This window comes from Phoenix dactylifera, chromosome 11 (genome assembly GCF_009389715.1).
Source record: "Phoenix dactylifera cultivar Barhee BC4 chromosome 11, palm_55x_up_171113_PBpolish2nd_filt_p, whole genome shotgun sequence".
Classification (NCBI taxonomy): Eukaryota; Viridiplantae; Streptophyta; class Magnoliopsida; order Arecales; family Arecaceae; genus Phoenix; species Phoenix dactylifera.
In genome coordinates, this window is record NC_052402.1 from 13,683,501 (window position 1) to 13,792,904 (window position 109,404).

The window sequence follows — 109,404 nt, forward strand, 5'->3', positions numbered from 1 at the left end:
AACTTTAGCAGATATCAACTTAAAGAATAGTAGAGTAAATATAGTATATAAAATTATTTAGTAAAAATAATAAATATACGGTATCAATTAAGATTAATGTCCATGACTCATGAGTCCACATATTTTAGTTGGGCAAAATGACACGAGCAGGTCCCACCTTCCGCCACATCACCTAGAGGCGGTGTGGTGACCCACACGGTAACCATAGCTCGGTCATTGGTTTGGATCTCCAGACGCGACCCCGTGTTGGACATGTCACGGTGGACCTATCTATCTCAATTATTTGATTCTTCCAGGCTCCTTCCTCCTTCGCTTTCGGGCATCGTAATTTTCCAACCTTACTGAATTATATTGAAAAATTTTGACATGGCAGGATGTACTCACGTTAGAGCTATATAATTGCCGCTTTTCCCCCCCCCCAAAAAAAAAAAAATTGGCATGGTAGACAATTTAGCAATATTTTTTTGTAGCATCGGCAAATAACAGTTGGAATTAGCTCTTTTTTTTGTAATGCTAGTTAAATTGTCTAAAATATTTATATAAATTTCATACATCTTTCATGTAACCTTGCCATCTGACTAACAGCAAAACACGGGCTGCCAACAAGAGGGCAGCTACACACAGCTTCGGAACCATTTTCACATAAAATTCTATTTTTATCTTGGAATTTTCCTCTAGAAGAAATATTGGCCATTTAATATAGTTACAAGTATTATATCCATGCCTGCCTCATTTCATGACTTTTGGATCTGAGGATAAGATAGAGGACCCTGTCATTGACTATTTCTTCCTCTTTTGCTCGGTCCTCGTTTTGCTCGGAAATTCTCCTCTGTCTACATGCAGTCCAGTCTATAGCTGACAACTCCCTCGTATGTTCATCCAAGATTCCAAAGCCAATCAAAACTAAACCACCAGTTCGTTCAAACTAGATTCTGACCTCTGATTCAATACCAAGTCTCCTTTTTAAAGAGCAATATTTCTGTAAGAGCCCCTTTTATTTTTGGGCCTAAGCTGGCTGCTGGGCCACATCATGTGCTCAGGCATGTGCGGCAGGGAGGAGTCTTCCTCTCTTCTTGTTTTGACTTCTTCCTCCGATTCCACCGGAGGGAGGAGTCTAGGGCGATCGAAACTTTCCCTGTTTGAGCCGATCAAAGGCTCTCTTTCCCTCTCCTTTGGCATCAACCTTGGGAGCTCTTCCGTTAGAGGCTTAAATCTCTAAGTATTCCATGAGAAATACTCAAGGATTCGCCGTCGATACAGCCAGAAGAGCTCATTGGAGGCAAAGTAAGCTTCCTCTCTTCCTTTCTCGGATTGTTAGGCCACTGTTCCACCTTGAATTCAGCTGGCGAATCGCTGGATTAATCATGGATAAGCTTCCCCAATTTTTTTTCCTTTTTCTCCCATTTCGGCAGGTCGTCACTGGGCATGGCACACCGCCGGCATCGCATGGGCCGTCAATCGTTGGGGGTGGCCGGCCACGAGCAGTTGCTGCCGCCGAGCATCCTCCTTAGTTTAGGAAGAAGAAGAGAGAGAGCCTTATAGTTCTCCTCTTATTTTCTCTCCCCTCTCTTTAGTTTCTCTCTCTTCTTATTTCTCTATCTTGGTGTTTTCTTTCTCTAGCTTGATTCGAAAAAATCCTGGGTTAAAAGGCATGTTGGGTAATCCTGGGTCGCTACATGATGATGGACTGTTTCATGGACTAGTAGAAGGTTCTGGGTTGTTGGATACTTTGAATGACTTTTATTGTTGATCTGGTTCTATAGGATAATAATTTTCTAGGCAAGAGGACATTGAGTAGAGTTTTACACATCCCAGTTTGTAGATCACGGTGTGGACAGGTAATTAGTTTGTTTGGGTTGTCAGCAAATAGGTAAAAATCTTTGTACACCGGCTTGCATGATATAGATATTTTGTGTGAATATATATATATATATATATATATATATATATATATATATATGCTAATGATCAAGATAAGTAAGAAGCAAGAATAGTTTTATGATGGTTTCTGTATTAAATCATATTTTGATCACATGTGCTTGTGATTAATAGTATGATGGATGTATATATGAGTATAACTTATACTTGCATAATTGTATTAATGAATGTGGTGCTCTAGACTAACCATGTTATATTAATTGCTCCATTATGGGCAAAAAACGTGACCGTAGTTAGTCTAAAGCCGGAAATAAAAAGAAATTGATGTGTGGATGTAGACTTGATTGAATGAACAAGAACTTTGGCCCGATCTTGTTATCATCGATTGGTCCATCACAGGCTAGAAATATGATACTATAGAAGGCCTTGTCACAAGCTAGAAATGTGATACCCTCGAAGACCCAATCACAGGCTAAAAATGTAATACTATCTGTTGCCCCGTTATGGGTTGGAAACATGACACCTATTGATGGCCTTGTCCTAGGCAGAAAACGTGATCGGCATTTGGCCCAAAGTCGAAAAGATTATTGATCTGAATCAAGTTAAAATGAAATGAAAAGCATTGAAAATACTATTGTAGAATTATAAATATTGTATAATATATCACTTTTGAGTGACCATATTTCTGTTGATATTTGATGTATATACATACTGTTTATTCGAGTATTATTGATAGTCAGTTTGTGATTTTATGATGTGTGTGACAATTTATTACGATTTTCAAACTTATATTATTGTGTTGGCATGGATGTGTGGAGATTTTTACAAAGTTGTAAGGCTACTACCTCCTCTTCTTTTTTTTAGAGTTGCAGGATGCGTAGTTTCAAATGGGCTGGGTACGGAGTTCAAGTATTAGAAGTATTAGTTAGTTAGTTAGTTTATTTTTCTTTGATGCCGATGAACATTTGTAGCTGAACCAGTTTGATTAATTGGACATGATGGATTTATTTATTTGGATTAATTGATTAATTGTGGAGTTATTAGATTTTTTGTTCATCTTAGGCCTTGCATGAATCTTTAGGGCACTGCTCTAGAGCTCATGCGGCTATATTACGTGGTTGACCCAGGAGATGGATTCGGGGCGTGACAATTTTGTTGGAAGGAATCCACTCATCTTGCCACTAGCTCGCCCTGTTTCAAATATCTCCCATCCGATTTTTCGTTAACCCACAACCACATGGTCAAAATCAAAACTCACGTTGAAAGGTGAACTGCATGGATCTAATAATATCTGCATAGTAATATACATCTTAGTGTTTTGGAAGTAAGTTGATCTCAGTGATTTGGTTTCTATCTTATCTTCTTCATAATGTGAGCCTAGATGGCCCTCACTTCTGCTAGTTGCTGAGAGCCATGCTGTCCATATGGTGCATTCTACATTCAATGAGATCAATTTGCCCGAGCCACCCATGGATCGAATTTTGAAAACATCATGGACTTATGATGTCACAAATTGCGGTAAAGCAGGTTCCTTCAGAAGCCAATGCTTCGACCATTTAGAAGGTTTGAAGGGATTTTGAGGACCTTAGAATGTGGAGACATGCTCATGGGATGTTAATTGAGGAAGGGCTTTATGATACGCCAGGCTTGCTTATTGCACTAATTGCAATGTGTGCACAGTGCGGGCAAGTTCTTTATGTTAATTAAATCTTTCTCAACGATCCCAACATGGTCATGAAATTCGGTCATTCACTGAAAAGCTTGTCTGCGCTCTAATTATCAAGTAGTTTGAATCTAAATCGTATGACTAATGCTGTCATGCCCATGGAATTTTTGAACATGTTCCTAGTAACAATAAAGTGATTGGCATGCATTCTGCAACAATTAGTTATGAATAACATTGCTTCAATCACTTCAACTAAGGCGTCAAACCAATTACCATCACATTTAATGATCTATAGTCTTATATCTATATATACATAAAAGTACCAATAATTTCTATTCAAAAATGTTTACAACCATACAATTTAGTTAGAAGTATCCTAGGCATTCAAATAAAATTTCCCTACCCTATTGTACCCAAGTTTCAGTGCCCGTTCCGCCAAAACTTTCGTATCATTCGATTCCATTACTGTCTATATGCCATCTTAATAACTTCCAAATCCCACTCAGTTTCAAGCTTTTGAGGTGGCCCCTCCGACTTAAAACATGTCCCTTGGGCATCCGGGCTTGGCATAATTTGTGAAGCTATAATATGGTACGACTTCACACTTATGCATGGGCATTTTACCTATTCTCATTTTGTATAAATTCTTGTGAAGAAACAATCATAACCTTTTAAATTGTCGATTTCATTCTGATCATTCACAGTTCTTGAATAATCCTCTTGGTTGCCACAATCTCAATTCCTAGTATGGCTCTACTACTTTGATCCTTCTTAGGCCTGAAGGCCCATGTTACTTTTGTGTGCGTGGTGGTGGTTGTTGTGGTAGTATCATAAGTTGGTTGTGTGGTGGTTGGTAGCTAGGCACCTTTCTTAGGGCACAAACATTGGTTCCCTACTTTGTTCTTACTAAGAGCTGCTGATCATATGAGTCTAAACCTATTGTTATGTAACAAATTGTGGATTGAGTTCTCGATATCTTGATCTTGGCGACCATCTTCACAATCAACCAGGATCCTTTATGGTGCATGCATGGCCGCACTGCAAAATACTATGCAATCCTTGATGGCTGTCATCAGAAGATGGATGGGCGATCAAATTAATAACGTGCACTCATCGCTTTTCTGATGGTGGCCATTGAGAGTTGCACATAATTCTGAATTGCAATCCATGCTCCTTCCCAATATCAACATGTCAAAGCTTTCGAGAAATTGCCAATAGCACCAACAATAATTTTCCGGGAGCAGTCAAGGCGATGCACAAACCCTAGCGGTCCGGCTTATTCAAACACGTCGTCACCCATGCAGCCCAACTCACACACTCGAACAAAATACTCTTATTACATACTAGCTTTTAGAAAGGAACAAAGTACGTCCTTCGCTCCTTGTAGGAATAAGTAGCATTCTCCTCCACATTGTAGGCAAACTTGGAACGGGTTAACGGCTCATGCCTTGAGTCCCTGGTGGTAACGTCGCCGCCTGCCCCTTCCTCTCCATGTTCCCTTGCCATCCTACAAAAAAAGAAAACACCGCAAACAACCAGCTAACTTCCCATTCCATTTCCCTCTCCACACACACACACACACACAGACACACACATATAGAGAGAGAGAGAGTCCCTGCCTCTTCCTCTCCTTGTTCGCTTGCCACCCTACAAAAAAAAACACCGCAAACACCCAGCTAACTTCCCATTCCATTTCCCTCCACACACACACACACACACATATATATAGACAGAGAGTCCCTGCCTCTTCCTCTCCATGCTCGCTTGCCACCCTACAAAAAAACAGCGCAAACACCTAGCTAACTTCCCAATCCATTTCCCTCTCCACACACACACACACAGATATTATATATATATATATATATATATATATGTATATATACACAGAGAGAGAGAGAGAGAGAGTCTGGAAGATAATGGAAACCTATGATCATGTCGAAGCCCCGGTGCTGGAGCTCGCGGTACTCTTGGCAGAGAGCCAAGTGGTGGCAGAAGCAGTGGACGAGGCAGTCGTTGCAGGGTTCCTTCGGCAGCGAGTACTGCCGCCTCAGCTTGGTCCGGTAGAAGCACGAGTATATCCAGGGTGGCCCGACGACGAACATCATTAGAGTATACAGCAGTCCAGCCGTCCCGCATGCTTCGCAACACCACCATATCCCATGCACGTACGTATCATTAGACAAACCATGCAGTTCTCATGCACCCAAAAAAATTATACAGAGAAGTTGAAGGAATTCATGAGCGACTTACAGGTGGATCCTCTGTCAACAATCTCGGCGATCCGACCGAAGGTTACGCATGGGCAGAAGCATGTCAGGCAGCCTGCAAGAGAAAAAAAAGGAGCTTACATTAGGGAATTCGCAAGCGGATGGATTTGTTGGAAGTTGGGTGGTGGAAGGGTGGAGATCTAGGGACAAGAGAGGTGTACAGTTGCCGGCATCTTCGCAGCAGTCGCAGAGGCCGGTGGACCATGCCATAGCCGCCTCAGAACTCATGGTGAGGGGAAAGGGGAGAGATATATGGGACAGGATAGGAAAGGATAGGATAGGATGGAGTTCAGAACAAGAAGAGTGCAACCTATGCTGTGTTCTCCTCCGTGTGTGGGAGGTGCTACTTATAGGCGAGTGAGAGCTTCCGTTGGCTACAAATTTGGTGAAATATATATATATATATATATATATATATATATATATATATATATATATATCAAGGACCACCACCTTGGATCGTACCACCTTTGGTCCCATTGGCGAGAGATTAATTGGGGGGCTCAGTTCCCTTGCCACGTCTGGTCCTCTTTGTTGAGGGACTCATCTTTTGGTTACATCCTCATTTTACGAAGAAATATAATAAAATATATTTAAATTTTATTTTTCATTAATTCAATACATATATATCATATTAATGATAGAGGCATGATATATTAGCTTTCCTATCATATTATCCAACGATGGGGCCATTTAGCATTGTTCTTTTTAAAAGGAAAACGAGTTTTAAATGGTAGGATATACTTTCCGTCCATGTCATATCAACTTTCACCTCCGTTTTCTGGGAATAAGTTTTAATTGATATATTATATCATCTTTTTATTTCATCAGCATAACATCAATTGAACTTAACAAAAAAATTGAGAAAATAATTTTTTAGTAAACCTGATTGATGCCATATTGATAGAAAAATGACATATTAACTATCTCGTGTGATTGGCTTTATAAAATAGTCAACCAATATAACTTTTCCTTTAAGAGAGAAAATTGAAGTTTGCCTATTCCATTGTGCAGTGTGACATCTAATGGTAACACCTAACTCACATCCAAATGCGAATCATGAGCCACAAAGCTCATTTATGAAAGATCATTAGTTATGCTCCATAGTCCCAAATGTTATTGTTAATTCTCAACACAAGCTTGTAGCATGCAGCAAACTAAAATGAATCATTTCTGAGGAAATGTTATAGTTTTGATCAAAGACAGTTGTGGACCTCATGAGCTTACTAAGTACTAGCTCATTTGGAATATTACTATATTTATGTGCAGCATGATTAGCATTGGCATTTATCAGCAATCAAAGTGAACATGAGCACAGCACCTAGGTTGCATGTAAACTGCTCTCTTGGCCTTGCATCATTCTAATGAACACCAAGTTGACCTGAGAGACCTGAACCTCTTAATGGCCAACCTACTGTTTGATGTTGTCTTTAAGAGGGAGATTCACGTGAATCAATTCAAGACTTGCTTGGGAACTTTCCGCTGGATGCAGCAGGACGGAAAAAATTTTTTAAAAAAAAATCAAGAGTCTTTTATCTTGATCCAGCAGCAAAAGAGCCAACTGTGTGACCCCTGCACTCTCTCCTACCTGTTTAAGGTTGATTGATCAAAATCTTATATTAATCAAAGTTTGATGGAATGTTGCATGTGTAATTTTGCATCCTGTGCATCTAAAGGTAGGATATATAGTTGATACTAAGGGAATATTTGGTTGGGAAAAGTTGGGATCTAGAATGAAAATGGAAATGAGTGATTTCTAATCTAGCCATTTGATTGGGGGAGTATAATTTCCATTCTCATTCCAGAAAAAAAATGAGCATGCTCTAATTCTCCAACATTCAATCTCGGCCTTCCCCTAGTATTCAAATTTCACTCCTTTAGGTTTACTTAAAAATTTTGATTTTTCAAAAATACCCTTCTTTCTAAAAATTTACTTAAAAATATTCTGATCCTAATTCTTATTTCAGTTCCAGTCACAAATCAAACATGTAGGAGGATATGGTCATTTCGATTATCATTCCAATCCATTCCAATTTTGCTTCTGATTTTGGTCATAAACCAAATGCACCCTAAGTTGAATGGTTGAATAATCTAAATATTAATATGCACCAGACCTTCATTTTTTCCATTAAAGCTTGGTGTTCATATATGGTTTTACTCCTCTCACTGCAATGGAAGGATTGACCGGTTGAGCGAGTAAGATGATTTTATAGCTCAGGGCATCATAGATGGAAAAATCAGTGAGTGGCCAACTAGACATTGGTTAAAAAAAAAAAGGCAGAGGAATACCATTCATTTGGCTGGTGTGTTGTTACATTCCTTTAGTATTACCAAGGGATGGTTAATTGTTTGGTATGCGGTGAAGTTTAAACATAAATTAAAGTTGGCATTATTAAGTCAATACATTGTTTTGGAAGGATAACTGCTCACAATAAAGTAAAAACAAACAAATAAATACATATACACATACATATATGTGTGGATATATATATTTACATTATTTTGTACCAAAAAAAATAGATATTTATTATTATAATGCATAATTACGAATTCAACTCCGTCCCTAAATTCAACTCCACCACGGGAGGCTTCATCTTCCTTTTTGTTTCCTCTTCTTCTCAGTTGTGAGTACTTCTATCAATCATTTATACTACTATATAGTAAATGAATAAATAAAAATATTAACTTAAAATAGATTAACTTGAATTAGTTTTTACAATTGGAACTCCTTAGAAAGGACTTCATTTGTTTTGGACTTCATCTACATTATGATTAGCAATTGCCATGCAACTCTCCACAATAGCTACAAGTATATTACAACACTTCTCACTATTTGTTACCTTTCCTAGACATGTAATTCTATATATGTGCTTGACGCTGGTATCTTAAGGTGATTCAAATTTGTGTGTTATCAACCACCCCTTATCGAAATAAGAGCAAAAGAGATCATATCTATAATCATGAAAGTAATAAATCAACATTTTTTTTACATGCATGCGCTCCACTATCAACTGGTGTTAGTCAAACACAAGAAATATTATTTGGCATAAGAGCCTATCTCTCACAAACAAGTGCATGCAGACACTCACAAACTTGGATGAAAACAAAGAAGGGCTATGAAATACGAGTAAGAAGGGCCACACGATATGGTAACTCCCTCTGATTGATCTTTGGTCAAGGCACCAACTAGATGATTCTCCCATTATGATTCTCATGGACAAATATGAAATGATCATTTCATTCTAGAGCATGGGAACAAGAATCCTAATGGCCATTGAAGATTATTAGTGATAAGATATCCAGTAGACCTTGATAGCTTATGAACAGACGCCTTCATACGTGCTTTTCTATAGATTAGCCATGCTTAGTAGAACTTGCCATGATACTCAGATCGATTGTTTACTCACAAGTATCATTAATTTAAAAATAAGATTTGCATGTAATGGGGTTTGTCACCTAAATATGCAACTTTTATTCTTAAACAAAATTACTTAATTGATGATATTTTTTGTCGGGGTTGTTTCTGAAAAATTAGAGTTGTGATTCTCTCAGTGCTTGTCTTTTATTTTTTTTATTGATGAAGAGGGAGACAAAGCCACCCGACCTTTATTAGAAAGAGAGAGTTCTTCTAGTACCTGTCAACACAATGCGCACTTCCATAGTGGCAAAGAGATGAAAACGATGGTAGGACCATCTGCAATTAGTACTATAATGACTACCTTGAATTTATTGAAGATTCTTAGAGCTATTCTCTCCTCTCTCTTTTTCGGCTGGATAAAGCATAACCATCAAGCAATGCTGCAGTGCTTTTTCCTTATCCAAATGTTCCTCTAAAATATTCTCATAAATCAACTAATTATACTTTTTTTTTAGTTATCCATGCGCCTTGTCATATTACATTTTAATTGATCAGCTATTGCTTCATTTTATCTTTTCCATCTTTTTTGTTGCAAAAATAAATATACAAGTATTACAGGCATTTATTTTTTTGTTTAATATATATTTTAATTTATAATTATCTCAGTTTGTTTTGAACTTTTAGTAAACTTTTAATAATCATCAATGTCTCGATCTTCTTTTAAGCTTAGTTATTGTCTAAAGGCAGTATTACATTGCCGAGTGGCCAACTAAATAGATTGGGATGAGGTGGTGAGGACTTTTCAGCTGACCGGAACATCTTCTTCACACTCCTTTGTCTCTTTCCTTTCACACCCAAGGTGGCTGGAATTTATAATTATTTCAATTTATCTTGAACTAATTTTGGTGGTTGTTTTTTTAATAGTTGTCAACATATAGATCTTGTCCTGTCGCCGAAGATGACACTCTTGACTAATGCTACTGCCAAGTGGCCAAGACTTTTTGGCTGACAATAAGCATCTTCTGGGTACTCTCCTGGTGGTGGACTCGGCAATTATTTGAGCTTCCTTTGTGAACCAAGCCTTTGGTTTTCATGGGACCCCAAGACTAGCTTGGCATGGTCAGGATTTAATGTTCTTCCGGGTGGAAAACCAGCCCTGCTTGCAAGCTCGCCAGGCAACTCAATGTGGAGTCACAAGTCATAACTTCTAAGTCAATGCCAGTTTCTGGTCCCCATCCTTCTTTTTGCTAGCATTTTGCATGTCTCTTTTAGAGGAAGAAACAAGGAGGAAAAATAAAGTTATAACACAAAAAGAATCTCTTGGCTGATCATTGAGGCAAGCATCCCACTACGTTCTAAGAAGGATGTTTTGTAATGTAGAAGGCTATACATATTTAGAAAGATGAAGTCACAGTTATTCATTGTGTTGGCATGTCAAATTATGCCTGATTTGGCATGCAACACAATGAGCGATAGCCATCCATTTCCAAGATAGATAGTATGTTGTCTATCCAAACACAAAACAAGCAAATTAGAGGATCTCAACTTGGATCAAACCCATGAGTTTGCAAAAATAATGTATCTACTTTCTTGTACAGAGTTGCATATGCCATTTACTTATCTGTCGGAGAAAGAGAATAGATGGATCAGTTGTGAGACATATTTAAACTTGATTTTATAACGTTAACAAAAATTTAAATTCTCTCCAATACAAATCCAGACATTGAGGATGATAGTGTTATTTTGATGATTAACAAGTAATTATCTAGAGTATGCTATAAGTTAAATTGATACTTCATTTATAAGTTCATTACTCTCAGTATATTTGGTTAATTGAAAATAGATACATGACCTTGTTCATTTGAATGAATCTAACCTTGAGAATGCAGCAAAGTGTGGATTGAGTCGACCCAAAGGTTGATTGGGTCGACCCCGGCACATCAAGAAATCATTTGGCACACTCCTGCACAAATGGCACAAATGAACAGTGAGTTGGGTCGACCCAAGGTAAGCATGAGTCGACCCAACCTTGAAGAACCTCAAAAACACAACTGAAGAATGCTCTCTGGATTTACTGAGAGGGTCGACCCAAACAGTGGTTGAGTCGACCCAAGCTTGAGTCGACCCAAACCCTGAGAGGGTCGACCCAAAGGCAAGACAGAAAGACAGACAGAAAATGGTTCTCTGGATTTACTGAGAGGGTCGACCCAAGAAGAAGTTGAGTCGACCCAAGTGGACTTTGAGTCGACCCAAAGAATGGTTGGGTCGACCCATGGGAAGGAAGGCTGAAATTGAAGTTTCTGTGGTTTCTGAGAGGGTCGACCCAAGGAATGTTTGAGTCGACCCAAGGCAAAGTTGGGTCGACCCAAGGACAGGTTGAGCCGACCCAAACACGGGCTGAACAGTAACGGCTAGTTCTGCAACTGTACTTTTTGTCCTTCCCAAGGTGAGTAACGGCTAGTTTTTCAAATCTAACCATTGGGACTTGTCCTAAGAAGGTGGGAAGCTATTTAAAGGGGCACTATTCATCAGAGAGAACAACTTTTGTGTGGAATATCAAAGAGTACCCAAGAATACAAAAGTGCCCTAATCTTCTTCATCAAGAGCTTCATTCAAGAATCAAAGAAAGGGATTGAGCAGATTCAAAGAGGCATCAAGAGCTCCATCCCCCTTAAAGAGTGAAGCATCCTTGACAAAGAAGAGCAAAGCGACTTCAAAGCGATAAATACTTTCTAACTCTTCTTTGTAGCTTATATTGTTTCATATGCTCATTTAGGAGTTTGAATCTTTCCTTTTGTTTATTAAACACTTTGTAAAGGTTCGTTGGTGAGCCCGCAAAACCAACAAAGGTTTTTGGTGAACCCGGAAAACCAAAGTGTAAAGGTTCGTTGGTGAGCCCGTAAAACCAACAAAGGTTTTTAGTGAACCCGGAAAACCAAAGGGTAAAGGTTCGTTGGTGAGCCCGCAAAACCAACAAAGGTTTTTGGTGAACCCGGAAAACCAAAGTGTATAGGTTCGTTGGTGAGCCCGTAAAACCAACAAAGGTTTTTGGATTGTGAGCCCGGAAAACAATCCAACTGTAATCCGCGAGATTATAGTGAATTCCCAAGGGGTCGCTTGGGGAGTGGACGTAGGTGCTAAGGAGAGCACCGAACCACTATATATTGTTGTGTTTGTGTTGTGCTTGTGTTTACATTTATTCTTGCATTATCTTCCATCTTTGTTCTAGTTTAACTCATTCAAATAATCTAAGAAAGCATCCACCGCACTTAATTAAGAAAGCTTTTAAAACACCAAAATTGAGAAGAAACCAATTCACCCCCCCCCCCCCCCCTCTTGGATTGTCACCTTGGGCAACAGATATTCTTGTCTATACCTGGCTATCGTTCATTTTGGATGACGCAAGACTTGTCCAATAAGGTCAAAATTCAAAAAAAATGCTTGGTTCATGAGCATATAGCAAGTACTACTTACTAGGAAGGAGGGGACGAGGTGGAAGCACTGGGAGGGAGCGGATCATGAGATAGATTAGGGCATAAAAAATATCAAATTTTATATAGGCCTGGCCTGTAGCTCGATTAAATATAAATAAAGTTTAGGCCTGATGTCTGGCCCATGATCAGCTCTAATATAGATAGATAGATACATGCACTCCCTCATATACCTAGTTAAAATACTTTTTAATGCTGCTGCTATCAGTTATCTTAAAAAAAGAAAAAAATAGAAAAGAAAGATCTTATAATACCTTTTTAGTGTACCAACACTATTTATAAATCTGGGCTGATATCTCTCAACATAATGCATTCATGCGTGATTGTTTCCATATTCAAACATGAAAGGTATATGAAAATATAGGAGGGAATGTATGGAGAAAATGTTGATTTTATATATGAAAGATATAAATATTACAATAGTTTAGAGATAAAAAGAGATAATGAGGAGGGTGAATGTTTTTAAAACACTTGATTCCATATACGTTCATAGATACTATTTTTAGAGGAACATATCTGTTTATCTTTCTTTATAGATTACCTGATATGCCTCAATATCTTACTAAAATATTTTATGTCTAATAATTATATTATAAATAGAATAAATCTAGTGTACTTGCATATAAAATTTCTTTGTAATCTGCATGTCTTTCTTAATAATCTTATAGTATATAAAATGTTATTATGGTAAAGAAATATGAATCTAGGCTGTACATTAATCAACTTAACTAGACCTTGATGGGTGCAAATGAAATCATGAATATGTATGATCTATCCATCTTAGAAATTTTTTATTTCATTTTATGGTCCAAGTTTGGTGAGTAAGAGAAAGTCCATTAAGATGATCGAATGAGTTGAATTTAAAATATTTATCAGGAAAAAAAAGAGTAATTATTGGTTTGGAGTTGAGAAACTTTTTTTTTGTGCAAATTATTGATTCTTTTTTAGAATGTCAGGCTGCAAAACCATCCCATCATAATACTTAAAATTATATACGGCGTAATCTATCAATATTAGATTTTATTATTATTATTTATTCAAAATTGCATCTTATGGATGACTCCTTTGGGAGTTGTGAGGAAAAATAAAAGCTTGCTAGCATTTTTCTTTTCTCCTCTCTCTTTCCTATCCAACTGTCTTGAATTCCAATGCTTTTTCTTTCTTCAATCACTCAAGGTCACTCGAGTTCTCTTTAACTATAACAAAAGATTTTTTTTAAATTATTTTTTCATATTCAAGAGAGTTCTCGTTAATTATTTTTTTATATTTAACAAATTTCCAGGATAAAAGCCAGAAGCAAAAATTAACTTAAAGAATATATAAATATTTTCCTTAACTGATAAATAACATTGATCTAGATTTGCTACCACTTTCGGATAATTTTATAGATACCTTTGGTAGGGTTGCAAGTACGCTGGTTCGATGAGACTTGCTATTAGGAGAAAGTGCACCATATAGTCGTATGTGCATGTAGATAATCACAACTGTTTGTTTCTACAACGGTGCAACAAGATGAACACATAATAAATAGAGTCCACAAAAATGAGCGGCTATGATTGGTTGTGTGCACGACCACATGGTGCGTGCAGCCTAGGGTATAATTTCTCCACTATTAGGCTCGGAAGAGCGAGAAGTTTGTTAAATATAAAAAAATAATTAAAAAAAAAGCCCTCAGCCTTTCTTGGCCCAAAATGGATAGAGGGTATACATATATATATATATATATATATATATATATATATATATATAGCCAACCCCAAGAATGGGTTTTTCTTTCGAGTCTGGATGGGCTCTAATGGGCCCCATATTATCGGCCCGCCACCCAGCCCAAGCAACCTGGCAATCATAAGCAAGCCAAACCACCAAACCTCGATCAAAGCAAAATATACACATAACCTAAGCCAAGCCTTGTACTATTGCAACTTAAAAGCAAAGTCCAAAACGTATCCTGTGAGCCTAGACAAAGGTTGCCTGAAGTTTAAATTTCAAAATTTGAAACTCTTTGACATCCCCATCTTGACCCGTGACCAATCAACAGTCCTGTTTGACTAGTTTGGTCTGCAACCGAACTATCTGCCTATCTCCATCGTTGCAATTAAGGATGAGACCATGACCATTGCTACGTCAACCATGGCCTCCGAGTGTTGGCCGCACGTCTTCGGCTCAAGATGGCAATCGGGTCGGGTCGAATCAAATACGAGTCAGGTTAAAATTTCGTCAATCTAAACTCGGCCTACTTATTAAACAGATCAAAATTTTGATTACGAATTCGATCTGCTTATTACACAGTTAACCCGATCCACATAATCTATTTATTAAATAGGTCAAGTCATGTTAAATTGGTTGAACAGGTTAAACGAATTTTTAACATTTTAAATAGATTTAAATAGGTTGAACAGGTTAAATGGGTCGGGTTAAATTGGTCAAAAATAGGTTAAGCATGTTTCAAATTGGTTAAATAGATTGAGTTATAATCCTACCTAATTATTAAATATGTCAAGACGGATTAAACGGGTCAAAGGTCTAAACTTGAACCCAACCAATTTAATAAATATATCTAAATGAGTTGATCCATTTATGATCCAAACCTGTTTATGTCAAACAAAATCTACTTAAAGCAGAAAGTTTGTGGGTCAGGTTGACGAGTCGGATTATAAATTATCATTTATATCTTCAACGCCATTGTCATTCATTGAAGCTCCCCTTCACCAGTCCAATGTGCCCCATTTTTTGCATGACATAGCTCCATCATCATTGCTTGATGCTCTTCATCATACCTTCCTAGCTTGCAACCTCATCCAACTCCCACTGCTGTTGTCACTGCTATTCATTAGGATCCATAGCTTATGCTTGCTATCATGGCCTTCACCTCAATGTTGCGGTATCAACTCGATGTTGTTCATCATCTATACCCATCAAATTAGCCTCATTGTGGCTAATTTGTTCCCTACCTCAGATTTTTCCTTAATCCCGCCCAAGTCTCATCCACCCTCCAGGCCAGGGCGGTTGATGGTGGATAGTGTCTTGTTTATGCTGCTTCTTTATGCTCAAAAATTAATTGGTCATTAATTTCATCTATAGTAAATGGTCAAACAAATTAGACAGATTAAGGCTTAGTTAATTGTTTCGATTGTGATACTTGGAAAGCTCATATTTAGCCACTTGTTACTCATACAAAAGATCATATATGGATGCTCTGCTGAAATTAACTTGCTAAAGAAAATTATCGGAAAATAGGATGGTTATGTACGAAAAAAACCAACCGAAGAGGAATTATTAAATTTCAACATTCTCTGATTCAGACTGGATTTCGAACATCGTCCCAATTCAACATATAAATCTATTTCTTGGTCAGCAACCCATAAAAAAGAAAACAAATATTAGTAACTCGCAAAGTTAGCTGTGGATGTCATTTTACTGAGAGGGAAGTGACTTGAGCCTTGCCTATAAGCAAAGGAATCGATTTACTTCTTTTTCTACGCGAGGTTCAAGTAACAGAATCGATACTGATTCCTCCCCCTCTTATCGTAGTTGATTCTTGTACCCTCACGGCTTGTACTTGAGAAATCAATTTCATTAGCTTGTTTCACTTGCATATTTGTTATTACTCTTCTTATTGGTTTTCGTCTTCGTGTAATTCTTGTTCTATTAGAAATTACGAAGTCCTCTTATTAAGGCAAAGACAACACGCTGTCTCTCGATTTTTTTTTTTTTTTTTTTTTGGTGGCTACAGCGGATGAATCATACACGTCTAATGTGAATAAATTCAAAACAATCAAAACACAACAAATCTCTGAGCGTTCTAGAAAACTCCCTCTTAGTATAATTAGTCATAAACGAGCCCACCCAATCTGCAGCCCCATCGTCTTTTGATTTAACTAAAATCTTTGATCAACCTGCTCGATTTTGCATGCCAGCAACCTGATCAGCAAAAGTTCAGTTTCTTAGGAAATAAGTCTACAAAGATTTGCCTCTTGGGCTCACGATCACAATGGGGATGGAAGGTTAGCATCTATATTGAAGAAAGGCAACGGAAATATCAATGAAAATATGATGTTTTCAACATTCTTAATTAAACTATTTTTTAGCAGAACCTAGTTATGCAATCCATAATCGAACTGATGCAAGACCCAAGCCAAATCACAGAGAACTGGCCCACCATGCATATAATAGGGGCTGATGTCTCTGTTCTGAACTAAACCCCCTGAAGATTGAATAAAACCAGCACTTAGGACTAACTTTGGGAGAACCAGCACACCATTTGGATGGTAGAGCCTGATCTCCTCTTACTCTTCTTGTTCTTCTGATTTTTCTTTGAAAACTCTTCTTTTTTTCTCTTCTAAGTTGTAAAAGATACTAATTTACACTTTTTGAGAAGAGATAGACAACAAAACTCCTCAAAATTTTATTTCAAAACATGAACGCGGTCTAGATAAAATTTCAACTTAGGTCTCTTACCAATAAAATCTATCAGTAGCTCTAGTGCAAGAAATTGAAGTCCCATAAAGTTGAGAAGGCGCATCCAATGTGACAAGTGATATATTTCTTCTATGAAAACACCAATACATGGAACCAACACATTCTAGAGATCGAAGATCATATAGAGCTACCCATTCATATAGAAACCTTCACCTTTATTTACTACTATCTTATATCCAAAAACAAGCCATACCGAGTAGCTCATTTTTGTTTGAACACCATCCAAGCCAGCCCACACTACATAGCAGTACTATTATCCCTTTCATAGATCACAAAGCTCTATAAATCTAGAACTCACTCATCTATGCTGCTGTAACTGCTATCTTCATCCCTGCTTGGCAGTGCCCCACGAAGCTGCAAATGAAGTAGTTCCTTCCCCTTCTCAGTCTGATACTATCGTTTCCAGACTTGAAGATCTTGGATCCCCTCGGCATCGTGCAGCGATTATAACCAGCCGCGGTCACCGCAGCCACGTTGTGTGCCTTCGGATTATACTTGAAAACTGGAAAGGGAACCCATCAACCATCAGCCTCTCTTGGAAAAGAATAATGGAACCCAGTTTGAGCTAGCTCATGAAACCAAAGGAAGGAGACTACATGCACTACTTACCCAGAACATCTCCGGCCCTGAAACGCTTGCCGTTGGGCCAGCTGACAGTGTTCAAGGACCACCCGCCATTGCCGCCGACGGTGTAGATGGCCGACTCGGCGAGCTTGCAGTGGAGAAGGAGGCAAAGAAGCGCCACCCCGAGAGCCACACCATGGCCTGCACTGCCCCTTCCCTTAGCCATTACTGTTAAGGTGGTACTCACTAGATTGCAATGAGGTGCGTTGGGATCAAGAGAAGATGGCTTCCTTTTATAAGCAATCCAATGGGATTTGAGTGGGGTGAGCTTTTAGATGTTAGTGGGACGGGGGAGATTCCAACGCTGTGCTTTTAAACTGCCGGGTCCTGCGGTAGCTTAGTTGAAAGAAAGCATGCAACCACCCACCAGGGCCATTATTTTGGATCTGGGAGTACTCTCTTTCCTTGTACGTTTCTTTAATTAAAAGGCAAGCTTCATTCCTTTTATCATGGAGCAAGTGCTGCAATGGGAACCGGGGAGAGATTTCCACAAGAGCCAAGTACAGCTGCTCATGAAAGGGCATTCGACAAAGTGGCTCCATGTTCCCGAGGCTCAGCCTGTTGATGCTGAGGTCTGCCATGTACTTATTATCTCCTTGTTTTGGAATACGTTACAAATATTTTACCTAAAAATTACTATATTTTTAAAAATATTAAAAAAATAATTTATTAAAATATTAAAAAATTAAAAAAAATTTGTTTGAATCAAGACGTGTGATATATACTACCCTAAGAACTTATTTCACCTCCTATGTACAGGTTTGCGGCAATCTCGTTTCCAAAATACAATAATTCGGTTCAACTCGAATTTAATGAGTACGATCGCTGGAGGCTTGACCCGACTGACTCATTTAGATGTATAAATAAAAGAAAAAATTTAAAAGAGGTTTGAAAGAAGAGAAAAAGCAAAAGAACAGAACAATTCTCTATTTTGTCTCAGAAGTATTAATTTAAATTAAGTTATCCAAAATACTAGATCCAGAGCACTCTATTTGATGATCGATACCGTGCAACGTTTTCAAAAATGCGATGTTTCAGAAATATCACATTCCTACGTAAACCGAAACCAACGGTTTTTTTATAGGAGGATCAAGCGGATAAGAGTTTTAAAGTTTTAAAATATATAAAATTTAAAAACAAAATTGGTATATTTATTTGCTGCATGATTTGCACACAGATGAAAATTGTATGTTATACATAATGTATTTCGCATGCTACATATCATGCTTTATTTGATAAGAATCCAATCCCTGCAATACACTATGGCCCTCCAAAGCTGTACAGCACTATGTGATGGATCTCGGTAGGAGAGCTAAAAGTGTCTTGAGTGCTTAATTTCCTGATTTTAAATCTGGAAATGTCAAACGGGCATGGACCTAGTGGTCTTGGATATTCTAAGTTTAATGTAGCTTGGCTAAAAGAGCCATTTTTTTATGAGAGTTTACAATAAGATAAGCAATCTCTGGTCATTAGAATGGACATATTCGCCTTTGGCAAAGAGCTAAGAGGAAAAGAAAGGGATCTATTCACATGGATGGCACGAGGCACCATGACAACAGTCACAAAGAGACCCTTGGAGACTGTTGAAAAGATTGAACTCAAGTGAACTTTGGGATGGGAACTCTTTTCGTGGATCTCCAGGGCCAAGTTTGAAATGGGGACTCAGATGCCGACCTCCACCAAGTAGTAAGTGCGTGAGCGAGCCAAAGTATGCGTTTCTCCTCCATCATTTTTTGTCGGTAGGTGAGTCTCGGGGGCAAATTTCTTAAAAAAAATGATGAGCCTCGGCCAACGTCACGGCCACGTTATAAGCCTTCGAGCCTCCGTCGCGGCGACAATTGTACTGGTCGATGATTTAGAAGCGGCCGGTCTAACTTTTAGACGACTAAGACGATCGCTTAAGATTTCGACCCAAAAAAAGCTCATTATAGTAAAAATCTCAAAAACAAAATAGAAAAAAAAGAACTTTTTAATGAGTTTGCCTTAAACCGGTCCACTACAAGAAAAACCTTAAAGACAAAATAGAAAGAAAAAAAAAATCTTTTTTTAGTAAGTTTGCCTTAGGCTCCCAAATGTATTGGGTCGCTCCTGTCTGAAAGTATCACGTTAGTCTTATTGGATTGGTTCAAACAAGATGCTGAAAATTACGTTTGACTTCGTAATCATTTAAAAAAAATAAAAATATATTTTTTTTTAATTTTTGATTAATAATATATTTAGATTATTTTTTTTTAACCGGACGAGTTGGACGATGATATCAAAATCGATATATATATATATATATATATATATATATATATATATATATATATATATATATATATGAGAGAGAGAAGCCGGTAGGGAGCTCAAGCGTCATTAATGATCTTGTGATCGGGTGCTGTCTAAGACTCCTGAGAATCCAGCAGGTTTGATGAGGTTGGAAGCAGTAGTAGCCAAGGCCACTTGGATGGCGGCAAAGTGGGTAGACGGAACAGGAGAGAAGGTGATCAAGGAGAGGAGTTGGGTGTAAGAAAATATATATTCAGCGACTAAGTTTCTAGTCACCGAATAACCATATTTGGTCGTCAAAATCTTTTCGTGACTAGCATATTCTTCGTCGCCGAACCCTAGTCACGGAAAAATTTTGGCGACCAATATTGTGTGGTCACCTAAGGTACACCAATAACGACCAACGTTTGGCTGCCGAAGAAAATTTTCCACGACCAAATCTGTTGTCGCTAATTTCAACGCCGACCAAATAGTTGGTCGTGGAAGGTTTATCTTCCGCTACCAAAAAAATAGTCAACATACTCGACGGTGTTGACATGCTCGACGGTGCTGACATGCTCGACGGCGTACATGAGGCAAACATGAAGAGGTCGGACGGATAGAGGAGGGGTAAAATTATTGGAAAATATTTTGTCTAAAAGTTGTTATATCTTTAATTTATAGTAGTATTATAAAGAAATAATCTACTCCAATCAAATCAATCTTACCTCACTAGTACTTTGTCTTCCGAGAGTTTCTTCCATAGACAGAGTTTTTTTACTCTTCAACTTCTGCTTTCTATCTGTTTATCTTTTTTGGGCAACTGAAGGAGTTGGTCGGATCAAATTTCCTCAGGGATCGTACTCGTTAGAGGAGAATTGACCGAGCCAGGTTGTTGTACCTTAGAGACGAGATTACCGCAAACCTGCACGTAGGGGGTGAATCACGTTCACAAAAGGTATTTTAAAGAATTTAAAACAACTAAAGGTTAGGGGATAAGAAAAATTACTTTTTTTTTAATTAAAACTCCAACAATTCTTTTGATTCATAAGATTTTGAGTAGATTCTATACGGATTTTTAATATGCAGAAAATTTTTGCATGGTTTTTAAAGTTGCAGAAATCTATTTGCATAATTTTCATAACAATATGACTTTCTAAAAAGATTAATTTTTTTAAAGAGAAAAATTTTTTCAGCTTTCTAATTCTATATAATTAAAATCAAATTTAGTCACATGCAATTGAACTAAATTTGATAAAGTATCAAATAGCAATTTCTAGTATAACCAAGTTCACGTTCTTAGAAAAAAAAACAAAAGTCGAAGAATAAAAATACTCTGTCTGGGGAAGAAACTCTCGTTAAGAAAGAGAGATTAGATTGGATTAAGATTAATCCCGGAGATGCGATGGTTCTGAAGATACGTAATGTTTCACAAACTATCTTTTTGGAAAACAATATTCTCTTTTTCTTTTTCTTCTCTTAAAAGAGGCATCTCACAAAAGATTATTTTAAAATATTTAAAACAACTAAAGATTAGGGGAAAAGAAAAATTTAAATCTTTTTTAATTAAAACTCCAATAGAAATTCTTTTTTTTGAAAAATAAAAATTTCACTTTTATTTTTTTTAAAAAATAATAAAAGTTGTTTAAAAAATAAAAACATACTCACAAAACATATTTTATGTATTGGATTCTATATTTTTATTTTTTAAAAACTAAAAAACCAAATAGTGCATAAAAGTTTAGATTGTTATATGGACCTAAATCATTAGTATTTGGAAGCACTTGTATTGTTGCAATCCAGGACCATATAACAGAAAAGTTAAAGGATCATAAACAATCTATTTAAGACTAAGTAAAGTGATAAATAAATAAATAATAGCGTGCAGATATGGTTTTAGTAGTGGAGGCACGTTCCTCCTAAAGTAGATTAAGCACTTCCAACTTTATAAGATTTGTACTGCCCGCCTGCTCGATCTCGAGATACAATAACAACACATCTTGCTTTAATTCTATGCACTGAAAGAAGGCATGCTGCCACCAAGGTAGTAGCCTCGTAGTAAGGGGGCTTGAAGTCCACCCGAGTTGTCCGGATTCGAAACGTGCGGGCATCGATTAAATCATAGGACCGCATCCTCCACGTCCGGATGGCTCTGTGTGGATATACTTTTCTTCCATCAGTACTAAGGTGGTGCTGGGGTGACGTACTCACACGTGGATGGCCTAATGGGATTTTCTACGGATTGGAGAGGGCACGCGGAAACTTGCAACCTGCGTCGAACATTTTCTGGCGGAAGGAGGCCCAGTGGGGGCTGCTACGTGAGAGGTTCTGTCCCTCCCCCTCCCCTCCTATTTCTTTATCAAAAAAAAAAGAAGAAAAAAGCATGCTTAATTCGAACGGATGATCAGTAGTCATCATGAATACTTCTAAGACGGGAAGAAAGAATTAGAGTCCTCGTTTTAGGTTCTTGAGACGGAGCACTATAATAGAGATGAGAAAGAAATATCGGATTGTTGCGTTGCAGAGAGAGTTTCTAATATCTGGAAATCTGGAGAGTGTGCTTACAGCATTTATGGGATTCCAAAGCCCATTCAACCAATTAACATTCAAAATGAGGGACTCTGTGTTGGGAATGTGAGAGCGTAGATTCACATTGGATAATGTTGCTGCTTGGAACAGGCTCGACTAGGCACCGAGTTAATGGGATCATTGGAGATCTCAACTCATCTACCGTCGAGATCAGACAGATCGAATGGGGTGCGGTATGCCTCCGCAACGATGATTTGGTGGCCGATGTGCTCGATCGGTGATGATCCTGACACGGAGCACCCATGAGTTAGTGTTAGATGGCAAAAGGACGGCTTCAATGGATGCTCCGATGCTAGCTCCTACTAGCAAAAATTAAGAAATCCATCCTCAAGAACGTGCTCAACAGAGGTCCCTCTAATGCCTAAATCAAACACGACTCTCAAAGAAAAGAAAGAGGCCTCAGAGGAGTAGCAAGGCAACATAAGTGAGTCGAAACAGAACTTATCCGGAGGATTCCTAGGAACAGTATATAGAGGAAAGTCAGAGCCATCCACCAAGTAGTTCGAGGCTATGCGCTGATTGATGAGGTATCAATCCGCGTATCTCATTTTTGAATCATGCACATGCTCCTTGGTCACGAGGATTTGTTTTTTTTTTTTTGGGTCAAAATGACATTTCATTTCAAATAACTCAATTTTAAGTAAATCCTGCCAAATCAGAAGAAAGTAAACAATGTAACAGATGGGGATCACGGGGATTTGTTCGAGCGTAGCATTTGTTAAAAAATGGTTAGGGATCACAACCAAGTTGTTGCCAGCAGGGAAGAGAGTTTGAAATATAGAGGACTCTTCATGTGTCTTTTTGAATCAGCTACATGGCAAACTTTGAATGGTCATCTGGCAGTTAGATGGCCAAATTTGATTAGTTGGTTTATCTCATCAGCAGAGATCAATTTCAAGATGTATCAGATAACAAGAGAAAAATGAAGAGGTTGATATTGTACTCAAGCCCAAAACTCAATATATAGTTTAAATTTTTGGATTGATTTGTATATATTAACTTTCTTTTGAAAATCCACTAGCTTCAAAACATTAAACTTTGTAAAGAGAGTCTAACACTCGCATGTGAAGATGCCCTCAGGCATCCTCTTAATACATGCATCCTCTTAATGTCTGTTCTTATCTACAGACCTGAATTATTAAGACAAAGCTGGAATATTTAGTTATACTAGGGCGTATTTGGTTGCATAAGTAGAGGAAAAGAGGCTTCTGGGCACTTCTAAAAGTGGCATTCTGCACTTTGGAAGGTAGGTTTAGTTGAAATCACCACTTTTTCTAAAAGCTTAAGCTAATAGGATGAGGTAAATTTATTTATATATTTTATATTTTCTTATACTCTCTCTCACATGTGGGCCGAACTTTTCTTTAATGGGCGAGCCCAACATGTAAAATTTTTAATAATGGGGTTAAAGAGTGCGGAGACAGGGTTCGAACTTAGGACTTCTGCTCTGATACCATGTAGAAATCACCACTTGTCCTAAAAGTTTAAGCTGATAGGATGAGGTAGATTTGTTTATATATTTTATATTTTCTTACAGATTTTTTTTTATTTGTTATTTAATTGTAAGGTTGCCAAGATACAATTTTCCAACTCTTGAGGTTTGGTTATCGCTTGAAAAGCTCACTTTCAGTCACTTTGTCGAAGTAAATGGTGATGATCAGTCTCGCCATTCCTTTCGAAGAAGAATAGAGGGCTTTGTCCACCCATCTTTCCCAAAAGATCGAGTCTCAGCAATTCAAGTTAAAACCATATTACTGCAATGGTTATTCTAGACATTAAAATTGTTATATTTCCTTCAAGGTTATGCTTGGCTATGCTGTCTACTGTTTACATTTTTTTCTTCAACTGAACCCACTGCTGTACCAAAAAAACTAAAGGCATATTGCTTTAAGTGTTAGAAAAATAACAATAACTCCTGCAGCTGATTTTATTTTATTCCAATTTTCCGTTGTGAACCCATTAAAGTTCTGCTTCTTGGTTTCTAACAGCATATTCATATACCTTATTTGATGGTAAGAGAGGCGAAGTGCCACCCGTCTTTGTTTGCTGGAATGGAGTATCTCTGTAATATTTACAATGAAGTTGTCAATCTCTTATGACTTCTTTTATTCTTAATTGTTACCTAATGATCATTTCGGAGGAAGTGTTTCTTGCAGGGCCACCAAACAAATTTGTTATGATAAATTGTTAAAAAAAATCTTTGGCTTCAACGTAATCTTGTAATGATTTTTAGTTTCATGGATAAAGAATGTTATTTAGAAAATCATAGTGTAAAGGGATGATAATTTCTGAACATATTAACTCCATACTCTGCATCATAGAAATGGCCATTATTAATTATATCTTTATATTTTTTGTGGTTATGATTACATGAATTGTTAAAAGCACTATTCTCCCTTTTCTTTTTATTTTATTAGTGTAGTTTTGGTTGATAAGTACTCTCTCATATAGTTTATATCATGCATATTTATTTATTCCATATACAAGCTTTTTAAAATGAAGCAGCAACAATTTCAATTGAAGGTGAAATTTGGAGGATATTTTAAGAAAGTTAAGAATTCTACAATAATGAAGTACTGCTTTGGGAGACTAAAAAGTTGGTTAGTTGATGTTAACTGTTATGTATTGCTACAAAGATCTACTTATGTAAAAACATAAATGCATGATTCTATCGGTTATATTAATAATTAATAAATACAGAATTCTGAAGGCTATGACATTAATTAATAAATATATGTCTAAATTCTTTGCATCTAGTGAAATTTTTTTTTGCATATATACCCTCATAAATATGCAAAATTGTAACAATACCCTTATAAATATGCAAAATTACATGAATACCCTTGTAAAGTTGCTATTTATAAGTATACTTTTATAAATATTTTTTTTACACATCTACCCATTAAGGGTATTTCAATCATTCTAATTAAAACTGTTAAATTTTTTAATGGTGTTAGATGGCATGGGTATATGATCAAAACAAGAAAAAAAAGGGGATAGAATAGCAAAACAAGTATTTTATGAGGGTATACATACAAATATCAATTTTGGAAGGATATTCATGCAAAATCCGATATTTAGGAGGGTATACATACAAAAAAAATAATCTTTTAGAAATAATGAAAGTTGTTTAGAAAAATAGAAACATACTAACAAAATATATTTTCTATATTGGATTTTATATTTTTATTTTAAAAAAAAATAAAAAAACCAAATAGAGCGTAAAAGTCTAGATTGTTATATGGACCTAAATCATTAGTATTTCCAAGCACTTGTACTTGTTGCAATCAACCAATTAACCTCCAAAACGAGGGACTCTGTGTTGGGAATCCACACGTGAGAGCATAGATTCACATTGGATAATGTTGCTACTTGGAACAGGCCCGAGCGGATGTAGCCAAGTGGATCAAGGCAGTGGATTGTGAATCCACCATGCGCGGGTTCAATTCCCGTCGTTCGCCCATCACATTATTTCAAATTCCAAAAAAAATTCGATTTTCAATATTAGTCGGGTCGGAGACACCGTCGGCAGCTAGGCATACCTCGGTTCGAGTACGAGTCGCTAGGCACTGAGATAACAGGATCGTTGGAGATCTTAGCTCATCTACCGTTAAGATTGAAAAGATCGGATGGAGTGCAGCATGCCTCTGCAACGATGATATGGTGGCCGATGCGCTCAATCGGTGATAATCCTGACATGGAGCACCCATGAGTTACTGCTGGATGGCAAAAGAACGGCTTCAACGGATGCTCTGACACTAACTCCTTCCTGAAATAGTAGAAACAAATAAGTCCATCTACCGGAGCGTACTCGATAGAGGATCCTCTAATGCCTAAGTCAAACAAGGCTCTCAAAGAACAGAATGAGCTAGGCGTGAGAGGAGTAAAAAGGTAGCACAAGAGAGGCGAAAGAGAACTTACCTAAAGGACTTCTAGGAACATGGTATATGGAGGAGGGTCGGAGATTGTTGCCGAGTAGTTCGGGGCTATACGCTAATTGATAAGGTAACAAACCGCATATCTCATCCTTGAATCATGTCCACGTTTCTTGGCTGCAGGGATTTGCTCGAGCGTTGCGTTTGTTAGAAAATAATTAGCGATCACAACCAAGTTGTTGCCAGCCGGAGGGAGAATTGGAAATACAGAAGACTCTCCATGCGTCCTTTTGGATCGACTACGTGGCAAGCTTTGAATTGTCATCAGGCAATTAGATAACCAGCTTTTATTAGTCGGTTTATCACATTAGCAAAGATCAATTCCAAGATGCATCAGATAACAAGAAAAAAATGAAAAGGTTGACAACGTAGTCAAGCCCAAAACTCAATATATAGTTTAAAGTTTTGGATCGACTTGTATATATAAACTTCCTTTTGAAAATCCACTAGCTTCAAAACATTAAACTTTGTAAAGAGAGTCTAACACTCGCAAACGTAGACGCCCTCAGGCATCCTCTTAATCTAGGTTCTTGTTTAAAAATCCCAAATCATGATACTCACGTGCAAACACTCCTAAGGGTCCCCTTAATGTGTGTTCTTATCTACAGACCTGAATTATTAAGACACAGCTAGAACATTCACTTATACTAGGGCGTATTTGGTTGCATAAGTGGAGGAAAAGAGGATTCTGGGCACTTCTAAAAGTGGCATTCTGCACTTTGGAAAGTAGGTCTTTTCTTCTTTGTTATTTAATTGTGAGGTTGCTAAGATACAATTTTCCAACTCTTGATGTTTGGTTGTCGTGTGGAAGGCTCATTTTGAGTCACTTTGGATATTCCATAAAATATGAAGTGTCGAAGTAAATGGTGAAGATCAGTCTCACCATTCCTTTCGAAGGAGGATAGAGGGCTGATTGAGTCATCTCATTCGCTGCTCAGCATTTCGAAGAGTTTCTATAGACCCAGCAGTTTTCAGTTCCCTTTGCTTTCTGTAACCTTCTTGATGGTGATGTAGTTGGTTGTGCTCATGCGAGAAAAGTATAAGCAGCTGATCCACCAAAAAAAAAAAAAAGAATAGAGGGCTTTGCGTACCCATCTTCCCCAAAAGATCAAGTCTCAGCAATCCTCTATTCTGCTTCGTCTACTTGTCTCCTCACAGTTGGAGCTCTCTGTGGACTTGATATTGATCTTCCTAAGTCTCCCTTTCCATCTACCCATCTTGGCTGTCGGAGCAATTCCAAAGCTTTGGCATCCTGGGACCTGATACAATTGGTGAACTCCAAGTAAAATACCTATTATTTTCAAGTGAAAACTGGGAACTTCTAAAAGTGGCATTTTGCACTTTGGAAAGTAGATCTTTTCTTCTTTGTTATTTAATTGTAAGGTTGCCGAGATAATTTTCCAACACTTGATGTTTGGTTGTCGCATGGAAAGCTCACTTTCAGTCACTTTGGATATTGGGTAAAATATGAAGTGCCGAAGTAAATGGTGAAATGACGCCATTTATGGGTTAATGCATTTCTCTAATTTATTATTAAAAATAAAAATATATTAAATATATGTTGATACATGTATTTACTAAATAAAATCATGTAAGTTTATTGGCAACCATTTTGTTATTATTTAAATAATATTATTTGATATGTAGATGTACATATATCCTTGATATAGATCTATCTCCCGTATGAAGCATGTGTACTCAATGAATAAAATATTAAATATTTTTTTAATTAAAAGAAAAATTTATTAAAATATTAATTATAATCAAAGTTTTACTCAATTCTATTATTTATTATTAATTTTTAATTTTTAATTAATATATAATTACCTGGAAACCAGATAATAATCCATAAACTTGCTCCAATTACTATATGTCACTACACTATCAAATCTAGTTAGAGAAGGAATGAAACCTTGCAACCAAGTAACAAGTAAGACCTGCCACGTATGGTATAGAAATATGTGAACAAAGTAACTATTGCTGGAAATTGGACCCGGAGGTGACTGCGGACCGAGGAGGAGGAGCTCCGGTAGGGGGTGCGGCGGTGGACAGCTTTCTCCGGAGGACCTGCAAGAAGCCAGTGGTCGGAAGTTCCGGCGCCGGCTCTCCGATGCTTAAGTCAGAGGGGATTTTTTGGTGGAGCTAGTAGAGATGTTACGTAAAAGGAAAAGATCTCTATCAAGAAGGAAGAAGTCTCCTCTTTTTATAAGAGGGGTGTATGGGTTACCTGTGACGTGACTGTGCAAATTAATGAGTTACCGTAACGATTGGACGTGATCGTGTGAATTAATGAGTTGCCGTGGATGGCTCGAGATTTTGGGCTGGCTGGAGGTCCGTTGAGATCGTGCGCATTTAATCGTTGACAGTCGCTGGGGCGGAGATCGCGGAATTGGACCCCGGATGAGGAGGAGAGGGACTTGATTTTCAGTGGAGCGGAGGGGTCTGCTCTTCCTTTGACTGGGTCTCCTTTGGGCTTGAGGTCGATCGGGCTCAGCTTAACCGAGATCAAGGTTGCAAGCTCTAAGGCCGGGCGCCTTAAGGTCGGGTGCCTTGAGGGTTGCCACTGTCGCGCTCGCCATCAAGTACCGGCGATATATCCACATGCTTTGAGCAATCTATTTTTTTCCCAACAGTAACAAAATAAGAGCTGCCAGGTGCAGAAGTTCTATCACTAACAAGAAGGAATAAAAACTTAACCAATTGCAAACCTGTCAGGAACTTTTAACCAAGGAGCCAGGGGTACTCATTTTCTATGGGATGGTTGCTCATGCTTCAACAGGGTTTTCAACCTAGTAGAGGCCTAGGACGACAGATCTTTTCACTCTTTTTCTCTATCAGTCTACCCCCGTAGTCTTTCGAAGGTGTATTAAGGGTAGAGCTTTACCCGGACCACAATTTCTCTTCGATGTATCGATCATGCATTCCTAAACCGCATAAGCCGGGGGAGATGCGACCCATTACACAGCCCCATAAGGTAGAAATCATTGTCATGGATGCGGCTTTTGAACATCGTTTTTGAAGAAAGATGGGCAGTTCAATCGATAGGTCTGTGTAACGGTAGGCTCTTCAATCAATCACTCGATATGGTCTTATCTCTCCAAACGGTGATCCATCGTCTCAGTCCATCACTAGGGCCCTGAGATGGAAACCTGCTTGTCACCAAGAACAGCAGCCACATAAGATCAAATATGACGAGTAACAAATCCAAGTCACAGAATATAACTTACAAACAAGTGTCAGCAATCAAGTAGGACAACAAGATGGCTGAACCTGTGGATAATTAAAACCACCATGGAATGAACCATGCAAACACGTAGGACCAACCATGTAGAAGAATCTCAAATGAAATGAACCTGTGAAAAAAACAACAAAGTCACAGCGAGGCAAGTTCTATTACCAAAACCATGACAACGAGAAACGAACCTTCCAAATATGTAGGGCCGGCTGCATATAATCCAGCATAGTGGAGCCCAAGCTTAAGCCACATTTATTTGCAAACCTTCAATAGATTCATAAACTACAATTGTAACAATTCAGGACCTCATCCAAAATGATTAGCCGGAAGGTATTGTTTGGACTTTCCGATCCTATATAAGTATTCAAGATATATCCAGCAAATAACTGATGTAAAACTAAACTATATTTATTTGCAAACATCCAATAGATTCATACACTACCATAATCGCTTCCGGAAATCCTCCAGAATCAACAAGCCAGCCTTGATTCAAAACATCCGAACCATCAAGCGAATTGCCGAAGAATTACGAATCAGAAGTTAGGCTTCGAAGAAGAACATATCCGAACCATCCAAACATTCCTCCTCTGTAGAAAAGGAACACATTGCCTATGAAGGATAAAAGAAAATGCCACCAACAGCTCAAGCATGTTGGCTTTTCCGTAACTCAGTGAGTTACAAAAACGACTGTTGGTTCAAATGCATCTTCTCAATATGAACGCTGGCACTGGTTGTCCACTCATGACTTCATTCCTCTACCTTGTTTTGCTCAATTCGATCTACCACTGACGAGGAAGAAAGGAAGGATAACTCTTGTCAATTTTCTTAGTCATGGTATCCAACACTAACGCAGTCCATGGGTTAGGGTTTGCTAACTGATTGATATTTTTGGTCTCAAAAACTTTATGGGTCACTACCTCGATAATGAATATAATACCTTGGTGTTTTAGGAATTCATAAGGAAAAGATAGTAGTTTTCAATTCATTCTTCTAAATAATGCAAGAACTATAATGTTTTGATCACATGTATCTCTGTTTATTGCAAATTCAGCCGAATGATCAAAAATGCATGTTTTATTGCAACAACCAACTTTATTTTTAACTGCACTTGCAAATTGAAAAAAAATGGAACCTTACCCCTTTTTTTTTTTTGTCAAAATAGGAATCTATCTAGCAAGTCCTTATCAAATTCTTATTTGATACCTAAAACCAAAATAAATCTCTCACCATGTTATTCTCAATGTAGGCATATGGAAGTCCAAGGATTGAATGGTAATGTGAGTGTATATAGGGACATGTTTTTAATATTATATAATGAAGGATCTAAAATAGTACTTTTCGGTTATTTTTTTGGATGAAGTTCTGAGATAGACAAAATAATATCAAAGTGGATCCAACCTATGACTTACGTGAAATAGAGGACACTATAGCATGAATTTATTGAGACTGAGTATGAATTGACATGGACGTCATTGATTAATATTTTATATATATATATATATATATATTTAGTAGTATATCGGCAATAGGTTTTAAATATTTATATAAAATAAAAAAAATAAATAATACTTTTTTACTAGATTTTTTTAGGTAAGTTCCTAGCGATGAGAGGTAATATAAAAATGAAGGAAACCGGCAGATATCGGAAACCACAGTTCTTTGTTTCTGTTCCTGGCAGGCCCTTCCAATAAGTGCGTCCCACGTGGAACTCCAGCTTTTATATGCCGGCACGACCATCCGAAAACTACTCCTTTTCGCCTCTCCCCTTTCCCCCTCTTCCCTTCTCGACCACTCTGCGCCTGCGGCCTCCTCCCCCCCCCCTGCGAAGAAGAAAAATTCTTGAATTAGAAAGAAAGAAGTAAATAAAGACCCCTCGAGCGAGGCCAAGAGAGCGCCCAACCCCACTTCCCTTCTCTCCCCCGAGCCCGAATTGGAACCGGGAAACGAAACCCTAGCGGCGCCGTCGCCTCCGCGTCGTCACCTGAGCTCCACCGTTCCGTGCCCTGACCGCGGAGGCCGAGGAGGAGGAGGGGGAGTGGGGGAATGGCGGCGGAGCTGGGGCAGCAGACGGTGGAGTTCTCCGCCCTGGTCCGGCGGGCGGCGGAGGAATCCTACCTCTCCCTCAAGGAGCTGGTGGACCGGTCCAAGGCCCCGGAGGAGCGCTCCGACTCGGAGAAGAAGATCGATCTTCTCAAGTTCATTGTCAAGACGCGGCAGCGGATGCTTCGCCTCCATGTGCTCGCCAAGTGGTGCCAGCAGGTGAGCTTTCCCCCTCGAGCCGATCGTTCCCTAGGGTTTCTTGGTGATCTCTGTCTTTGTTCTGTTTGTTTGTATTTAATTCATCAAGAAGTTGGGTTCTTGATTCGTATAACCTTTGAATTCGGCTGCTGAACCTAAAATTCGATAGGACTTGATCTGAGAAAGATAGATTTCGAGTTGTTATTTTCACAGGACATGAAAGGACTAGATGGTTTCCACAAGATTCATATTCCTGTTTGCAGAAGGCTTCGCTTGAAGCGGTAAATTTTGTTTTGGAGGAGGAGATTAAGATTCATATTCTGTAGTCTCTCAAATGTGGAAAAGCTTCATGGCTTCCGCATTCTCTTCGCTATTTGTTCGCCAGTGAATTCACTGACAATTCTATAAAAAGGGTTCTATTTAGTAATTGATGGTCACACTTCTACTGAACTCATCATGGTGTTGTATTATTTGATCGATTTTGTACTGTTAAAGGGGCATAAAGTCGCAAAACACTCAATGTTTTCTTTTTTAAATCTGAACATTACAACGTTACAGAGGAGTTATGATTTAAAGAACTCTACTCCTCATCTGCACAACGAAACCAATATACCCTATGCAAATTTCCCTATTGTTTCGCTGTGCTATTAGCATGTCCATCTTTTAGTCACTTTAAGATGACTCATATTTGCAAATTACTCATTAAATTTGGTCACGTGTTTTGCTACTGGAGGCATGTGCTATGTGACAGTTCCTAAATGAATTTAATTCTGTTGGCTCAGATTGTTATACAAAAATACAAACTATCCATTTGGCGATTTATTTGGAATAGCGCCAGTGGAATCATGGGTGTTTCATATGGCATTCAAAGCACCGAAAGACACTCTATCTTCTTGTGACAAACCTGAGGGCCCCACTTGGAAACATCCCAATAACCCCCCTATTTTGTTGTAGGATGGTGAAATGTCTAGTTGATGAAGTCCAAGTGAGAGCAAGAAGAGCATTGATTTAGGGAACTGCTATTATTTATTTGTTTATTGCTTAAAATGCTCTATTTATGAAGGTAAAGTACTTCACAGATGTGCTTGACACCACAAATAGCTGACTCTTGCTTCTATTTGATGGATAGTTATGATATGCTGGAGAATTGTTTATTTTTTGGGAATCAAGCAGGAAACTTGCTTTGCTCTATTGCTTTGTTAGAGGAAAATAAAAGGAACTGTAGGGCTTTGTTGGGGGGTTGGGGGGGGGGGGAGGGTGGATTTTGTTTTGAGAGGAGAAAAGGTGGCAGAAGTGGTAAACAAAAGGGACACATAATAATGCTTCTGGCAGGTTTTAACTATTACATGATGGTAGACTTGAGATACTTGTAATAGGGGACTAAAGGAGCTGAGCATCAGTGGCTAGGCCTAGTTTAAGCTCCTTTCATTTTGTAACCAAGCTGAGCTTCAGCTAGTTTTAATTTCCAGTTGAACTCGAGCTGCTCTAGTGCAGCTCGTTAAGAGATTCAATGAAGCTTTATATTTATACCTCGAGCTAATTTCTACCATTATATATCAATATTATAGTTCAAACACATTCATATTTATGGAAATTAAATTAGTTTGTAATGAGTATAATATAGAAAATTATTTTTCATTTCTAAGAATAATAATCTTTATGTTGTCAATTTATTTTTTAATTCAAGCTTAATCGAGCTAAGCTAGAGTAGGCAAAGCGTAGCTCGAGCTTGGCTCGTTTACTAGTCGAGCGAGCCAACTTGAGCCCAATTTGGAGCCTAACACAAACTGCTCAAAAAACAACTTGCTTTTTTGACAGCCCTATTTTGCATGATTTCTTCTTACTTTGATTATAGTTTGGAACCTATGTGTCATTTTGTAGATTATTTTGTAATTAATATGGAAGTTTAAATTGAAGTTACCTAAATTGGGTTTAGAAAAGGAGCAGCAAAGATAGGCTCCAAGAAAATTGATGATATGGAGCATCTATATTGAATATTATGAGATGATAAAAAAATATTGTAATGTTAATTACAAATTTTTAGATGGTATAGTTGAAAGATGATTGCACAATGAGTTATGAATTTCTTATTGAAAGATTGGGATTATAAACTCGAGGTTTTGGTAGAAGGTGCTTATCTTAGGAAAAAGGTTGAAGCATTAGGAAGTGAATTTGGAAGTGGGAGTCAGATTCAAGAACCTGTGTGACACCCTATGTGGAAGATTCTAGTTAACAATATTACTTATCTAACCATGGTTGAAAGCTGCATAAATAGGATAAGGCTTGTTGGCTGACTTTATTTTTGTTTTCTTATTGACCCAGTTCAGCTTATTATTAAACTTGCAAATCATATCATGATAATAAACCCTGCTTTTGGCTATGATCTCCAATATCAAGGCATTATACTCCTTTACTAACTTTTACACTATGAACACATTGATTTATAAGTTGAGCAATTACTTAATTATGTAACTCAATTTTTGAGAGCAAACTACCCCAATGTACAAGTTTCCTTCTTTAGGTGCTACTATGTGGTGCTACCTATGGTGTTGACAATGTTATTGCATAGTATCAGACTATCTTTCGTTGTCCTTTTCATTTCAGGGAAAAATAGCCTCCAAATGTATCCAGAGTGCATTGAGTTTCACCATACGGTATTTTGTTCTAAATGTGTAGTTAGATAATTAGCATTTGATAGGTTGTATTCAGCATGCTTGTAGCAATTAAACGAATCTGATTAGTGTCATGATAATAAATCTTAGATGCTGATCCCTGCAGGTTCCTTTGGTTCATTACTGTCAACAACTTGCAGCAACACTTTCCAGCCACGATACTTGTTTCATCCAAACAGCTGACTCCTTATTCTATATGCAAGAAGGATTGCAGCATGCTCGTGCTCCTATATTTGATGTTCCATCTGCTGCTGAAGTCCTCCTCACAGGGGGATATCAAAGGTTGCCCAAATGTATAGAAGATTTGGGAATTCAGATTACACTTTCCAAGGATGAGCAAAAACCTGCTTTAAAGAAGTTGGACACAGTTCTTCGTTCCAAACTTCTTGAGGTCTCACTTCCTAAAGAAATTTCTGATGTCACAGTGTCTGATGGTACTGCTGTTCTTCGCGTGGATGGAGAGTTTAAGGTATTTCTTACTGTGGGATATCGTGGACATTTATCATTGTGGAGGATATTGCATTTGGAGTTGCTAGTAGGTGAGAAGAATGGTCCTATCAAGCTTGAAGAAACGCGGCGATATGCTCTTGGAGATGATTTAGAGCGCAGGATGGCTGCCGCCGAAAATCCCTTCACAGTTTTGTACACAGTTCTCCATGAATTATGTGTTGCTCTTGTTATGGACACTGTAGTAAGGCAAGTGCAGGTACTCCGTCAGGGCAGGTGGAAAGACGCAATACGTTTTGAACTTATTTTTGATGACAGTGCCGGACAAGGTGGGAATACTACTGGTGTTGTGCAGTTGGCCCAAGATGGTGAACTTGATTCAACTGGTTTAAAGATTCCTGGTCTGAAAATAATTTATTGGTTAGATTTTGACAAAAACACTGGAGGATCTGATTCTGGTTCATCCCCATTTATCAAAATTGAGCCGGGGCAAGATTTGCAAATAAAGTGTCAGCATAGTTCTTTTGTCTTGGATCCGCTTACTGACAGGGAAGCAAAATTTTCACTTGATCAAAGTTGCATTGATGTTGAGAAACTTCTGCTAAGGGCTATTGCCTGTAACAGACACACACGTCTACTTGAAATTCAGAGGGAATTGAGTAAAAGTGTTCATATTTGTCGAGGTTCAGGTGATGTTATCCTTAAGCGTGAAGGGGCTGAATTAGACACAGACTTGCAAAAGGTAAGTTAGGAAGATGATTATTTCTAGAATTGCCATATATGTACTTTCTTTGTCGAATCAAATCTTTTATCCTTGTTGAAACCTGCAGCAAGGTCAAGTTTATCACTGTCTGAATGTTATAGTTTCTTCTAAATATTCTTTAAAATCTGTTGATGTTTCCTGAAATGTATCAGATGGTTAAAAAGATAATAACAAAGAGGAAAAAGTGGTTTTCTTATTAAAGAAAGGCTGACAATTATTTTTATAATAATATATTTAGAATAAATGTTAAATATCTTTTTTCTTTGAAAAAGATTTTCATTGTCATCTCATGGAGAGATTCCCTTACTTGAGCATGCATAGAACATGCATATGCATATTTTGTCAAGTATGTGTGTAAAAATGCATGTGTCCTTTTCCATTTCTCTTGACATCTATTTTTCCACCATGACAAATGGTCTCGATATGCATTATCATATGCAGGAGTGGATCCTCTTCCTTGAGCAATTTTTTACACAATTTTTTCTATGTATATAGTGCAATTATCTTGTGTTTGTGCTCAACCACATGCTTGCATACCAGCATAGTAGCAGTTTTGTCTGAAACAACAGTTTGTCCTAGGCATACCACTAATAAAGAAGTGTTAAATATTTATCCTTATGTTTGAATAATTTGTCTTATAGTCTCACAAATTGTTGGTGGTTTGACTTATGAATATTTTCCCTGTTTCAAGGTATTATAATGAGATATATGGCTTATATATCTGCTTTTGTTATCATTTGACTGCAAATGGGGGAAAAGTTTTTTTTATATTTCTATTAACACCAATTCTACTAATAGGCTTTAATGCTTCTGGGGAAAAATGCTCTCTTTAGAAGACAAAATATTATAAAGGAGTCACCATGTTTCAATTTTGATGATAATGTTGCTATTATATTAATTTGGTTCTAGTTTTTATCAATGGGATTATATAATGTTGACTTTTGAGTAAGGCTTAGTATTGGTAAAATTAGATCTCTCTCTCTCTCTCTAGGGATAATGGTAGACTAAATTTTTTTGAGCAATACTGTGGTTTTGTACCACCACCATGTCTGTACCTGGGGTCTCAGGAACAAGCTTATAGGAGAAGGCTGCCAGCCATTAAATGTAAGTCCTATTTGTCAGTTTTATTACAAGGTTTAAGTCTTGGCCAAAACCTATCTATTTCAGCCAAAACTGATTGTTTTGTCTGTGAGACGAAACCAAAACTAATGCTTATTTTTAAGTTTTGGTTAGTTTTGGCTGAAGCTAGCTATAAATGAGTTTTTTAGGTCTTTGTTTGGTGTGTCCATTGATAGTTTCAGTTAAATTCATAAACTATTAATTATCGAAGTTCAATGATTTTTCTTTCTTTTTTCTTGAGTTGGAGAGAGAGAGAGAGAGAGAGAGAGAGAGAGAGAGAATAAACAATATCCTTAACAAGCCAAGACCTCGAAAAAGGCCCTCATTAGTTATTACCATACCTTACACAGGCTAAAGAACAACTAGATGCAAGATATTTCATAGGAATCACATTTTTATATAAAATAGATCTAGCATTATAGCTGCATGAATTCGATTAAATAACCACTTATCCTCAAAAATTCGAGAAAAATGCCAAAACCTAATATATTTGTGAATTCTACGAAAAGGTGAAGAAAAGTATTTGAATGCAAGACACTAAATCACTTCAAAATTGCTAAATAAAATAAATTCTTTAGCAACTAAAGTTCAAGAAATAAACAATATATAATCCATGATAAAAAATCAACATTTTAAATAAATTTCACTTATATGTCCAGCCTAAAATTATGAAAATTACACAATTAAAGGATCTATACAACACAAAATACTTTAAAATGTTGCGTAATATTTTTGGCTTATTTGTTATATTTATTCATTTTTTTTTATTCTTTTGATCTGAACTCTGAAACTTGGAGTGAAACTTTTGAAACCACTACAAGTGCTGATACTGAAACTCCACATGTCTAGTCAAAACCAAAACTGAACCAATACCGAGTTTTCAAACCTTGCTTTATTTACCTTGGAATCAGTTCATACTGATGTTCAATCTATAATTTCTTTTATTTCTATTATAATTTATCGCTTTTGATTAAAGCTTTTCGAGCTTTGATGCAAGCATATTGATCTTTGTTTTATGCATATAATATATATATATATATATATATATATATATATATATATATATATATATATATATATATATATATCTTGACTAACATTTTTGACATTTTTAATTATTGAGCAGAGAGACAATAAATGCGTTATTGAGGATTATTGTTGGGATGAAGTACTACGAGTGCGAACATATGGTGTGTCATACATTACTCTTGGAATAAATATCAGGTTTTTTTCCTTACTTTCCTTCTTGTGACAAAAGAAAACCATGCTTTTGTATTCTGGTATTTTATGGAGGTTATCATCAAGATGAGCAGCTTTTGTAATACTTGAGCATCCATTTCTCATTATTAATATTGTAAAATGCAGAAAAGTTCATATCTTAGGTGATCACTTATGCTAAATGATTTCTTACCTCACTTAACCTGCATGGGAAACATTCTATAATTATGCTTACCTCACTTAACCTGCATCAACTTCCACAAACTCATAGTCAAATCCATCGACCGCAAGCCACTCTTCATGCATTAATATCAACATCACGAACTCGAAGATTAACCATTTATCATTAAAAAGTTGACATTAAAAAAAGAAAGTAACAAACCCTCTCCCTCATTCTTGAAGGTACCCTAGAAGTATTTTGAGTGCATACAGGATGGCATTTTTTTTTTTAATTTTGAAAAACAGGATGCTTATAATCGGACACATATTCTAGAAGTACCTGACGAGTTTTGTATCTGATAAGGACATGACATGTGATTTGAAGATTCATGCTTCTTTGAAGGTTGTGTAGTAACTTAAATAGTAAAGTCTTTGAGTGAATTGTTTGTTAAACATCATGGAATTTAGTTGAATATGCTTTTCTTAGAACATATATTTTCAATTCCAGCTTTTTACGTATTTTTCATTTGCTGTTATTTCTTTATGTCATGCTAAGTTTTTCTTTTTGAATTGTAGGAATGGTCGTTTCCTTCTTCAATCTTCTAAAAATGTTCTTGCACCATCTGCATTATTGGATAGTGAAGAAGCTCTAAACCAGGGAAGTATTACTGCAACTGAAGTATTTATGAGCTTAAGAAGCAAAAGTATTCTTCACTTATTTGCATCAACTGGAAAGTTTCTCGGCTTGAAGGTAAACTTCTAAATTGGTTTTTTTGGGAAATTGAGATTGTAATTTGAAGGTTCTAGGGCTTCTAATAAAGTAAATTCATAGTTAAATGAATTTTTATGGTGACAATGCATATATACAAAGCTACCATCATAATGAAAGAAAAGAAAATAAAATGAAAAATGTTATCATTCATAGAGACCTGCTTATAATTATATGAGAGAATCTAGTGATCGCTTAAGTTAATAAATTCATATATTCTTGCATATATGCATGCATGTTTTCATATGTACATGAGACATACATGTGTATACATGCTTGTCTTTACTTGCATGTGTATGCATGTGCATTTGTGCATGCATGTGTGTGATGTATGTATGTATGTATTTATGTACGTGTATATGGTGTGTATGTATTGTGTATTTGTATGGTATGTGTATGTATGTGTGTACGCATATATGTGGGTATGCACATGTGTGTATGCATGTATGTGTGTATGTGTTTGCATGTATGTGTGTATGTTAACTTGTAGCTAGCACCCAAGCACGTGCAATGCACGCTTGGCAAACAATAATATAAAATTTTAACTTGTAGCATATAAATTAAAAAAAAAGAATTGAACTGCACATTTTATGTTAAGTCTTTATAAAAGGAGTCAACATTTTTAATCAATCACATGCTGTCCAAATTGAAGATTCTAATTGTTGAACATGGTCTACTCTACAAAAAATACTTAAACACCAGAATTCATATATTTTGTCAGTTTCTACCCTATGCGCTATGTCGGTACAAAAATGAGTATACTTATGATATGACATATAAATTGAAAATTCACTTTATGGATCTAGATGTCTTAAAACATGGATGGATTTGAATTCACTAGGTTTTGTTGATTAGATCATGGTAAACTGTAGTACTATGATTTGAAGCCATCCATTTTGATACTTGATGATTTGGCTAGAGATCACCAAACACATGAATTTTGGTTTCTAAGTATTTTTTATAGCGTAGATCATGTTTGATGTTTGGATCTTAAATTTCGATAATCCATCATTGGTTCATCATTGATTTTGAAACATGAACTCCTTAAAGTGTGTGGTCCAACTCATAAAATAATATTTGAAAATAATTATTTTTTATTTGCATAGTCTTTTTTTTCTTTTTTCATGTTTAACACATATAGTAATTAAATATTTTTGTTATCTATCCTCGCATGTATTTCTAATTTTTTACAAATTTGTTCACTCGCATAAATTTTTACATGGTATTTCCTCTAATTGTTTGCAACATGTTTTTCATTTATTTAATTTTTTTGTTTATTCTTAGAAATGGTGGTGAGAGTAACAGAGAAAAAGGATTTTTTTGGGTATAAACTCACCAGAATGAAAATATTATAGCAGATTTTTTTCTTATTGTTTGTAGTTAGTATTCTAATTTTTCTTTATTTTTATATCATATATTAGTAGATTTTTCGTAGTATTTGTAGTTAGTATTCCCATTTGTGTGTCACTTTATCGAGTTTGAGGAAATGATAGATCTTCTTTTTTAGGGGTGTGGAGCGGGCTCCTTAATATTTGAAGTTGTCTATTTAATGGGGTGTGCATGTATCATTAATATGAGAAATTTGGTGGAGATGCAATACTGTTGAAATTTGACTTGTGCTTTAGATTCATTGATCCTCTCTCGTGAGTTGTGAGGATTTAAATTCTAAGGATCGATGAAGGTATTGTAGTGGTAGAATACAATCGAGTTGTTGGGGCTTCTATTTGTGGTGGTGGTGGGTTAAGGTGCAAAATGTATGTGTCATGTTATTTGTTGGAGTTGCTTCAAAGAAGATTTTCAGCTTCTTTGGATTTTTTACCCTTTTCCAGGTTGGTCTCGTGGCAACTTGGTCCTATCCTTGATATTGCAGAAGATGATTTTGTCTATGTTTTTAGCTATGGCTTTAGCTCAAATTGTTCGCTTGTGTATTCTTGAAGGGATTGGCTTTTTCAACAGCATAATTATACTTTTATTAGGAGGGATTTAGCTGACATGACCCAAAATCAGAATTTCTTTATGGAAGTTCCTTTTTTTATTGGGTTGACAAAGGTTGACGATGATGCCAAAAATAGCTTCCTGAAGTCAACGTATGGTTTGCCGACTTCAATTCAAAATTCGAAAAAAGAGAGTATGTTCTACTCTCTCCGGTTTCAAAATGAAGACGATAGGAGAGAGAGGGAGAGGCAGGGGGAGTGGGAGAAAAGGAGAGAGGGAGAGGAAGGAAGGGGGAGGGCAAGGGAAACTCTAATGCTAACTTGATCTTGAGAGAGAGAGAGAGAGAGAGAGAGAGAGAGAGAGACCTACTGTAAGCAGGCACTGGGGGGTGGGGGTGGTGGACAATTATGACTTCGTGAGTGGCTAATGGAAGGAAGGGTGTTCGCGAGTGGAGGCGGGTGCTCTCTTGAGGATCCTAGGTGGGCGGGGGGTGGGGGCGGGCATGATTCGATTCGTGCGGTTTAATAGTGAAGGAGGGTGTTTAATAGTCGAAGGGGGAGTGCCTCGTTTTAAACATCAGAACCGTGCCGGTCTCCGACTGGTACAGTTTGGTACACCTCGAATCAGCTGATTTGGCACAGTTCAGCCTTGGGTGTGGACATGTATCTGGGTGACAAATCATTCTAATCTTTGAGAATTGCTTCTTGTAGATCCATAAACAAGTGTCATATGGTTACCTATTTCTAAGTTTTCTATGCAAATACTTTGATCTAAGTAACATAGGAAGCCCATTCTTGTGTAATTATTCTTGTATTGAATAGAGAGTCGAGTTTCAAGCTATATATTTCAGAGTGACGAAGTGGGTAAAACCAACTATCAGGCATAAAAATAGGAGACTTAAATAGGAGGATCCTTCTTTCTCTTGATAGACACGTGCTTGGTGGCTAGACCTACTTGATAAGGTGGGGTGGTTGGTGCCATGATTTTTGTTTGAAAAAAAGCAAATTATCAGAATGGCTTCATGTTTGGATCCAATTGTTCTATCCATGAGATGAAACATAATATATATGAAATCAAATGATAATGGTCCTCATTTGTAGATAAACTAATAATCCTCGAGTAGTAAGGGAATTTAGAGGGTGCACTAACTTATATTATTGCTTAATAGGTGATGCTAAACATTTAGAATCTTGTATTGGAAGTCACAAACTGTGCTATTGGTTCAAGGTGGCACTAATTGACTCGTCGGTGTTATCTAGTTGTCAGATATTTTTCTTAAGAACCAACGATCATAAATATATGTGGATTTATATGCTGAGGTTGCTGGTAAGACAGAGTACCTCAGGATCTAATCACATTCCTTTGCTTCTTTCTTCTAAGCATGCTGAAGGGGAGAATAGTGCCATTTCAATAGAGGAGGGGCTTTTAAAGCCTAATGGTAGTTGCCAGGAATACAAAAATGCAGTGCGAGTGCTGCAAAGTATTAAAATTACATTTGGATTACATTACTAGCTAAAAAGGAATTCTATAATCATTTTGGATCTTGAATGAGCTTGGTTGAGAAGCCAACAAGCTTAGCAGGGATCTTAGGCCATCATCGTTTATCTAGGGATAAAAATAGTTGTTAATCAGAGATCAGATTGATAGGATATGGCTTAAGAATCTCACAGTCTCAAGTCCTGTTTATTGTTATGTCTTCTAAAGTAGGGGTGTTTTTCGGAATTGAGTATGGGGTTCTTTTGTGGCTGTTGGGTTTCCAGCTTATAGTCTTGTCAACTGTTACTTTTGGTTGTTGTATGGTGTTTTGGATGCCTGGTATCCAATATACATATTTGGTTACTCAACATAAAATGAATTTTGTGGCCTGGTTGGATTAGCTTAGTAAGTCCAACTTTGGTAGGAAAGTAGGGGATTGGGGTGGAGGGGGTGGTTAAACCCTTTGTGGCAGATTGGGTGTTTTGATTGGTGATTCGAGTTCAGATCTCAGGCTAAAATGGGCTGATCCCACAGGGCAAAGAAAAAGGACATTGGAGGTCTGTACATTCATAAGGTTGGTACAAAATGAATGTTATCAATTGCACTAGTAGGGTAAAATACATGATAGGACACAAATTGAAAATCAATTTTATGAATCATGATCTATAGATTTTAAAACATGAATAGATTTAAATTCACTAAGTTTTGATGATTATGTCATAGTAAAACATATTATCATCCTATTAAAAACGTCTATTTTGATACCTACTTGATAATTGGCTTAGATACCACCAAAATTCATAAATTTTGCTTTCTAGGTTTTTTTATAGTGTAGATAATGTTCAATAGTTTGGATCTTGAATTTGGGCAGTCAATCCTTGATTTTGAGTCATTAATTCCTTTTTCAAGGAGTTAACATAAAGGGTATAGACCAACTCATACACAAACGTACGTGCATGCGGGTGCACACACACACAGATATATATGCATATATATAGCTATGTCTAGCTCAAGCTCAGATAGTTTTATAAGAGCCAAACTCAAATGCTCTTCAAACAACTTGTTTAAGAGATCCAGTGCGAGTTTAAGATCATTCAAGACTTTCATTTATATAATATGAAGTGATAATCTTGGTTATATTTTAATCTTATAGATAAGAGTACCTTTATATTGTACATTACCTATTTATAAAAAATAATTATTTATATTGACAATAATAATTAAAATAAGGTATAACATATATAAACCACTTATATATGTAATTTTGAGCTACATCGAGCTGAGCTTTGGTGAGCTGAGGGAACTGATTGAGCCAAACTCAAGCTAATTTGTGTGACGAAGTCAAGCTAGCTTGCAAACCATTTGCTCATTTGCAATTCCTAATTGTGTTCTCTGAGGTCTCACTCATGTGAGAGAGTGATTAGGCACCACTTTCACCTCTCTCTCTCTCTCTCTCACTATTTTCTCTCTCGCCTCTGGAAGCCCATCACCACAAGCACCACCTTGTCCTCCTGTATACCCACTAGAGCCGCACAAGCACTGCCACCATCTCTCTCTCTATCTCTTCCCCTGCATGTGTCTCACATGCCACTCCACCATAGGAGTGGTGGAGGAAAAGGATGGATTGGATCTTGGTGTTGATTTGAAGAAAAATGTTTGACTTATTAGAAGAAGATAAGAAAAGGTATGTAATCTCCATTTTGTATTGTCTTTTGATCAGTATCATTAATCTGTTTAGTAAATGTTCCTTTCAATATTCAATCGTGTATTAGGATTACTGATCTGAAGGAATGTTCACTCATGGGTTGTCAAGCCTCATCCTATTGGATAAAACTCTAGATCCAATCTCATGGGGTATATACCCGAAGCACCGAAACAAACCCTTACTAGGAAGCAAGAAGGTTTAGCAAACAAATGGTTTTGTCTTGTATTTGAACAAAGTTAGAGAAGGAAGGAGCAAAGGTTCTATTGCCTCTGTTCTCTTCATTTTTATCTCTCTCTCCTATGTTTCTATTCTGTTCCTTTGTTCTTGAAGTCTTCTGTTTGTGTTCATTAATACATTTTGCTGTTGTTAATTTTTTTCATATTTACCTTTTTTGTATGAAAAGTGGTTTCATTCATCATTCTTTGATGAACCTCTTTTAATTAATGGTTTACTGCAGTGATAAACTGTTCAACATTGGCCCATTATGATGTGGAAATTTGTTTTTTATTTTTATTTTACTCTCTTCTGACTCAATAAGAACAACAAGAACCTGAAATTTGAATGCCTACCCTAGTATACCATATAGTCCAATCTGAACCTTTGTTGCTTCTCAATTTTATTGAAGATCTGAGCACATCTTAAAAATCTGTCACCATTTATCCAATCATGATATGACGACCTTGGAAAATCTAGGTTAGCTTTTTATCTTAGCCTCCTTTTTCCTTTAAATTTGTGCAGGCTTATGATATGCACTATTCTCAGTGCTAGTCGATACTGTTTGGTAATGTTAGATTGTGATGTAATTTACTTGAAACATTACCACTCACTTGTTTAATGGAAATTATTGCATATATGTATAGGATGATCTATGGTGCTATATTTATATAAAATGGTTTAAAACTATATTCATATGTTCAAAATAACTCTTTAAGCAAGTATAAGATAGTTATGATTGGTCTATATAAATATAATTGAATAAAGGAGCAATCTTGGGAATTGCTTTTCTTGGCAGCCTTTTGTATCATTATGTTAATGTATACCACATACTTGGATGGTACAACATGATATATATACTCTTACAGTCCCTTGGTTGCACAGGCATGATATGCACTACTTTAAATAATACTAAGTAGCATGTGTTGTGTCGAAGCCAATCATCTGCTGTCATGCTAATAGCATGCTGGCACTAAGTGACTCAATATGGCTTGGCATGATCTAGCACAGTATGATACAGAGTATGTAGCAAGCTTTTTAAAAACTGAACCCCAATTGAAGTGGTTGAACCGTCAGTCATCCAAGACTGGTTTGGATACACCCAAAGACCATTTTCTCCAAAAACTATCATACTTTATTAAATCCTTAAGAACAATTGGCTAAACCAGCCATTTGTTCAAGCCCTTTCTGGTTCATCCAAATTGGCTGTTTTTTTTAATAATATAAAGGTGGTTCTAGGTTGGGGAATAGGTTTTGACTTTCCTCTTCTCCATTCTATGGTGCGCTACCTCATGATCTCTTCCTCTTCGACCATAGTGCGGATGGTGGATAGTTGATGGTGCCCTCCTCCTTTCTCTCTTCTCTACAACAACATATATGCCCCACTCTCCTCTTTCTCTTCCCCAACCACGACCCCCACTGCTCTTGTCTCTGCTTAACCTCTTGACCTTGGCATTGGTGGTGGACAGCGGATGGAGGCCTCCAGTTCAATAACATGCCTCCCTCCTCCTCCCTCTCTTGTGTTTGATCTCAGTACTTCTAAAATCTATTTCCATCTCCCATCTGAAGAAACACCAGGGAAACAGAAAAGGGAGGTAGTACATGGCATTTTATGGCTTACCCTGTTTCCTTTTCATGATAAGCTTTTTAAATATTAAATTACTGGTGCTTTGCATAATTGGTTTTGTTTTTCAGATTTTAGAATTGGTCTTATGCTTCAGATTTTGGAATCTTCAACTCTCACTTTCTCTTCCCTCCTCATCTTTGACTCGTTAAATTCAATCAACTTCATTCTGCTCCCTTTTTTCCTTTTGAGTAGATATCCTACTTTGATCTCCAACAAATATCAATATTTGTGATCACATTTTGTATTTCAATGGGTATGCTGCACATGGTTAACGATAATCCTTATGTTAGCATGGACATTTCAAAGTGCGGTAAATGTTTTGAGATATTTTAATATATATTTATGCTTTAGAATTGTTCCATTGTGACCTGGGTGTCATGGGTTTGGAGCATAGAAACAGCCTCTCCATATACGGGGTAAGGTTGTGCACATTTGACCTTCCCCAGACCTTGCAGTGATGGGAGCCTCATGCATTGGGATACCCATTGTTTTATTTATAATTCAACACATTTTTATGTATAATGAACTAATATTTAATATGTTATTTATGACATGGTCATCACTGTTAATTTTAAAGGGGCCACTATTCCAGTTTGATCAATTCTGTGTTTTAGAACATTGGTATATACCTCCCTGTACCTTATCTGCACCTTGCAGACAATGTGCATACCTTCTGGTATGGAGTGGCAGAATGTTGTACTTAATATGCATGGTTCTGTACAAGTTGAGATTGAAGACAAGAATTTGAAATACTAGAAGTGTTACAAATGACATCAATGAGAAATGATTAGGGTCACCTTTGATTTGAGGTTGCGGCTTTGATGTAAACAATTATTGCTTTGATATGTGCGGAATACAATCTGCAATATGAGAGCTTAAATCCAATTATTAATCTGCTCAGAACATGTGAAGCAAGAAGCAAAAGAAAAGATGATAATAAACTGAACATATATATATATATATATAGCTGTGTTACATGGACACTGTTGTCCAACTATTAGGATCTGTATCATATGTGTCCAAATCAAATACATGTTCGACACTTGGATACTTATAAGAAAACTAATTGTATCTTTCATTCATTTTCAGAGATTGGTCAATAATGTAAGGTTGAAAACATATTTGCAAAATGTCAATTGCACAAAAATCCTTAGGCATATCGGAAAACCTTAACATATAATATCTTTTCATATTTTCCTTAATACAACATTAGATATATTTTTAATCAAAATTATATTTTTCTTTGTATCCCTATATGTCCTTTTTTCCTCTTGCCAAGTCAGACACTAGAATACATGTCCGAATTTAATTCTCATGTCCGTGTCCATGTGAAACTAATATGTGATATCAAATAGAACTATCAAAGAGGCCAATATCTAGATGCAGGTAATATTTCCATCTTCGTCATTCTACCCCCTGCTAATGGTGTCTGTACCATTGGCTTCTTATAATCAATCTTTATGAAAATTATTGGACCTGATGTGCACTTACTAGAAGATCAGTAACATCATGGTACAAGGTGTCTTTCACAAGCTGTTTCCAATGATCACTTGACTATGGTAGTTGAAAACTTCAGCTGTCACTGAGTAGAGGGAGTTTCATATTGCCAGCTCTGAGAAGCTTTTCAGAGAGGGAAGTGAAACTTGGTAGTTGGGAGGCAGATTTCATAAAAGATGAAGGATGTCTTTCTTTCTTCCTTCCATGGTTTGAGTCCATTGATGAAACATATGGAATAAAAGGAAAGTATTTGAGTAAAGGAAGAAATTCAAGATCTCATGTCATCCTAGTTGCAGTGACATTTCCAAGTGTTTCTTTTCCTGTTTCCTGAGAGGCACTATTTTAAGGATTAGTTTTCATTACCTTTATAACAAGCAGTTAGAAAAAATATCAAATGAATACACTGACCAGTCTAATTAACACATGGTGCAAGAAGGTTGCACCAAAGTTTTGTGCACAAAGGTTTCTGCTAGACCTAAAATGGGCAACCTGGTTCTAGAATTTGCACTGTTGTTCTTCTTATATGTTTGAGCATTTTTTCTCTTCATGATATTGCATAATCTTTTCATGATGTTGTTTAATATTATAGTAATTTTCATGATTTTACATTTACAGAATCATATCATTTTGTGCTATAGTAACACCATTGTTGTCTTTTTACAGGTTTATGATCAGTCTTCAACTACTATAAAGATACCAAAGTCCATTTTGCATGGGCCGGATTTATTGCTAATGGGATTTCCTCGATGTGGGAATTCGTATTATTTAATGCTGCAGCTTGATAAAGATTTCAAACCTGTTTTTACCTTGCTAGAGACACAGACTGATCCAGGTGGAAAGTCCCATTCAATTAGTGATGCTAATGAAGTTATACGTTTTAATAAAATTGACATTGGTCAGATGCAAATAGTTGAAGATGAACTGAATATGAGCCTCTTTGACTGGGAGAAGCTACACTCTTTACCAAATATAGGGGCTTGCAATCAGATTTCTGAACATGGTCTTCTTCCTGAGCTTGGATTGGAATCTGCTCTGCAGCACCCTGCATGTTCCCAGCCAAGTTTTTCATCTGTTGTCGATGAAGTGTTTGAGTCTGAGAAAGGTGCATCAGGTCCTCCTTTTCCCATTACAAGTCACCTCCCTGTGTCTTATAATATGCCCCCTCTTTCTCACCTAGTCTCTCTTCCAACTAGTCATCAAGGAATAAAGGCTGGAGTTAGCTCACCTAAGTGGGAAGGAGTACAGCAATCTCAAATCAATAACATTGTAAATGTTTCTGCTGGCCTTACAAGTTCAAGCAATTCAATGTCTCTATCAAACAATTTGAAGGGCTTACGTTGTAACAGTGTTACAAATTCCCTCCCCTCTTCAAGCCCAGCAAGGAACTCTTCTATTGAAAATTTTTCAGCTTCAAAGTCTGATCAGGACTTGAGCTCTCTGAAGTCTCCACATTTGGCTGAGGTTGGCCGATTTTCTTCTATGGATGACAATCAAGCAAGATTGGTGCATGAATCTCCGAAAGAGCTTGGTATGATTGATGGGAGTCGACCACCTCAGCTATTGCCTCCACTGCGAACAACTGGTCCTCGTCCCTCTGTACAGAATACCAGTTCAAATAACTTCAAAAGCTCATCAACTGGCCATTTGACTAGATATCTAAAAGATGACCAATATAGCTCATCTATGGTTGTACAAACAAGTAAGTCTGAAGTCATACAAATCTACTTTAGTGCCAAATATGCCTCTTCTTAGAAACCAAAACTTTGTGCATCGACTTGACTAATGCTTTTGTTGTAGGCCAAACAGCACAATCTGGCATTTCCTCTACCTCGGGCTATGATGGCATCAATAAACATGAGAGAAAATCGAAAAAGCGTTTGCTTTCAGACTTTCTGACTCTAATTCCACTACCTCGAGGGTTAAAATCTGGCACCGAACAGTGTAAAAGAATGAAAATTTTGGAATCAGCTCGCTGTCATCCTCCTGTTTCACAGGCACTTTCATCAGTACTGACATGCAAATCTAGTGGGTATACATATGGAGATCTGCTTGCTGAACCAAATCATGGCATCACCGCTTCGAATATATATGTTTCGGTCCTCCTCCATGTTGTTAAGCACTGTTCACTCTGTATTAAGCATGCTCAACTAACCGGCCAGATGGACGCTCTTGACATTCCTTATGTTGAAGAAGTCGGTCTGCGAACTCCATCCTCAAGCTTGTGGTTACGGTTACCGTTTATCAGGGCTGATTCGTGGCAGCACATATGCCTGCGTCTTGGTAAACCTGGAAGCATGTGCTGGGATGTTAAAATCAACGACCCACATTTCAAAGAATTATGGGAACTTCATGAAGGAAGTACTACCACACTATGGGGCTCTGGTGTACGTGTTGCCAATACATCTGAAATTGATTCCCACATCCATTATGACCCTGAAGGTGTTGTATTGAGTTACAAGACTGTTGAAGCTGATAGTATTCAGAGGCTTATATCAGATCTACGAAGGCTTTCTAATGCACGCTTATTTGCTTGTGGGATGCAAAAATTAATTGGTATAAAGGTTGATGATAAGCTAGATGAAAGTAACACAGATTCTGAGACAAAGTTGCAATCTGCAACTAAAAGAACTGGTGAGGCTGCTGATAAGTTATCTGAACAGATGAGAAAAACTTTCAAGATTGAAGCAGTTGGGCTAATGAGTGTGTGGTTTAGTTATGTCTCAATGCCTGTGATTGTGCATTTTGTTGTTGAATGGGAAGCTGGTAAGGAAGGCTGTACCATGCATGTATCTCCTGATCAACTTTGGCCGCATACCAAGGTTTGTGCTTGTTTGATGCATTATTTCTATGGTTTTGATGCATGTTTCTCCATGGAAACATCTTCTTAAAGCTCGAAGGCACAAAAAACAGATTCACAATTGTAGGCAACTCCAACATAAAATATTGTTGCTTGAATTGTTATTTGGGTTTTCTACAGACTAGTCCGTATTTGTGTATTAAGCCATGTCTTTTCTGTATTTGTATTTTAATCCCTGAAATCCTGCAACTTATTGCTTGTATGTCTAATGTTTAGTTAACTATATGACAAAGGAATATTCTGCTAATATTCTCTTAAGGCCGTTAATTTAATGTCATCTTAATAATTTTGCCCCTTGCTCTCACACTTGACCAACCCTTTAACCCATGTCCCTCTGTCGTTCGTCCTCCAGTGGTCAAATCCCAAGCAGGTTGAGGGTGAAGTGAGCGAGAAGATGCCCAGTCCCAAGCCTTCTTCACTGTTAAGCCCAGTATATTTTAGTCTTGCAATCCTGGTTAACCTTAACCATTTGGTCAATGAAAAGTAGCAGAAGGACCAATTTGTATGAATAGAGAACTTTACATGGATCTTCATACAAATATGAACAAGATAGGAATTAATATGCAAATGCGAAAACTTTCAGGGACTAGTTGACAAAAAAACCCTTGTTATTTCGGTTGGTGGTGGAGCAAGCTAATTATTTATGCTAGAGTCCAGCATGTGGGGTGTACATGCACATTTGTTGTATGTGAATGCTTGTGATTTATTAAGACTTGACAGCTTATTGCATGAGGCTTTCTAATTATAGAGAATTAATTTTTAAGTAAAAGAGTTTTGAATATAGGAAAATTCTTATTAATGAAGTTGGAAAACTTTAATTTCCATAGATTCTAGGACTTGAGGAAGAGACCATGTATGGAAAGGTATAAAGATGATAAAAAATATATTTTCTAAGGACGGTGGGCTGGGGACACCATGTGACTGGGCAAGAGAGAATGCAGTATCTAATTCTTTTCTTCTTTTCTTGTTGTAAGGCACGCAGTTTGTTTCGCTGATTTTCAATGTGGGGTCTGGCGTCAAGCTTTGGGGCTAGCCAGCTGCATGAGTTCGGCGTCAAAGCCTTTCCCCTTATATATTAGTAGATGAAAAGATATGGCAGATGAGTTCTTGTCTGACTCGTTTAGCCTTGTTATAGGAGGGGGTAGAACCTTGGTATCTATGGAAAGATCAGATTTTGCTTTTTCTTGGTTTAGCCTTGTTATAGGAGGAACTCGAGAAGTTCAACACCACTAACTTTTTTCTGTGGATATTATCAGAGTGACCAACTCTAGATCAGTGTCTTCATTCTATCTATTTATTGTCTTAACAGTTTTATTTTCTGCTTATCATTAATGTATCACATATTGATTATAGATGTTTGGGAATAATAAACAGTTTAGGCTGAATTTTGTTCTACAACTTCTAAAGGGCCAGATTTCCAAGTTTTATTTGTAACTAATTTTTGTTTGCTTTTTTTTATATATCTTCATGTAATTAGTAACTTTTCTGTGCATGATTTTTTTGATTAGTGGTACCATATTAATGTATATACTAATGTGTTTCCGTGTTAATTGAATCGATATGCTGCAGTTTTTGGAGGATTTTGTCAATGGAGCTGAAGTTGCATCCTTCTTGGATTGCATTCGGCTTACTGCAGGACCCCTACTTGCTCTTGGTGGTGCAATACGCCCTGCACGAATGCCTATGCCTGTTTCTGCTAACCACTCCCCCATACCTAAGCAGAACAATTTCATCACATCACAGGGACTGCTGCCAAACACTTCATCATCAAATGTTATGCAACCTGCATCTTCTGCCCCTGCACTAACTGCTGTTATGGCCCAACTGGGCAGTCACAGTCTTCACAGTGCTGCAATGTTATCTGCTGCAGGTAGAGGTGGACCGGGGCTGGTTCCAAGCTCTTTATTGCCTTATGATGTCTCCGTTGTGCTGCGGGGTCCGTATTGGATACGTATCATATACCGTAAGAAATTTGCTGTGGATATGCGGTGCTTTGCTGGAGATCAGGTTTGGCTACAGCCTGCAACACCTCCTAAAGGAGGACCGGCTGCTGGGGGATCATTGCCATGTCCACAGTTTCGGCCTTTTATCATGGAACATGTTGCTCAGGGTCTGAATGCTCTAGAGCCCAATTTTTCTGGTGCTGCACATGCAGGTGGGCATTTGAGTTCAAGCAATAGTAACCCGAGTTCAGGTAGTCAACAACTGGTGCCTAATGCCAGCCGCCTTAATGTTACTGCTAGTGGTGCAATGGCTAGAACTTCCGCAGTTGGAAGCCAGGTAGCTGGTAGCTTAAGCCGAGTCAGCAATGCAATTTTAGCCTCTTCAGGTCTAGCTTCAGGGATCTCTGGGGTACCTTTCCGTGTATCTCCAGGTCCTGGTTTCCCAGCACATGTGAGAGGGGAGTTGAATACGGCTTTTATTGGGCTTGGGGATGATGGAGGTTATGGAGGTGGATGGGTTCCCCTTGCAGCTCTTAAAAAGGTGTTAAGAGGTATCCTCAAATATCTCGGTGTGTTATGGTTGTTTGCGCAGTTGCCTGATCTTTTAAAAGAGATTCTGGGTTCGATTTTAAAGGAGAATGAAGGGGCGCTGCTAAATTTGGATCAGGAGCAGCCGGCCCTGCGCTTTTTTGTGGGGTAAGATATGGATATATTCTAATTCTCAATTAGAGTATTTGCACTGTAATTGTTGACTTGTTGCAGAAGTGCAATTTATTGTTTCCTCCTTAAGTGAGGTATTTTTTGATAGCTTAAGCTACAGGCTACTTTTACTCATTTTTATCTGTTTAGAAATGGAAATTTCTAATTGTTATCATGCATTAACCTAGTCATTGTCAGTTACTGTAGATCGAACCTATCAGTGACTAGCCAAATCTCATAAGCTTATGGAGTTTCTTATACGAATACCATGATTTTGTGTTGCTCTCCTGTGCATAGATCCACTTAAAAATGTACTGCCAAGAACATCCATTTGCCTTTTCACATACAACCTAGGAGACTGCCTTTGGAGTTGTTGCACATACCTTGATAGGCTTTTGCTCTCCTGCATATAACAATTGGCAATCTGTTTTATTACTTCTATGCATCATTTTTGCCAGTAACTTTTGTAGGCTTATCCGCGTAATTGTTACAATCAAATTTGTAGAATTTCTTTTCCAGGCAATAGTTCTGCAAAAGAATACAAAAAAGACCTGACCTAACCTTACCTCTGGCTGAATAGTCATCCTGATTTTAAACATCTTTTAGATTGAAACTTCAACCATCTTGTGGCATCAACATTTAGCGCACAGTTTTTGAAAGTTGATGTTATTCTATTTTGCAGCTGCGTTGTTTCTAATTCCCAAATATCATTGGGAACAAGCAGATATTCCTTGTCAGGCCTTTAAGCTTTGTTTCTTACATTTACCTCATTTGTTGCTGCTAACTGGATATGTCTTTTCAATTTTTCATGATGGTTCTGAATAGTCAATATGGTTGGCTAATTGCACTCTTTTGTTTTTTCTTGTTTTTCCTGCAGAGGGTATGTTTTTGCTGTTAGTGTTCACAGGGTCCAACTTCTTTTGCAAGTTTTGAGTGTCAGACGATTCCAGCATCAGCAGCAGCAGCAGCAAACCCAAACCAACACTCAAGAAGAACTAGCCCCTAATGAAATTAATGAGATATGTGACTACTTTAGCCGGCGTGTCGCTTCTGAGCCCTATGATGCATCTAGGGTTGCATCTTTTATCACCCTTCTCACACTACCTGTTTCAGTCCTCCGAGAATTCTTAAAGTTGATATCGTGGAAAAAAGGATTGTCTCAAGCGCACAGTGGAGACATTGCTACTGCACAGAGGGCCCGCATGGAGTTGTGCTTGGAGAACCATTCAGGCTCAGTTTTAGATGAGAACTCTGAGAACTTTTCTGCATCAAGAAGTAATATTCATCATGACCGAGCCCATAATTCCGTAGATTTTGCTCTCAACTTTGTCCTCGACCCTGCCCACATACCCCACATGAATGCAGCTGGTGGAGCTGCATGGCTACCTTACTGTGTGTCTGTGCGACTAAAATATTCATTCGGAGAAAATACTCATATCTCTTTTCTTGGAATGGATGGAAGCCATGGTGGCAGAGCTTGTTGGTTGCGTTTCGAGGACTGGGAAAAGTGCAAGCAGAGAGTGGCAAGAACAGTGGAATATGCAAATGGGAGTTCTGCAGGTGATGTCAGTCAGGGGAGGTTAAGGTTGGTTGCTGAGACAGTGCAGAGGACATTGCATGTGTCATTGCAACAGCTAAGAGACGGTGCTCTTTCCTCTAGCTCGACTGCAACTTAATTTATCACATTTGAAGTATTAAAATGGAAAATGGTACAGTTTGATGCATTGTACTCATGCAGCATGAATCAATAGCTCCTGTTATATGAAGCTCGATGTCACATTCCTGGAGCTAAAGTTGACATCATTCCTTTGTAGTCATGAGTCTGAACGTTGACCTCAATGGGGCAGAAACTAGAGGATTTATTGCAAAGTCAATATCAATAAACTACAAATGTTTTGGTGGATTGATGACTCATTCAATGGTGAGAGCTGGTGGAAGGCAAATACTTGATCCTCATGGCAAGGTGGGCCAGGCATTCCGAACTTGATAGACATTAGGAGTGGAAGGATTCTGAGAAATTCTCTGGTCAGGGGGTAGAATCTTGTACAGTTAACAGAGAATAGCGCTGGAACTTATGGAAGGCTGTTAGAACGGCCCTAAAACCTTATTATGCACATATTTGTCCTGTATTTAAATGAGGACAGTCCAAAGTTTGCAGCAGTATAACAATGCCATTAGGCGTTAATGGGTCTGAATTTGAATAGAGTAACAAGATTTTCAGTGGATATTCTCGATGTTACTTTCATTGGTGTCGGGATAAATTTAGAAAAGCAAAAAAAAAAAAAAACAAAGAAGATTGAGTTCTTGGAATCTCTCATTTGACTTGTATTCTAGAATTTTTTTAATTAACATAGTAGCAAACTGTGATTTTATATATACCAGAAATAGTTCATGTAAACTTATGGCATATAATTTAACTAATGTCCATGTTTCTTCCCGATCAAAAGGAATGAAAAGTGCTGTATTTCTGTGGAGTTTGTTATTTGATATGGTTAGTGATGTATTAGTGATAGACTGGGAGCTGTTTTGCATTTTCTTACACCCATCCTGGCAAGCAGAATATTTAGACTTCACAACATTCATCATGCATCATTTGCTGAGTGATATTGTTCAATCTGAACCCTAACTTGGACCAAATCTAAGCTGGTTGCGTCCTATCAGCTAGGAATATATCTGACCCTTACATTGGGCGTAGGCCCTAAATCCAAACCTATTTAGAAAAATGTTGTTAGTTCCTTCAACCCGTTCTGTATCAACATGTGAGCTGTTTGAAGCCTTCATCTTATAATTTTAAATGTTTTGAAGTTTATCTAATTCCGTTTCCTCCTTTCGCTGTCAAGTTTTGGATGAAGGCCTGGAAACTAATGGACTCCAGGCATGTTTGTCTTGAGATGTATTGTTTTTTTTTTTTTTTTTTTGATACCACCGATGGCATCATTCTATCCTAGTGTGGGTACAACTAATAAAATCAGAAAAGAAAAGACGAAGGGGGAGAGGAAAAGACTCCAGACTATCCCACAATAGACTCCAGGCATATTTGTCTTGAGACGTCTTTTTTTTTTTTTTGATACCATGGATAGCATCATTATATTCTAATATGAGTACAACCAATAAAATCAGAAAAGAGAAGACGAAGGGGGAGAGAAGAAGACTCCAGACGATCCCACAATAGACCATCGAAGTGTTGGGCGATATAGAATGCCACCCAATCAGCAGCCCTATTTGCCTCTCAGAACACATGAGTGACCCGAGCATCTAGACAACCCCACAGAAGATCACGGATATCGTACAGTAAAGGGTGTTCAACGCCAACCCTACTGTGACCCTAGATTCACCGGATGATAGTCGTCAAATCCCCTTCGAGCTAAATTCGATTAGCTCCTAGGACAAAGCAAGCATAAGAGATACTCTTTTAGGCTGCTCTCATGTCCGCCTCTAGAATAGAAGTGTCAAGAAGCCGACATCCCCTGCTGCAATCAAGTTGGAATCAGAACTTCTGATGACAAACCCGAACCCGCCTCTTTTTCCATCTTTTAATACAATATCATTAAAATTCACCTTGAGAAGGCTCGAAATCGGCATAGTTAGGATCCTCTCCACCAACTGCTTCCCAAAGAGTCGCTAAACCGTAACAACATCCCAACAACTCTCGCCCGGTCTTAGGAGGTCACACACCCTAAGATCCAAGCTCCCGCATTGACCATAGTGCACCATAATCATAGAGGCAAGTTTGAAGTTCAGATATCCTCCTGAACATCAATCAATTGGTCATCGCTGATCACCCATCTAATGTGAGGCAGCACCTTCGGGGCATGAGAGCACATGTCACGCCAAATGGAGTAGTGCCGATAAGCCCGAAAATCCAATACTCTGGTTTGGTTGCATACTTAGCTCTCATCAGGGTACTCCATAATCCCTTGGGCTCAAGCAAATATCGGGCCACATGTCTAGCTGCCAATGCCTCCCTCCTCATCAGCAGAGAGCAGATGCCCAAGCTTCCACTACTCCAAGGTTGACATAGAACCTCTCAAGCTAGTAGACGAACACCTCTTCTTCCATCTCACATTCCCCAAATGAAGTCCCTAAATATCCGTTCCAATCTCTACAGCACCATTTTGGGCAAAAATGTGTTGGCCAATAGATACATTGGAATAGAGTTGAGGACAGATCTCGCTAGCATCACTTTGCCCATCATGGAGAGGGCACTCGCCTGCCACCCCTCCAGTCTCCTGCAAATGCTTTGCTCAACCTCGCCACAATTTGCCCTCTGAAGATGCCTCCTCGTAATGAGTACTCCTAGATATTTGCATCAACCAACCTGCTCTCCAACTCTCACCATCTCCCTAACACAACCTTTAAATGCAGGATTGGTCTTTAGGCCGAAGTAAACAACTGACTTTACAAGCTAGGTTGACTTATTGGCTTGATGCAGCACAATAGTTCTCCAAAATATCTCTGATTCTTCTGTCACTTTGTCTCGTGGCTTTTGCAAGAAGCATGAAGTCATCTACAAAGAGGAGGTAGAAAATTAGTTCAGCTGTCGGAGTAGCCTTATGGGCCTCCATGGATCGAGACAAGGATGCAACCCAAAGTGCTTTGGGTAGGGCATCAACACAGATAAGAAACAAATAGTGGGAGAGGTGATAGCCTTGCTAAAGGCCAACGGTGGAGACGAAGAAGGGGGTGGGCGTACCATTCCTCAAGATGACGAAGGAAGGAGACCAAACACATCCCATAACCCACCGGCTCCAACCCTCACCAAACCCCAAACTTTCCACGGAGTAGGCAAGAAATCGCTAGCTCATTCAATTATAAGCCCTCTCCATGTCTAGTATGACGGTCATGAGGTTTCGTCTGCATGGGGCGTTCTGTAAGTCATGCATGAACTTCTGGACGATAAGAATGTTGTTGGATATATTGCGACCACCAACAAAGGCTTTCTGTTTTGGGCTGATAAGTCTGGGGAGGATCCCACATAGTCTCGCCACCAGAATTTTCACAGTGGCTTTGTAAAGAATATAGCCGAGACTGATAGGACTATAATGCCGAGGCTCCCTGCCACTTGGAAATCAGGATGACGAACGTCTTCTTCCATTCCTTTGGCATCGCTGTCGTATCAAAAAAAAAAAAAGCTGAATAGAAGCCACCACCTCATGATGAATAATAGACCAATACCTCCTGAAGAAGAAAGAGGGAAAGCCATCGGAGCCTGGTGCTTTTTCCTTGGCTAGTGACCAAAAGGCTGCCTGGATCTCTATAGTTGTGACTAGCATAGAGAGAGCCTTTTCTCAGCCTCAGAAACTCTCACCTCGGGGGCAAGGCCAAAAATAGGACTCTCGTGCTCAGGCTAGGCCAACCATCTCTGACTGAAGAACTATAAGAGCTCATGGCTAATGGCCTTCGCATCCTCCGTCATCTCTTTATTGTTGTCCTTGAGGCTCTAAATTCTATTAATTCCCCTGCCTTCTGATCCCTGTCGATCGGTGAAAAAAATCTAGTATTCCGGTCTCTCTCTATAACCTACTAGACTCTGGACTTTTGCCGCCAAAAGGTTTCGTGCTGGCACAAGAGAGAGTGATGCATAGACAGCATAGATCTCAACTCGGCCAAATACTCCGACAAGAAACTCTCGTCCCTCTCCTCCTTAGATTGGAGGAGGCAATCGAAAGCCTTTTCTAGTCTCCTAAAAATGTTACCTACCTCCGCTCTGTTCCACCTCCAAAGCTGGGGTCTGGGTAGCTTGAGCTTGTGGTTCATCTGGTAGATTACATCACCCTGCACCATCATCCGCCACATCTCTTTGACAGTGTCTCAGGATCTCAGGTACCAAATCTTGTCAGACCGAAAAGTGCGATGCCTAGTTCAAACGTCAGTGCAACAATTATCATACAGTCTTTCTTTAGTCATTGGGTGAAGAGAAACTTGTAGGAATAGTTTTATAATATTTCATTTATGTTGTTTAAGCGAAAGCACACCTGCAAAAAATTTGCGAGCTCTGCTGGATCCGAGGTTACACAGATGATCCGTTAACTCTCTAACTTCCCTTGGAGCTCAACGGGACTCATTTCATTATAGCTGTTGATATCTAGGATAAAATTCTCCATCCAAACTAAGCTTAACCTGGTCCAGCACAGCTCAATTTTAGATTCTTTTAGGAAAAGATTTTAAGAGTTTTAAAATACATAACAAGTTTAACAACCGAGTCGAACAACAATGATAGTGTATATTTTTTTAATAGTAAAGTTGTGCATGGAGGACTTAATTTCTTTGGACACTACGTGTCTATTACTCTCTCTCTCTCTCTCTCTCTCTCAAAAAAGGAGGGCTTATGTACTGAAATGGGAAAAAAAAAGAAAAGAAAAATCAGACCTCGAGATGTAGGTGAAAATTTCAGATATAATTTTCTCTCAAACACATACGATCTTCATCTTTGCTGTGATACATGTTGATTCTGCATGTTTTGGACTTTTCGAGTTGTTTTTCATTGTTTTCTTCCTGTTTATGTTTTTTTGAGAAAGTTCCAGTTTATTTTTACTCTTTTATCTATCTATTGATGAAGACCGTGTTGTATTGGTTGGGACTGCTTTGACAAAGAAACTTGAGTTCTCTCTCTCATTCCATTACACCAATAAAATGCCTCGTGGTACTCTCTACTATTTTTTGATAAGCTATATGTATAGAGTGAGATAGAGATAGATAGATAGAGAGAGAGAGAGAGAGAGAGAGAGAGAGAGAGAGGAGGGGCCAAATACAAATAGCGAAAGCTAGCAAGCAAATAGGAGAAGAGCTGATGAGCTCGAGTTGGCAACTCGGGAGTTGCAGGTCAGTCAACCTGGGCGATGGGGCTGACGAGTTACACGAAGAGAGATTTCGAGGTGCACACTAATTTGGGGATGCGTTAAGGGTTGTAGCGAAATAATAATTATCTAATAAGCTGGTGCTAGAAGCCTATTATGCCATGGCTGCCTGAATGGTTTATATTTGGTTGGGCATCTATATTTGTGAAAAAATTTTATAAAATATCTATTATGCTCATAATAGAAGGAAAGATTTTATCTCATTCTATCCAAAAGTTTAAGGGTATTTTTGAAAAAAAAAATATCAATTTTCAGCTGGTAAAAATTAGGCTTTTTCATATCTTGCATGAATTTTTTTATAAAATATAGAAATCTTATTCTTATAAAAATACTATTTTTTATCTCTTTTTTTTTTGAAAACTCCAAGCAAATATGAGGCATCTCTATTTTTTTGTTGACTTCACTCTTTTTTTTTTTCCTTGTCAACCAAACAAATCCTTAATGGTAGTTAGCAGCTAGATCAAAAGAAGGGATACAAATTTCCCATGAATCTCTCTCCTCCATCTTGAGTACTAAAACAGAAATGGTGAACAATGCATTATCCGTTCATTACAATACAAGTAATTATGAAATCCATACAATAAACTGCATGTAGATATCTGCCCGGAGGAAAAAACTAGGGGCACTTGGAGCCACCTTCCTTCGTCTTCCAGTTGTTGTAGCAAGGGCACGCCTGCTTGTTGCCGTAGGTGCCAGGCGGCACGCACAGGCACTGCGCGCAGCATTTGAGGCAGAAGAACATGCATGGCTTCTTGTGCGACGTCGCCGAGCACCGGAATTCGCATCTCGGTTGGCAATCTGTAGGCATAACCAATGAAAACTCATCAGTCAAAGAACATAAATAGACATAGCCTTGCACCATTTCATTCATGTTTTGTTCTTGATCTGAGCTCAATGAAGAAACGATGTAGTGTTGTTACCTGAAGGCTTCAGCCCTGCATGCACGCTCTGGAGAAACATGACCAATAGTCAAAAAGAAAGTTAGAACATTGCTATTATGGCCAGTTGTACGTTGAATTGGAATTATTGAACCTCTAAGAGAGATGTGGTGATCTTCTACTCACCCCAACGAAGCACAATGCGAGCAGAAGGAGCACCAGCAGTGAGTAGGAGACACGAGAATGCTTTGATGCCATTGCAACTAGAATCTCTCTCTCTCTATATATATATCTTCCTTTACCTCTCAATAAGAAGAAAAGAAGATGGAGAGAAGAAAGAGTGGAATGAGATGGGGAGATGGATGTGGGGCATCCATTTATAGAGCAAAGAGATGGAATTGTCCTCTGGAGTACCTGACGACATTGCATGTGATGGAACAGTCCCTAAAGAAACTTGAAAGACCTAGAGCAAGCACATTCATGAATAATTATTGGACAAAAGGAACAGCTTCTAGTTTTTTTGTTTTTTTTTTAGGACAAGCCCACATCAGCCCTGATAGCAAGTCACATGTTCACCACCCCAAACAATATACCTAAGCTTATATTCGAAATTCAGAAGAAATGAGAAAATTTTGCCATAAAGTATAAATATTTAATGTACAATGTAGCATTATTAATGATTAGAATAAAAAGATATAATGCATGTACTCTTTTTTTTTTTGGATTGAAACTTGATGGGAAGGCACAAGTCGCCCAGATAATTGAAAGAATAAGGAAATTGTGTCCTCGTTGACTAAGCCAATAAATAATTGGCAAATAAGTCATAAATTTATGAACAGTTTGCTTTATGGAGAATCATTGTGCCAGTGGGACACTTGCCAAGTGGAAATTTAGTTTCTTCCTTTGGTCGGCAGCCATGCACGCGGTGTTTGGCAAGCAGTATGGGAGCAGGCAGAGAAACTAGATCCCATTTATTGCATCTGAATAACTTGAAAACTTCATATTAAGTTCCAGAACTACATATATATTGATAGCATGGATCCCATCTAACCATTCTCTCTATCATTTTCCTTCTTTGATAAAAGGATGGAGAAGTTGTTCGATCTGCCTTCGGATTAAAAGTAGTTCCGTAAGCAATTTTTCTTCGTCTTCTTTCTCTACTGTGCGCGAGAGATGGTCAACAGCTAGAAGCTGGCAATAATGGGAGGTTGGCGGCCGGGAATGGGGCCGTATAAAGCGGTGGTAAGTTTGGACGGTGGAGAGATCGAGATCTCTACGGAGAATACCGTGTGGGCGCCGCTTGCACTCTCTCTCTCTCTCTCTCTCTCTCTCGTCACATGGATGCCTTCTTTATTTTCTCCGAATCTAACGTGGTCTGCCGGAACCCGAGAGTGGACTTCTTATCTTTGTATGTTACTGGAAAAGTAGACGATGATACAAACACATGCGTTTTCTGATGTTGCGCGTCTCAAGCCAATCATCAGAGAGAATTGTTGGAAAGAACATGTAAGAGAACATATCATGCTGTAAGTGAGAAGTAATGGAATGAAAATTCAGTGTGCTGTGCTCCATTTAGCCTTTCCATAAGGGAATCAATCATTTCTGAGCCTTGTGGAGCCAAGCTGAAGTTGACTTTGAGCCTAAGAACCAAGTGCAAGTCTGGTTCAATTAAATCTAAACTGTATTTACTTTGTGTCACGCCTCGAATCTAGAGCAGAACAGATACCGCACTTCTGTATAGCGGACCATACAAGTATGCAAGGCTGCAGATCATATCAAAGCAATAATAATTCCTAATTTTTTTTTTTTAATCAGGAACTTATCCAAATGATTCTTACAATAGTTCCAAAGTGTCATAAGTCAACATGTATTATCTACTAATATAACTCAAATAAAATATTCTAACTAGACTGGCTAAAACTCTAATGATTGAAAGTATCTTCAAAAGAACTAGCGCACTTTTCAAGTCCCGAGCAATCATTCATCCGAATCTGAAAAATAAATAATATATAATAATGAGCTAAACTAACCTAGTAAGCAATATAATATCCCAAAGTGGGGTTAAAGCATTCCAAATAATTAATCAAAAGCACAAAATATTGACTGAAAAAATTATTTTTTCGAATAATGCATATTTCTTTTTGAAATATATTATAGTTTTTACAAGAAATGGCAGAAATAGAGAAATCAGAAATCAAGAATCAGAAATCAGAAATCGGGCTATGGCCACATAACCTAGTGGCATGGGTCAAAATGCACAAAATGTCAATAACCACTATTCTTAATCACTGGTGGCACTATTCTCAAATATCACTATTTTAATCATTGGTGGTGCGGTATCAAAACTAGTTCATCACAGATTACAAATGGACAGGGCCAACGAATAATCTCCATCGGTGAGGCTAGATTAGATTATAGCCGTGCTGAGAATGCATACTTATAAAACAGATTTTTTTTAATGATTTGTCCAGTCATATTTTTCATATTTCGTAATATAGCACATAATATGTTTTAAAATAATCATAACATTAACATGCTTGACCTGTTTAACTACGTATAAAATAGATATCATAATTAATTTAATCAAATAATTATTATTTTACCAAAATTCGAAAAATACACTTTGAAGTATTAGGTTACTTGCTTTTTCTCGCTTCAAAAGATTCACTTCAGTTAGGCGGGTCAGGTGCACCTATTTTAATATACTTAAAACATCATAAATTTCATCATCATATTAGCAGTCAAGCGAAGTCAAGCTCGAAATAGGAAAGAAGAAGAAAGGGGCTTCAACGACAGTGCTTGGCCGAGGCGGCACCTCGATCACCGGAGAAGAGGAAGGAGGAGGAGGAGAGGTGCTCCGTGGAGCTTAGAGGTGGGTCGATCGTTGAGAGATAGAAGATTTATAGAGGATTTTTCGAAGGGAATAAGCTCGAGAGTGAGGGGATAAGCTCGGGGTCGTTGCTCCGCTGCAATTCTCGTTGCAGATAGGCATGACCGAAGTGGAGGCTAGGCTTATCTTAGCCTCCGGCAGTGCCCATGGTGGAGGAGGACTCTTCCTCCTCCTCCACAAGGTCGAATAGGGGTATGCCCTATTCTGAATGGGAAGAGGGCCTTCAGGCCCTCTCTTGGCATGGGGCCGGCCTAGTGAGGCTGGGCCTCACACTTTGAGTTAAGCTCAAATAGAGCTAGGGCTTCTTGAATCAAACTGACGATCATAGTAGTTGATCCAATGACTCCATGAGCCGACGTTGTCCATCGATAACTATGTTACAAATTAGTGGATTCCGTTGTAATGTCGCCTCTTACTTGTAAAATAGACCTTCCTTTCATTACACTTTGGTCTATACTGGTTGACACCATTTTGGTACAGAATCTTAAAGTTAAGGATGTTACGATGGGATTATCTATGATTAATCAGCTTTCCCATAGGCACCGATGAACAAAATTCTTTCTATTCCAATATTGGGTGGAGACATTGTAGATAAGTTGAGTTGGGGTCCTTCAAATGGATTGTCTGTCAGAGTTGCAGATTTATATAAATACCTTAAGGCAAATGCCCGATCAACGAGGAACATTGGGTGGATTTGAAGGATTGGTGTTTTATCCTAGGGTTGCTTATTTTTATGGGAGATAGCTTGAGACCACTTTCCATGTCGAGGAGTTACATGAGCGGGGTTTTCATATCCCAAATCATTGCGATTTATGCCTTGAGATAGAGGAGACTACCTCTCAATGTTATTTTACTTTGTGGAATTTGGAGACAAGCTTCTAATAGTAATGCGGATATTATTCCCACTCTCTCTCTTTCGATACTTTCCTCCAAACCATCTATGAGAGATCATCTACATGTCGCTATAGTAGAGAGGTTGTGTTGGTAGCATGTATTGCTTATAATGTTTAGTTGGCTAGAAATGACCGTATTTTTTAAAATAATTCTTGAAGTCCTAGATTCAATTTGTTGAAAGCAATCAGTGAGGCATAGAAGTACATTAATGCTACTACCCTGGAGATGTCTTGATAGTTGGGAAAAATTGCGGCTTTCCTATTGTAGATTCTGCATTCTCTTATATCTGTTACTTTACATGGGAATTACTATCTCCTAGTATCCTCAAGATTAATTTTGATGGTAGTATGTTAAATACAGATGATTTGGATGGAGTATATTTTACTGTTAGAAGTGTGAGTTGTGTGTTAGTTGCAGCAGATGTTACATTGTTTGACACTAATGTTCCTATGATGGAATTGCATGCTGCATGGAAGGTATGTCGTATACTACAAAAAATTTGAATGCTTCATATATTATCCTAAGGAGACTCCTTGATAGTTATTAGATAGCTTTCTAGATCAACTACGATGCCAATCCATCCTCTATGTCAGAATTGTTGGAGAATGGTAGCAGTTCTTTAGTTTTTTTTAAGTAAAACATATCTAATAGTGCAGAAGACTAGATAGCATTACATATTGCTGCATCTACACTATGGATGGCGGTAGCAGATATTTCTTTTCGGTTATCATTTATTTTATTTTCTTATGCTTAAGAACGCATATATTCTTGATTGATTTAATATATCTATTTTCAATGAAAAAATAAATAAAACAAAAAACAAAAACTTAACGCATCTATATATATATATAATAGGAAACTTTTATCTGCCTCGGGTGATTCTTCATCTGTTACGACTCAAACAAAAAAAAATCAAACTTGATTTGGATTAGATTGAGTAAATCTTGATTTCAGATCATTTTAGATGTACATTGAATTAGGGTTGTGAAATCCAAATCCAACTTTACTTAATTGTAGCCTTTATCCGTAACTGCATAGGTTGGTCTACTAATTAAATTAAAATAGTTATCTGCCTATGGTACGTATTATAATAAACAGAAAAATTATAGTTTGGAAGTGGGAACCCCAGTTGAGCAAAGTCTACTCGTCCAGTCGTCCTCTTGCTTTCCCCAACCCTAAATTGCTGGGCGTTTCCGGCGAGCGTCTAATCGTCTCCTCACCCTTTCCAAATCTAGTCACCGAGCGGAGCCCATCGATCATCGACAACACTTCCGATCGTTCATTGATTCGTTAGAGAATGGCCGGGTACTTCTTTCTCTCTTGATTGTTTTGTCTTCTAGGTTCTCTTTCTGTTTTTCTCTGATTTCGCCGTTAAAGATTTCTTCTTTTTTTTTCGCTTACTATTCCGTGGTAATCGGTGAATTGCACTTTCTTGGGTTCTGTTTTTGGAATTAGATTTCAAAAATATCAAAGGATTCGTTTGTTTTTTCTTTTTAATTACTCAGCAATGATCTAAAATGTTCCCTCGTGATGTTTGGATTTGGGACATAAACTTCTGTTCCCCATCCCTCTCTCCTTCTTAAAAAAAAAAAAGTCCAGGTTTTCGACATTGGTGGAATGGTATACTACTATGCCGCCTGATACAGAAGGATGGAAGATGGGATTTTACCCTAGAAACTTATATCTTTCTTATATAGATAGTTTTAGTTATTAATATGGTGACAGGAACATATATTTGAATATTTAAACTGCGTATTTCAGTAACCTAAGCAAGTTCAACATCCCAAATCATCTAAAGCTAGCATACTTGATGTTGACGGACATGTTTTGATATATGTTCTACTACATGCTCTAATTCATACTGTGGAACAATGAAAAGGTTTCTGGTTTTGAGAAAACTAAATACACCATCTTTATTAAAACATTAGATGCACACTGTTATACGATGTCTTAAAGATGCAATGCTACCGCTGGTGTAACATAATGTGGTGGCATCTGATGATGTTACTCGGCAAATGTAGAGTTTGGTTTGATGCGAGGACTGTTGTGCCGGTACTAAACCCCGAACCGATTGCTCGGCGGCATGGGTCGGTATGGCCCCATGCCAGGCCTGTACCTATGTAGTAGAAGAGGCGGGAGAGAGGGAGAATGGAAGAGAGGAAAAAAGAGACAGAAAGGGGAGGCCAATGGAGGCCGGCGGAGAGCCAGCAGGGGGTCGGGGAGCCGCCGCATGGAGGAGGTGAAAGCTGGAGAGCCGCCGCACAGAGGAGGCGGAAGAAAGGCTCTGCCTCCGGTCTCTTGTTTCGAACTCCTCCGCATGACGGCTCTCCGGCCTCCGCCGACCTCCACCTTCTTCTCTCTTCCTTCGTCTCCCTCTCCCTCCCTCCCCCGCTCTCTCTATTTCTTTTCCTCTTTTTTCTTCTTTCCCTCTATTACCGGTTCTCATTTTTGTTGCCGGAACTATCTTTGTCCGCCGTCGGTACGACTTGAGACACCCCGAACCAGGCAGTTTGGGATGGTTCTGTCGACCATAGTGATGGGGACATTAGAGCCCCTCATTCAGATGATGGAATCAATTAGTTGCTTTTGTTATTGGTCGAGTCAGTTTGGTTTGTTTTATTTTAATCAAGTCAATTGGGTTAGCTGTTGAGTCAAGTGATTGGATCAATTGATCATTGTAAGACCTAATTATAAAGGTCCAATTTTGGGTGTGATCAATGAGTTTAATGGTCTAATGTTAGTAAGGTTTAATTTGGTATGTAATCAATTAATTGATTTAGTCAATTAATTGAAGGGTCCAAGTTTGGTTAGTTGTTAATTGTTTGACTTGGTCAATTCATGATGTAAGGCCTATATAAAGGCTACCCCGCTCATGAATTAGGGGACTTGAATGATTGAATGAAAACCTAGCCTTCTTTCTTCTTCTTCTTTTTCTTCTTCCTCCTCCTCTTATCTTCTTCCTGCATCTCTATAACCTCTTCTTCCTCCTCCTTTCCTTCTTCCTCTTTCTTTCTTCTCCCTACAGTGGTCCTTCATCACATGGTTTCATGCATAATGGATATGTAGGATTGGCATGAACCTTGTGAGTGTTCTTATCATTCCTTGAAAGAAGCCTTAGATTGCTATGGACATAGACAAGATCTCTGGCTCTTTGAGATGCCGATTTGTCCCTCTTAAGATTCTTTATCATCGATTATGTGCTCCAATTTCTTTCACAACATGAAAAAGAGGTAGGTTGACAAAGCAATTTCCATGTCATACTTCTCAAGCTTAAAACATATTCACATCTTTCAAAAGATAAAAAGTAAAGCAAAGTGAAGCATTTATGAGTTACTAATATATAAAATTATGAAGTGGTAGCATTGCCTATCAGCCAATTGTTCTAACATGGAAGCATGAAGTCCGTGGTTAGCCCACCATGATTGTGGAGGAGAAGAATATCTATCACGCATCACATCCCATTGCTCAAAATAATATTCACATTTTGCAAATTCTCCATATTCATTTTGTACTTGTTCCAGATATAATTCACTTGGAAATAATTGTCTAAAGGCTGCATTTTGACCACTTGAAATCTCTACATCATGGTGATGAGGCACCCAGCTACGTCCCTTAAGCAACCTTCTTCACTATGATGCAAGGGGTGCAAACAATGTGCAAGGCAATGAAGTGGATTTATGCTCTGTCTATTTCTCCACTAGAATTTCATGGGCCTCACATACAAGGTCCTTTCATCATTTATTAGATTCTTTCGTCCATATTTTGTGTATATCATCATGCACCTCTTCTATCATTTTGTTCCATTTTTCTTATATACAATGTAGGTTCATCGGTATGGGCTTCTCTCAGCAAATTGAGAATTGGATTGCTAAATGAGAGCAAAAAAAATTCAATTTTTGCTCACCATTCATTGAACAACATTTTAGGTCCTATTCCAGCAACCTTTTCCATGAAGATTCTTGCTTATATTCTTCATCTCTCCTGATGCGTCAGTTGCTCTCAAAAGCTGTTAATGATGCTGAAATAAAATTTAGGGTTTTTTGAATGTACACCTTATAAATATCGAATCTCGCATGGATATCCTTTCAAAAGCACTATTTGTGGGTATACGCTTCAGAACCCTTTTCTGTTGCACATGTGCACTTGTCATCGCAGTCTGCTGGTCTTAAATAGGGTTTAACTGAATTCAAGTCTATATAGTCTGGTAATTTGACTGAGTTTGCCCTTGGTTAAAATGTTCTGCACTGAACTTTTTATTGCTTGGTTTGTGGTCATTTAAGTCTTTTTATTGTTAAATGACTAGTTTCTGCATGGCCAGCTAAGGGCGGAAGTGCAAATAGAAAGGGTTCTAAAGGGTATAACCGCAAATAGTGTTTTTGGAAGATTATCCATGCAAAATTGGATATTTGTAATGGTTTGGATGCAAAAAACCCAGAAAGATTTTGTTGTTGGATAAGTCTAACGATCGCTAACAAGTGATGCGCCCAAGATTCGCCGTACTGACGTATCGGTGCTGTTCGGTACCGGTACCGAACCAAGCCGAACCGATACCATACCGAAAATGCCACAGTGCGTGGCACTTAGCGCATGGCTTTAGCCATGCGCTGTCTCTCGTGAAGAACACCTCGTACCGGTGCGAACTGACCGATACGGGTATGTATTGGTGCGAACCAGCTCGGTTCGCACCGGTACGGCTATGAACTGATCGATTCCCGATTTCAATAGCCGTACCGTACTAGTGCCTGTCGGCACCGATACCGGTCGGTTCTGCAGACCATGGATGCGCCTTTATGATTTTTTTCCCTCGGGGCATCTCAAATGTGTTGTTTATTCTTTTAGGGCATTTTTGTGAAACCATATTGGTCATGCTCTGGAGAAACTGGACAAATCTACTCTAGTCATCTAATTTTATGATATTAACTTTGTACTTATATCATTCATTTATGCATCACATGCAGACCATCATGGCTGATTGACAGCAGAAGAATTGCTACAAAGATAAAAAATGCATCTGAACCAGTGGATTCTAGCAGATACAAATGGATGAGTAACCCAACTAAGGCTTGCCCGAGGTGCAACCACATAATAGATAATAGCGATGTATGTTTTCATCTTTAGATCCTTGAATTCTTTATTAAAGGACAACTAAACATATTTTGTAAATCATTAATCATGTTTTATGCCATATATGTATATAAAATAATGAGGCAAAGAAATGTAAGAATATAAATCTTATTGTAAAGTGTGACTGGTTGATTCTTTTTCTGTCAATGTGGATTTCCTTTTGGCAAGATTATTGCTGCTTTGTTCAGATACTTACAAAGAAACCAAGAAATAGTGAAATGAAATGCCAACTCTTGCATGCATGAAGATTTGTTAGATTAAAATTAAATATGATTGTTGAACATTTACTTCCCATTTACAATAATACTGCCACAATAATATAATTTTTGTTTCTCTCTGTTTTTTGGACATGGTGTCTACATTTTGCAGTACAAAGCTTTTTAGTGATGAACTAGACAGATGATTTAGCCAGTTTACTGAAATTCCATGGAATACGCTTTGCATTTAGCTGGGTTTTGGATCAATATCCTTTTCAAAATGAGAGCTGAATCTTTCACTTATACATGCTTTTACTGATACTGTTTAGATTTTTAAAATAATTTCTGTTCACACCAGGTAGGGTTATTCAAACCATTGACATATTTGCTATTTACCCCTGCTTAAGGTCCTGTTTGGCATTGCTTTGGGAGGGCCAAAAAAAGCTTCTTGGCGGTGATTTTGAGGTTTTTGGTAAAAATTATGAAATAGCTTTCTTTCTGGCTCCTCCAAAAGTCTTCTAGGCAAAAGCTCCAATTTGGAGCTTCTGGGTGAAAGCTCTACTCGAGACATGTTGGGAAGCTGTTTCATTTTAATGAAATTTTTGCAAGGACAAAAATACCCATGGCAATTCATCACAACAATATATTATGATATAATACAATTTAAAGCACTTGAGTTTCACATGTTAATTTGAGTTTCTACACAATGTGCAATTTCTTCCTTGACTATTGTCCTTCATAGACAGAATTACTCTCTAAACAGAGGAATAAAGAGGGTAATACCATATGCATTAAATCATCAGCTGACATAATCTCCAAGCTCTAGCTTATCCTTGCATTACTTTCTCAAGAAACAGGTGGGAACTTTTATACTATGCAGCGACTTCTGATGTCTTGTGTTGTTGTAAACTAACCTGATAATATGCTTATATTATATTCATCGTAAAATAAAAATATATTTTTGCATGGAGGTTGGTCAGTGATGTCCCATTAATATATGGCTTTTTAAACCTGCCTGGCAAGCCATGCCTTTTAACAAGTTCAAAGAAACAATGACCTTCAAGATATGAAGCAAAACATACTATGCAACTTAGGTTACTTTTGGATCATTTGAAAATATAAACTAATGAAAACACCTTGTGCTCCCATCATCTTATAAAATTTTCATGTTCTATATTATCCTTCTATGATCAGGTTGTCCAGGAATGGCCCGGCTTACCTAGAGGGGTGAAATTTGATCCATCTGATCAAGAGTTGCTCTGGCATTTGCTGGCAAAAGTTGGAAAAGGGGATGCAAAACCTCATCCTTTCATCAATGAGTTCATTCCAACTGTTGAGGAAGATGATGGAATATGTTACACCCATCCTCAGAAACTACCAGGTAACCAGCAGAAAAACCACGCCTTAATCTGTTTGCTCAATCATATATTGCATTTTTTTACCTTGGAACTTTCATTTTTTTAGGAGTCAAGCAAGATGGAAGCATGTCCCACTTTTTCCATAGAACTTTCAAGGCATATACAACTGGTACTCGAAAGCGTCGAAAGATAAATAGTGATGACCTTGGGGATGTCCGCTGGCACAAGACTGGGAAGACCAAACCTGTAATAATTGATGGAAAACACCTAGGTTGTAAGAAAATAATGGTTCTGTATGTGAGCAGTGTAAAGGGTGAGAAATCTGAGAAGACAAATTGGGTAATGCACCAATACCACCTTGGCACAGGAGAGGACGAGAAGGATGGCGAGTATGTTGTCTCGAAAATATTCTATCAGCAGTCCAAGCCTGGTGATAAGAATGGACTAGACCCGACCCTGGAGATTATGAAAACTGTTGTTGCAGATGTAGACCTTGTAGCTGATCCTAAATCAGTTTCCTCTGAATGTCATGTTGGTAAGCAAGATCTTGTTCATAGCCCTGAGCAGACATCTGATCAGGTATTTATTATTCAACCTGTATTCCAACTTTGAATTTAGTTTTTTAATACCAGCTTGATAATCTCTGCCATATATATGCAAAAGACATACCCGATACTAGTCAGAGTAATGCTTTGTAGACTCAAATTACTAAGGATTACTTTCTAATTAATGAAAAATTTCAAAAAAAAAATGCTAAACCTAAATATTTTGCCTTCAGTTTTTTTGTTCTCTCTGTTCCCATAGAAATGCTATAGCAGTTAACCGACTTCTGGATGAAAAATGCAGGTAAAGATGTACTATGAGAACAGAGTTGAAGAACATAATGCACAACTTGAATGTGAAAAGTTTAATGATCAAGATAACCACCCAACTGAAGATACAAAATGGTGGGAGGGTGAATCGCAGTTTTTGTTAGATTCTCAGCAGCTAGCAGAAGGAATTGCAATTTGTGATGAGTTTCTTCAGAGTCAGTCATCATGTGGTGGGGATGAAGCAAAAAAGAGCAGACCTTGCTTATCAGATTATGCTCACATGGGTGTAGAGGACTTGAAAAAGGATTTAGAAGCATGCCAAAATCTGAGCAATAATGATCACACAAACATTGAACTCGATACACCCCCAGATTTTCGACTAAGCCAACTTGTAATTTAAATTTTGTTTCTTTGTCAATCTTTTTAACTGAAAAGCTTGTCAATTTTTTAATTGAGCCAATTCTCAAATCTCTCTTTGTAGGAGTTTGGATCCCAGGACAGCTTTCTGGCTTGGGGTGGGAGCAAACTTGCAGACTGACTGAAGTCATTGGTTTCTTCTACTTTGCCTGATGTATCAACAAGCAGCTGTAATTTTGTGAAGCAAATCCCAGATTGATTATGTGTTGTATTTTCTACTTTGCCTAATTTATTGAAACGCAGCTGCAAGCTTCGTAAATTTTGTCCCATTGGCATTGTATGTCACCTAGCAGTGCGTTTTGTAAAACAGCCAAACTGGCTTCTGTACATCATCTATCATGTAAACTGTGAGAACATCATCAGAACATGTTGTAACAAATCTTAAAGGCAATGACATATTTGAACACTATATGTTCAATAGAATGGAGGTGTGTTAAAAAGATCAAATGAGCTTCATTACATGGAAAGATTTTTAATGGTTTCCACTTATTCACCTAACTGATGTTGGGAGTGGCTGCAGGCTTCCCTTTAGCGTGAATGTACTGCTGTGGTTTCTTTTCTCTCTCTCTCTCTCTCTCTGCCTGCTACCTAGTTGCTGTTGTTTTTAGGGGGCACTTGGCTACATATCTTTAAATCATGGATTGCTCTATTGCTCAATATAGGATGTTACGTGAAATTTAAGTTTGGGTCGGTATAGGTCCTACACCAAAGTATATTGAGGTCTATTGATGTTTGTACATAAAATAAAATAAAAAAAAAGATTAAAGAGCTTATTCGGTGCTACACATCTTCATGCTGCTCATCTTAATTTATACTTTAATTTTGTGCACCAGCCTCCTGCATATCTTAATGCCACTCATTGGATCTTAAGATACTCGAAGGCCTTGCCATCTCAAAAGATTTTACTAACTTCAAATTTCAATTTAAGTCTTTTTGCCTATATGGATTTAGATCCCAATTGGGCTAGCTATGCCATGACTATGTATTTAATAGCTGGTTACTTTCTTTAGAAACAGTCCCATCTTATGGTTTACTGGGGGACAAAGCAATGCCTCTTGCCTTTCTACCAAAACAATATGCAAAGGCTAATACCTTTGTGCAAACTTATATGGCTATAATACTTGCTTTTGGATCTTGATATTGCGACAGCCACTTGACCTTAGGCAGTGCATCCAACTCGATATTTCGTGAAGGAACTAAATACATCAAATTGGACTGTCACAGTGTTCGAGAAAAATTACATAATAGTGTCAATATCACTTTCTTCATTACATCTCAACATCATTTTGCAAATATCAAGGAAATTTGTCAAGGCTCAGATTCACATAATAATGGGCAAGTTGGATTTTCCTACTTTGCACCCACTAATTTTAAGGAGGCAACTAAGTTAAGCATATATATATTGTCATCTCTCTATAATTATAAAATTCATTTTTATATTTGTATTCTTTATAATTATATAATTTTTTGTTTGTACCTTTTTTTAAGGCAACCTAGTCAAGCACTTACTGTCTTTCATCTTTCGATAATCATTAAGAATCAATTTTCAAATGTATACATCCTACAACTGTGGACAATCAAAGGAATCTATTTCTGTATTTGTTCTCTCTTTATTTCATTTCCAAATTTGCATCCTCCACCATTAGGAATCCTTTTGTTACTAACTTTCATCATTGTACATGTCATACATCTTTTTCTAATATTATGGATTTATATTTACATTTATACCTACAGTTTTTTTTTCATAGTTATAATCTATATTCGGATGGAATTTAGATTCGCTCGTATCCGTTTTCAGATCTAGTTACGCCGTCTCAATCAATCGTGACGACTTTATCAGGCGATAGAATTGGAGTGCCCTAGATCTCGCAGGTGAACAAGGACCGCAGTGACATCACCACCGTTAATCCTTTAGAAAAGCACTCAAGCGAACGGCAGGTGATTTACACGTGCAGGACTGACTCCATCGGAAGAAGAGACAGATAAAAGATTCTCGCGCCACCTTCGGCCTCGACATACGCCTGCTCCTCCTCGCGTTCGATGGAGGGAAGTGGTGCCTCCTCCGCCCTCGACGTCGACGAATTCCGCGAACTCTAACCCTAGCCTCGGGTTCTTGAGATCGAGAGGGAGAGAAGATGTTCTCCCGGTGGGATTTATTTCGGGCGACGGCGATCAAGCGCGTGTGCAAGTTCCTATTGAAGAAGAAATTGGGGGAGTTCATCTTGGGGGACATCGACCTCGACCAGCTCGACGTCCAGCTGAGGGATGGCACGATCCACCTCTCCGACCTCGCCCTCAATGTCGATTTCCTCAACCAAAAGGTTAGGCTTCTTGGCGATCCTTTAAATATTTCTTGTTCTAGGGTTTCTTTGATTCTTTTATTGCTGTTTGTTCGGGGATTGTTCTTTTATTTCTGTGGGGAAAGATGTTTTAGGTTCGTTTTCCAAATTATAATTGGAAACATAAGATTTTTATGAGAGAAAGACTGAGTTTTGAGGGTTTTGGATTATGCAACTGATGTTTGAGGGAGTTAGTTTAATTTTGATTGTTATTTATCTTAGAAAAAGGGTACAGAGATTTGAAACTTTTTAGAGAACAGAGGGAAAAAAAGCAAGAATACATACAAAGATAATGCTCCTCGAGTTTCCTTTCTTTTCTTAAGGGTTTCGACTACTCCATTATGTGTGAGGAGGAGGATTTGACAATTTGGGATAGAAACAGTTGTTATTTGAGAATGGGTGAATGGGCACGTAGAAAGTTTAAAAAACGAATGAAGGAAGAAGATCATGTAAAAATTATAAGGCTCCTCTAGAATTGCTCATTCTTGCCTGAAGATTTTTGGCTTGCTTGGCTTGTTTAATGGGCCGAAATCGTGCAATATCTGGTGTTATAACTATAAACCATGTGCTTCTAGAAATTGTATGGGGAATAGCACTGTGATTTATTGAGAAGGTTCCTTTTGGATTGGTTTAGGATAGTAGTACCAATATAAAACCTCAATACATTTTAACAAAAAGAGATAGGAGTAAGAACTGAAGCACATGAAACAGAAGCAAAAAATAGTATCATAAGTATCCTTTGAGTTTTATGTTACTTTTGTGCAATCAGGCCTATCTTTAATCATCTCACCCCACCCTAGTTATGAGGCCATATTGCATGGTAATGTCTATTGAAGTTGTTTATGGCTTACTAAGCTCCAATTATATCCATCACTTTGCATAAGCTTGTATATCCCCTTAGATGCCCATTATGATGACCCTCATGTGAATAACATATTTTTGATATAAAACAGATATAGCACTCTATAACTACATGGATTTGATTAAATAGCCACACCACAAAAGTATAAGAGAAATGACAAGATTTAATATATTTGTGAATTCTACTAAAAGGCAAGGAAAGATAAGGCACTAAAAAGCTTCAGAATTGCTAACTATTAGGAATTTTTAAACAATTGAAGTTCTAGACAAGTAAATAATAACACACACACACACATATCTAATACAAGATACCAGCATATTTAATGAATTTCACTTGTATGTAATATTAACTTCAGCCTAAAATTGTCAAAACTGTACATATAAAGAACCTACACAGCATAAAATACTTCAAAATATTGCATGAAAATTTTGTATGGGCCTTTTTTCCCTATTTTGGATTTTTTATTTTTTATTTTTATACCAAAACTCCAATAGTGAACTTTTGAAACCACCAAAACTGTTAAAATCGGAGCTCCACAGGCCCAGCCAAGAACAAACTGAAATTGAAGCCGAGTTTTCAAACCTTGGGGTTGAGCATGAAGCTCGAGGCATTAGTTTTAGATTTCAAGAATTCATGTTTGGTCATGTCATATCTAGAAAAACAGTCTTGATCGAAACATGATAGCTTGCAGGAATTTTGTTAGATGATAATTGATGGAAGAAGGAGGTTGAAAAGTGAAAACCTTTCTTTAATGGAAGTAGTGGAAAACATGAACTTGAATGAGGATCAAACTCAGTTGGTGTGGCTGCATAACCTTGACAGGATAATTGTGAAGGACTTGCGCTCCTCATTTTCTCTTCTCTTTTAAGTACAAAGATCAAGTACTTTGTTACATCTTCTTCTGTGATGGATATTGCTATTTGGTAGGAGCATTGAGCATAATACCGTAGTTCATCTGATAACAACATTACAACTTCCTGGTGAAAAATCAACTGGATTATGATCATGCACTTGACATTTCCTTACTTTTTTTCTGACTTGAGATATTCCCATGCATGTCCCATCTCTAGTGTGTAACGAACCCTTTGACTATTTTTTGGATTGTTGGGTTAAGCAACAAGTGGAAAATTGAACTCAGGTTGGTTAAGTGCTTCTGCAACCACTCTGAAGTAGAATCGGAATTGATATTACTATAATTAAGGCAGAATTTTTAGCTCATTTGACTTCAATTTGTTGGGAATATTATAATTTTTAAAGTAGATTTGTTCTTCGTACATTGATTAACAGTGACTATATCGTGTTTATCTTTTTTAGTGAATCTTTTTGAAATTGCATAAAGTAAATGCCTTGAACGTTTATTTGTTCATCATTAAATACATATAGGAATTTGATAAGGAGTATTGGCTGTTACTTAAAAGGCTAGTTTGTGTTCTTGTCGCATAACATGCTCTACACATAGATATAATGCTTAATTTAATATAGGCATAATCCAAGATTCAGCATTGGCTGCAATAGCTCAGTCATATTTGATGAGAAACAATCATGATTTTATCTAATAAAGTTATATCTTTTATCTATTTTAATTTGGGGGAAGAAGTGAAATAAGGGAAATAAAGAAGAGAGGGGTATGGCACCACAATAAAAGTATTTTCTATTTGAAGTGTCAACTGCAAACTACAAAATTCAGATCTCTCAGCACATATAAAAGGACACTTAAATGACAATAAGATACAATTTTAGTCAATCGATGTTTTCCTAATTCCACCCTATTGCTTGACCAGAGCTTTTTCTAGTATACTACAAATAGGACTCCTGATTAAATTGAATGTTTATTTTCCTTATCAGAGTTATTTCCTAACCATGATTCTCTCATGATTTAAAGAGTTGAGACTTTTTTGATGCATTTTGAAGAGTTAATTATTAAACTTGCTAATTTGCAGCCCTAACGTAAATTCAGAAATATTAAAAAATAAGAAACATGCCTCCATCTAAACATCAATTATATCAATCAATTTCCGGTGCTTAGTGTCCCAAAATCAAGCCAACTAATGCTGCCTTTATTAACCACTGAATCTCCATGATGGCATGTTAGTATTGGTCCCCTAAATGATGAAAGTATTAAATCTTAGTGTCATTTGATCTTGACTGGGGATCTTGACGTGTGCTGGCACATCGAAGATGCAAATATGATGAAATCCTTCTTGTCTGATATGAATAATTTATTTTACGGTCATTCATGATCACAACAATCAAATGATTCAAATCTATTACTTTGTCAATTGTTTCTCTCTTTTTCTTTGATCAGTGGGTTCTAATAGACATCTTTGCTTTTGTCTCGTTAGCATTTGTCTCATGAGAATGTAAGGTGGTTGAACCTTTCTTCTTAATCCATCATTTGTTAGATAGGCTTCACTAGAACTTGCTTTCAACCATGGTATTTTGAAATCTTCTACCTAAGGTAATGCACCTGCTTTGGAATATTCCAAGAACCTCGAATCCACCCATCTTCTAAGTGTTTGCTTACTAAGAGTGTTTCTAAAATATCCACTTCCACTTCCACACACCCGCATCCGCTCTTGCACGTGTTTCTGATTCTGGCAACTAAGTTTTCACCAGCTCAAATAGTTACCTTTCTGAGATTGCCAACATAAAGGAGGTCCTCTGAAAAGGCATAGTCTATCTTTGTCCTTAGGCAATCAGATCTTGTTCTTCTTGATTTGCATTAGAAGCAATCATCCATAGTGTCCATTTGATTTCTTTTAGTATCATTTCTTGAGAAATGATCACGAGATTGGATATTGTGATGTTTTTCCAATATTTTCTTTGTGAGGAAAGAAGAGAAAACTAAGAAATGGAGACAAATAAGGAGAGAGCAATGTGAAATTCACTAGAAGGAGAGAGAAAACTATTTAAGAATTATCTTCAAATTACATAACTGGTGCCAATAAACTAAAATCATAATCAATCCATGACTTTCCTTACCAACCTATTCACTAAGTGGGGTTTGATACAAATCTACTTAAAGTAGGACACACAGTTAGACTATACTGACTATCCTAATCAATATTATTACTCAACAACTAAGGATCAAACTTTTAAATTTGAGGATCCCTAAACTGATTAAGACTCTTAAAGTTAAAACCCTTCCTAATTTTTTTGCCTAAAATGACTTGAGAAACACTTTAAAAGCAGATTTATAACCTAAATGTTCTTCTAACCAACTAATATTCAAACATTTAAAGTTGAGGATTCTTAAAACAATTAAAATTCTCAAGAAACTTTCTAGAATAGAATAACCTAAATGTTCTCCATCTAAATTTAATTACATCAAATATATTGGTTACTGCTTTACTTGTTCATTTTATCTGGGAGAAATAACCCACTCTAAACATTCACTATCAGAATACTGAAATTTTAATCCTTCATATCAGGATTTATTTCCTAGAATAGTTAAATGTGATACCTTGGAGGATGGAAACCTTGTCATGTCTATCTTATATAGATTTGATCTACGACTAATGTAGAAGGCCTCTTCTTGCACAATATGCATGTCTTTTAATTTTGGTAACCTTGTCATGTCTATCTTATATAGATTTGATCTACGACTAATGTAGAAGGCCTCTTCTTGCACAATATGCATGTCTTTTAATTTTGGTAATTGTATTTTAGCTTGCATTTCCTTGCATAAGCCTTTGCACTCCCAAATTATATGGAAGTCTCACAGTTTTCTTGTTGCAGTTGGCCGGGGCAGCCGTTCTGGTGAAAGAAGGATCTATTAAATCCCTATCAATTAAAATTCCATGGAGGCGAAAAAACTGTCAGATCGAAGTGGAAGTACTTGAGCTTGTCCTTGCACCATTTGTCCAGAGAAATACTTCTCCAAATGACGCTGATTCTTGGATGCCTAGTCATGATGAAGAACAACATATGTACAGTGATTCAGAGAAGATTGAGATGGGAACACTCCAGGAAAACTCTGGTGCTATTTCTCAAGATGTTCATGAAGGAGTTAAGACAATTGCTAAGATTGTGAAATGGTTCCTTACAAGCTTTCATGTAAGATTAAATGAAATTTTTGTTGCATTTGATCCTCATTCAGATGTGGAAGAAAGGGCTTCAGCATTCCACAGATCCCTGGTTCTCCGAGTTAAAGAGTTAGATTTTGGAACATTTGTTTGCGAAGATGCTAAGGCTAAGTTGACTAATTTTGTAAAATTTCAAGAAGCAGTCATTGAGTTTCTTCAGATGGAAGATGTTGATAATTCTCCCCAGCTTCATAGTGGTTCAGAAACAGGGTTTGGTGAAAAATATGCAGGGCAAAGTACTATTACAATCTTGACTGGGCCAAGTGGTGGCTTCTCAGGGACGCTGAACTTAAGCATACCATGGGAAAATGGATCACTGGATATTCATAAAGTTGATGCAGATGTCTCAGTTGAATCTGTGGAACTGAGGGTACAACCCAGCAGTATCAAGTGGGTCATAGGCATATGGGAATCCCTCACGAATGTTGGCACCGCTCGATGGAGTAATATTCATAAGCCTGGAGATTCATCTGATCAAAACTCTAGACATAATGTCTGTTCATCTACATTAGGTTCTTCTATAGCAGATCCAGGTAAAGTCACACCAAGCAGTGGAATCTATCCAGAAGACACATTTCCTGCAATCAATCAAGAGAGAGTTCCAGATGCTTTTCTTACAAGGGCACATGTGATTCATGACTGGGTTCCAGAATCCATTAACCATGAAGACCGAACTGATTTGGAGCCAGATTATGGTGCAAGGTTTGTTTCTTATTTCTGATTACTAACAACGGGATATTATTTGGGAGATTTAACCATATTTGTATAAAATTCTTTCTTACATTTACCATATGAGGTTTGAGATGGTCCAAAATTCTTTTATGTGAGGAACCTTGGATTAATGTAAGTTGGGAGTGCTTCTTCTGATTCTTATTGATCTTATTTTAGCCAATTCCAGGTTATCTAGGAAATATCTTTTATTTATATGTGCCTATTCACCAAATTCTTACATAAACTTGCTATCTTAATATTGAAATGTATTATTTTGTTCGAAAACCTAAAATGACCCTTTCTTGGGGGCATATATTTAAGCCTGCCCATTTCCCCATAAAACATGGCATCCAGAAAACATACATTAGTGGGTCCTCATTTGGCTCATCTGTGACAAGACTGGTCTTTGTTGGAACCTGCAATCACAAGCTTGCTAGTGCGATAACCTTTTGGTATTACTTGTCTGCCTGGTACACTTCCTAATATGATCAATGTCATATACTGAAAAAAACCACCGAAATGAGACTGTACCATCGGTAGCTGTTCTGATGCCAGATTGGCATTTTTCTTTAGCTTACTTTTTAGCTGTGGTTATAGAGGCTCATGAAATCTTTGGTTATTGATTTAGTTATATTTTTGCAGTATTGATGAGTTTTTTGAATGTTTTGATGGAATGAGGAGCTACCAGGCAAATTCAGGAAGTAGTGGAATATGGAACTGGACTTGTTCGGTTTTCAGTGCAATAAGTGTTGCATCTAATCTTGCTGCTGGATCAGGACATGTTCCTGAAGGTAACATCTTAATAATTATGAGCATGCATCTTGTTAATATCATACAGTGTGTTTCTTCAACCTTTTATTTTAGGTGTCAAGTTATTGTCATTTTTTCTGCAATTCTGCATGCTGAAGTAAATTAATATTGTCCTTTACTATTTCAGAGTAATTACTCATCAATCATTATTTTTTCAATATATTTTTTATTGCTTACTTTTGTGTCCAGTTTTTTTTGCCCCAAAAGTTGAATCTATTCATAAAAATATCCAATCATCTACATTCAATCATAAGGAGTATCCCCGTACTATTCTATAAAATGCACATACACTTTTCTATGAAAATTTTAATCTATTATTGTGTATATTAAGACATAATAGCGATTTTAATAATTTTATTTCATTAAATTAATATCATAACTTATAAATTGATATCAGAAATGCACATGATGTGGCAGAAATTAATTACTAGTTTTTCATGATTTCTTTAATTTATTAATATTTTTTGTTGATTTTTATTGAATATCTGTTTTAAATTAGAAAACCTGAAAGATACATTTTGATTTGGACTAATGTAGTACCCTACAAGGGTACTATGTATATCTTTTGAACCCCATGATTATACTTTATTGACTAGTTATTTTTGAAATTTGTTATATATGGGCTTAAGTTTAGGTAGCCATGAACATGCCCAAATTTAAACAAATTGCTATTGCAAAAGATAGCAACAAAATCTTCTTATGCTTAGGTGCACTGAACTTCTTAGCTCTAGTTTTTCTTTCCTTATTCTGGCCTATCTATGGATTTGTTTATCACCTTTTCCCCCCAAATCAATTAAAAAGTCATGCTGAGATGCATGCTTAGTCTTGGTTATTTTTTCAATCTGTTATAGCCTTTTAGCTCTCTTCCAAGGTCCGATATGCAATATGTTTTTTTCCATCAGTTATTGCATGTCTTTGATTACCTCTAGAACATCAACATTTGACCACCAATTTACTTACCTATATGTCATTTGCTTATAGATTCTTCTACTATATAAAAAACTTCATGGCATCTGAAATTCCCTCATCAAATTCTTAGCAACAATCGAGTTCCAATTTCCTCCTTTAGTGTTCTCATATGAGTTATACATCATCTGCTTTTAAAATCCAACTACTTTTACATCTGAGACGAATGGTGAATACAAATTTTTCATGCTTGTCATTGGATACTTATCATGTTCTCTTTGGCCATTACTACTGATATCTTCAGGAGGCTGACTAATATCATTGTTGTTTTTCCTTGTGCAGAACAAAATGTTGAGACTAATATACATCATCTCCTTTTAAAATCCATCTACTCTTTACATCCGGGATACATAGTTAATGCAAATTTCTTCGTGCTTGTCATTGGATACTCATTATGTTCTCTTCAGTCATTACTATTGATATTTCAGGTGGCTGACTAATATCATTGTTGTTATCCTTATGCAGAACAAAATGTCGAGACTAATATATACATCATGTCCTTTTAAAATCCAGCTACTCTTTGCATCCGCCATACATAATTACTCTTCATGCTTGTCGTTGGATAATCATTATGTTCACTTTGGCCTTTACTAATTTGATATTTTCAGGAGGCTAACTAATATCATTGCCACTATTCCTCATGCAGAACAAAATGTTGAGACTAATTTACGAGCTACTATTGATGAGATTTCTATTGTTCTTTCTTTCATGGATGAAGATCAGACACAGTCATATGATTCCAGCAATATATTCAACTCATTATTAAATGGCCTAAGCCCTGATTCTTACATGAGCTGTCACTCATCAATGAATATTGAGCAGTCAACCATGACTGAAGTTAATTCTGTGAAAATACACCATCTTGAAGCAAGGTGCCAGCATTTGGCTCTTGATTTGCAGGTAAATATTGTGCCTTTTATTTTTGTTCTACAAGCATTATTTCCCAATTCAGTCTATTACCTTTCTTCACAAGACATGTGTAACTAAATCCTCACTTTTGACAAAGTTAACAGACTTATCCTCAAAACATGAAGTTTGGAGCATCACTTGGACATATTTCAACTGACGAGTACTATGATACTAGGAACCATGCTGAGGGATCTAGCTTCCTTGATTACAAGAATGATTCCTATTACCAAATGCTTTTAAATAAGCATTTGCAGGAACAAGTTCAAGGTGCTCTCCCACCATATCCTTTTTCTGCTCAAGACCATGATTCAGAATCTTATGTCAGTAATTGCAGGAATGGATTGATCAAGATTAAATTGTTAGAATCTTTTGGCAAATGCAGCTGTCAATATACTGTCAGTGCCACAGGTTTAGATGGCAAGCCAAAAGCATCAACATCTTTCTCTGTTCATCTGCCACCATGTGTATTGTGGGTTCACTTTCCATTAGTAAATATGCTGCTTAATCTCTTTAAACAAGTTGAATACTCATTTAATAAAAGCAGCATGAACAAAGATTTTGTGACTGATGTGACGTCTGAAAGGCATAATTCTTCGTCTCTTGATGATGCTGAAAGTGGCCATATTTCTTGCATAACAACTATGTCTCAAAGAGCAAGTCTGGAAGGGAATATAGTCCTTCCCCAGACAAGGATCATAGTGTGCTTTCCTTCTGAACATTATGGAGCCTTCCGACATTCAGCCTCTTTGGATAAGTTCATTGTTATTGACCATTCTTCGAGTGTGGGAGATGTTTCAGATGTCTGTCAACTTCCAAATGGAAGTTCTCCAAATGACAATTCCTGTACACCTTCCATTTCTGTCCATCTAAATATGGGAAAGTTTGACATTTACTTGGTTAAATCTTCAAGCGAAAATGCTTTGGGTGATAAATTCCATGCCTTAGACAAGCAATACTTTTCTGCTGAGAAGATTCTCTCTGTCACCAACAGATCAAATGACTATCATTCTGGAATTACTATGCTCTGGCAGAAGGGTCTTGTGACTGGTCCTTGGATGGCAAGCAGAACTTGGAGTTTGTCCAATTTGCATGATCAACATAGGAACAAAGTTGTTGGAAAAGGAGCTGAGTATTCCTCCGTGACAACTGCAGAAGACTTTGAGGAGACAAGTTCAAGTATTCGTCAAGAGCTGATTCTGAGTTCTGCATTTTTATTTCATTTTAAGTTTTCTTGTATTTGTGTCAGTATTGGTAGCCATGATTATAAATTGCTGAATCAGCTGCTTAATTATCTGTTGGATGAGTTGTCTAGTGGAGCACATGGAATGGACACTAACTACGAGGAGACCAAGAACAAGAAATTGTCCCCGACTGACTGTTATGCATCCCAAACATCTATTCATTTGGAATGTGATCTCCTGGACATTTGCATTACCCTAGATGAAGTAGTAGTGGTCAGTCGCTTAATACAGAAGGAACTACCGGGCTCATGGAAAAGCCTTAAACTGAAAGTTAAGAAGTTTGAGTTGCTGTCTGCATCAAATATTGGTGGAATTAGTGAAGCAAAGTTTTCATGGCTTAACCATGGTGAGGGTGAATTGTGGGGTTCTATCTTTGATAGGAATGCGAAAGCTTCTGAACTAACTCAAGATTTTCTTCTAGTCACCTGTAGAAACTCTGCATTCAGAAGGGGTGCTGGTGAAGGTACTAATGCATTATCTTTTGGCTCTGCTGGTACTACTGTTACGCACATCCGGAATCCACAGTCATGTCAAAGCTCCACATCTATAATTGTTCGTAGTGGGACAGTAGTTGCTCCTGGTGGCCGCTTGGATTGGGTCAGTGCGATATGCTTATATTTTAGTATGCCTTATCAAGAGAATGAACAATCAGGCAATAGTAAAGCATCAGTTAATGGTGCTGCTTCTGAAATATTGTTCTTTCTTGATTTGGTGGATGTTGCTTTGAGTTATGAGCCCCACAGCAAAGATCCCCTAGTTGATAATGGAGTTCCTGATGGAGAGCATAGTTGTGCTATTGAATCCAATGAAGAGACAGACAGACAATATGTGGGATGCCTTTTAGCTGCAGCATCATTTAGCCTTTCTAATCACACCAAGGCAAACTTGTCCGCTGTTGATTACAATATCCAACTGCAAGATGCAGGACTTCTTATCTGTGAATCGACTGGCCCAAGAAATGACAGTGGTGATTATCATGTAGGTCTTCTGCAAGAGATTGGGTATGTTAAAGTTGCCCAGGTTTCTCTTGTTGAGGGTATTCTTAGAATTAAAGGCCTTCTTTGGGAAATTGAATGTTCAGAATCACATATCTGTCTGGATACCTGCCATGACACAACTTTTGGTCTTGTTCATTTGGTTGCTCAACTTCAACAGCTTTATACACCTGATGTGGAGGATGCTGTAATGCATTTGCAATCTAGGTGGAATACTATTCAACAAGCTCAAAAGGATCACAATTCAAATGATGTGGCAGATAACTCAGAAAGCCCTGATGTTGGATTGAACTCTGAGAAGAGTTCACCAACTAGTGATGAAGACCATACATCTGTTGGACTGCTGGATGAGATACTTGAGAATGCTTTTCATATTCGTGAAGAATGCAAATCTCCATCCGGTCATCATGAAATGCATTCTCATGTTTCACTTGATGAGTGCATGCTTGGAGATAGGTTTAAGTTGAACGTAAACAACTCTGCAGCTGGTGATGCTTCTGCTCTGAATCGTCCTTTGGATGGTTCATCATTTGGTCCAGGAATGGGAAACACTCAGCAACCATCTGTGCATAAACCATGCTCACCTCAACTTATTGAAGGCTATTATACATCTGACTTACTTCAGTCATCAGCGTTAACTGCAGGCCATCATTCACCTAAAGAAGGTCACAAATTTAGATTAGTCGATACTTCTCATCGGAACATGGAATGTGGAAAGGGTGGTTGGTACAAGGACAGTACTCTAATGATAGTAGAGAACCATATTTCAGAAATATTTAATCAGCCAGAAGGCGAACAACATGAAGAAGGGGAATTTACTTCGAGGAACTCTGATCCTGCTGAGTACTGTATTCCGAAAGGAAGGATACTTCTTAGAAATATTGATGTGAGATGGAGAATGTATGCTGGCATTGACTGGACTAAACCAACGAATAATTCTTACAATAGGTTGACAATAAATGGAAGAGATGGAAGTGTTTGCCTAGAATTTACTTTGTCAGGGTTGAATCTTCAATATGACATGTATCCTGACGGGGAAATTAACATATCAAAGCTTTCGATTTCTGTTCAGGACTTTCATCTTCATGATATGAGCAGAGATGCTCCTTGGAAGATGGTATCACAAATTAATTGATTTTTTTTCTTCTACACTATATCAAAGACAAATGTCTGACATGTGCTTTTTTTTTAAAAAAAAATTGAAAGGTTTTGGGTTATTACCATTCAAAAGATCATCCAAGAGAATCCTGTGCCAAAGCATTTAACTTAGGGTTAGAAGCGGTTAGACCAGACGCATCAACTCCTCTGGAGGACTACAGGTATTTGCTAGATACCTTCATCTTTGATACCTTGTTCCATACCATTTTATTTTTAGTGGCCCTACTATCTATTAAATTGACATTTTACCTGAGAAATATACTGGGTTGATTTCTGTCCTTTTTTTACTTCTTTAAACTGGTGGAGGGAGTGCTGCAACGCACTACTTGTAGTACATAATACCTGCATGTTTTGGATTCCTCATTATGACGGGATTTCCCTATTTATTTATCTAATGTTTCTTTCCCCATGTTTCTCCTCATATAGCTCTAAGCTACAACATTTGCTGTTGAAGTAAAATTCATCAAATGAAGTTAAACACAAACCTTGAATTATATTTTCTTAAACAGTTGATATGAGGAAAACAACTAGATACTTATTATTTTCAGACTATTTATACCAAGGTTTGCAATCTTGGTACCAAACTGCATATTGGTAGTTGAATGGTGCGGTGAGGTAATGTACCATATGGTACCAACCTGTACCGGGAAGAACCGCCCTCAATTATTGAGGGGGAGGGGTTAATTGGTCCCAAACCAGACCCTTACTAGGCTGAACAAACTGCAACCGCTCAGTTTAGAGTAGTTCAACCCAGTAAGGATCGGAACCGAGTGGTTTGGGCCCATTTTGTATTGAAACCTGTTGGGGGAAAAACCCAAGTCGTCCCGGAACAAAGGCGCCGACCAGAAGGCGCCGACCAGAAAGCGCCGACCAGAAGGCGCCGACCAGAAGGCGCCGACCTGACTACGCTCGAACTGAGGGCGCCCGACTCGGCAACTGCTTCGGCTCGGCACCCGACCAGGCGCTGAATTCCGAAATGCCTTGCCTAAGTATTCGACCCCAGCTTAAGCCCTTAAAGGAGCCTTACTCCAAAATACTCAATCTCACCATATCCTGCTACCGTTGTCAAGCCATAAATGCACATGACCTTTGCAGGCCTCCGGCACACCCGATCATTAATGCGCGTGGCCTCTGCAGGCCTTCGGCGCACTCAACCATTAAATGAATATGGTTCATGATGATCTCCGGTTCATTCAGCCACCGAAATGTATGACTTCTCCTGATCTCCGGTTCACTCAACGATTAAAGCGTATGGCTTCTGTCGTCTACGGACGTCGAGCCTCTTACGGCAAACCCACTTAATCGCTGATGATGGCATAGACTCGACGACGACTTAAGGGCTCCGACCTGATCTCCAACAGCAACGGTGTTGACTCACACGATCGAACATTAATTCTACTGCATGCCAGACTGTACGACAGGCCGATTGCCCCGTCACATCACAGGTAACCCAGCTCCCTCTATAAAAGGGGAACTCCTCCATTGGAGGGAGGGAGGAGGACTCCCAACTTCTTACTGCTATCTCCACCCCCATACAGACCCCTGACTGACTTAACCATCGGAGGGCCGGCGCCGGAGAGCCCGGCCACCGGCTTCTTGCAGGTCTCCAGGAGGATGCCGCCCGCTGACGCGCCGCCACCCAGGCAGCGGAGCTCCTCTTCTCCAGCCGACGGCCGCCCCCGGGTCCAATTTCCAGCAACAAAACCACAAACCATGGTCTGCTAAACCGGCCCGTACCGGCCGGTTCAGCACGTACCGTACCGGTACCGACCCCCACCGGTACGGTACAACCACATAAAACGGTTCAAGGCCGGAACCGAGCGGGAAAGAAGAAAGAAGAGAAAGAGGAGAAGAGGAAGAAAGAAGAGAAAGAAGAGGAAGAAGAGGAAGAAGAAGAGAAAGAGGAGAAGAAGGAGAGAAGAAGAAGACGGTTCGACGTACCTTGGGCCGACCCCCTCCTGAGCATCCCGACGTGCACGCGGCCCTCCCAACGGTTCCTTCCTTGCTCGCGGGAGAAGGGGGAAAGAGAGGAGAAGAGAGGAGTAGAGAGGGGAAGAAAGTAGAGGAGAGGGTTCGGGAAGGAGGAAGAAGAAGGGAAGGAAAGAAAAAGAAAAGAAAAAAAAATCTTTTAGCGTGTGGGGCAGTACGCCCACGGGCCCGCGAGCGGGGAATCGCTCGTCCCGCAAGCGATTCCACACGCAGGAATCTTGCTCCCACGCGGTTCCCCGCGCTCGCACGGTTTTCCCGCGCCCGTGCATGGGGACTCGCGCAGTGCAGCGAGCCCATGCGGCATCGCACGCAAGCGCGAGCCCATGCAGGGCCGTGTGCAACATTTAATGCCACTCTGTGGCTAAAATGCGGACGCGCGCGCGTCGCCCCTTTTTTTTGTTCCGTTTCGGTACCGGTTACCGAACCGGTACCGGAGCCCACCGATACACCGGTTCGGTCGGCTCGGCGGACACTACCACAAACCATCCTAGTTCATGGTTGATAACTTGATATCATGGTATGCTGTACCGGTCGGTACAGGTCGGTATCGGGCGTACCGTAACCGTACCGATGGGTACCGGTATCGGTACGCCTGATGTACCGCATACCGTACCGTACCGACACTCGGTACGCCTATACTAGTGCGGCACCGGTACGGGGTTCGGTACTGATACAGCGAACCTTGCTTGGTATAGTACGATACTAATCAAACCATGCAGTTCGGTCTGTTATTGTATACCATGATTTGTACTACCTTTATTATCCAGTATACACCAGTTAATAGGCAAGAGCAAACTGATTATTTTAAGTTTAAAATCTCATGCACTTGTTTAGTTAGCTATTAAAGTATTTATAATGAAGTTATGATGAACTTCTGTGTGTGTTTTCCCAGTTCTTTGTAAAAGGAAAAGTTGATGTGGTGTATATTTTAATAGAAGGAAACGTAGGGAAAATGCATGGGAGATGATTGGAATGATTTAAATTACCTTTTTTATTTGCTGAGCATCTGTTCTTGTGTATTTATTATGATTAGTGTAACGGACACCAGGTTATCTGAAATTTTAATTGTTAATTAAGTTGACATATTTTGTGTTAGTACAAATAAATATTATAATCATATTGACTGACAAGTTACTTATCTTTCTACTTCACGTTTTTCTTATCATGCCTTTTCTTTCTACCATCTTTATAATGAAAAAGATGGTGGCATTAAGTTGCTCTATGAGAATTAAAATTGCATATCTACTTTTCTGCATCTCAATTGAAGTTCCACGCTTAAATCTTGTTTATATTAATTTTAGCATGGAATTAATGATGGAGAAAGTTTTGTAAAGCAATAGCTAATGAGGGGGATGTAGTTTTGTTCTTGTGATCTATGTTTTGAGCTTGTACCGAGAGCAGTTTGTAGGTTTTATTCTCATAGCAAAAGCTGCCAGCATCTAAAAGTTTCTCAGGGATAATATGTTGGTTGCTCTCAGGTTACATCTCGAGTTTCTGCCTATGCGGCTGCATCTTGATCAAGACCAACTCAACTTCCTTATCAGCTTCTTTGTTAAGGATTCCTTTGTTGATGAGACTCGTAGTCCGCCTAATAATTCAAGTGAGTCTGAAATGACAGGGAGAAAAAGCAGGAGCTTTGGGAGCCAAACTATTGTGAAGGAGGCGTTACTTCCTTTCTTTCAGGCTAGTTGTTGAAGCCCTTATATTTCCCCCTCCCTCCAGAGGGTATTTTTTATATGTTTTCATTTAGGAAGTATTCTGAATCAGTACCTTTGATATATTTTTAAGTTCTATTTTTCTGTGCAAATGTTCAAGCATTCTCCTTATATACATAATCTTTCTTAAAATGGGTAGCATAATTGTCAAAGTATAGATCATATAAATTTTCTAAAATTGCTAATTTTTTTTGATTTCTTAGTTTCACCAAGAATAAGCGGCACCCAGACCTTTAAACTTATTAAGCCTTTACATAATCTCTATTTCACGAAATTAGAAGATTACAGGATGTACCATGTAGCCCACTTTTTAGTACCCTCATGGGAGTGATCTGAAGTTTGAGTCTCATCATGTGTATCCCGGATTTTGAGTTTGTGTGGCTGGAGCAATTTAGTAACTTCAAATATGTGCCAACTATGGGATTGACTATAACAATGTGTACATGGAGGCAATAAAGCTAAAAGGAATGGCCAAGATAAGTAGTCATCTAGACTTATTTATGTTATAAAGATATGAATGTTGCAGGATATAGGATGGTTACTTATTGGACCAACAGTCCCACACACAACAACTGCTTCACTTTTAGAATCAAGGCAATATGGGTGGGCCTTTTATCAAGCCCAAAAGGGATGGAAGTGCCTAAGGGTCTTATTTTACAATAAAGAAAAAAACAAAATTACAGTGTACATATATAGATGCTGATTTGACAACCCAAATAAGATATTAGGAGCAATATGCTACTCTATTTTTCTTTTAAATTTAAATTATATTTTCTTTACTTATCTAAGATTAGTGACATGCATTAATTTATCTCTAGATCATCTTTGAATCAAAACTATAGGACCCTAAAGTAATTGGTTCCACTATTTCAATGGGGATAACTTCCATATTCTGTTCTTTCTTTTTGTGTTACTACTAGGATGACAGCATTTGAATGTTAACATTAATATGCTCCTACTGTATGTGATGAGTGTCACAAGTCACAACAGATCCTCTTTGTTATAAGAGCAAATTATGTTTCATGTTTGTGTTTCAGGATAGGTTTGACTAAGAAGGCATTTTCCAATTTTCATGTTTTATGATTTTTTTGGGTTTCCTTGTTTCAGAAATGTGATGTGAAGCCCTTAATTGTGCGCATTGACTACATTCCTCGGCATTTTGATCTAGCAGCACTAAGTCGAGGAAACTACACTGAACTTCTCAACTTAGTTGCATGGAAGGTAACTTACTGATACATGGTACTGTTTTCCATTTTTAATTACTATTATTGTCCTATTTCTGTTGATGTCTAATAGAGCTAGTGTCCATCAAGTTGTCGACTTGTCTTGGAAGGAGAATAATTGATTATAGTAGAACTTCCTAATAATTATGGAAGAGAAAATCTTTTACTTTATCAAAGATATAAATGATGTTATCAAGGAGGTTAAAATTTATAACAAGCTGGTGACCCATTTTTTCGGTGATAGCAAAATTTGGCTCTAATTCTACAGCAGAGATCTAGCTTGATATAATCGTCCACGAACCATAATTTAATAAATCAATAAACCATTGAACCACAAGATTGGATACTGATACATTGTATTCTCAGCCATCATTGCATTTGTGGAATTGATTGCTGACACGGGGAAACTGAAAGAGACACGTAAAGGCTCATTGAAGTTAGTTCCAAAAGCGCCAAAGTTCTGTCATGTTCTATTAACTGCTCATCTAATAATCTATTTGTTCTTATGCTTGATTCATCTTCTCTAGAATCAGAGTAGTTGATCATATCCTTCCTCTTCATGAAAAGATGCTGTTAGACTTTCTTCTAAGTTTTTTTTTTTTGACCCCTTCATGTGATCGCACTTGCGGAACTCTCTTGAGCAGCTTGTGAAACCCTCATCATCTTATCAGTGATTCTCCAAGTAACGTCCTCATTTGGAAAGACATGACCCTTTTTTTCATGCTGCTTAGTTGGGTAACTAAGTATGCACTAGAGGGATTGCCTTTTGGAATTCTTTGTCTTTCCTCATACCCCTTCTAAACTATGATGATATTGGACATAGAAAAGATCACTCATTATTCTTCAAATTTCCTTTGGTATACAGAATCATTTAATTGGCAGAAAAGTGAATGTGCTTTATTTGCACTTGCCCTAACATGTGGAGCAATAGAGGTCAAGGATGCAAATTGATGCAACATGCAATTTGGTGTACTACTATCCCAGAAATCTTTTTTCTCCATTATGAGAATATAGTTGGAAATTCCAATTGTTTCATTGCAGTGGGTAACAGATTTTATAGTGCAATAGTACTCCTCAATTGCATACTGTGGCAAAGGTTGCCCTTGGTCTGTGTAGTTATATCATATTTCCCTGTACATGTATAACTAAGATCTAGCCTATGCTAATATTTGTGAGCCATCCCACCATTCAAAGTGCAAATCATGGTTTCAACTGCTGGCCATTCCAAGACAGGGCCGGTACTAGCACTTGACTTGGGTCAGCATGACACCTATTTAACCCCTTTTTAATATTTTAATTGAAAAAGGATTTTCATATTTTTTTATTTTTTTGGGTGTTAGAGTACTGTAGCATGCAGTGCTCGCTCAGCATGACACATACCATGTTGGTTGGTGACAGGCAAGGCCATTGTACCATACTTAAAACCCTGGTGCAAAACATCTAACAATTACCATTTCCATCAAAGCCACTTGAGATCTTGTCACCTCCTCTTGACCTTGGACAAAAATCTGAGATCCACTCTTTATTGGGGGCTCTTCATGTACAAATAATGCCAATGTTGCAGCTTAAGCTCATCTATTGCACTCATGCTGACATTATTTTTCTTCTTGGTACAAACAAGCATGCATAGGAATAGCAAGTCAGGTTGGGTTGAATTCAGGTTGCGTCGTCGTTTTTTGGTCAAAAAACTCAACCGAAACCTGACCCATGGATAATTGGGCTGGAAAATGTAAACCCATACTCAACCCACTTATTTCACATAACCCATATCCACCAACCCATTTAAGTTTTCACTTGTCAATCATATGAATCACTAAAAAATATAGGCAAACATGGTATATAAGAATCACAAACAACAAAATCAAATTAACTTCAAAAATATCATCACAATCACACAAAAAATAGGAATTTAGGATATATATAGTCATAAACTAAGTGATGAAAAATTAGCTAAAATGCAATCCCACATCTGAAAACCCATGATGCACCTTATCCATCACTGTCTATTACCCATTTTGTCACAACGTGGGAAAAAGTTAGATAGCTATCAACTATGCTGGATGTAAGAGCTAGCTAGTTCCCAATTGGTTCACCTCGGGTGACCCATTGGGACTTTTTTTTTTGGGAGCAGGGCCAGATTCACCCATTTATAATCAGCTTGCTTTCAGGTCACCCAGAACCGACCTGACTTTAAATATGCCCTGCTCGAACCCGTTTATTCTGGGTTGGTTTGGGGCCTTTGGGCTAATTGGTGGGTGCAGGTCAAACTTTGCTGCACCTAAGCTTGCATTCAGCATCCTCTTTTCTAGATGCTTCTTGCTTTGCAGGTTCTCCCTCTAGTGCCCAATACTTTGGTTACTATACGACATTGCAGGCCTCACTACTGTCTCATGTAATTTACATAATGTCTGAACATGCAAAGATCACGAAAAAAAATAATCACACTCTACTTCATCCATGCTGCCCTGATTCTATGAGGTTTGTCATCATCATCTCTCTCTCTGTCTCTCTGTTCTCCTGTTTATGGATCCTAAATGGGAAAAAAATGTTCAAGCTTGTGTATCTCTTGGCAATCAGCTTTTACAGGGATGTCATCCAGAACTACAAAAATTATGTAAACTATTTGAAATCAACATAATGATTATTGTTAATTTTATTGAATTTGAAACACAATGACTCTTGAAGGTGTTAAGAAAGATCATGCTTCCAAAACCATTCTCTGCATTTTGTAGTTTTGTAATTCACATCTGAACTGAAAGTTCAGATGTTTGTACTGCTCAAATGCAAATTACTGTTTGATTCTCCAACTCCTAGTCCACCAGTAAGTCATCCTTTCTTGAACTGAAAGTAGCTCCTTACTTTTTTTTTCTTTGGGTGTGGAGGAGTAATCACTTTGTTAGTCTCTCACTTTTAAACCCTGTTTGAGAAAAGCTCGGCACCGAGGAATATATGTATCAGAAAAAGGAGGATGGTGTTAGATCAATGCTCTATCATAATTTCAACATAGGTTTATTTACTTTTTGCTTGCCTAATTTAACTTGACTAAAACTGACGGAGACATGCATTTGCAGGTGCCTGATGTTAGTAGTCTACTATACATATTAGAGATTTGGTCATAACTTACCTCTATTTTAGTGGAGCTTGACCAAGCAATTAGTTTTAGTGATTGATATTTGTTTTGTATCTCTGCTGGCATATTACCAACTTTAATTTTGCTTTAGCTTTCCTGTAATTTAACTGCAGGCATGATGGTTGTGTGGCTTATTGCAGGGAATTGACCTGCATCTCAAACATGTTTGTGCTGTTGGTGTTTATGGGTGGAGCAGCATATGTGAAACAGTATTTGGGGACTGGTTGGAAGATATTTCTCACAACCAGGTTTTAACCTATTTCCTTCGTGTTCTTCAGGAGAATAATAATTGTACTATATGATATACCAAATTTTTCATGCTAACTGGGAATGCATACGTTTTGTCTTAGGCTCATAAATTATTAAAAGGGCTCGCTCCTATAAAGTCATTGTTTGCTGTCAGTTCCGGCACATCAAAATTGGTTTCCTTGCCGGTAAAAAGTTACAGGAAAGATCACAAGTTGCTTAAGGGAATACAAAGAGGTAAGACGGAAATTCTGCTTTTTTTAGATAACAAATATACTTTACCATTTGTAGGAAAATATGGTCTTTTGCCCTTTTCAACATTATGGTCTCCAATAAGACAACTGCATCGGAGATTATATAATTGACAATGATAAAAATGAAATTAACTAGCGATCTGGTGCCTTCTATATAACAACTCCAGATGATTTGAGCAAGAGGTAAGAATCACCATGATGAGGAGACACTTTAAAGCATGGTCTGCCGTGCCTCCCTGTACTGCCCAGTACAGCACATACCATACTGTACCGACAGAAAACTAATACGAAATACTCCTTTAAGTCGGTACAAGCTCCGTACCGTCCGTACTGAGGCTTACCGCCCTGTACCAAGGTATATCGAGGCATACCGATGTGCATTCCTATTCGTAGCGAGGCGTACCGAAATAAAAATTAAGAAAAATAATTGGAGAGCTATTTGGCATATAAGTGTACGATATCATACCGTACCAAATCGATAAGGTACCGATACGATACTCAGTATCAAGATTGCGGATCTTGCTTAAAAGTATTTGCAATACCATTACAAATTATGCCCTTCACGTCCAATGCATTACATTTTCCCAAAAGTTACCTTGTTCTAGACCATGGTTAACATAAATTAATTTATCAATTTACCCCGTAAAACTCTTGTTAGTAGAACATTAATTAGTTATATCTCGAATAAGTACCTATGCAACCACCAAATGCTTAAGGGTTCGTTTGGTTGGGGGTAATCTGGCATTGGAAAATAAATTCCATGTCAGATTACCATGCTTGGTACAATGTGAGGATGAGAGAGATGGTAAAATAAATAGTAGGTCCCATGCCTATTTTACTAAGAAAGAAGGTAAAATAAATGCCACCAAGGGGGTCCTAGCCAAATTACCAGGTAGAGGTAATCTAAAATTGCTTGACGGAAATGACCCACTTTTTTGTTGAAACCCACAAATGTCATTACTTGTATTGTTTATTCAAGAGCACTATTTTTGGAACTTGGAAATTTAGCAATACTCCCACATAAGCTTACCTCCAACTAAAAATAGTAATCTCTTTCCTGTGCCATTTCCACAGTAATTTTTCCACCAACTAAACATGGTAAAATTTATTTTTCCCCACAATCATTTTCTCAAATAAATGATTCCTAGAAATCATCATAGTTTCCTGTAATCTAACATACCCTGACCAAATGAAGCCTAAGTGACCTCAAAAGTAGCTTTGTGGTTTCATGCCGGGTTAGATACTCTTCAGTTATTTAGTCTGCTTCAATATTAAAATGATAATTTAATAGTTGAATACTTGAATCCATAATCTTGAATTCAGTGTTTAATATCTGATGATTATAAAATATTAGCTAACATATAATGTAACAATGTTCTTTTGATTGAATTGGGTTTTTATTTCATCTAATATGCTGTCTTTGAAGGTACCACATAACCTTGAATATGATGCATGTAATGCACCATTATGCCATTTTTGATTAGATGAGGGAAAATGGTCCCTTGCTTTTCTGCCCAACTATAACTTATATTCTCATGGAACATAATTGTTTTCAATAGCATCATTGGAGAAAAAAGTGTTCCCTCAAATTGCTCCAATGAACATTGTGCGTGTTTCCCCTTATTGCTTTCCCTCAATTTCTCGCTCTGTAGTATGATTCCTAAGCTTCTTTATTTTTCTTTATCAAGTTATTTTGTTTTATTCATGGTTGAATAGAATTTTTTGTGCATTATTCTGTCTTTTGAGCATACAAATCTTGCTCATAGGATTCCTGTATTTTGCATCTGTATTATGTTCCTCGAGAAAGGGGCCATTGCTTTGTGCAATGGTAAATACTTGGGAGGCAAGTTCAATGGCATGGTTTCTAGTCCTGGGGCAGTCACTTTGTATAAAAAAATGCCAAATGTTAGGTCTGTTGCTAGTTTTCCCCTCCCAAGGCCCTAAGTTGACAGGAACATAACTGAGTAATGACCTTTTCCTTATTTATTCTATGCCTCCAGAACTAGTTCCATTGTCTAGCAACAATGATTTTGCACAGGAGTTTCTTATCAATGCCTGCTGCATCTAGTCTTTGGAGCTCAGGCCCTATTCATATAGCATAAATCCTAATGGATAATTTCATTTAATTGATTTTTTTCCTTTTTGTCTGAGCATACTATGCTGCAGTGTCCTTGTTTCTCAAACTTCTGCATTTTGAGCAAATGATAATTAAAATGTACTGATTGAGGCATATTTGACAGGTGCAATGGCTTTTATTAGAAGCATTTCAATTGAAGCTGTTGGGCTAGGGGTGCATTTGGCATCTGGAGCCCATGATATCTTGCTTCAAACAGAATACGTTCTTTCGAGCATTCCGACATCTGGCTCATTATCTGAAACAAGCAGAAGAAAAAGTAATGTACGATCTAATCAACCTGAAGATGCACAACAAGGGATCCAGCAGGTAGACTTCCTTGAGTAGTGTAACAGTGTAACTAACTTACTATGACTTTATTGTAAAACACATTCTTCTTGATATTTCAAATGTTTGTTCTGTTAATATTGCTCACTTGGTTTCAAATAAGCAGAATTAAGCATAGGATTTAGAGGTAGCTTTAATAATTGATTGTTGGGTATAAATTACTCATAAATGTGAAGCTTGATCTGATATGAAACTAATTATTCATGTATTGTGGCTTGAGGTATCAGCCACAATCACAAGTTGGGGTTTAGTAAAGATCTTAGCTGATACTTGAAGTTCCTCAATGAAAAGACCTGAATAACTTTTGAAAAGTCCAAAAGGAAGTAGTAAAAATGGAAAAGAAAACTAATTTTCCTAGATATGGCAGGGAAAGAAAAAATTCACATTAACGGAGATTTCCTTTTTCCAAGATAAATTGGAGAGTTATTACATCACTAGAGTACTAGATAATGAACCATGCTATCATGCTATGCATCCCATGAAGAGACGCTAACATACAAAAGATATCTAAAGTTTAAGATTAGTTTTGTTAGTTGTGATTATAGTATTAACAATTAATTATGTACTGATAAAGTACTGCTAACCAACATAAGATATGTAAAGATTAAAATTAGTTTTAGTGTTCATTTAATTCTGGCATTAACAGTGTATCATATTTCACTTTCACAAACAAAATTTGCATTCCTAATCATCTTGGATGTGTATTGATGATTATACCTTGTTACACAACAATAAAGAAAACTTTAGTTATAAATTATGTAACATTGGATATAAAATATTTTAACCTAATTGAAGACCCTAAAATCACTATTCACTACTATTAAAACCTTAACGGAATTGCTGGATGCATCTTGTGGGCTTTGAAAGTATAATTGACCTTTTTCAAAATCGAGGAATAGATTCGGAATGAGCAGCATTGTAATGACCAGATCTCATCCCAAAAAGCTAGCTAGAAGGTTATTAATTAGGGCCCTTGACATCACTTGCGTACCTAAGACCTCCCCAATGCACACTCAATGTGGGACTAAACACACGCTAATGCGGGTTTTTATACACTCCTACTATTCTAATGTGGGACTAAACACACGCTCATATAGATTATCACACTTCCCTCCACCTGTCCTCTGCTTTAAGCCCTAGCATCCTCGTCGAGGGAAGGGTCCAATAAAAGCATCACAACCAGATTGTGGTTAGCTTGTGCTCAAGTGTTCTTTGGTCCACATGGGCATGGGTTGGATCAACTCCAGCACAATTGGTAGTGACCTAAGACCTCACCTCAAGATTAGCCAGAAGGTCCTTGCCCTACTTAAGTACTGAAGAGCTCCCCAACACACACGTGGTATGGGACTAGACATGCCAACATGGATCATCACACTCCCTGCATTTTGATGTGGGACTAAATACACGCTTGTGCAGGTCATCATAGGTATCATATGAAATGCACCGATACATTGGTACATGCTGCATATGGTTGATTTGTTATGCTTTATTTTCTTGTTTGAAATATGCATGTAGAACATTTTTCAACTTCCGATGTCTAGGTTGTAGATATGGTCACAGTACAAGTTCATTGACTATTCAAATCTTCGTTGAAGGAGTGAACCTCATAATGAAAAGAATGGTGAATAGTGCTTGTAAATTGAGAGTTTGAATGTACAGGATTTGAGTGTTTTGAAAAGGTAAATGAACCTTTTATAAGTATTTTGCTTATCGTATTGACTATATCATGTGATCCAGAAGACACTTTTTTGTCAAGCTTCTAGCCAAATTATATAAAGTCTGTTTTTCAATAATAGTCATAAACAGCTAAATCTAAAATGACTATTAGTGACCTTGGGCCTCTATATCTGGGGATGGCCTCCATCATTCTCTCCTAAATCAAATGGAAGGAAAATCACTAATAGACTATATATACAAAGTTCTGAAAAAAAAATTTGTAGATAAGAAAGAAAAACATTAGTTATTATTTGATAGAATTAGATGTTTGTGTCTAATGATTGTGCAACCCACGAGTATCTAATAGCAATAACTATAAAAATTGCTGCACTCAGGATCAACTAAGGAGGACAATATAATGAGTTCATGACTATGAAAGGTTAAGGGAATACCATATGTAAGAATTGTTATACTTGGTGAATAAAGGCTTGGATTACAAATTATAAACCTCCAGAACCCGTATATTAGATATATGCTAGGTCTTTGCTTAGACTAATATCTTTCAAATTAGATTGAAATGTTCATACTAATGTTAATATATTAAAAAGAAAAATGCAAAGAAATATTTGAGCTCCCTTTGATTACAATTGTTTCTTTTCAGGATTCTGAAGATAAAAGATGAGAAATACCAACAATCTAGAACTAGGATTAAAATACCGTTGGAATGGGATGGTACCGTACCACCACTACCGCACTATTCCAATAGAAAATTGACACTAGTATAGGTAGGGGTGGCAACTGGGTCGGGTCAGGTCAGGTCGGATGCTAGTTGGGTCAAACAATATCAACCAAAATACAACCTATTTATTAAATAGGTCAAAAATCCAAATCTTAATGCAACATCTTTATTAAACAAGTAACCCAACCCAATCGCATAATTTGTTTAATAAGGAAGTCCAATTATGATAAACAGGTTATAAAAGTTTTATATGGATTTTAAATAGGTTAAACAGGTTAATCGGATATAAACAAGCCAGGTTGCATCAGAACCTAACTATTAAATGGGTTAAACAAGTTATGACTGTTAAACCTAAACCCAATCCAATTCGTAGTCAAGTTGACCGGTTTGCAGCCTAGGCTCATTTCCAAGCCTAAAACCTCTTAAACTATGTCAATTGTGGGTCGAGTCATAAATTGCCATCCCTAGTACAAGCATCGAAACATTGAATGATGTGGGACAAAGGCGGGGCAGTGTCAAAGAAGGAGGTGGTGGGGTAGTGTCAAAGGAGGTGGAAGCAAAGTAGGGGTAGTGGCCTCAAGCATGGTGGTTGGAAGTGTTAATGGAAAAAAAGGCAAGGAGCTATGCTGACCACTTCGCCATCACCTCCTGTCTCTCGCTGAGTAGCAGAAGGCGACAATCGCACAGGGAGAGAGAGAGAGGAGGAGAGGGAGTTATGGTTCCTCCCTCTTTGCTTTGCATACCCAACCCAATGTTAAATCCGCTTTTGCACACCATATACAAGGGTAGGTGGTTTATTTGGAGCTTTAATGCACATTTTATCCCCTTGCAATTACCATCCTAAGCATTGGAACGAGACTATGCATGCGGTATACTGTTCCATGGAAGAGACATTTGCTATCTTAGGAGGGTTCACCTAGCGTATATCCATAGTTTCAATTCCAAAATTCTGCCAGAGTATGAAGACTGATTTAAAACGTACTATATTTGTTGCACTCTAACAATTGGTGAAGATAGCTCATAACCATAAGAAATTTTAATCCCTCAAAGATTGTTGCTCCTCACAAAGTAAGCAAGTTTTTTCATTCAGATCAACAATATGGTTAATGGCATGTAGCTGATTAAAAAGTCTGTGTTCGGATTTTCTTATATGAGTTCCTTTTTTCACTTCTGCTGAACATATTGCACGCACACCCACCCACACACACAACACACACACACACCCATACAAATACACATTTGACACACACACATGTTGTTAATCACATATATAACTTTTCCATGTATCTTCAAGAATCCAGAAAGAAAATGTATAAATGTATAAACCCATTTGTGATCATGTCTAATTGCTGCTTCGGCCATATTTCACCTAGTATTAACTTTTTCTTGGGGTACCTTCTTATGGATTTTCTGACCACGTCAAACTTTTCTTTCTTATGGTTCAGAACACTTGGGATCTCATTTAAATAAGGATTGGGTTTATGTTGGATTCATTTTTTTTGTGTCTCATTCAACGCTAGTGCTTCATGTTCATTTGATGAATGTGTATGTTATGCTGATTCAGGATAAGCTTGTATTTGTAGCATGCTGATGGATCAATTACACTTACATAAGTGCATGTTACAATAGATGACACTATTAAAAGTTAAGTTTACCATGCTAAGATGCAATACAAAAAACTGTTGCATCTTCATTTAGGTCACTCATTCTAGTAGGACATAGATCTGTTTGAACAATCAAACATGAATTAATCTATTTAAATTTTAAAGTATAAATTAATGTAGAATCCTAAACCATATGATAACATTATTTTTTTGCCGATGAGAACTTCTATATATGCAGACTGTTCTATCGAAAGAATTCTATAGACAAACTAGCATGATCAAAATTAGATCAGATAACAAAAGCAATTAACTAAGAAAAGAAAGCTTGACTTTCAAGATAAAAATTTTAAAATACTATATACTACTTAAAGAAACTAAGATCAAGGATAAAAAAGCCCTCCATACTTTACCATAAAAGTGGTGCATATGGATTTTGGTGCTGGTGTATTGCTATTGTGATGAAAGGACACATACTTCTGTACCTTTTGTTATGGCCTAAACCATTGCATTTTGGCTTGTATTGTTATTTGTCAAAAATTAATCTATGTTGATAATGACCCGTATACTACAATATGGTCATGAATCTTTTCTTATTTTTAAAATTATGCCCAACTATCTCAAACAGTCGTCTTTCTATATGAGATGGTCCAAAGTTCTTTCCTCTTGTTTGTTTGTTTGTTTATTATTTATTGGTGCTAGACTTAACCATTCTACATATGTTTTTTGTCAACATTGTCATCTCCAAGGGTTTAATTTATAGTACTAACTACCATATAATTTGTCTTTATTTTACTATTTTTTAAAATTTGTTTTAAAATAAATCTATAATGAAAAAGAATGACCAGATGCTTGGGAAAGGATTGTAAATTCATTACTGTGGAGAATGCAGCCGGGAACGGCAGAATTTGGCTGATCGCCTCGGGAGTCAGTATTTTCTTGAAGAAAAAAGGCTCGAAGGAGGAATTGGTCTCAGGGTCGTGTCTCCGGGGCACAGTTGAATGTAGATATCATAAACGCGAGGTGCAGGATACCAGGCCGAGAAACCCGGGCAAGCACTCCCCTAATGTGCCGATCGCTAGGCATCCAGGGCCCCGGCTATATTTAAACATTTTAAATTCTAAAACAAGAAAAACTTTATAAATTCTACCATATAGTACTAACTACCATTAACCTCGGTGATTCAACCGTCAAGCTGCCTTGATCAAACAAGAAAAACCTTTGGGTCAACTGGTGAGAAAGAATAGGGAATGGGATAAAAATAAAAAAAAGCTCGATCTCTTATGCCGATTGCTAGAAACTTCATACTCGTTCCTTTGGCTAATGCAAGGGCTAACATGGGAGGTCTTGGAGGTGAAGACAGACAGCAAGGGGAGATTGATGGTGAGTATAGGGGATAAGTGGTCGGATTGTCGGCCATTCTGCGATTATAGAGAGAGGAGCATGTCATGTGGACGGCTGGATGTTGATGGCTTGAGGAGGGCAGCCAATGAGGGTCTTGACAGTGCAAGTTGAGTAGGGACGGCTTGGGGGGCTCAATGGCAACGTTTCGAGGAGAATGGCATGTGGAGGCTCAAAGACGGCAAGAGTAGGACCATCTAAGGAGGCTTAATGGCAATGATGAAATTAGAGGGGATTTGAATTGAAGATGGTCAAGTATCGGAGATTTGAGGAGTGTGATGTTAACATGGAGACTCAAGGGAACAAGATATTTTATCGATACATCGAACCACGAACTCATGACCCGATTGCCAATCTGGTTTGGTCCAAGTTAGAGGGTTCAAAACACTAGATTGAATTAAAATCGTACTAGGCTCGAACTTACCACATATTACCCAAACGTTGCAGAATCAAATCCAATTTCAATTATATAGAATTATTTTATCTTTTTATAAATATATATATACTTTTTACTAAAAATCCTAAAATCTATTCTCATATCTTCCTCCCATTCTCGTTCTTTTACACGCTTGTTACCTCTCCCGTTCCCCCAACCCATCTTTGGCACGGCCGACCATCCTTGACTACCCATGCATCAACCAAGTCACCCTTCTCTTGATCTACTTCTCCCCTCCCTCTCCTCATGGCCATTAGAGCAGCTACTTCTCTCATCCCTCCAATCCCTCCAGCACCCTCTCCTACCTCCATCCTAGTTGCTAGAACAACACCCCATTTGCGTCCTCTCATCCCTCCATTTTTGTGTCCATACCCTTCTGATGCCAAAGCACCTCGCTCTATGGTATGCGATATCATATCGAACGAGCAGTATAGAGTATACCATATCGTACCAGTTCGGTACTAATACATGGTATGGAGAGTGTACCGACACTTGGTATGCCGAACTGGCCGTCATACTGGACATACCAACATAGTGATAGAATGGCACCAATACGAGGCTTAGTATCGAGACGACGTACCTTCTCTCCCTCTCTCTCCCCCGCCTCTCCAATCCATCTAGTTAATCTTCCTTTCTTTCACCTCCCACCTAGCTGTGGGAGCCATTGCTTCATTATTTGGCTCAAGTTGGTCCGAGCTTGAGTTAGGTCACACTAAGCTCGTTTAGTTGAACTTCTTCAGGCCTGATCAAGTCAGGTTTGGGCCCTCTTTTTTGCTAGTGGGCTAGGTTCAAGCTACGATTTTTGGGCCAAGATCAAACCGATCCAAGTTTGATCCTACTATGTTGATGTTGCTATAAACCATCGACCCAATCACCAAATCTAGCTTGGCCCTAGAAATACTTAAGTCTATCTTAGCCGCTCTCTTGAGAAAAGAGAACAAGGGGCAAGGAGTTTTTTTAAATTTTCAAAACAATGGGATCTAGCTGTCTCAATTGATACTAGCAAACCAAGCTAGCATATTGGCTTGTCCCGACCGATGCCTATCAAGATGGCCAACCTCCTAGTCCATGCCTGAACCGGTGCCTCACACCCATGCTACAAATCATTTATTCTATGGAATGGTATGGTATTGGTGAGACATTCTAGTGTTCTTGGGTTCTTAATCCTTGATCATCTCTATTACAACTTTTTGATACTATTGTAATTTTCATGGCCTATCTTTTTGATCCATCCAACAAATTCATAAACAAAATAATATTTGTCCCATCAATATAATTTCGATTCTATGAATGTTATTTTAACCTTGCTTCCTTTACAAAAGCATGTCCTATGAAATGAGAACATTCATATCACTTCTCACAATCATTGGTTTTTGATATCATATTATCTAACCTCTCCCTGGGCCATCTTTGGACTACATTACATTATAAGACCATGATGAATGTTTGGTTCACAGCTAAAATTTCAGAATTCTTCAATGCCATTCAAGGTTTGCTGTCTCAATACTGGATCCCATATCGGTACCATGCTAGTATAGTGTCGGTACTCCCCGTATGGAGGTCAGTTTGGCGTACCAAGATGGTACACTCCCATGTTGAGTCTTTGTTCAGTATCAATGCCATACAGCACACACAATTCAAGACGGTTGTAGTATGTGCCAGTACGATGCACCTTTGCCATTTATAAACATCTCATTTTAATATGATTCAGCATATCTCATCATGGGCCACAAAGATGCAAATTTTGGTAAGCCTTGATCTTGATCTTCATTTTGTTATATTTGCCCTTGTACTCCTGTGTCTTTTAGTAAGTATGGGCATCAAATTGCCCCCACACATTTATTTAGATATTTTTCTTTACCATGGAGGGAAGAATATCTAGATAGGAGAAGCCACTGTAATATTTTGTGACTTATTACTTGGGAATTTGTGTTTGATTAGTCTGGTTTTCCACCTTACTTATTTGCTCTTCTTCCTTTCAGTGAGAATGAAACTATAAGGTGATACTGAAAGTTGCTAAGATTTAATTAGGAGGGGGTTTGACTTACATCTAAGAGCATGAAGTTTGTTTACTGCTGAAGTTCATGTGCCTGGATTTTTATCAGTAAAATTAGCCAATTGATCAAGCTATCTTGTTAGAACTAGCTTCTATGCTAAGCAGAATGTCATTGATAATGTCATTCTGCATGGTAGATGTCCTCGTCCATGCTTGCTTTGCATGATTGACCCATTTTCCAGTCTTTGTGAGATCTGTTCTGCTTATAGGCCATTTTTCATGTCATCTTTGGCTTTATGTAGCTTGACAAGTCTTTTCCATCTTATTTGTCTGCAGGCTTATGAGAGTCTTAGCGATGGCCTTAGTAGGACTGCCTCTGCTCTACTTGGGACTCCTCTAAAGGCTTACCAGCGTGGTGCTGGTGCTGGATCAGCTCTGGCCGCTGCTTTGCGAGCAGCTCCTGCTGCTGCTGTAGCTCCTGTCTCTGCTTCTGCTCGTGCAATGCACTGTGCACTTCTTGGACTTAGAAACAGGTTATTTCTTCACATGAATTGCTTAAGTGGAAATATTTGTTAAGTTAATTTATACACCTTGTGCAAGTACACTGTATGTCATAATCCAGGCAATTTCATAAGTTCAGCAGGACCATTTCCACTTTATGGACATAACCCAGAAAATACACCAGCCATTGTCCTGCCTGTTAGATGAGTTCTACTTTACATGGAAACTGGTACATCTGTCAATGTTGGGTACTAGAATGATTAATATAAAGTAGAAGAGTATCAAGTATATAGCTCTTTGCAAAAAACAGGTGCTTGAAGTATTCAGTTTCTTCAATCAAACAAGTACAAAACTGGAATAGAACTATTTAATGAGACTGGAGTCTTTGGTGTCTGATTTGGACAATTAGAATCCTTATTGTCATGTTTCTTGCATAGGTTTAGCAATCTGGTACCAATGCAACATAGATTAAGGTACTTTTTGAATGGTAATTGAAAATATAATGATCATGTAGGAATCGGTGACTAACTGGACAGAAAATACTCTGGGTACTCTGTTTTCCCTTTTTTCTAAGTATGACAACGTTTCAAAAACCGTGTTGGTGCACAGAGCTTTCAGTAGTAGTGAAGACTTCACTGTGAAGTAGACGTTTTTTTTACTTTTGTTTCTTTTCCTTAGGAATTGGCATTACTGAACTACCCAGCCACTCGATGCTCTTTGCTAACATTATGTTTTGAACTGCAGCCTTGATCCAGAGCATAAAAAAGAATCTATGGAGAAATATTTAGGATCTTCTTCATCATAGGATTACGAAAAGAGAGAGTACAGCGTTTTAAGCAGTTGCACGTCCATCCCATCCATGAATTGTTGTTGGAAGGGAGGCTAAGCCATGTTCTTCGTCCTCGTCATTTTGGCAGAACTCGTTTTAGTTTACAAGTTGGATATCTTCTCACCAGATTCAGGTTGCAGCTGCCTGTGCAATGTATGCCAGCATCTTGTAAGAATTAGGTAAGCTTGACTATTTAATGGGCCATAATTTCTTCATATATTTAATGTTTTTCTCTGGATGATGGCAGGTGTATAGCAATTCGAACAGAGATTCTTTATGGAACAGAATGACGGCAACCCTATACAATATGTAAATAACTATACGATCTTGTCGGCATTCAGTTGTATAATTGTGATACGCCTCTTACGATTCGTATTTACAGTTTTACACCACATCAATTGTAATATTTTTGGCTCTTTGATTGTTTGAAAAGGAAATTTTTCTCCTGACGAACTTTTTGTAAGCAACCTCAGAAGAAACATGCAATTTTCTAGTAGTAACTGCAGTGATTGGTCAAACCGTCATCCCTGCTAGTAGTCATAAGCATCTGAGATGCACTTTTTTGCATGGAAAATGCTATGTGAGGGATGGTGTACAGTGTGTGATAACTGGTTTTGGTTGAATCAGCGAGGGCAAAATAAGCATTTTTTCCTGATAACAACCCAACACTGTCTATTGCTCTAAATACTGGATTTGCAGAGCTGTGCATTCATATTTAAGAAGACTCGATGGCTAAAAGCATTTTCTTAAGATGCGGTATTTATCAGGTTCTTGTATACAACGTGCCCGGTACCACCTTTCTTTTTTTTTTTTTCTTTTTTTTTTGCTAGATCGGGTAATTCATACAACACATGTACGGATGCATCCAATAAAATTGAAAGACAAAATATCACGGAGCTTTCGAGGCAGCTCCCCAATCCTCATCCACAGGGTGCTATTGGCATGATTAGCCATGTACATGGCCATCCAATCCGCAGCCCCGTTGGCTTCTCTAATACATGTTTTGTCTGGACAATTCCTCCGTCCTTCATCATCATTCAGATATTGCGAATCAAGGGATGGTCAGCAGCAGTGACTCTCGGACCCTTCTAAATTCAATTGATAACTGTAGTCGGGTCATCCTCCAAGATGATTGAATTAGCTGAGAGCACATACTGAGCATGTCGAAGACTTGCCCTGGCAGCTTTTAGCCACGACCCTAGAGTTCGCGTTCCTAATAATGAAACCCACTCCGAGGATATCTTTTTCACCACAGTTTTGTACTGCTTATTGTGCTTTCCCACTCTGCAATTTGTCTGCCACTATATCTGCCTCCCTATGGTCAGACTAGTGTTTCTCAGCACCCGGAAATTTAATTGAAGATCTAGTATTTCTCGAGGCAAGTAACGGGCACTTTGATTTGGGATGGGTCATGAGCTCCATATTTGGGACTTGCCCTCTCCCAAATAATATGCGAACCCTGCAATGTAAGGCAGCAAGATGCAGTTAATCCACTGTCTGGTCTTCATAGGGCCTCGGTAGAAGATGCTCAATCTCTCACTGGTGTCTCCTCCTGAACCGCATCGGGCTCCTGAACCAAAAAATGAAAAATTAAGTAGCTTTGGGATTTTATGCTGAGATTCTAATTATGAGATCATACTTTCGCCCTCACTTGCTTACGACATGATGAAACCCTAGGACAGTCAAACAACATTGGATGGATGCTCGAGAGTAGAGCTGCTCCATTCTTATATAAAATAATAATAAAAAATTAGGATGTGGAGTTAGCAGTTGGGATTTATCCAACTCAAGTCCTATCACTATCAAGTCACTCTAAATAGGAGAGAGAAAAGAGCCAGCCAATCTGCCTTAGGGGTGCAAATAGGTCGATTCAGACCGGATCATAAATGATCCCGACCCAATCTAGTTGCTTGTTCGGGCCCTAATGTTGGATCTAGACCCAACTCAATAGTAGATCGGGTCGGGTCCATGGCTATAATTTTTGACCTAATGGGTCATTTGGGTCGAGTCAGGTCCATGTATAGACTGGTCTCAACCCAAAAAATTCGGATCCAGATCGGTCATATTATAATTTATAATAAAAAAACATAATTCACTACTTTAAGGTTGAACTTTTTATCTGAAATTTTTTTTTACCAAGATGAACAAGTTTAAACACATTTTAGACTAACTAGTCCAAGCGAAACATCCTTAAATACATCAGAAAAGTGGAGACTCTATTAACAAATGGAATTTCATGCATATTTCGAAGAATAACAATGTTGTATCATGATGAAATTTACATAATTCAACTGGAAGCCTGCCACAATCTTTATTATGGAATTAAAAAATATCTCATAATACAGAAGGAAAAATGTCTCATCTGCTGTTTGGATTGGAAAAAATGGTTTGTCACATGGACCTTTCTAAGAGTCACAGTTTATTAACCAGATGTTCCACATCAGTCCTATCAGATTAATTATGCTTACTTAAAGTGTTCTAACAACTCCAATAACATTAACCACCTAAAGAGACAATGGTTCACTGGCAAATGCTAACAAACTAAAAATATTGCCAGGTTAATACTTGACTATGGCAAGTACAAACAATGATATGAATGCAGACCAAGCAATTCA

The 109,404-nt window shown here is 37.9% G+C and overlaps 6 protein-coding genes across 12 annotated transcripts; 3 read left to right on the forward strand and 3 right to left on the reverse strand.

Annotated features, from left to right (window-relative positions):
* Window positions 1-4,708: 4,708 nt before the first annotated feature.
* LOC103700574 (cell number regulator 2-like) lies at window positions 4,709-6,153 on the reverse strand. Of its 2 annotated transcripts, none has more exons than XM_039131694.1 (4): window positions 5,973-6,153; window positions 5,795-5,866; window positions 5,469-5,681; window positions 4,709-5,316 (listed from the first exon to the last, which is right to left on the reverse strand). In XM_039131694.1, exons 1-4 carry the CDS (start codon window positions 6,037-6,039, stop codon window positions 5,192-5,194), a joined length of 477 nt encoding a protein of 158 aa, XP_038987622.1. In that variant the 5' UTR covers window positions 6,040-6,153; the 3' UTR covers window positions 4,709-5,191. The 2 variants fall into 2 exon arrangements, with proteins under 2 accessions (XP_038987622.1, XP_038987623.1); XM_039131695.1 differs by having other exon boundaries at window positions 4,709-5,051; window positions 5,973-6,141.
* Window positions 6,154-17,168: 11,015 nt separating this feature from the next.
* LOC103715032 (basic blue protein-like) lies at window positions 17,169-17,986 on the reverse strand. The gene is made up of 2 exons (XM_008802532.4): window positions 17,749-17,986; window positions 17,169-17,641 (listed from the first exon to the last, which is right to left on the reverse strand). Exons 1-2 carry the CDS (start codon window positions 17,927-17,929, stop codon window positions 17,442-17,444), a joined length of 381 nt encoding a protein of 126 aa, XP_008800754.2. The 5' UTR covers window positions 17,930-17,986; the 3' UTR covers window positions 17,169-17,441.
* A 13,542-nt stretch (window positions 17,987-31,528) lies between these two features.
* Window positions 31,529-55,555, forward strand: LOC103715031 (mediator of RNA polymerase II transcription subunit 14-like). 2 transcript variants are annotated; one of them, XM_039131696.1, is made up of 9 exons: window positions 31,529-32,031; window positions 34,789-35,871; window positions 38,138-38,235; window positions 38,965-39,139; window positions 48,274-48,366; window positions 48,406-49,309; window positions 49,408-50,429; window positions 52,037-53,106; window positions 53,987-55,555. In XM_039131696.1, exons 1-9 carry the CDS (start codon window positions 31,816-31,818, stop codon window positions 54,783-54,785), a joined length of 5,460 nt encoding a protein of 1,819 aa, XP_038987624.1. In that variant the 5' UTR covers window positions 31,529-31,815; the 3' UTR covers window positions 54,786-55,555. The 2 variants fall into 2 exon arrangements, with proteins under 2 accessions (XP_038987624.1, XP_008800753.2); XM_008802531.4 differs by having other exon boundaries at window positions 48,274-49,309.
* Window positions 55,556-60,445: 4,890 nt separating this feature from the next.
* Window positions 60,446-61,201, reverse strand: LOC103715030 (protein RSI-1-like). Its single transcript, XM_008802530.4, has 3 exons — window positions 61,031-61,201; window positions 60,887-60,914; window positions 60,446-60,764 (listed from the first exon to the last, which is right to left on the reverse strand). The coding sequence occupies exons 1-3, from the start codon at window positions 61,100-61,102 to the stop codon at window positions 60,583-60,585; spliced, it is 282 nt and encodes a 93-aa protein (XP_008800752.1). The 5' UTR covers window positions 61,103-61,201; the 3' UTR covers window positions 60,446-60,582.
* Window positions 61,202-65,732: 4,531 nt separating this feature from the next.
* LOC103715028 (SUPPRESSOR OF GAMMA RESPONSE 1) lies at window positions 65,733-72,983 on the forward strand. 2 transcript variants are annotated; one of them, XM_008802528.3, is made up of 6 exons: window positions 65,733-65,933; window positions 69,587-69,728; window positions 71,144-71,330; window positions 71,414-71,886; window positions 72,154-72,510; window positions 72,601-72,983. In XM_008802528.3, exons 1-6 carry the CDS (start codon window positions 65,926-65,928, stop codon window positions 72,655-72,657), a joined length of 1,224 nt encoding a protein of 407 aa, XP_008800750.2. In that variant the 5' UTR covers window positions 65,733-65,925; the 3' UTR covers window positions 72,658-72,983. The 2 variants fall into 2 exon arrangements, with proteins under 2 accessions (XP_008800750.2, XP_026663472.2); XM_026807671.2 differs by lacking the exon at window positions 65,733-65,933 and adding an exon at window positions 66,646-66,680.
* Window positions 72,984-74,530: 1,547 nt separating this feature from the next.
* Window positions 74,531-107,289, forward strand: LOC103715027 (autophagy-related protein 2-like). 4 transcript variants are annotated; one of them, XM_008802524.3, is made up of 14 exons: window positions 74,534-74,857; window positions 79,476-80,524; window positions 81,176-81,324; window positions 82,956-83,209; window positions 83,323-86,571; window positions 86,661-86,773; window positions 90,080-90,284; window positions 91,424-91,537; window positions 94,810-94,917; window positions 95,020-95,152; window positions 97,410-97,612; window positions 105,796-105,992; window positions 106,705-106,968; window positions 107,037-107,289. In XM_008802524.3, the coding sequence occupies exons 1-13, from the start codon at window positions 74,672-74,674 to the stop codon at window positions 106,763-106,765; spliced, it is 6,021 nt and encodes a 2,006-aa protein (XP_008800746.2). In that variant the 5' UTR covers window positions 74,534-74,671; the 3' UTR covers window positions 106,766-106,968; window positions 107,037-107,289. The 4 variants fall into 4 exon arrangements, with proteins under 4 accessions (XP_026663471.2, XP_008800746.2, XP_008800747.2 ...); XM_008802525.4 differs by having other exon boundaries at window positions 106,705-106,957; XM_008802526.4 differs by having other exon boundaries at window positions 106,705-106,942.
* The last annotated feature ends 2,115 nt before the right edge of the window (window positions 107,290-109,404 follow it).

What these genes read in the sequence shown, in the direction of transcription:
- LOC103700574 (XM_039131694.1), bottom strand. Translation starts at nt 6,039, where the DNA reads ATGAGTTCTGAGGCGGCTATGGCATGGTCCACCGGCCTCTGCGACTGC. An exon ending in CTGCGAAGATGCCGGCAACT is followed by an intron (nt 5,867 to 5,972) that starts GTACACCTCTCT and finishes TTTCTCTTGCAG; the next exon opens with GCTGCCTGACATGCTTCTGC. An exon ending in TGTTGACAGAGGATCCACCT is followed by an intron (nt 5,682 to 5,794) that starts GTAAGTCGCTCA and finishes GGTGTTGCGAAG; the next exon opens with CATGCGGGACGGCTGGACTG.
- LOC103715032 (XM_008802532.4), bottom strand. Translation starts at nt 17,929, where the DNA reads ATGGCTAAGGGAAGGGGCAGTGCAGGCCATGGTGTGGCTCTCGGGGTG. An exon ending in CAGGGCCGGAGATGTTCTGG is followed by an intron (nt 17,642 to 17,748) that starts GTAAGTAGTGCA and finishes TTCCCTTTCCAG; the next exon opens with TTTTCAAGTATAATCCGAAG.
- LOC103715031 (XM_008802531.4), top strand. Translation starts at nt 31,816, where the DNA reads ATGGCGGCGGAGCTGGGGCAGCAGACGGTGGAGTTCTCCGCCCTGGTC. An exon ending in ATCTATGGTTGTACAAACAA is followed by an intron (nt 49,310 to 49,407) that starts GTAAGTCTGAAG and finishes CTTTTGTTGTAG; the next exon opens with GCCAAACAGCACAATCTGGC. An exon ending in GCCCTGCGCTTTTTTGTGGG is followed by an intron (nt 53,107 to 53,986) that starts GTAAGATATGGA and finishes TTTTTCCTGCAG; the next exon opens with AGGGTATGTTTTTGCTGTTA.
- LOC103715030 (XM_008802530.4), bottom strand. Translation starts at nt 61,102, where the DNA reads ATGGCATCAAAGCATTCTCGTGTCTCCTACTCACTGCTGGTGCTCCTT. An exon ending in TCGCATTGTGCTTCGTTGGG is followed by an intron (nt 60,915 to 61,030) that starts GTGAGTAGAAGA and finishes ATGTTTCTCCAG; the next exon opens with AGCGTGCATGCAGGGCTGAA. An exon ending in TGCAGGGCTGAAGCCTTCAG is followed by an intron (nt 60,765 to 60,886) that starts GTAACAACACTA and finishes TTATGCCTACAG; the next exon opens with ATTGCCAACCGAGATGCGAA.
- LOC103715028 (XM_026807671.2), top strand. Translation starts at nt 66,661, where the DNA reads ATGCGAGGACTGTTGTGCCG. An exon ending in ATGCGAGGACTGTTGTGCCG is followed by an intron (nt 66,681 to 69,586) that starts GTACTAAACCCC and finishes CATCACATGCAG; the next exon opens with ACCATCATGGCTGATTGACA. An exon ending in ACATAATAGATAATAGCGAT is followed by an intron (nt 69,729 to 71,143) that starts GTATGTTTTCAT and finishes TTCTATGATCAG; the next exon opens with GTTGTCCAGGAATGGCCCGG.
- LOC103715027 (XM_008802524.3), top strand. Translation starts at nt 74,672, where the DNA reads ATGTTCTCCCGGTGGGATTTATTTCGGGCGACGGCGATCAAGCGCGTG. An exon ending in GCTTAAGGGAATACAAAGAG is followed by an intron (nt 95,153 to 97,409) that starts GTAAGACGGAAA and finishes CATATTTGACAG; the next exon opens with GTGCAATGGCTTTTATTAGA. An exon ending in CTTCTTGGACTTAGAAACAG is followed by an intron (nt 105,993 to 106,704) that starts GTTATTTCTTCA and finishes TTTGAACTGCAG; the next exon opens with CCTTGATCCAGAGCATAAAA.